At 37.2% G+C, this 141,573-nt stretch overlaps 5 protein-coding genes and 1 long non-coding RNA gene across 10 annotated transcripts; 2 read left to right on the top strand and 4 right to left on the bottom strand.

Annotated features, from left to right (window-relative positions):
• The first annotated feature begins 6,430 nt into the window (after positions 1-6,430).
• On the top strand, positions 6,431-22,429 carry LOC145787135 (mRNA-capping enzyme-like). Its single transcript, XM_082598861.1, has 15 exons — positions 6,431-6,642; positions 7,224-7,307; positions 13,648-13,710; positions 14,120-14,284; positions 15,641-15,798; positions 16,753-16,811; positions 17,153-17,268; positions 17,622-17,790; positions 18,249-18,389; positions 18,741-18,919; positions 19,590-19,659; positions 20,239-20,406; positions 20,645-20,768; positions 21,279-21,371; positions 21,730-22,429. The coding sequence occupies exons 1-15, from the start codon at positions 6,521-6,523 to the stop codon at positions 21,819-21,821; spliced, it is 1,803 nt and encodes a 600-aa protein (XP_082454987.1). The 5' UTR covers positions 6,431-6,520; the 3' UTR covers positions 21,822-22,429.
• A 25-nt stretch (positions 22,430-22,454) lies between these two features.
• On the bottom strand, positions 22,455-25,118 carry LOC145787134 (protein ecdysoneless homolog). Its single transcript, XM_082598860.1, has one exon. The coding sequence runs from the start codon at positions 25,050-25,052 to the stop codon at positions 23,148-23,150; it is 1,905 nt and encodes a 634-aa protein (XP_082454986.1). The 5' UTR covers positions 25,053-25,118; the 3' UTR covers positions 22,455-23,147.
• A 14,411-nt stretch (positions 25,119-39,529) lies between these two features.
• On the top strand, positions 39,530-46,799 carry LOC145787611 (epidermal retinol dehydrogenase 2-like). Its single transcript, XM_082599383.1, has 7 exons — positions 39,530-39,716; positions 40,453-40,631; positions 41,025-41,156; positions 42,678-42,790; positions 43,126-43,257; positions 45,265-45,381; positions 46,572-46,799. The coding sequence occupies exons 1-7, from the start codon at positions 39,566-39,568 to the stop codon at positions 46,663-46,665; spliced, it is 918 nt and encodes a 305-aa protein (XP_082455509.1). The 5' UTR covers positions 39,530-39,565; the 3' UTR covers positions 46,666-46,799.
• A 37,891-nt stretch (positions 46,800-84,690) lies between these two features.
• LOC145787571 (uncharacterized) lies at positions 84,691-87,760 on the bottom strand. Its single transcript, XM_082599338.1, has 3 exons — positions 85,131-87,760; positions 84,877-84,950; positions 84,691-84,776 (listed from the first exon to the last, which is right to left on the bottom strand). The coding sequence occupies exon 1, from the start codon at positions 87,737-87,739 to the stop codon at positions 85,838-85,840; it is 1,902 nt and encodes a 633-aa protein (XP_082455464.1). The 5' UTR covers positions 87,740-87,760; the 3' UTR covers positions 84,691-84,776; positions 84,877-84,950; positions 85,131-85,837.
• A 3,226-nt stretch (positions 87,761-90,986) lies between these two features.
• On the bottom strand, positions 90,987-92,039 carry LOC145787780 (uncharacterized). Of its 2 annotated transcripts, XR_014291441.1 has the most exons (3): positions 91,427-92,039; positions 91,173-91,246; positions 90,987-91,072 (listed from the first exon to the last, which is right to left on the bottom strand). It is a non-coding gene; the product is annotated as an uncharacterized LOC145787780 (long non-coding RNA). The 2 variants fall into 2 exon arrangements; XR_014291440.1 differs by having other exon boundaries at positions 90,987-91,246.
• Positions 92,040-93,693: 1,654 nt separating this feature from the next.
• On the bottom strand, positions 93,694-138,018 carry LOC145787988 (baculoviral IAP repeat-containing protein 2-like). Of its 4 annotated transcripts, XM_082599828.1 has the most exons (21): positions 137,949-138,018; positions 137,318-137,455; positions 134,828-135,077; positions 133,608-134,171; positions 133,116-133,249; positions 132,734-132,795; positions 131,252-131,541; positions 129,698-129,756; positions 128,077-128,158; positions 127,476-127,549; positions 127,323-127,405; positions 126,573-126,758; positions 126,077-126,191; positions 123,842-124,095; positions 123,220-123,391; positions 107,822-107,904; positions 107,481-107,611; positions 100,568-100,642; positions 97,059-98,751; positions 96,830-97,025; positions 93,694-96,740 (listed from the first exon to the last, which is right to left on the bottom strand). In XM_082599828.1, the coding sequence occupies exons 1-19, from the start codon at positions 138,003-138,005 to the stop codon at positions 98,558-98,560; spliced, it is 3,003 nt and encodes a 1,000-aa protein (XP_082455954.1). In that variant the 5' UTR covers positions 138,006-138,018; the 3' UTR covers positions 93,694-96,740; positions 96,830-97,025; positions 97,059-98,557. The 4 variants fall into 4 exon arrangements, with proteins under 4 accessions (XP_082455954.1, XP_082455953.1, XP_082455955.1 ...); XM_082599827.1 differs by having other exon boundaries at positions 93,694-97,025; XM_082599829.1 differs by lacking the exon at positions 100,568-100,642 and having other exon boundaries at positions 93,694-97,025.
• Between the last annotated feature and the right edge of the window lie 3,555 nt (positions 138,019-141,573).

The raw sequence follows: 141,573 nt of genomic DNA, 5'->3' as shown, positions 1-141,573 counted from the left end.
CTCAGCAATTCATTTTTTACAATAAAAATACCAAACCAACACAAATTAAAAGAGTATGTTTTGGTTTATTCATATGTTAACTTTCACATTTATATCTAATCCACAAAACGAGCAATCGTTGTTCAAACGTAACCGCTCGACGAAGCTTTTTACCAAAACAATGCAAACACAAAGCGATCAGTTTCGAGTGTTCATTACAAGCCGCCCACAGTTTGATGTGATCGGTGAATACTGCCTCCACCAAATATGCTGTAGCTTTCTCATTTCTGCTCGGATTTTAACAATTTTACTATCGTTGGATGGCATTATGCTTCATCTACCCGAATGGATTAATTGCCAATCTAAAGTAGGCACTATATTTATGTAGCGCTAACTTAAACTTTACTATTTTGTAACAATTCTCAGCAATTCAATTTTTACAATAAAAATACCAAACCAACACAAATTAAAAGAGTATGTCTTGTTTTATTACCCTAACAACTTTCACGTTTATATGTTATCTACAAAACGAGAAATCGTTCTTCAAACGTAACCGCTCGACGAAGCTTTTTTCCAATGCATTTTTCAAGGCAATTCGATCGTGGTTCAGTATAAGCCGCCCACAGTTTGCTGTGATCGATGAATACTGCCTCCACCAAATATGCTGTAGCTTTCTCATTTCTGCTCGGATTCAAACAATTTTACTATCGTTGGATGGCATTATGCTTCATCTACTCGAATGGATTAATTGCCAATCTAAAGTAGGCATTACATTTATGTAGCGCTAACTTAAACTTTACTATTTTGTACCAATTCTCAGCAATTCATTTATTACAATAAAAATACCAAACCAACACAAATTAAAAGAGTATGTCTTGGTTTATTCAAATGTTAACTTTCACATTTATATCTAATCCACAAAACGAGCAATCGTTGTTCAAACGTAACCGCTCGACGAAGCTTTTTACCAAAACAATGCAAACACAAAGCGATCAGTTTCGAGTGTTCATTACAAGCCGCCCACAGTTTGATGTGATCGGTGAATAGTGCCTCCACCAAATATGCTGGAGCTTTCTCATTTCTGCTCGGATTCTAACAATTTTCCTATTGTTGGATGGCATTATGCTTCATCTATAGTTAATTGGCAGTTAATTGGTTTAAATTTATTCTACTTGGGTTGAAATTAGACTTGTTTGAGCCTTTAAATAGGGGTGGGGTATATCAAAATGTCATATGATGCGTCAGAACGGGGGGAGGGGGTTAGCTGAAACTGTCAGATAAGGGGAGAGAGGGTCCAAAATCAAGAGCGAATCCGCAGAAGTAAGTTACTGTTCCGATCAATGAACCAACAAAAGATATGAAACACTTCAGAACATAAACAATAAGTTAGTCCTCCCGACCTCGAATACCTTTTGAACATTCTCTGCGATTCGCAATGACAATTTACAGTTTAATGCGATGGCTGTGCTTGGCAAATATATCAATGACTGCATCATGCTCGAGTACAATATCCTTATTTAAATACATCTGAGCTAGACCATCCAAACGTGGCTCGGTCATGGTCGTGCGGTAATAATTTTTCAGGTACTTTAGTGAACTGAAACATCGCTCATTGGAGGCAGTTGTAACTGGAAGCGCAGCAAAGATTCGAAGTAATAATTTATAGATAATCGGATAAGTGCCGAGTTGTTCAGCCGCTTGATACGCATCCACAAGAGTCGCAGGTCGTTTATCCACAGAAACTGCAAGCCAATTCGCTCTCCATCTTCGCAATTCAATAGTAGCTGCAAAGCAATTGCTTGGTTCAACATCCAGCATTCCATGGTAGAAGTCGAAAATCTCGTCGATCGTGCAGTCCTCATCTTCATGAATCAATGGAGGAAGAAATGTGCTGACTTTAAAAGCTGAGCAGTGCTCATTGAATCTATCGTGAATTTGTGCCATGCAATTGTCAAGAAAAGGAAGAAAAACTGTTGATACATTACATTGCAAAAAGTATACCCCACTCCCCGCGCTAGGATGAATCATCCAAGCAATTATTGCGCTACAACTTTTTTTTTTGCAAAATTTGTATTTTATTTTTTTACCTGATCATTAGGGGGAGGCCATCGCCCTTTATCCTCCCCCCTAAATACGCTACTGCCTTGGACAATGCACATGCAACCAATTGATTCGTGTAGATGCAGTATCGTGCTTTCCAACGTCAGTAAAATTGTCAAAAAAGCTTCATCGAGCGGCTACGTTTGAACAACGATTTCTCGTTTTGTGGATTAGATATAAATGTGAAAGTTAACATTTGAATAAAGCAAGAAATAGGCTACTCTTTTAATTTGTGTTGGTTTGGTATTTTTATTGTAAAAAATGAATTGCTGAGAATTGGTACAAAATAGTAAAGTTTAAGTTAGCGCTACATAAATATAGTGCCTACTTTAGATTGGCAATTAATCCATTCGAGTAGATGAAGCATAATGCCATCCAACGATAGTAAAATTGTTAGAATCCGAGCAGAAATGAGAAAGCTACAGCATATTTGGTGGAGGCAGTATTCATCGATCACATCAAACTGTGGGCGGCTTATACTGAACCACGATCGAATTGCCTTGAAAAATGCATTGGAAAAAAGCTTCGTCGAGCGGTTACGTTTGAAGAACGATTTCTCGTTTTGTAGATAACATATAAACGTGAAAGTTGTTAGGGTAATAAAGCAAGACATACTCTTTTAATTTGTGTTGGTTTGGTATTTTTATTGTAAAAATTGAATTGCTGAGAATTGGTACAAAATAGTAAAGTTTAAGTTAGCGCTACATCAATGTAATGCTTACTTTAGACTGGCAATTAATGCACTCGGGTAGATGAAGCATAATGCCATCCAACGATAGTAAAATTGTTAGAATCCGAGCAGAAATGAGAAAGCTACAGCATATTTGGTGGAGGCAGTATTCATCGATCACATCAAACTGTGGGCGGCTTATACTGAACCACGATCGAATTGCCTTGAAAAATGCATTGGAAAAAAGCTTCGTCGAGCGGTTACGTTTGAACAACGATTGCTCGTTTTGTAGATAACATATAAACGTGAAAGTTGTTAGGTTAATAAAACAAGACATACTCTTTTAATTTGTGTTGGTTTGGTATTTTTATTGTAAAAATTGAATTGCTGAGAACTGGTACAAAATAGTAAAGTTTAAGTTACCCGCTACATAAATATTATGCCTACTTTAGATTGGCAATTAATCCATTCGGGTAGATGAAGCATAATGCCATCCAACGATAGAAAAATTGTTAAAATCCGAGCAGAAATGAGAAAGCTACAGCATATTTGGTGGAGGCACTATTCACCGATCGCATCAAACTGTGGGCGGCTTGTATTGAACACTCGAAACTGATCGCTTTGTGTTTGCATTGTTTTGGTAAAAAGCTTCGTCGAGCGGTTACGTTTGAACAACGATTTCTCGTTTTTTAGATAACATATAAACGTGAAAGTTGTTAGGTGAATAAACCAAGACATACTGTTTTAATTTGTGTTAATTTGGTATTTTTATTGTAAAAATTGAATTGCTGAGAATTGTTACAAAATAGTAAAGTTTAAGTTAGCGCTACATAAATGTAATGCCTACTTTAGACTAACAATTAATCCATTCGGGTAGGTGAGGCATCATGCTTTCCAACGATAGGAATATTGTCAAAATCCGAGCAGAAATGAGAAAGCTACAGCATATTTGGTGGAGGCAGTATTGATCGATCACATGAAACTGTGGGCGGCTTATACTGAACCACGATCGAATCGCCTTGAAAAAAGCATTGGAAAAAAGCTTCGTCGAGCGGTTACGTTTGAACAACGATTGCTCGTTTTGTGGATTAGATATAAATGTGAAAGTTAACATATGAATAAATCAAGACATACTCTTTTAATTTGTGTTGGTTTGGTATTTTTATTGTAAAAATTGAATTGCTGAGAATTGTTACAAAATAGTAAAGTTTAAGTTAGCGCTACATAAATATAGTGCCTACTTTAGATTGGCAATTAATCCATTCGTGTAGATGAAGCATAATGCCATCCAACGATAGAAAAATTGTTAAAATCCGAGCAGAAATGAGAAAGTTACAGCATATTTGGTGGAGGCACTATTCACCGATCACGTCAAACTGTGGGCGGCTTGTAATGAACACTCGAAACTGATCGCTTTGTGTTTGCATTGTTTTGGTAAAAAGCTTCGTCGAGCGGTTACGTTTGAACAACGATTTCTCGTTTTTTAGATAACATATAAACGTGAAAGTTGTTAGGTGAATAAACCAAGACATCCGAGCAGAAATGAGAAAGCTACAGCATATTTGGTGGAGGCAGTATTCATCGATCACAGCAAACTGTGGGCTGCTTATACTGAACCACGATTGCTCGTTTTGTAGATAACATATAAACGTGAAAGTTGTTACGTTAATAAAGCAAGTATTTTTATTGTAAAAATTCAAATTGGTACAAAATAGTAACAGTTTAAGTTAGCGCTAGATCAATAATAATGCCTACAAATATTTAAAAATCAATAAGCTTTCCGCTTTTACTTCTATTCCGCGTTTTTGCACCCTTCCTACAAGTAGTTGCGTTTTTTTGCATGACGTCACAGATTTTTGTGACGTCACTAACCAAGGCGGCCGATCCTAAACCAGCACCAAAAGCTGTAGTTGTTAGGAAGGTTTGGGTATTGTCAGTTGATAGCTATGCCAGCCAGAAAATCAGTCGTTTTTTACATTCATAGTCTGCATAAAATAGAAAGACTAGAGTCCAGGGGTTTCCAAACTGGGGTACATTTCGAATTTTCAAGGGGTACATTAGGTTAAGTATAAGGATATTATTTCCATAACTTCTAATCTTTGCTAAAGATTGCGGAACCTGCTATTCATGCATTGTTGTTGTTTCCATCAACATGGTTGTGTGAGTCAACATTTTCAGTGCTGCTTGGAATCAAATCAAAAAACAGATCACAGCTCAAAACACCTGAACATGATCTTCGTTGTGCTGTTGCTAATGTTTCACCTCATATTAATGAGCTTGATGCTAAAAAGCAGGCTCATCCATCACAGTAGCTAGGATATATTATTTGTTTAATTGATTGATTGTAGTGTTTGTTTAACCTTGGATTACATTGTCATGAATAACTTTGTGTGCTTTGATTGGTACAAAATATCATGTATGCAGTCTTCTAATGCAGCTCTACTGTTAATTTGTTGCAATATCTAAACTTTCTAAAGCCAAAAATATGAGAAAATTTTGGGGATACACGAGCGAATCTATAAATTGACCAAAGGGTACCGATGAACAGAGGGTTTGGAAACCCCTGGACTAGACTGTAGCCTATTGGTGATTGTAAAAGGCTCCAATTGTGGCAGATAGAGCTTGTGCAGTTGGTAACTAGACTTTGACTTTGAGAAAGGCTTGTGCAATTGATAGCTATTGATTGAAGTTACGGTAATAATAATAATAATCATGCTTTTATTTGCGCCCATTGCGATAACATACAGTACACTGCGATCACAGATGCGATGCAACAGACGACAGGAAGCAGCGAAGTGACATATAGTCTTCGAGTCTGCTGCTCCCCTCATTTTAGCTTGACTTTAAGTGTCTTTCGCCGAGACACAGCCGCATGCTCTGAAGCGGTGTCGAACCCACGTCCTTTCGAATGTCTCACAGACGTTCTCACCACTCGGCTACGCAGCCGACAAGTGGGCTGTAGCGCATCCAGCATGGGGCTAAGGGGGTTCAACCCTCCTCCTCAAAAGAGCCGAGCCGCAGACGAGTGGTGAGAACGGCAAAGTAAACAGGAAGGCAAAGAAAAAAATTTTTGTGTTCACCTTCAAGCATGTTGTTGAACGGTGTGTCTTGTTAAGACACAGCCTCTTGTTTTTAAAGAATTGAACATACTGCTGTCATTACACAGCCAAAAGTGTTATTACTTGTTTCGTTACAGCTATGGTGTGTTATGAAATAATATTGGAGTTTGAACTTACTCATATTTTGAACTTGTATTGTATTGGATGTCATGTTCGGAAAGGGGATTTCTTGTCCAAGGTTTTCAAAGATATGCCTAGGCCGGTCCCACAAATTAATCATAAATACCCATAAGCATCGGAGCCGGAGCTATTTTTCAAACGACTGGCCCCAGCTCCACTTGAATTTCACGTAGAGCTCCAGCTTCGTTGAAAATGCACGACTCCGGGGCTTCAGCTCCAAAGCCCTGCATTTTTCTTGTATTTGGTATATGAGTTGTTTTTATTGGCCTTCATATAACTGAAAAAACCTAACTTATATTTGTCCACACTTTGCTGGGCCACTTTGTATAAACACTATTACAAATCTCAGTATATATAAATCTTTTAAAAATAGTAGTGCACCCTTAACTTATATTTTTGATTTCTTGTTATTCCTAAATTTTATGCTGTTTTATGTAGATTCAGGTGTATACATTATGGAGAGTAGGCTACACTTAGACATATTGTTCAAATCATTCATGTAGCTTAAAGAATATTTGCATGTTATAAAATCATGAGTGTCCCTCCAAGATGGTTGCATTGTCCCAGGAAAGGTGGTTTGGTTGCTGGAAAATTTCTTCCATTTAAAACACCTCTTGATGCAAGATATGATAAAGATGTCCCTGAGGAATGCAGGTATGACACAACTTAAGACTACTGCCGGCCTGCACAACATACAGCTCGTGAGCCACTTGCAATGGCAAAATCTTTTTCTGCAGTCGCTAAATTATTACAATATATTTTACAAAACTCTGTGATAACAATTTTTGGATTATTAGATTGCTTATAAATAAGTACGGAATAACTTTTGTAAATACAACGATGACACTTTGTGGTGTGCTCTTTCAACTGTTTTCTTTAGTATGATTGGACCATGTTTTTCTGTCCTTAGTTCAATTTATGGTAAAATAGTTGCTGAAATTTGCCATGGATATTCATTGTTTTTAGATGCATTTTTTAGTGCGACGTTTCTGGAATGTTATAATTAATTGCAGGACAAACTCAAGGGGCTGTTGAATTATTTAGAAATATTTTGTGTTAAGTGTTTTAAACAAGTATGCACACTGTAAGAGTGTAAGGTATGCTTAAATCCTGTCTTGATACATAAGTCTAATTTTTGTCTTCATTTTGTATTGATACATAAGTGTCCTACTGTCCTAGTCTACCGTACTTTGATTGTCACTTCAGTGGTTTTAAACATTTTCATTTGTTTGCAGATTTAACCCAGAAATGCTGTTTATGTATTTAAGAGGACTTAAAGTTGAAATGTCTGCTATTATTGACCTTACAAACACAAATAGGTATGGATTTTATCATCTAGTGTTTTAGTGTCACTGTCACAATTCTTTACGTTTTTATACTGGTGTCCACAAGACAAGAAAAGTGTTGTTTAATGTGACCCTGTGGTCCAAACTCTTCAAAACAACATTAGTCATCAATGCCAAAATAAAATCCATCTTTAAACTCTATGTTTATATGGCTAAAAACTACAAGAATGACAGTTGAATCAATGAAGTATAATTTGTTTTTAATGTTGATTGTTGATAGTATATATAATACTAGAGATGCAGCAAACCCAAAATTTTTATCCGCACACCGCACCGCAACTGACTCATCTATCCGCGCACCGCAATTTATCTGGAACTTTGACACTGCACCGCACCGCAAATTACAAAATTTTCAAAAAATATTTCAACGCGTTATTTTTTAGAAAGTCAATTGTAGCAAAAAGCACCCATGTCATATATCTAGTAACCTACCAGTACAGTTGTGCACTAATTGACGGGTGGCGACGATGTCGTCCCCTGCCGATGTCGTACCCCCGATGTCGTACCCTCAGTCCCTCATACATCGGGACGCGCAATAATTTACGCCGGCAAAAAAAAGCTTCAGATGCGGCGCGCTGTTGGATTTCAGCTCAAGCGTCAATGCCCATGTCGTCTCCAGTGAGTGATCATGAATCACGCTGCCGAACAGACTTCAAAATGCGGCGGGCTGTTGCATTTCAGCTCGAGCGTCAATGCTCACGGTATTCTTTCAGTTTGGTACAACTTGTGGGATTAGTTGATGAACAAACAATTTTTTTTTTTGTTCAGATGAACAAACAAATTATTTTAATTTCAAAAATAAAAATTAATTTCTAGGCTAATTTTTTTTCAAATGTCCGCTAGCCAGGATTAATTATTTTGTTGCTGACGAGTAAACAGTTTGTTTATTTATTATTATTTCTTTAAAATAACATAACCTACGGACACGGTAGCCCACTGCTACGAGTGGCGGATCTATGCAAAATGGCGCCCATGGCAAAGTTTAAATGTGCGCCCTTTTTAACAATTTAAGTTAAATATTGCATACAAGTCTTTTATGAACAAATCGTGAAGAAAATAAATCAATGTATTATTGCCGTTTTATAATGTTCAAAGGCAGTCACGAGAGATTGTTTCGTCATGCAAATTTTGTTCTCTCTGCAGAGCTAATCAATTTGATAGAATGCTGCGCTATTGCGCCTTTCCAAGTTATTTCTAACATAAAAACTAGCCAACGCGGCTTATTACTTTTTCATCTGACGCTGTGTGTGTATAGTCTACTGTAGCCTACTACCAAGTGAATTATTGGACAAAATCAATCGGACATAAGCTTATTGTCTGCTTGACGTTTCAGCTTCTGCTGCTTGCAAGTCTCGTCTCTTTCGCCCTTCAGCCCCACTTTCCTTTTTCTTTGTATTGGTTTGTTTTAGAGTCTAAAAGGGCAAGTAAAAGTTAAATTAAAAAAATCCTTGGTCGATAATTACAATATATAGCCTAGGCATACGCAAAATGTTTTCGTAGTTTTTTACGTAGGCCTAGCCAACTTAATTAAAAATTCATCTCAATAGAGCATTGTGTTGATGCAACCGGCGGTGACCAACCTGTAGATAGAGGTATTTTTGTCCGGCAGATTTTTTCAAAAACTAATATTAATTAATTTAATTTGTCGCTGACATTTGTTGGCATGTCGGCGGGTTTTGTAACCGTTGGGTTATAGCCTATGCTAACTAGAGATTGAAGAAACTGATAGCGAATCAATCCCAACATTGGTGTGTAGGCTACTAGCTACTAAGAATTGCGTTCATTTTATCCGTTTGACAACTTGAGGAAGTTAGGTAAAAGTACGGTACCGTATATTTATAAAGCACAGCTTGTGAAGTTGTCAATGAACCTCAAAACTTCAGACTGCTTAGTGCTAGGCAGTGCCAGCACAGCACGTAAAAGAAATCATACCTAGCATAATTCTTGGTCTCAAAATTTCACATAATGATGCTTATAGGCTCAATAATACTTCAATGCTAATTTCTTCCTAGAACAGACTGAGTGCTCTGGTCAGGACAAATTGAAGTCATACAACAGATGAGATTTATAAATTCTTATAAAAATGAATAAGTAAGTTCTGGAGCTACTTCTAAGCTTCAACTAATCGCTGCTTAGCGACTTTACTAAACTTCCAATTTTTAAATGGCAAAACCGTCATTTCCGTAGGGTGGCAAATGACTAGGTCGTCTCGTTGTCTCCCTGTCGGTATGGAAACTTGTGTAACTTTTGCATTGTGTATATTACTTGCATATTTCCAACATGTAGGCCTACTGTAGCCTACTATGTTCCTGTTACTGACAAATAAACCATTGATTGATTGATTCCAATTGTTGCTGACTGAACGTAAAGTGAGCCAGGAGAGGCACAATGTTGCTTTTTCAACGTCCATTGTTTGACAATGGCTACAGTAAAGAGTGACCTTTTTTGATGTTTGTTGGGCGCAAATTAGATTTTGAAGAAAGTATAACTCACAAATTTTATTTTTTACCAACCGATTTTTGCGCCCAAGGCTCGAGCCATGCCTGCCATACCCTAGGTAAGCTACACCACTGCAGTGCTACGGCCTCTAGGGGAACGAAGTCGTAAAAATGTGGCTTGTAATTCTGTTCACTTCCGTTTAATTGTGTGTCTGAAAATACGTTATCAATGGAAAATTACCATCACAGAAATGAAGAAGAGCAAATTCTAAAATTAGTTTGCAGTCATTATGTGTTTATATCTTGACCTAGCCTATAGCATAAATTTCAAGCTAATACCTGTCCGCTTACAACAGTTAGCTTTGTTTTCTAAGTAGGCTAGTCCTAGGCCTATGTTGACTTGCGAACAAGGCGGACTATATAGAAAGCAGTATAGACTATATAGAAAACAAATGCGAACCATCGATGCAGTGCAGTAACGTGGCACCTTTTTTTAACATTATTGTTAAGCAGAAGCGCTATGTTCTTTGCTTGGATTCGCTATCATGCAATAGGCCAAATGCAAAAAAGTAATGCTTTGAATAATAATCAAGACATAAAATAGCCCAGTCAAGCCTAACAGTAAGAATATAGCTAAAACAGATCGAAATCTATAGAAAATAATTTCAAAATTGCAACCTAGTTAAGCTTTTATTTAACAACGTTTCTACTTTCAACAACGCGTTATCATTTCTCACTATGCGGCCCGTGGAGTTTTTCTCAGACCCTAATGTGGCCCTTCATGTTTGCAGTCTTGGACCACCCTGGTTTACACAATTGTTTTTTTTAGTCACACGTTAACTGAGGTTTACTCTAGCCTAGCTTTTTCTGTTTTCATGGTTTTAGCTTTCAAAGTAGGCCTAGCAGTTCAGATTTTCAAAGTAGGTTACTTATTAAAAAGTAACAGTTGAGCACATCTCTAATCTACATTACCAGATAACGTAGGACCACACTTGTTGCATGTCATAGTTAATGTTTTTGCTAGCTGTTTCTGTGTTTTTTGTCGTAGCTTAGATATGTTTACTTTCGCCATTTATTGCGTTTATTTATTGTCCGCCTCGTTAGCTCAGTTATGCGCCGGCTCAAGATCACGCGGCGCAAGCTCGACGCTCGGGATGTACGCTTGAGCAACGCATTTCAAGACTGCTCTCCATTCAGCGGGCCCTAGTGAATGGAATAATTTCTCGGCAACAACACATCAACAATCGGAAAACTTCACTCTGCCAATCTCGGTGACCGGCCCTGCGTCAAGAGCCACTGCAAGTACGCGTAACTACGGTACCAGGAATAACCAATCAAGGCTTTGTCAGTCCGAGGATAAAGATTCAAAACCAACGAACCAATTTGCAGTGGGCTACGTTAGCGATGTGAAAATAAATGTTCATGAAAAGAAATTGAGTGTTGATTCAGTGGCGTAGCTTGGAAATGTGCCGCCCGGGGCGGATTCAGATTTTGCCACCCCTTCAAGAAAAAGTATGTGAAAATGAAATGCGTTTTTTTATCAGATTATAATCCAAATCAAAAATCGTAGTCTTAAAGTGCCACCCCCAGACGTGCCGCCCGGGGCGGTCTGTCCCCCCCCCTTAGCTACGCCACAGTGTTGATTGCAAGAACATGAAATCCATGTTTTTCGGACAAAAAAGCAATGCGAAGTTCATGAGGAATCAGAACAGGGCAAGAAAGATTTTTTTGTTTTCAATTCAGTTTTATTTTTCTTTGTATAAGTGATGATAAGTTGAACAATATTGTAACGAGTAAAACAGTAATGATAAATTTAACAATAGAGTACAGGAACAAAACCAACAAAAGAAAAAGGTAGCTAAAATTTCGTTTCGATTTGAATAAGTTCGTTTCGAAAAACCATAATTTTTACCTACATTTAAATGGACAAAAAAAGTTGAACATCTGGCAACAGGGACGACATCGACGTGGGACGACATCGGCAGGGGACGACATCGGGGGGACGACATGTCCAGGGGACGACATCGGTGGCATTCCTAATTGACTAGGCTAACCAGATCATATTTTCTTATCAGCAATGCATCTAAGTTCTAAGACATAATACAAACTAAGACAAATAGAATGTTCCTGGATCCAGTATCAGGACTTTTGAACACTTTTTGTAAGCAATAATGCAAATTTAATGTTAGTAGCTATATGAATACACACACATGAGTAAAACTTATAGCCTGAACTCACTGGGCTAACTGTTATAGTAACTAATGCGGTAGTTGCGCTACGGAATGGCCCGTTTCGGTGAGTCCGATCCCTTAACGGGGGATTTTTTCAATTTTTTTTTTAAAATTATCGGGTACCGTAGCCTAATTATCATTGACGTTTTAGGGTTAGGGGTTTGGAGTTAGGGTTAGGGGTTAGAGATTAGGAACTCACCGAATCAGACTCACCGAATCGGACTCACCGAATAGTAGCAGACCCGTTGCGCTAGGCCTATAGCCTGGTAACTGGGAGCTGAGCTTATCAGCTAGGCTATTAACCAAAAACATTCGTACAGCTTCCCTCACAAGACAGCCCCAAAAACCCTGTCAACTGCAAACCATTTGCAATTTGCATAGCCTTCCAGCTTAGGGTTTCCAAAGAAAAAAACACTGATTCGTGTTTCCAATTTAAATTTGAAGTTTCATAACTGATTTTTTTGAAAAGTTGAAAGTTTACATTTACGAAAGTTTAATTTCTTGAAAGTTTACGCGGCAAGCGGCGCGGCTTTGTCACTTCAACCTTCGGCGCGGCACGCGGCAAAAAAGTCAAAAGCGGCCGCGCACGCGGCGCGGCTTGCATCACTAGTATATGTATACATTGTACTAAATACTGCTGGTTTTGTAGCAATGGAACTAATATATGTGTACGGTATTTTAAATCTCATTATTTGAGCACATGTGTGTTCAAAATTGTGTAAAAGCCTTTAGGTGATCATATGGCTTCTTCAAGAAATGGGTTTAAGCAAACATGGCGGAAGTATCATGTGTGTTGTCCTTAAGAAAGAATGCAAATAGTTCCGTGAACATTTTTCTAGAGACTGGAAAAATTTGCTTAACAAAGCAGAGGTGGGAAGTAGCGCACTACTTTGTAGCACCGTTACATTTCTTTCAGTCGCACTCTTGCTACCCGCTAGGCTACTTTCCAGTATAAACTGAAAAAAATGACTCGTTTATGGGGATTTTTCATGGAAACAATGAGTGAAAATTGTGAGAAACATCAAGCTACGTTAATATCGACAAGAGTGAAAAGTGATCAACACTAGTCACAACTGCAAAGATGAATTTTTTGGTGTGTTAGTTCCATCGCATGAAACGTCGGTACTGAAAGAAAAGTCACTTGTGGAGACCTTCTTTTCAGACAGAAGCATGTCCTTGAGCTTTTCTAGTACCGATTTATAATATCTCTTTATTAAATATAATACATCCCCATTTCTTCCAGTGCTTTGGTGGAAAGATTTTTCTCCATTGGAATAGGCATGCTGAAGCCAAATCGGGCAAGACTCAGCGACTCGCATTTTGAAATAGCCTACTCTTGTTTTTGAAAGATGCATAACAATAAATGTCACCTAGAACGTTTTTTCTATATGTAACGACGTTGAAATGGCAGTGAAAACGAATATCATTCGTTTTCAAGGTCATTTTAATGTTGCAAAGCACTTCCTGTGTCAGTTTAAGTTAAGACAGAAGTAGCGGTAGCGTATGCTGCTTTAAAAGTAGCTGGTGCCCACCTCTGCTAACAACATATGTAATTATGTATATATATATGTTGTTCTTAAATCTTAACAATGGATTGTCATACCTTGTCTTCACCAATCTATGAATGCGTTTTAAACTATTTAGATTTTACAACAAAAATGAATTCACTGAAAATGGAATACTTCATCAGAAAATATCTTGTCGTGGGTAAGAATCAAAAGGTTAAACTTTCCATTTTGTTTTGATATAACCTGGCTTCTACACCATTGCCAACAATGCCAACACTAATGAGTAATGTTTTCATCCTACTTTCTTAATTTGTAAAGATATTTTCTCCAGCATGGACTTTTACCAAAGTCAGTGGAAGTTACATTTTAATAAATATATATGTTGAAAGAAACTAGTCTAAAGTACTGTGCACTTATAGTGTTCATATGAAAATTGAAAATACATTCATTTTTGTTCAGAAATATTTCGCATTTAATCCAGTTGCACTGTATAAAAACTTTGCAGGAGATTTTGAAATTGCAATCGCCTTGACTTGTAATAAATTTATTAAATGAATTTATTTGTCTCAGTTTTATTAAAATTTTAAATGTTTCATATGCATTCTCAGACACGGAGAGTGTCCTGATGAAAATTCCACTCGACTTTTCATTGACCTTTGTGACACTATTCTTCGTAAACATCCATTGGGTGTAGTTGGAATTCACTGCACACATGGCTACAATAGAACGGGCTTCCTGATCTCTGCTTATCTTGTTGAAAAGCTTGACTGGAGGTACAAAACTTTGATTCATATCTTTCTTGAAAGTGCCAGTAATGTTTCTCCAGCTTTTGTTCGAAATCAAATGTATTTGCGAAGAACTTGTGTGTGTAATTCATCAGTTTTTCTTTTAAGGGGACACCTCTAATGAAATCCCAATATTCGCTTATGGCTGAGAAGCTTGCCTCAGATAAGCTAACTATTGTGGGAACCCCCACATACCATATATTTCTGAAAAGGGCATGAAAAGACACATCTGAATATGCAAGTCTCATGAAATAAAAGTTTAATTTGATGCAATGAGCTTCCTTCAAACACAGACAATATTTCAATAATTATTTTTTGACATGCTAATAGAAAACACTGTTTCTCACTACCAGCACCATATAGCAACAAGAAATGTTATGAAATGCTAGATCTACCTTATATGCAAATACCTATGAGAGCTTTTTTCTCTAAAATGTCACTTTCCTAAAAAAAAACAAATTTTTTGAAAGTTACCTGTGTGCGAAAATATTTATACACATTTTTTTCAATAAAATGGTCAAGAAATAAAATTTTTAAAAAAGCTCTCATAGGTTGATGCAATACCATTGTACCAGCATGCATTCCAATTTTTAGCCAATTCGGACAAGAAATAAACAAATGAGTTTGTTTAAATAAACATATACTGCAAAAAAAATGTCATTTTGAGTAAAACTCGTTTAAAGTTATGGTTTGCAAATACAAAGCAAATCGTGCATTTTCAGCTAGGCTATTGTTACTGTCACTACTGGCTTTGAAATGCTAGGATACAGAAAATTTGTAACTGCTGAAGCATGACCAAAACAACAGCTACAAATACCACAAATATATAGAACCAGAAAGGGCTTTTCTGTTGCTACTATTAGTATATTTTCAGCATATCATATCATCGTTCTGGCATATTTTAGACTTTTGGGTCGCGTGGTAGCTCCACTAGTTCTAAAATTTAACAGGGAATGAATTGGAATTGTGGAGAAACTGCCATATATTCAGAATCCTGATGAAATTCTCTATCTTTTCAGTCCAAAATATAATTTTCTTCAAAAAATTTTTTTTTCATTAGAGGTTTCCCCTTAAGCTGTTATTTAATTTAATTTTTGGACTGAATGTTTTTAGCTTGGTGTTCAGTTCAGTTGTTTTTTTATTTCTGACCATCATATCAAAACAATACACATCAACATAGCAAAGGTCAAGAAAAAGGTAGAAGCGACAAAACGCGAACGTTAAAACGTGCTTGTGATCGAAGTAAGTTATTGAGTTGAAAAAAATTTGGCACGGCACGGTTCTCATTTAATTCCTCAGTGCAGTGTTAAAACTTTACATTGTAACGTTGTCGTTACCTTGCAGTGTAGAGGCAGCCCACGCAGCGTTTTCTCAAGCTCGCCCACCTGGGATTATTAAAGGTCATTACATTGAAGAGTTATTTGCTCGTTATGCGAACCGGGAAGATGCTCCCGCCCCTCCTCCATTGCCCATATGGCATACTGAATCAGACGACACAGTTGGTGAGCTTTTTGTTGTTTTTTCTTTTTTAATCGAATGAAACCAAACGAAGTACTATATTTTTGTTATAATAAGTCTATGCTTTGGGCTAACTCACCTTCATTTTAAGCTCCCTTTTTCACTGTCTAACAAAACGTTACTGTATTGCTTTGAAGTTCATATTTTCGGTTAGCAAGTAAGAGTGTTCTCACATGATTCTTCAACTAGAATCGTTGGTCTTTGCAATGCAAAGATTGCATGGCTTGGTGCAAGCAATTTTATTTGTAAGTCAGTAGTAGTACCGGTAGTACCAGAAAAGCTGAGGAAGTCAATACGAAACTACAGTAATATGTACTCTTAACCTGGAAGTAAATTTGCGTCACATTTAACGAACACCTAGTTCTCGAGCAAATACACAACGTGCAATCGTACAGTGAAAAGCCGCTTTGTTATCTTGAATATTAGTTGTATTATGTTACATTTGTCGTCTTTAGAAACGTTCTTTCACAATGTCGTAATCAAGCTATGAAGACAAAGGTTCAGATTTTTGTATGCTTAATATCGCACTACAACAAGATGCACAATGTCAAACAAAGTCTTGGTTTTGACATTTCAAACTTACGAACCAAACTCATATCGCTCAATGTCTTTACCGTCATGTCCTATTGTCCGATATGCAAACTCTTGTGTGGTGACTCATACGATTTGATAGCTTAAGCATACCACTTGTGATACGTTGAGCCATTTCCAACATTAGAAAGCAAATAAACAAAATCTAAAACGCTATGTTTATTGGGTAAACTGCTTATCATTTTATTTGAAATCAGTTTTGTCACTTCAATTTCCGGTATCGAAATATGATATTTGTGTAATGCTTGTGTCTGTGGTGTGAACCGTGTTGTTTGTTTTCTTGCTAACTATTGCGTTGCTCAGAATGTTCAATATTCATATTTCTCAACATGACGATCTTTGCACAGATGATGACGGCGAGGAAGTTAATGGAGGGAGAGAAGGCAGAAGAGAGTATGGTGCTAATGTAAGTATCTCCAGCCAAAACTAAAAAAAAAACTTGGTTTGGAATCTTAATTCTGGCAATTTTGCATTCTTGCACAGGCTTTTAATCACTGACATTAATAAAGTGAAGACATATCCTGTTTAATCTTCCATTGGGTTTCGCTGGATAGAGAAGAGCTGTCTTTAAAATGTTGAACAAGCATTGCTTTGTCTCGCCGTTTCTTTGTATGCAATGCAAAGCGCTTATTCAACTGTGCTATCGGGGCAAAAATGTAATTCAACAAAATAAATGTAATTAAACCAAATCGAATTTACAGTTTGATCTCATGTTCGGGCCGCCGAATAATTTATTTTTCCTTGCAGGTTAAAAGTAAAAACTTTATGGACGAAATCGAAATACCCGGTATTGAGCAAGTAGTCACGCAGCCAACTTTGGGTCAAGTTCAACAAATCGTGCAATCTATGTGTGGTTGGAAAAGGTACGTTAAAAGTCACACTTAATTTCGAACAACTACTGTATAAAGAAAAAGTTGAAAGATTGATAAAGCAGTTGCAGGCATTAGAACGTTTTACGCGTCAAATTGGCGTTATGATCTGAAACGACGTAGTAGGGTTGAAGTTTCACAAAATTGATGACGCAATCAATCATAGCATGGAGTCTTGTAATGTTACCACCGTGCTCGTTAAGACCAAGGGTTCAAATTCCGTTTGATGTCAGACTTTTTCCCTACTGGCGCAGCAAAAATATCATGTCGACACTTTGACTTTGCATCAGAAGGTAATTGTCAAAGTTTTGTTTCTCTTTTTCTTACGACAGCTATTTCTTTTCCAGAAAAGGATTCCCTGGAGCCCAGCCAGTGTCCATGGCTGTAAAAAATATGGATCTTTTGGTGCAGAAACCGTTTCTAGTCAGCTGGAAAGCCGACGGTGTTCGGTATTTGATGTTGCTCAAAGGAAAAGATCAAGTTTATATGTTGGACAGGGACAACACGGTGTTCAAGGTGAACTGAAATAAAATAAAATTTTAAGAAATACGACAGCTCTTGCGGCGCTGAAAGTCACAGAGACAATCAGTTGCAGCAACTTGCAGGTGCTACCACGCTTACAACTAACTGTCTTCCACACAGTTGAGCCAATTAAGCTCTGGTATCAATGGCTATTCTCTATGAGCTAGGAAGCAGAAGATCATTTAATATTTCCCCCAAGCAAAATATTTTCTTTGGAATAATTTTCAATTTTTATTCAGCCTGGTTATTCAGTTTTTAGAGTTCCCCAGTGAAACTTTGTTACGAAAATCCTTCTTCCCATGACACGTTATCTTATCAAAATCGTAAAATCACCATTTTGTTGTAGAGATCACTCTATTGTGTTGCACGTTTAAACCAATGGCGCGTGTTTGTTTCACTAACATCAAATCTACGTGGCTGTGTGACGTAATTCTAATTACGCATTTGTTCAGATTCCAAACTTAGACTTCCCACATCGAAAAGACCTTTCAAACCCACTGAGGGATACTTTGCTGGATGGAGAAATGATAGTTGATCTTGTCAATGGCCAAAAAGTCCCAAGGTTTCTTATATATGACATCATAAAATACGTGGTATGTTATTTGTTGATATGCTGCTTATTTTGAATCGAAATACGTTGTGAAAGAAGGTTTTATTTTTTAAAATGTTTGCTTTGGTGCACTCTTAGTATATGATGTTGGCTTTATGGAAATGCTTGAAATAGAAACACTTCAAACTTTTTTTTCAAAATTTCTTAGTCTTCGTATAAATAGTTTTGTTTCGAAACTGTTTTCGCAGAGGTAAATTCGATATTTCTCATGTAAAACACGTTTGTTAGCCCCCAAGTGATTTTTCCCATGATAAGTCCTGCAACCGCGACATAGTTTACATTAAACAGATGAAAAACTATGCAATTGTGGTTTATAACCTTTCGAAATTGACAGGGTCAACCGGTCGGTGAGTGCGATTTTCAACGGCGCTTACAATGCATCGACAAGGAAATCATCGGGCCACGTCACGAGAAAATGCGCAGAGGCATGATCGACAAGAGGAGGGAGCCGTTCAGTGTCCGGAAGAAAGAGTTCTGGGATGTTCTTCAATCACGCGAACTCTTGGACGGCAAGTAGGTACGGTTGTACTTCGGAGGGGTGAATTTGTTAAGACTCGCTAAGCGTCAACTTAGGGAACTGAGACATCAATTTTTTTTTTATCTCGCCTATGTTTTGTCTAATGGAAAGCAACATGGACTCAATACCGATTATTTTAAATCTCGTTCTGAATTTGATTTGAACATTTTGTTAAGTCGTTTATCAGAATAAATCTGTGTAAATCTTGCTGTGTTATTCAGCAAACCTTGGTTGGAGATGTCTCTGATGTTCTCTATAATAATAGAATGTAATAATAACACAGAATAATCTTGCAACATGAATGATGAAATAGCGCAATGATCTCGGATGCGAAGACATATTGTTCAGTATGTTTTCTGTTCTATAAAAAGAAATTACGTTGCTCGTCAGTCAATGAATTCAAAAATGATTAGAAACGAGGTTTAACAAACGCTCCGGTTTTGTGCTTGACACTGGTATCAGCTCAATGAAACTATTAGTTTTTTCACTTTTACTACCTGAAATTCGCATAATTTTTTTTGCAGTTCTGATTTCTTCTACAGCTTGTTTAGTGATTTGGTTTGATAAAGAATACATTACATATCTAAGTTTACTATAAAATGTTTATTCCGATCTGAAATCTAATAAAAACTTGGTATGAAACTAATTGGAAACAACGTCATTCAGATTCAGCAGTATGGTGTCCCATGAAGTTGATGGATTGATATTCCAACCTGCCTGTGCCCATCCTATCGATGTAAGTTAGCAGCCAGGATATTTGGCTATCCTGTTTTTTGTGAAAAATATAACTGTACAGGTTTGTGGTAGTGGATTATTGTAATGATGACCGTTGCATGTTCGCAGCGGAAAAACTTTACAAGCTTTAATGAATTTCTCTGCTGCATAGCTGAGGAATGGTTGTTACTCTTGCAATAGTTGCTAGTTGACTCAGGCCCGGATTTAGGGGGGGGAAGAGGGTGCAGGTGCCCCGGGCCCCCTACGTGGAAAAAATGTTATTTTGTGCTATTGTTTTCTTTCAGCCTTCGAAGTTTCTGCAAAATGCCGTGTAGTGCTGGATTAATGTTACTGTAGACGTAGAGGTGGATTTTCGCGCCGTAGGCGCGAAAAATTTTTTTGCAAGGGGGCCTCTCGATCTAAAAGTGCCCCGGGCACAATTCTAAATTCGGCCCTGATTTGACTGTGTTTTTGCTCTTCTAAAATTGGTGAAAACCAGTTCTTGTTTGCAATTTTTCGAAATATTGTTTCTCGCATCAAGATCATTCGCCATTCTACTGTTTGCCAAAAAGGTAAATTTGTTTCATTGTCTTCTTACCAGACTTATAAACCCGGTCGCAACGATGACATGTTAAAGTGGAAGCCCTCCACTCTCAATAGCGTTGATTTCAGACTAAACATACAAACACAACAAGGGGTGGGCATGGTTCCGAAGCTGCTGGGATTGCTCTTTGTTGGCCAGCTTGACAAACCGTTTGCTCAAATGAAAGTGAGTCGTGCATGTAAGGTATCTAATCAACAATATGAAGAGGTGTTTCGTTGTGCATTTGTTCATTTTTAGCAAACTCTTGTTCTTAGATTAAGTCCATTCGTTTGGGAGTGGAATAGTTTATCGCGACAAATTATTGTTTAGACTTATCGGTACCGTACTGACGAATGATTGGCCAATTCGAATAATTTGCTTTTTGGTTTGTGTTGTAATATTTTTTCTATTGCATTTTTGGAAGGTCACAAAAGAATTAAAGACTTACAATAACAAGATCATTGAATGCACGTTTTCGGATGGATCTTGGAAGTTCATGAGAGAAAGAACAGACAAAAGTTTTCCTAATGCCTATGCAACTGCTATGGGTAATTTTCTAGAAATTGATCATTTTGTCCATATACCAGGCATCGGTCTGATTGTTAACTTAATTTTAAAATTAAGTATTCTAAAAAAAGAATTTCCATTAGACACAGTAATCGGGGGTGGTTTGCATGTTAGTTTGATCAGACTGCGCTTACAGTTTAGCTTGTATTATGCATATTTTTAAGTCTAAAGTGTGCAGTCTTTTCAGCTTGTTAACATGGATTGCAAAGTGGGATTAAAATACCACATTTATAGAACGGGCTTCGAACATATCGATCGGTGCACAGAAAGAGAAAAGCGCAGAGGTTTTCACCAAGTGTCTAAGTAGTTCAGTTCCAGCATGCCGATCTGCGATAAAACCTCGATATGTCGTGGGGAGATTGATTGCGCTGTCAGTGAATTTAGCTTCTCTTGAGGCCAACCTAACTAATATGCTTGGTGCGTGAACTCAGCACAGATTCGTTTAAGTTTGTTCAAATTTTTAATTCTAACTGCTGTAATATATTTTATAGCGGTGTGTGAAAGTATACAACATCCTGTCACGAAAGAAATGCTGTTTGACCTCATAGAGAAGCGCAGCCATGCAGCCAAGATGAAACACCGAGGTATCAGTGTGTGAACACATGTTTCATGTGTTGCAGCATACTGTGCTGTAACACTGCTCTAGCCTATTGAGCGAAATTTAGACCATGATGCTAAAAAGAAACACTTTCTCGATTTGCCATTACGTAAGAACAATTGACTTACGAATGATACACAATGTAGATTAAACGTGATAATAACTACAGTAGGCTCATTTTTCCGCGTGTTTTAGAATGATCGCGTCGTCTGAGCAAAAGTTCTTTTATAAAGTTGTGGTTTTCATGGATAGTGATCATTAAAATATTCTATTGCGCACGAACGGTAGGAGTTGTGTAGAATTAGGTTGAAAGGGAAGTTTTAATTTGTCGTTACGTGTTACAGCTCACCAAGAACAAGCTGAAACTTCAAGAAAACGCAATAGAACGGGCGAGTTCGTGGCTCCAATAGGTGCACCCCCGAAGAAAGCATCATGACTATTGCTTAGAAACTTCTTGATGACGATTCAAGACAGCGAGCCACACCGTCATTGTAGACATCTGATGTTTTTATGTTTGATACTTTGTGGCCTGCAACCAACTACCAACTTTCGCGTTATATCGTTTCAGCATTACAATCTACCCAAGATTCACGACCTCAGTTGAGAATTTCTTGTGTAGAAAAGGAGATATCCAACTTTGGTTAAAGAATGCCTTTTACGATGAGTTTGTTTTTCACCGAGCGAAATATAATTGTTTTTATGGTTGTTGATCGCTTTACTTGTCTGACCATCATTAGCGTAACACCACCACTTGATATTGTTGCGCAGACTGGTCAACGTGCTCTCAGTGCACGACCCATTACATTACCTTCGCTTCAATTAAATTTCATAGTTTGCCAATGGATTATGTTCAAAATACGTACTTCACACATATCGTATATCACAATTCGCTTCATTTTGTCAACTCTTGTTATTATGGAAGGTATTTTAATGAACACACGGACACTGAACCTCAGACATTCACACAGAGATGACTTTGAGAATCCCTGATTAACAATTTTGTGCACGCTGAACGTGTAATGTCGCGACACCGTAATAAAAAACGTTTTCAAGTTTGAATGTTGTGGTGTAAAAATTTATGCGTAGAGCCGGCATAAATGCATACACTGGGAAAGCAAAGCAAGACGTATGCCCCGATGGTTAGCACGTGACTTCGTGAAAGAAGCTTTAAGAAGTAGCGACGCTGGTTCGACTTTCGCGGTGTGCGCTTGCACAACGCACGTTAAGGACTGCTCTCCATTCAGCGGCATCTAATGGATGGAATAATTCCTCGGCAACAATCGGAAACTTCACTTTGTCAATCTCGGTGACAGGGCCTGCGTCAGTGGTTCCAAGCTTCTACAAGTACCGTACATGCGAAACTGCCAGGATTAAGCTATCAAAAAACCTTCCCCAATGCGAGGATAAAGATTCAATCTATTTTCGTGTCTATGTTCGAACTAAACGCGACTGAGTTCTGGTTGTGCAACATACAGGTTACAGAGCTTTGAAATTCGAGCTTTCTTCAAATGGCACTTGACGAAATGCAAGTTTGCAACAACAACAAAAAACAGCAGTCTTTTATCAGTTAAAACATCGGCATTCCAATTAAGACATTTTTAACGAAGCAATAAAACGAAGGCCAATTGCACAAAATCAAATTTACAAAAGACAAAATGATGCATTTTCTTCGAAAGTTGTGAGTTCACTTCAGTGGTTGAGCTAAGTGCCGGAAGATAAAAAAAAAAACTTCCTCTGCGTGGCAGTAGACAAGTTTATCATTCTAGCTAGGTAAATTTGCACCAATGGTGTTTAAAATGTTAGTGATAGGTCCAGATGTAGCCCTTTCATCACGGGTGCCCTGGAGAAAATTTTCTAACAGATTTACATTGATATCAACAGGATTTTCCTTATCTTCAGGCAACGCTCCGATATCTTTAGTATTATAAACTTCATTTTCTTTCACAAAACTTTTACCAACAGCAGTACTGGAAAGTTCGAGATCCATTTGCTTCATATACTCTGTCATTTTCTCCATTTCAAAGTTAAGTTTTGTGCCTGATGTTTCCGAAGTCTCTTCATCGGATTCTTCACTTGATAGAAAATCACTTAAGTCATCATCAGATGGTTGAGAACTTGCAGGAAGTTTGCTGCCAGTTAAATTCAACATGGACTGAAGGCTTTCAAGAAATGTGTTTGTATCAAAGGATAAAGGTTCAATTCCATCGACTTCTATTCCACTGTAGTCTGAAATCTTATCAACAAACGTATTAACCTTAGAAACGGTTTCATCAAGTTGTTCATTTTTATTTTCACCTTGTTTACTTTCTTCACTGCTTGTTTGCTTTGAGTGCAGTGATGAGAAGCCATCAGATATAGTTTTTGCTATCGCATCTACATCATTTTCATCTAAAGTCAACCATTTGTCACAACTTTCACTCGGGAGATTATTTGGAGCAGCAATTGCCAGTGTACGCAATTCAGGCAGACTCTGTTGATTTTTCCATGTGAGCAAAAGTTTTAACATTTTATGAGAAGCAGTAAAGTTTGTGTCTTTGTTTTGTTCTGAAGTCTCCAAATAATATAGTTTTGCTTGGTTCATCAGTTCATGGTAGAGTTTAGAACCTTCTATCTCGCCTCGAAAATAACCTGTCTCGGCCAAGGCCAACACAAAAATTTGAAATTCATCTTTGTTAAAATTTGTTTTATGTTCATCACACTTATCAAGCGAAGGAAAATTTTTCTGAGCATTGGCACAGATGATTTCACAACCATGTGCAATTTTCATTCCAAGATCAACTCCCTTTTCTTCAAACGGCCTCATTTTCTTGTCTATTTGATAACCGCTTCGTTTATCAGGAATAAAGTGTTGCTGAACTAATTGAGCATAGTGCTGTCTTGCCATTGGTATGTTTGTCCATACTCTGTCTCCGGGAAGCATGTGAACAAATTGTCTGCATGAACGAAGGTCTATTGGATCTCTGAGATAAAATGCATTGACACACTGAGAAATAAAACTAGGGTATTGATCCAACAAATGTACCAAGTTTCTGGGAATGAACACGTTTGCAAAATGGTTACAACTTAAAGCTTTTTCTGGGAACCCATCAATTCGTTTTCGTATGCATGCTGATATCTGAGAATTTGACTGTGTATATTGTGGGTAGCGAGCAATGATGTTTAAAGCTCTTTGAAGGGTTACCTTTCCCACAGGAGAATAAACCACATGGGCAGGTGTAGACGGCGTTGTCAAAATGTGCACACTCCCTTGACTAATAAAAACACGATTTTCACTGGTATCTGGAGTAAGCCATTTCGGAAGAAACTGGGCAGCTTCAATAAGAAGAAATTCTCCATCACTGTCTGCTACACTTGCAATGAGTTCAGGATAAACGCTTGTGATCTTTTGTATTAAATAAACAATAAACCATTCATCATCCAATGAATCACCATATTTGGTTGAGCCAAAAAGGCACATTAGTTCCTCATTCTTGCGTAGCTGCAAATTAAACGATTGGTTTTGCCATATGTAACCACAGGTTTCATGAAGTACTAACGCAAGACATTTGTCTAAATAGTTCTTCAGCTTTCTTTTCAGCAGATCCAATTCACAGGCTGTGTTGTTGAGATACAATGAATAATGAACGACATCATCAGGCAGTCGTTTCTTGAATAATTCAGTCATCATGAGAATTTTGAAAGTGTTACATACATGATTAAAACACAATCAAGTCCATTTTTTTATTCCAAATATCACCTGAATTAAAAAATAATCAAACACTGTGGATAAGACAATTTTGGTAAAGAGGTTACTTTCTTCAGCCACAGACATATACAACCAAGCAACCACACGGCATTTAACATAATGGATTAAAATTGAACATAAACTATAAACTACTGCCGTTTCATTTTGCATTTCGTTTTTCAATTCAGTGTTTAGATCAGTCATTCATTTTCATTGTAGATATGATAAGCAGTTATTTTTTGTTACTTGATAAGGGCTAACGTGTGTATGGCCGAAAACGTTTGTAGCTTATAGTTTATGTTCAATTTTAATCCATTATGTTAAATGCCGTGTGGTTGCTTGGTTGTATATGTCTGTGACTGTGGATAAGGTTTCTTACCACATACAATTACAGAATACTATACAGATAACCAAATAATTGCGTAGTGAATTTGTTAAGCTTCTTTATGCTATTAACAGGTATATGAATTTGACCAAACCAGCAATTTACCAACCCCGAGATGTGTATCGAGCATGGGAAATTCCGCATTATTTCTTCTTCAATTGCAAATGATTCCGGTTTGGGATTTATGAATTTAATCAAAAAAACAGAAAATATTAATTTATGATTTCACTAGATATCATTTATGACTTACCAAAGACCCAATGCCAATTACATTTATATCAGTGGATTAAAAAATGCATAGTTCAGTACTTCTTAAACTATGAAATATGACCCTATGTTCCAACAATCAAGTTTATTTCGGCACAACCCAACATTCATTTCAACACACAAATAGCAGAAAATATAACATATGTATGTATGAATAACATATGCAGAAAATGTTACTTTTATTCATATGTAAGCTATGGAGGCACCAAAAACCATGGAGGCACTGAAAAAAAACAGCATGCGGTTATCTAAGTCAAGGTGCCCCACTGCCCTCACGACACGTTGGGTTGCAAAATATAATCTTAAGGTTACAAAACAAATTAAAAGCAAATTGGCTTATCAGTACATCGAAAAATAAAAGCTTTTGCAACCTTCACAACAAAATAGAGTAGGCCTATAGTGAAATTATTTCTGCTACAATTTGTGGATATCTCTATGGCATACGGTAGGCCTCCTGTCAGTTGTTTGCTAAGAACATCTGTCTGAGATAGGCCTATCAAACAGTAATAATCACCCAGTCACAACCATTTATGCATTGTTATGTTTTAATTTTACAAACTGACTGATATAGGTCTTGTTGCATGCATTCTGTTCTCAGCGTAGTTACTGAAAGAACCTGGGCTAACAGGTAAATCAATCAAGTTTATTTCGGCATAGGACCGCAAAACAAAAAAGGTTGAAACCCCAACAGTAAATTACACTAAATCAAGTTCTAGCATTATTTCAAGAATTATCTGTTTCGCTATTAAGAATTTCTAAACGATTACAATCATCTTATTTCACCCAATAGTCGTTAATGGTCTTGTGCAATCACCAATTTTTAGAGACTGTTGGTGATGAAATAAACCTGCACTGAATCAGGGTTGCCAGATACTCAAGCTATAGTAAGGCCAAATCCATTATAAAATAAGGCCAAAAAAAGGCCAAATTTTTTATTTACTTCTAAGGCTAAATAAACGCTAACTACTTAATTGAAATAATTTTTTGAAAATGTCATTTTACAATCAAATATGACAGATAATAATTTAGCACTGTCAGAGCATAATGACCGGTTCGTTTGCATAATTTGATTAATAAAAAATTACTGTAGTACCAGATGAACTAGAAACCATTATTACTTCAATTCATGAACAGTGCTATTCGGAACATCTAGCTAAACAATAAGCATGAATTTGTCTTATTGGGTATATATGTACCAGGGATGTCTACAACTACAGGATTGGAAACTATTTTCAGTGCTATACATGACTACAGAAGAATTATTAAAATAAAACACTGTTTGTATCAACTAAAGAATGTATAAAATTCACTTTCGCAATAACAATATAAAATATAGCCTTCACTCACATCAAAACTTATTTGATGTATAGAAGTTTAAAACCACGAATCTAAAAAATCAAAAATAAACGAATGCAAAGATTCCCTGTCGTTCTGTAGCATTTTGCGTATTGCAAACCGGATCAGAAGTAAACGTGGAGTGTTGAACAATCAGTGAAATGTGTTGTCGTAGGCTTTTATAATAAACTTATTCACAGACCAACCTAGTACGAAATCAATACGTTTAAGATGTCATAAGAACTAAAACTAATACTCGGTTTTGAAATTATTTAGCAGCAAACAAAATACGACAAGATTGCACAAATGAAATGCAAACACATCACATTAACAAACAAGGCAAGTGTATACTTTACGGTTTACGACAGGTGCAACTTAATAGAACCACCCTGTCCACCGCTAACACATTCTCTACTCTCTATCTATGTCTCTACTCAGTACTCTCTAATTAAAATTAAAACGAATATAGGTCAGGCTCCAAGTGATGATAAGTGATACTTTTATATTCAGGGGCGGCTCGCTAGTGTGTGCTGCGGTGCTGCAGCACTCCCATAAAAGTTTTCACAAAAAGTTTCTCAAATATCTTAGCGTTTTTTCTGCCCAAAATGTATTTTTTGTTCTCTGTTCACAGAATTGCTGACTGTTATAAGTGTAAATTATATTTGGAAACTCTGCGTGCTAGGAAATATGTGCTGTTTTGAAACAGCACACCAGCATAACGTCGTAGAGGCATCGACTGTGACGTCGTAGAGCCGCCTGTTTTCTTGAATTGCCTGTACAAGCGAATTGCAAAGCGGTGTGCTGTCTTCGGAACAGCACACTGGCAGAACGAGAAAAAAGGAAAAAAGGCACAGAGTGAAAAGTCGATCCACTTTGTCTGGCTTCGTGGTGACGTCAAAAGTGGTTTACAACGCAATAGGCAATAGTGACACCAGTTTGAATCCACCTGGAGGGGGGTCTCCTTCAGAAAATTACATTTGATTTGGTGCATTCTGAGCATATTTTAGCTCTAAATTGTGATAAATGTTTAATGTAAAACTTGGCTTATAAGCTTTGCAAATGTGTAATATTTTGAATGGGACAAAGTGGTTTACAACGCAATAGGCAATAGTGACACCAGTTTGAATCCACCTTCACGTTGTGAAATTTTAGGATAGGTCTACTTTTTCCCATCCTTAGCAAAAACTGCTTAAATTTAATATGTCATGCAACAAGCAACGTATCTACATCCAAAATGTAAAGTGACATAGGCCACGGGAGAATTTTTTGTCGAGTAGGTAATGAAAATAAACAAGCGTTTTCTCTTTTAATCATTAAGAACGTGATATTCACATATGTTTGTTGATCGTCCCATTCAAAATATTACACATTTGCAAAGCTTATAAGCCAAGTTTTACATTAAACATTTATCACAATTTAGAGCTAAAATATGCTCAGAATGCACCAAATCAAATGTAATTTTCTGAAGGAGACCCCCCTCCCCCCACTGTTGTATTCGCCTTCGCGGCCACAGCACCCCCATTTCTAGGACTCACCAGCCGCCACTGTTTATATTACAATTGAAATTAAATTTCCTTAAAATAATACTTTCTAAACCGGTCAAAACTTGCAGCCATAAAAAGGGCCAAATAAGGCCAGATTTTCTGGCCTTATTTGCATCAATTTTTTTAGGCCAACTGCAATTTAAAAAGGCAGTTTTCTGGAATTTGGCCTAAAAAAAGCCATCTGGCAACTCTGCACTGAATTACTGAACGATCTGCAAAAATTCCGTCTTCAGTGTTGCCAGATCTTTTAATTTTTTGTCCTTTTTCATTTTTTTAAATTTATTTGAAGAGGTAACCTACTAAATCAAACCAGAACTCTCTTAAAGAAAGAAACTCTTAGAAACTCTTCCAAAGAAACTTAAAGAAACTTAAAGAAACTCTCCCATAGCACATGACTAGGGAACTGTGTTCCGAAAGCTTGCGCAACTTACTATTGCCACAGCAAACTTGCAGCATCAGGCTAAGACAGATCGTTTAAATCTACCTTGTGAAGTCTCTTTAAAGAACATCACCAAGCAACAAACAAGTTTTTTGGCCATATCCTGAAAAAGGAAAAGTTAGAACACACTGCTTTTTGTGGAAAGACCAAAAGAGAACGAGCACGTGGAAAACAGCATTTCACTATTTTAAATAACCTCAAAGATCATCTTCATGTTACAACTTCAATACAACCGACAAGAATAAACACTTCTACTTTTTGGTGAAGTTTTATACCAGAACATGGAAAACAATTTAGATACACTATTTCGAAAAAAGATTGCGAATAAAAAATTTAGTCATCATTTTGTATTGGGTAAACATTAGTAGGCCTATATGATTATCGAGAGGGACAAGAATGGGCAACTTTGAATCGCTTCCGTACCACTGTTGGTCGGTTCAAACACAACATGTTTTCCCGGGGTTTATGTGACTCACCAACCTGTGTTTGTGGCGAACCTCAAACAACACGTCATAAATCACTGATTTGAAGACATTGCTCTGGTTGCAGCAATTGGGAGGTGTTGCCTGAATTGCTACTTCATAAGTAGGAAGAATCAATCAATCAATCAAGTTTATTTTCGGCATAGCTCCACATTCATTTTCAAGTACACATCAGGAGATATAACAAATAGCTTTTTTTATATGGAAACTACACCATGGAGGCACCGAAAAAACCACGCGGTTATCTAAGTCAAGGTGCCCCCACATGGGATGTTTTACTGGATACAATATATAATTGGATTAATAGTACAGAAAAAACAAACAAACACAAAGAAAAACAACAACAACACCAAAAAAGGAAAAAAAAAGTTATCAACAACAGTAGCCTAAAGCAACAATATAATCACAAAATGACACTTAAATGGGTCAGTAACTAGTAGCTTAGGACAGTTTATCAAGTCAAGTCAAGTCAATTTATTTTGTTTTAACAGCGCCATATATTAACATATAATCAGAGTAAAATGTAATTGTCAAAACAATGCATTGTACAACTGTTGGTTAGATTATGGCGCAATCAGGATGGTAGCGAAAGACCATAAGCAGTCATCTAGTCAGCCACCACCCCATCACAGTAAATCTAACTACACATTCATACACATTAGTGTGCAGAGGCAGGCACACTACTTCATTGAATAAAAAGGGTTCGCCACTGAGATTGAAAAACAACTACTGTTGGTTTGAATCTGCATTCTCAGACTGAGTAAGCCTGAAGGATGAAGATTCAAACCAACGACCAAGAATTGACCAACCATCAATAATTAGTGATTGTGTGCTATAATAGGCTACAGCACTTGCGAAAGTTTTCCTGAAATAACGAGGAAAAACGTGGATACCACCACCGAATTGTAACAATTTTTATGTGAAGCATACAAAAACAGGGCAATTTGATAATAATAACTGTAGAGAACAAATATTAATAAGTACGATATGATGATATAGGCCTACTGTAAAGGCCTAAGTTATCCTTTGTATTGAGCACTTAAGGTACGCATGTATATTCATGTAACAGTTGGTTTTTGAGATTTTTTTTAAAGCAAATTTTTTAAATCAATTTTTTTAAATCAATTCCAACAATGTAAATAATGCCAAAAATCAGCTTTAGTAATTTAAAATGAGTTGTTTTTATACTCCTTTTTGAAAGAAGAAAACGACAACATTGTGATTTGCTTTGGGATATTATTCCACAAGGTTGCTCCAGCATATTTAATGCATTTTTTCCCAGAATTGGAATTTATTTGCTGAATATATAAGTTATAGAAGATTTAACCAAGTCAAAAAAGAAGCTTAAGCTCTAAGCTATTGGGAAAAAAGAGTGTGGTTTACGAAAATGAGAGACTAACATTTTTATTAAAAGAAGAATAAGAAGCAATGAAAAAACCTACACTACATTTCCTTCCAGTTTATACTTTTCTTTTTTCTTTGTTAAATCTGTGGTCATGTTCTAACGTTTACTTTTGTACTGAGCGTAGTCGGCCTTTTTTAAACAACTTTTACTGCGGACTCTCCAAAATCTCTTTGAATCCACAGCCCTGGTCACAAAAGTTTCTCGAAAGTGATCTCGAAAGTTTCCATTACCTACCAGTGTGATTTTTACATTTCTGAACTGCTGTAAGGAAATCCGCACAAATGAAAGCACTGTAGGTCCTAGGTCCTCACTATCAGGGTCGGTTTTCTCTACGCCCAACTTCGTCATTCTTGGTTGGTTAGTTTTGAATCTTTATTCTCGGACTGACAAAGCCTTGATTAGTTATTCCTGGTAGTTTCGCATACTTTTATTTAGAGGCTCTTGACGCAGGGCCGGTTACCGAGATTGGCAGAGTGAAGTTTCCGATTTGTTGAAGTGTTGTCTGGGAATTATTCCATTCATTAGGTGCCGCTGAATGGAGAGCAATCCTGAAATGTGTTGCTCAGGCGCACACGCCGAGAGTCGAACCAGCACCGCGTGATCTTGAGCCGGTCGCGTAACCACTGAGCTAACGGGCTTCTTGCGTTTGAGGCCGCTGCAGACCACGTTGCTACATCCAGTGTCCAGGCGCAGTACCCAATGGATTATGTGTTCATCGAGCGTTGTGAGGTTCACATATTTGTCCTGGGTTCGATATACAGAACAATGGTAGATAATGCGTGTGCAGTCTGAGAATCTGAGCAGTGACGTGCGGTGAGGTTCCTAGAGTGTGAGGCACTAATTTTTTCAAGTCACTTTTATAATAAAATTTTTTAGCAACAAAAACGGTATCATACTGATCAAAAAAATTAGCAGCATGCTTTCACATTTATTAAAAATAAAATCCATGCGCCTATCCTTTTGGACTAAAAAATCTGTGACTTTGTTGTATAGACCCTTCTTTAGTCCAAACATTACCACTAGATATTGAAAACAAGAGACAGGGAAAGCAGAAAAGGCGATTTTTAAAGCATAGCCACACAGCCACTTCTTTTTTGAGTACCGTACCAATGTCTTTGAAAGTTGCGAGTTATTTTTTTTTGTTCAGTCGTCTGATGCAAACCTTATAAATTTGGAACAGGTCTTCCTTTATTTATGACTTTAACTTTGGATTGAAAGTTTAGTTTTTAAAAATCTTTCAGATTTGATACTAAATCTTCGTCCATTTTAGTTAAATTTTATAAGAAACTATCCTTCACACTGCAAGAAGTCACATACACGTACTATGCGGGCATTCCAGCTTGACGAAAAAGGTTTCATAGCTGTGACGTCACATTTGAGGCATGCCTCAAATCCTAGCTAAATCGTTCATGATGATTTCTGGGCGACTTTGCGAAAGAAAAAAAGGCACGCAAAATGCAGTGAATGGAAGTTTTCTGATCTGAAGTGAGGCACAGCTTGGCGCTGCCTCTCCTCGCGTATTTCAACGATTTTGACCACGTGAACGCTCGATATGAATATCGCCACAGAAACAGAAAAAATTAAAGCATAATTTGGGTGTAGAAACGTAAAATTTGGGGGAAAGGGGGCACGATTACAGCAATTCACACAAATTAAAGCACCTAAAAACGTGCAGTATTTACTACTTTTTAACAAATAATATTTATTCTGTGATAACCATTTCTTTGATATAACTTTTGCTTTGCCAGATATTGGCAGGTGAGGCACTGCCTCACCTGCTTCCCCTGACTGCACGTCCCTGAATTTAAGCCACATGCACAAGATGGTGAGTCGGCGAGACCCCATTGCATTGGCTCATTATAACATATTGCTGTTGAAACGGCTCACCCCAGTTCGCAGGCTATTGAGCTGCACTGCCCGTCACTCGTCTTCAGCATAAAGGCCCGATTTACCAGAATTTTTACGAGAAATCGCACTACTTTTTTGTCTGGGATCATGCGGAGGAGCTTTAGGGTTAGCCCTTGGTGCCACACAGTGTCATAGACAGCAGTGAGGTCTTCCAAGATTACTCCTGCTTTGTTGCCTTTCTCGAAACTTTTCTCAACATCCTCGGTTTGCTTGATGAGTCGTACAGCGTCCGTGCCTAAATTCAGCTTGTTCTTTTGGTAGCTGAGGATCAACAACTGGCTCGAGTCTAGTTAGCAGGAGCCGTTCCAGGATCTTATATGGGACGCAGAGTAGTGATATTGGGCGATAGCATCTGGAGGGTCGGGCAAGCAGAATAGAAGCTTTTCAATCATGCCAGGCATTTGGGGCCACAACCTCGTCATTACAATTTTTGTTCCCGACAAGATCTTCAATTTGTTTTCAAACGGTGGTGGTAGTCTACATGCTTTAGAGATGAACATGGACTTGGATTTGGATTAAATTTTGCCGGATCTGACGGCAGCGACAGAATTTGGATCGAATTTAGATTTAAGCAATTTTAACAACCAGATTTGGATTTGGACATCTGCTAATGTGGATAGGCAATTACTTTAATTTAACTCAACATTGTCAAACGTTTCGTAAATGTAAAATTGATGGAACCATCTGAATGTTTTTTATTCCTTCTTTGCATTTTCGACTTTTGGCGACGTAAAAATATTTTGTGTTGTTGCTAGTCTCAATACATGTTTTGATTGTTATCTGGCCATGCATGCTATGTGCTAAAAATAAACTAAATTGCATGAAAGGTGACACTTTTAAAATAAGATCAGCTTACAGAATCAGGCTCTCGTAAAGTATGAGATAAAGCGCTATGTAAGAATGGGTCTACTCTGTTTCTGTATATTTACGACCGGGATTTACGAACTCAAAAGAAACGCTTGAAAACCAGAAAGAGAAAATTTATTGGTCTATCAAATGCGAGCCTACGAAGAATGGAACACAAATACAAAATTAGCGATAGAAACGACCAGCAGCATCGAACAATCACTCGCTGGCAGCTTGTCACCAGGTTTCCGTCATAGTAGCGTCAGCGTCAGAAATTTTAACTGTTTACGTCAAAGCTGACTCATTAGACGGGATCAGTGTTGTACGCGTCAATGAAATAAATTGACGGCGTCAGCGTCAGCGCAAATTGTCTAAAAAGTTCACGGCGTAAAGTACCGCGTAAGCTCTTAAAGAAATTGACAGCGTCAGCGTCAGCGCTAATTTCTAGCGCCATTTTAGCCAGGGTCTCACAAAACGGAAGTATTTCAACCAAGTTTAGGCTAACAATAGCTATAAATAAAGAGCAGGTATTATGTTTTGAGACTGTATTGTAAGTAGCTGCTTAGCCTATTAGTTATTTCCTTGTAGAAACACAAGCATTTTAAAATGTTTGTCTGACAATTTGCTGCGTTTGGGACGCATAATGTCCTTTCCAAGTGAAAACATGCGTTCCACAGCAGCGCTGGATGGTATTGGTGTGTTGTATTTCAAAAACAAGTCTTGGAAATGTTTACTCGGACAGGTATCACTGTTATAAGCGTGCTGTGATGGTTTAGCATATACAAATCTTTTAGCGAGGTCCACTGCACCAACATCGCTCTTTTCAGGGGCATAGAGCTCTTGAAATAAAGTATCTTCAACCACCGCGATGATATTCATTGATTTTTCGCTTTCTTTCTCTGATCTCTCGTTCTCGATACTGCTCACGATATGAGTGATCACCATTTGACGAACTTCTTCCACTTGTATTCCAGGTAGTCATTATAACCAACGCGAAAACCGGTAATTCGGATGAGTCGCGCTGGCCAGAATACATTGTGAAACTCTTATTGTGAAACGAGATTTTCCATGAAAACAAAAAATGACGCATAGCGCGTGACGCTTAAAATCGGCAAAATAATAATTGACGGCGCGCTATCACTTCCGTCAACTAAAAAATAAACTGACGGCGCTAGCCTCAGCGTCAACAAAAACTTGACGCCGTCAAATGACGCCGTCAATTTGACGGCGTCATCGTACAACACTAGACGGGATGATTATACAATACAATTTAAATGCAATATAACGAATATTTTAAAGATAAGAATACAATTTGGAACAACGCACAAGAACAAAATCACATTTTATTTTATGATTTATTTTATAAGAATCTAGTAGCCTAAGGTATTTTTATAAAATAGTAGGCTAAGGCCTATATAGCATTGGGAGAGAAGCAGGGCCGGATTTAGACCATGAGAGGCCCTAGGCTATTCCATTTGTGAGACCCCTCCCTATTTTTGAGCTCAGAATTTTTCTCTAAACAACATCACATGTCATTGCTTAATGTCAAAAATATAACTGCATTAACCTCTTCGTTCTTTTCATTTTCCACATTCATGGGTGTAAATTTTTAATTAAAAAGTAAAAATGTGGTTAAGGCAGTTTTGCTTTTAATTTTAATTTTTTTGATCAAACCACCGTTACAATAATTGTAAAGTTTATTTACGAGGACATAAGAAATAGTTACAGCCATCAAATAGAGTAAGACTAGGCTACCAATTTTTTTTCTAGCTTTTGTCAAAGCAAAATCATGCAAAAGTTCACCAAAATTTATCTGTTTAAGTTTGTCACTCTCAATGCACAGAATGCTCAGTGCGGACAACCTTTCTTGGTACATTGTCGATCTCAGTCTATTTTTGATGTTTTTGAGCCTTGAGAAAGATCTCTCTCCTGAGCAGTTAGTGACCATTAAGCTTAGAAACAGTCTTAATATTGATTCCACATTAGGAAAGGTAGTGTTAATTTTTTCCTTGCACATAATTTCATAAAGGTCTCCATGAGACAAGGAAATAGATTGCTCTTCTGTGCCGGCAAGCCCTTAGTTTTGCGTTTGTCTCACGTACAAATGAAAATGTAGAAGTTTACCAGTAAGTTTCTGGTCAACATCTTCCGGATACGCTTCCTTTAAAAGTTCTACGCCTCGTACAATTTACAATTTCTTAGTGACAGCTCTGTAGTTAGCCTAATATTCGGCAAGGTTGCTTTTCTTGCAGATTTTCTAATTTTGCATAGAAAGTCTGTCAAACCAGTTGTGTATAAAATTTTCTACTCTGAAAAGCTTGATATTTTTAATTATACTTTAGGTAAGGTTTAAACTTGACAAGTTTTAAAAAAAATTACAAACTTCAAAACCGAATTTCGAGGCCCCTGGACGTTGAGGCCCTAGGCTTCAGCCTGCCTAGCCTATTGGTAAATCCGGCCCTGGAGAGAAGTAATTTTACAATATCATAAACAGATGACTGGCAGTAGGCTAACCTAATAGAAATGAATAGCATTATTCAAATGTATTGTATTTGTTTTGAATAATGCCATTCATGAATTTCAATCCCATTCGGCTAAGTTACTGTCAGTCATCTGTTTATGGTACTTTTATAAAGGCTTTTAAACAAACAAAGTTCTTGCTTCAGATAGTTTCTTCTATTTCACTCAATAATTTAGTTTCTCGATTAAGCCAATTGATTATGTGTCACTGATTTATTTTTTTGATGTAGGCCTAGTTATTTAGGCCATTGGCTACGCTTGTCACTTACAGAATACAGCACTACAGCAGGCTTAATTTTTTTTTGTGAAACGTAGGAACACCTGTACCTTTTTTAATTCAAACAATAGATAAGCTTTTGACCCATTTGGTATTATGCATTATACTGTATGATATTATGCAGTGACGTTCGGTGGCTTAAACCATTGGGAAAGCAACTTGGAAATATGTTGCAGCAAGGTAGTAGGCACGAGGGGCGTAACCGTCGGGCGAAGCCCGAAGGCGTGTTGCCGAAGGCAACACTTCCAGCGGGGGGTCTGGGGGGCCTCCCCCAGAAAATTTTGAAAAACACTTCCAATTTGGTGCGCTCTGAGAGCATTTCCAAAACAAAATCTTCGGACTTTCCCAGCCCGAGGATAAAGATTCAATCAATCAATCAAACTGGGACTAGTCTAGAATGTTGGCTGCTTTTTTAGACTGAGCACAAAAACTTATTGTCAATGTCATCTGTAAGCATTTACAACATGCATTGGACTGGTGCACTAGTAAAGAGCAAATAATTAGCCTATAAATTAAGCTAGTCCATTCTTGAAGAACACAAGTATGTTTGCTCTGAACTTGTGATGTCAGTCTATTGACCCAAAGAATTTAAAAAACACTTGTGCTGTTTCAGTACTGGTTGGTTAATGTACCCTTTGGAATTGCATGTCTTATTGTAGAATCTATGTTTTTTTTGGTAAGAGAACCAGCTTTATTTTCAGCGTACTCAGTAGCCTATAGTTACAAGCCCGAAAATCACTCATGCGTAGAGGCTGTATTCCTTTCGCCTGAAACCAAAAACAGCCGCTATGAGATACGCATTGACGTCACTGGGAAAGCAAGTTTAACCATAACACCAGATAACACATCTGATTGGCTAAGCAGCTGGTGTCGTTTTGCAAAACGATTGAGGATTGGATAAAACGAAGGCGTTTTTCAATGTAAGGTAAGCACTTTTGAAAGTTGATTTCCCTGGAGCTTCAGTGATGGTTTCTGACAAAAGCGTTTGCGTTAATTGGCATTTATAGGCAGGAAATGCGGTTTGGTGAGGACTTAGATACTCACAAGAGTTACGAGTAATTCTAGTCACGAACACAGTAATTTTCAAGTTAAAATAGACTTGATAAAAATAATAAGAAGTTAAACCTAGAATTCAGTCATTATATTTTGCATAGTTTTCGCTCAGGTAAGCACTGCTTTCCTTGCTTTCCCTCACCGATCGTCACTGATATTATGCAATATCTGATATTCAGCAAGTATCGTATTGTGCGATAGTCGATTTGTACAGTAAATTCATCAGTCGATCTGACGTCACGTGTTTCTAAACACGCTTGGCAGACTTTAAATTGTGTTTGCGGTTAAACCGCTACACCGGTATCGGCTTTCTCGATGTTTGACGCTTTCCGAGTTTTAAGCGTACGGTATAACAAAGCTTTCAAATGAAGTTGCTATGCCTGAGCGCTTTGACTGTGGTTAAAGAAGAAAGATATTGCAGAATAATTGCAGTAGCCTAATGCGGCGCTCAACACTTTGTATGGTAAAGATTGTTAATGAATAACTTAATTCCTAGAGTTATTTACTTTTGATATTTGTTACGTTTACATGAATTCTTTTCAAGGAGTAGGCCTAGGTTTAGTATTCACACAGACTAGACACTAAGCCTGGCTCCCTTCAAAGTGTTGCATTGCTTCCGCATTAAAACGCGCGTAGGCTAGGCAAGCAGTTACCAAGGGTTGATTATTGAATTTTGTAGCTACGATCTGGAAAACAGCTTGAAAATGCTCGGATGTATGCTAATTGCCAGGCTATAGGAAGTTTATTTCAGGCTACATTTAGAAAAAAACGAGTTTCAGCTTACATGAGCGTAGCCAGAATCGCTAATTGGCGAGGTGCACAAAATAGGCTACTTTCCCAGTAAAAGCGGAATCGTGGCGTAGGCTAACAGGGATTAAAATTTTTTAGTTACGTAGCCTGCTACGAAACTAATCCAAGCAAACTGTCTGCTTGAAGCGGTTGACTGTCTGATTTATCAATTAACATAAGATGCCTTGTTACCCACGCAGCAACAGTTTACCAGCTTCGTTTTTGGTCATGTGTAAAAATAAAGCTGGTGAACTGTCGTTGCGTGAGTAACAGGGCATCTTTTCATCGAATAAAATCCGACAAAATTCTAAAAGTAGAGGAAGGCAGGTATTCAAGACGATCCATTCTAAAAATGAAGGGAACTTTATGTCTCTTGCAATATCGCATCTATGCCGGAAATGAAGGTTTGAAAACGAGTTTGCGCGAATGAACAAGAATGGCTTTTGAAGTTGTTTTTTCAAAGTATTTGCGCATTGCTAACACCAACACCCATTGGTGCACTTTGTTCTTTAGACTTGAGCACCATTTGCACGTGATCGATGCATGCTTGACTTTGTACAAACATGGTCTCAACGTGATTTTACCTAGTAAACTGATTTTACCCTGAATAGCCTACCTAATAAACTAATCCAACAAGGTTTTACTTCATCTTAATCGAAAAAAAATATTGGTCTTACTGTAGCCAAGAATTAGTCTATTATATGCCTATATTGATTTTCCTACAACTCGTGTTTTAATGTACTTAATACAAGTTTTACTTAGGTAGACTACTGCCTCATTGACGTATTGCGCAGAATGACAGTGCATAACTTCAGACGAAATAACGTACAGAATAAATTTTTTAAATCGATTTAAGCTACAGCAATGCGGGTGAACGCACGAAACAAATAACTGAAAACATATTTGAAATAGTGAACAAAAGATGCAGCAATGGTTGCTTTTTAAAATACTTGATTTAATTTCAAAACAATAACTCGTAGGCTATGTTCAATATTTCGGCTTTGCTCGTTTATCGAATGAACGTTACAACTATTTGCAAAGAAGTTAGTGCACTTTAATACAAATAGGCTACTTGACCATTTGAAACGGAAATATTCAATTTCTACTTCCCTGAAAAGAGTTTCGAAGGCTGTTCTTTTTCTCTTACAAACTATATTCCGTTTCAGGCTCTGTAATCAAAAATTATTTCCTTTTATATCTATCATTATGAGTTTTAAAGCAATTGTAGATCTTATTGTTGCTTTCTTATTAGTGCATTATTATATATTAGAGGCAATTTTTCGTTTCTTCATTCCACCGTCACGTAAAGATGTGAAAGGAGAGATTGTTCTTGTTTCTGGAGCTGGAAATGGAATCGGTGAGCAAACATTTCTGAAACGCACGCTGGGGTGTTACAAATTTTGTTCTATTTTGACATTGCATCCATATAAATCTAGGTTACTGCATGTAAAAGCACTCATTGTCAGATATTAACTGATAAAAAGAAAATACAACCACGTTTTGTTGTAAAGTAGCTGAAAAACGCCAGGCCTAAGCAATGGCGGACCTGGAAATTGTATAGCACTAAGATTTAAACGAAGAAAAGGTTCCCAAAAAAAGGACAATGCAAAACTTGAGATACCAAGAAGCAAATAGTTTGATAGAGGGCCTGAAGAACATGCTCGGAAGAACAGTTGACAAAATTATTTTTTAGTCCCTTTTTACGTAGTTTGCGGCTCTATAACGTTTTTGCCTAAGACGTATAATTTATAGTGCCCTCCCTGGGTATGCTACTGGTCACAATCTATTTTCTAACCAGTCACTTATCGGCGGCGGGCGATCAACTGCTTGTTTACACGCATCCCCACGTGCACCACAGTTTGGTAGCACTGGCATAGGTTGCGGAGGTCAAATGAGATAATAATCATCATAATGTTTTTTTATTTTCCGCTAGCAAAGCAAAAACAATATCACTTGCCATAACATATAGCAGGGATGTGGAACAAGGTAGAAGCGACCAACATTATTATCATGCATTAGGCTACATTGTGACAATCAAACAAAAGTGAAGGATATTCCCATTTGCAAGCGTTATTGTGGTAAGATTTGTTTAGGTCAGAGAATGAGCATTGAATTTGCCAAGCTTGGCTGTGTCGTGGTTGGATGGGATATATCGGAATCTGGTTTGGAAGACACAAGGCAACAATTGGCTGAGATTGGATTAGCTTCTCAATGGCATTCGTTTGTATGCGATTTAAGTGACAAACATCAAATCTACGATACTGCCAGTAAGGTAATTTTATATAAACTACGCCTGACCTCGGTTGACAATATGTAAGTCAATATGCCGTATGCTTTGGAGTATTGTTGAGTTTTTGCAGTATTTCTACATTACTGTATGTAACAGTTTTTCTCCAACTAGCTTTGGTTTACCACGTTACCACTTGATTAATCTTAAAATTTGGTAGGATGAATACACAATAAAAGGTCTTGAAAGTAATATACCATTTTCTGTATGTGGAATAGGATGAAAGACGTAAAGAAAATTTTTACTCTGAATCGATTTAAATCTGTTAGAAGCTCTTCGTGTGGTATTTATTGACTGAGGCAAGGTTTTTTTTCATCTCGTTTTTCTTCAGTAAAAATCTTCATTTAAATAATCAGATCATAACCTTTTGCAATCAAGGTGAAGTCAGAAATTGGCAACATAAATATTCTTATCAACAACGCCGGCATTGTGACAGGGAAAAAAATGTTGGAATGTCGCGATGATATGATGGTGAAGACAATGGAAATTAACACAATGGCTCATTTTTGGGTAATTAACAACTTAAGATGGAGTGCAGGAAAAGATTGTAATTTAAAGCTTCTGACTGTCACAAACACTTTGTCTAGATCAGGCGACATGCTATATTTTGTGTCTTAAATGTACAAGTTAATGTATGTTGTTGAATAATTGTGTAACTTTTACTTGTTACTATTGCCGATTATTATTATTGTTCTAAAGTAACTTTTTGGCCCAAGCATTGCGTAACCTCTGTTCAGGGATATCTATAACTACGGGATTGGAAACTCTGTGGAACTGAAAACCATTTTATACACCAGTAGGGTCATTTTTCTTTGTGCGCTGCTGTGATAAACAATCACATAAACTGACCTCAAAGGGTAGCAAGTAATAGGCTAAACGAACAACCAAAAGTGTAATCATCAATTTACCTGTAAATTGTACTTAAGGTCTATGCCTGCCTGGTTTGTTTATTTGTTTGTATTCCATTAGTGCAGATATGTTGTATTTTGTTTGCTGCTTAAAAAATTTCCAGAATGACTATTGGTTTTAGTTCTGATGACATCGTAAACGGATTGGTTTCGTTTTATTTGTTTGTATTCCATTAGTGCAGTTATGTTGTATTTTGTTTGCTGCTTAAAAAATTTCCAGAATGACTATTGGTTTTAGTTCTGATGAAATCGTAAACGGATTGGTTTCGTACTGGATCGATCAGTGAACAAGTTGATGATACAACAGCATATTTTACTAATTTCTAAACACTCCTCATTCACTTCTGACCCGATTTGCAGTACGCACAATGCTAAAGAACAACAGTAGGCTGTTTCTGGACTGGTTGCATTGATTCATTTTTTGGATTCATCGTTTTTTTCTAGCAGCGTAAATGTACTTTTATACAGCAATTAAGTTTCATGTGAGTGTACAATTTGTATTATTATTGCTAAATCTAACTTTGTATATCTTTTAGTCGGTATTTTATTTTGTTAATCGCTCTGTAGTCGTAGTAATGTGATGACCCTACTGATGTATAGCACTGGATAGAGCTTCCAATCCCGTAGTTATAGATATCCCTGCCTCTGTTGCTAAACTCGCATCTGGAGAGTTTTACATTCTTGTATTTCTAGAAACTTTATTAAGCTGAACGAAAGTTCTTACAATTTATGCGTGAAACATGTAAGATAAAAGATGTAGGCTAATAGTTTGTAGGATACAGGTATAGCCTAGGCCACTAGCGCCTTTTAGAATTTGTTGTGCGACCCCGTAAAGGGTAGCTACTGCTAGTTTTCGAAGCCCTGCTGTAAGTAATTGTTTCGTATTTGCTTAGTAGGCTCCAATGCAACAGGCGTCAATTAAACTGTTTATTGCTTTTTTTTATGTCCAAATTTCAACAACAAATTACTTTTACCTTATTAATCTTGTAAAAATTTTACCACTGTAGCTTGATATTATTATTATTTGTTGTTGTGTGTAAAAATGTAGATTTTCTAAGCCTTCATTTCACATTAATGAATAAACACAAAGGCATTGGGCTACTTTCTTGTAAATCTTTTTCAGACAATCAAAGCATTTTTACCAAAAATGATGGAACAAAATCATGGACATATCGTCACGATCGCTAGTGGTGCAGGAATGTTTGGCCTACCTGGACAAGTTGACTACGCTGCGAGGTAAACTTAACCTTCAAAACAGCACACATCAAAAGAATGCTTAGTACTAGCCTACTAGGCTATATGTACACATTTGAGATAGAGAAGGAATTCTAGGTATTCCAAACCAATTTCATGTAAGCGACACAAAATTTACTCCTTTAAAGGCAGCTTAAATTTTTTTTAGCTACTAAAGTAAATTCGAATCGAAACCATGAAGACGAAATTGTGTTTGAAATAAGATGACGGGGAATACGATTAGCTTAAAAGAAGTTCTGTTTTATCTCACTGGAACAAAATTAGATGGAAACTTTTTTGAGGACAACATATTAATTTTAAATATTTTTTGTTTCAAGCAAATTTGGTGCAGTCGGCTTAACGGAGGCTCTGGCGATGGAACTAACAGGCCAAGGTCTGACGGGAGTGAAAACAACTTTAGTTTGTCCGTATTATATAAATACTGGAATGTTCGAAGGAGTATCAACGCCGTAAGTATAAACTTAGTTGTTATAATGGTAACTAAATTTTCTTGACTAAGTCCTCAACCATGACCACGACTGACCGAAATAACATTGAAGTCCAAGGCCTACTATTAATACCCAGCAAACAATCCAAGTTTGGACCAGGTTACACAGCTGTTCTGATCTCTAACGGCTTACTTAGTTTTTTTTTGTTAGGCCTAGGCCTACTATTAAATAGGCTGCAGTACGAACAAATCTTGGTTCTTGCTCAACAAGGAAATTTTACCTCAAATGTTGAAGAAAATTCTTGACGATACTCAGTTTATCTCATAAAACAGAGTGATGCGATAAGTTTTTTTTGTTAATTCCTTGTTGAAAAGCAACAACAAGCGACTTCTTGACCAGCCAATGAACTTCTGCACTTAGGCTACCGTATACTTATATTCACCTAAATAACTATGGATGTAGTTGAAATGCTTGGAAGTCACATGGAAAACAAATCGGAAACAAATCCGAACAAATTAAAGGCATACTAAATGAATTTTCAAGCGGGAATTAAGCATTAAAATGCGTAAACTGAACATTCAAGAATACATTTAAAAAAAAATTATAAAAAAAAAATATTTTCAATGGCGCTGGCAAGCAGGGCTTTGGAGCAGGCATAAATGTTAAGTTGCTCCAGCTCCGGCTCCGCAGCTATCTTTTATCATAAATTAGCTCCAGCTTCTGAGCTTATTGGTACCACTGCTCCGGCTCCGGCTCCAGGCTCCAAAAAGTGCTTTCATTAAAATAATGACATATCAATTTAATTTCTAAAACTTGAAATTGCCTGCAGTCAACTGTTGCTAAAAATGGCACAACTTTATGAAATTTAAGGTATTTTCATCAAAATGTCATGCAAAACTACGTTTCAAAACATATTCGTTAATTCGACCTCTGATTACGCAAATAATTTCTTAATTTTGGGAAGGGTTGCTGTTAAATTATGTGAATTCAGCCAATAGTAGTAGCATCTTATGAAATACATCGGAGCCGGAGCTATTTTTCAAACAACTGGCTCCAGCTCCTGCTCCAGCTCCACTTGAATTTCACGAAGAGCTCCGGGGCTCCGGCTCCAAAACCCTGCTGGCAAGGTCCAAAGTTCAATGTTTCATTTATTTTTATTTTTTTCAAAATGACCAAAAAGTGGAAACGCTGCTCAAGAATACGTCACTATCGACAGCAATAGCAAAAGCCACGTTACCACATCTGATGTTTTAACATCAGATCTGATGTTTTGCTGTTAAAATTTGATGTTTTCCTTCATAGGTACATAGCCTACAGTTAAATCGCCCGCAGTAACAACTACTGCTCAATCAGCTGATTGCTAGTCTATAGTGACGTAGACTGTACAGTCGCACGCTTCGCTGCTTACGCCCATTCCCATTTTGAAAGCTCTGACAAAAGCACGCGCGGAACGCTGATCAGACCGTAATGGGGCAAAATTTTATTGAAAATCGTTTTATGGTAGCATGTTAAACACAAAGAACGTGTACAATCGCCAAGTCAGGTTTTTTCTTTAGTAGGCTATCTCTTTAAGACAGTGCACATCACGTCAGATTCACAGTTAAGTTTGTTTCGAGCTTGCATTTATTTCTGTTCACAACTTGTACAATACTAGCACACTAGTAGTGCAACGGCCTACTACATTTGCGCCTCCCTTGGAGAATCTTCACGTACCCTAAACGGGGCGCCTCCAATTTAAAAATCACTCGTTTAGATAGAGCACTCCATGTTTCTCCGTGTATGCGTTTGTTTCCAACTGTCATTTATTACAACATTTTTTCTGACACAATGTGACACGCATCAGTACCATTTCCTAAAGGCATACGTATATAAAATGTGACTCTCTGCTAAAATGAAACGCACAGTCAACAAATGAAATAGCCTAACGACTGTCCTAGTGACATCATAAGTGTTCGAGTGGTCAATGCTTAACATCTTTAAAATGAATAAGAAAACCTACAGTTATGAGCGATGTCAATTATTTTACAGCTACATTAAGATAATAGAGGCCAAGGATGCCGTGGATCAAATTGTTGATGCTGTTCTTCGAAACAAGATTCTTCTCATGATGCCTAGAATTACGTATATCCTCTATGCATTTAAAGGGTAAGTGGTATTAGTGCTTCCTCTGATGTCTGTTTGTTACCGTAAGAAGCTAACCCTTTATCAAGCATTATTTAATGAGCAATAGGCTACTGTTAGGCTAAATGCGGTGAGTTAAAACAACTTCGGTATAGAAAAGTGAAACCTTCACAATTCGTATTGCGTTTGAATAACAACCTATTAGATGATACCAAAGAATAGTTTAAGTAACTTCATCAAAGTCAGATGAGAATGTCCAAGTCCTCTAACACGCAATACAGCGTATTTTAGGTGTTCCACGATTGGTTTGCTCCAGATTTGCAAAAGACTCGGCGTGTGTCTCGGTGGATCATATTTGCTCTGAATCTTCTTACGCTCACTTGTTTTAAGGCAAAGTGAAGTGAAACGCCTCCTGTGTCAGTGGTATATCGGAAGACGACGAACAAAGTTCAATGGACGTTGAAAGTTGAACAAACTTGATAAGATTAGACCGCTAGGCTTTGGCAGAAACAGTCTCCGCGACGCCGCGGGTTCAATGATTAACTTTCGCAATACACAGACAGGATTTTACGCAGAAAAACCTTGGTTGGAATGTGACTCAAGACAATGATAATCTGAAAAGTGTTTTCATCAGTGTCCAAGCCATTGATCGGTTCACCTGCTGGACAGGACTAGTTCAAGATAATTGAAATCAGCATTGCAGGGTCCATTTTTACCTTTACTAAAAATAGAGGGAGAACTCCAATGTAGCAACCTGGTCAAGGCAATACCCTTGCTAGAAATTCAACTGTGTAGACGTTGAGTTGATATGACGAAGACTGATTTTCTGGCTGGGACAAGGACATATAGGCTACAGTATAGTAGGCCTATATGTAGGCATTCCCTGCACCCCTAGCTCCTACGCCTATGTTTAAGGATACCGGTAGGCCTACTTGCTGCGAATCTAATTAAATTTGTTCCATTGAAAATAACAAAAATTAATGTATTTTTTGAGTAAATTTCGGGCCTCCCAATTTGCGGGCCCTGTGAGATCGCACGGTTCGCACACTCCAAAGACCGGCACTGCTTTGAGTTATTGCTCGCAATAAACGTAGCGCAAGATAAGTCCATGCTTTCATCGCTACGTCACTGACTCAAAGCACTGTCATGTAAATTGTGTTACGTCAGCCAAATGTAACTTTTATGTCATTCAATATAATGTAAACTTTGTTTAGGTTGTTACCTGCAAAAGCAGCTTACGTGGCAGGAAAAACTTTGGGAATACTTGACAGTATGGATACATTTGTTGGAAGAAATAAACGTAAATAGTGCTTCAAAAAGAGAAAAGTTTTCACATGAATTTAAGCACCCGGCAATAATAATTTTATTTAATTCGAAATCTCAGTTTTTCTAATCCAAAAATGTATTTTGCATGCCAATACAAAAAAGTGTTCAATATGGAGGCTTCGTTTGTGATGAGACTTTGAGCTTGTTTGTAAATAGCAGCGTTAACCCAGCAAAAACTACTTTTGAACATTTTTTCATGTGTTGTCCGAAACGTCAAAATGTTTTGAAATTTTCGCTTTGTTGAAATCAGAGCAAGTTAAGTGCCCGTTTCGGACCCTCAAACCTTTTTAAAACACTGCTTAGTGCTTGTGTAGAGGCTTAGAACCACTAACGCTGGGCAGGTTACTGAGACCTTAATTGTGGTCAGTAAACGTCTACTGCTAAATTTTTCACAAAGTAATTTCTTTCAAATAATTGGCAGAAATAAAACTTAAATACAGTAGCCTACTTTCCAAGCTGAGTACAGTGGTTTGAAAAATATCGTTGAGCTTGCAGGCATCTTACAACAGGCTACTCAATGTCGGTACAACGGAAATGAAAAGACGCGTCTTCGTAACAATTACAGTACAGTACACTATCTAGCCTACTCAAATTATTCAAGCCTGGCAAATATGCTACATAGCCTAAGACTTTGGCAGCGGACACTCGAAATTTGATATCAAGTTACAGGCTATGCTATGCAAAAAATTGGATCACAACCTATTCGAATAACATGTCAAAATTGTCATATCACCATGTAACAAAATTTCGCAAAAGTTTTAGTTGCAGAAAAGTTTTTATGTATTGTGTTCTGTTACTTCAAACTAATCACCAAAATAGAAAAAAATATCTGAAGTGTCCTTACTTTTGATAAAATGTCACTTTTTCTGATTGTTAGTTTTACTCAGATTTTCTGTATTAATCAGCATAGTTTTCTATTAAACGTGTAAGCATGCAAACACAAAAAATATTTTGCAAATATAAGCCATATATGCATCATGCAAAGATGAAAACACTTCAAAAATCTTTAAAAATGATCACATTTGTGTGACTTGTGTCTAAAAACTGAGAAATCTTCTCGTATTACGGACCATACGTGCCCCCCTCCTTCATGTTGCAAATCCACAGTCCTTGATATTTTCTTTCCATAGCCTATCAGATGAAACCTTTCACCATGTTTTCCGCTTCCACCAATCACCCATACAAGGATCAAAACAATCAAGATGGGAGTGCAGGAAATGCATTTTTATGGACAAGAAACACACCATTTTTCATATTCTTTCATCACATAGTTTCCAAAAGTTGATAACACTGGTCAACAGCCAATTTGCTTCTGAAACGAATTGGGTCAATCTTGGCTAATTTGGGGTCTCTGATCACGAATATCAACTTGAAATTTGTTGATTAGCTCTAGTTTTTGAGATATGGCACCGTGCCAAAACGTGCTTTATTCTTGCTGACGCGGAAAACAGTGTGACTTTTTCTGTTGTAGCTTGCATCAGTCAGATGAAGTTATGCATTTAATATATTTGTTGGAAGCAGGGCCCAGAAGAGGGGGGACAACCGGTGCATTGCACCGGGGCCCGGTGAGTTTAAGGGGGCCCGACAAAATGTCTAAATTCACGCGATAAAAAGATTAATTTCAACGATTTTGCATAAAATAATGTTTTTATATTAGTTCCGTATGTCGAATGGGGCCCCCTTATGGGTAGCCTAGGCTATGCCCTTTTTTAAAATTACAGAATATTCAATTTTTTGAGTTTAGGGAGGCCCGACAAAATGTTTAAATTTGCGTGCTCAGGTCGATTTTGCATAAAATATTGTTTTTTATATGAATATTAGTTTTGTATTTTGAATGGGCCCCCTCATGGGTATGCTCTTTTTTAGAACAACAATATTTTCACTTTTTGCGTTCAGGGGGCAAACAAAATGTTTAAATTTGTGTGTTAGGTCAATTTTGCATAAAATTTTTTTAATATTTTGAAGTTGGTATTTCTTATATGAAGTTGGTATTTCGGTGCTCTTCCACAAGACGCCTTGTTGGTCAACCGGACAAAATGATGACGTCATAGCACATCACACACATTGGAATGGACTATTATGAAGGAGGAAGTGCGGGGTGGAAAACCAATAAAGGAAATTGTCTCCCATTTATTCATTTCTTGCTCAATTTCAACAAATTTGTTATGGTTAAAAAGCACAAGCATAGATCTAACCAACTAAATTAATACCAAGTCCCAAAATACTACTAGCTTTATCTGGTGGCCACCTAAATTTGACCAAATTCAAACCATTATCAAAAGTTTATTTGCAATGATAAAAACATTAAACGACAACCAATTAAAAGAACATGTTACTGTTTATTGAAGGGCTAACTTTCATTTTTATATCTTATTCAATATGCGCGCAATCGTTGTTCGAAGACAGCCCCCCAACGAAGCTTTTGCCCAATGCATTTCAATGGCGAATCGATCGTCTTCCAGTTCACGCCCTGCGTGATCACGATAATTAATCGTCTCCCATATATTCATTTCTTGCTCAATTTCAACAAATTTGCTATCGTTGAAAAGCACAAGCATAGATCTAACCAACTAAGTTAATACCAAGTCCGAGAATACTACTAGCTCTATCTGGTGGCCACCTAAACTTGACCAAATTCAAACCATTATCAAAAGTTTATTTGCAATGATAAAAACATTAAACGACAGCCAATTAAAAAAACATGTTACTGTTTATTGAAGGGCTAACTTTCAGTTTTATACCTTATTTAATATATGAGCAATCGTTGTTCGAAGACAGCCCCCCAACGAAGCATTTGCCCAATACATTTCAATGGCGAATCGATCGTCTTCCAGTTCACGCCCTGCATGTTCACGATAATTATTTGTCTCCCATTTATTCATTTCTTGCTCAATTTCAACAAATTTGCTATCGTTGAAAAGCACAAGCATAGATCTAACCAATTAAGTTAATACCAAGTCCCAAAATACTACTAGCTCTATCTGGTGGCCACCTAAACTTGACCAAATTCAAACCATTATCAAAAGTTTATTTGCAATGATAAAAACATTAAACGACAACCAATTAAAAGAACATGTTACTGTTTATTGAAGGGCTAACTTTCATTTTTATATCTTATGCAATATGCGCGCAAGCGTTGTTCGAAGACAGCCCCCCAACGAAACTTTTGCCCAATGCATTTCAATGGCGAATCGATCGTCTTCCAGTTCACGCCCTGCATGTTTACGGTAATTATTTGTCTTCCATTTATTCATTTCTTGCTCAATTTCAACAGATTTGCTATCGTTGAAAAGCACAAGCATAGATCTAACCAACTAAATAAATACCAAGTCCCAAAATACTATTAGCTCTATCTGGTGGCCACCTAAACTTGACCAAATTCAAACCATTATCAAAAGTTTATTTGCAATGATAAAAACATTAAACGACAACCAATTAAAAGAACATGTTACTGTTTATTGAAGGGCTAACTTTCATTTTTATATCTTATTCAATATGCGCGCAAGCGTTGTTCGAAGACAGCCCCCCAACGAAGCTTTTGCCCAATGCATTTCAATGGCGAATCGATCGTCTTCCAGTTCACGCCCTTTGTGATCACGATAATTAATTGTCTCCCATTTATTCATTTCTTGCTCAATTTCAACAAATTTGCTATCGTTCAAAAGCACAAGCATAGATCTAACCAACTAAGTTAATACCAAGTCCCAAAATACTACTAGCTCCATCTGGTGGCCACCTAAACTTGACCAAATTTAAACCATTATCAAAAGTTGATTTGCAATGATAAAAACATTAAACGACAACCAATTAAAAGAACATGTTACTGTTTATTGAAGGGCTAACTTTCATTTTTATATCTTATTCAATATGCGCGCAAGCGTTGTTCGAAGACAGCCCCCCAACGAAACTTTTGCCCAATGCATTTCAATGGCGAATCGATCGTCTTCAAGTTCACGCCCTGTGTGATCACGATAATTAATTGTCTCCCATTTATTCATTTTATGCTCAATTTCAACAAATTTGCTATCGTTGAAAAGCACAAGCATAGGTCTAACCAACTAAGTTAATACCAAGTCCCAAAATACTACTAGCTCCATCTGGTGGCCACCTAAACTTGACCAAATTCAAACCATTATCAAAAGTTTGTTTGCAATGATAAAAACATTGAACGACAACCAATTAAAAGAACATGCTACTGTTTATTGAAGGGCTAACTTTCAGTTTTATACCTTATTGATTATGTGAGCAATCGTTGTTCGAAGACAGCCCCCCAACGAAGCTTTTGCCCAATGCATTTCAATGGCGAATCGATCGTCTTCCAGTTCACGCCCTGCATGTTTACGATAATTATTTCTTCATTTTATTTATTTATTCATTTCTTGCTCAATTTCAACATATTTGCTATCGCTGAAAAGCACAAGCATAGATCTAACAAACTAAGTTAATACCAGGTCCCAACATACTATTAGCTCCATCTGGTGGCCACCTAAACTTGACCAAATTCAAACCATTATCAAAAGTTTGTTTGCAATGATAAAAACATTGAACGACAACCAATGAAAAGAACATGTTACTGTTTATTGAAGGGCCAACTTTCAGTTTTATACCTTATTTAATATATGAGCAATCGTTGTTCGAAGACAGCCCCCCAACGAAGCTTTTGCCCAACGCATTTCAATGGCGAATCGATCGTCTTCCAGTTCACGCCCTGCTAGTTTACGATAATTATTTGTCTCCCATTTATTCATTTCTTGCTCAATTTCAACAGATTTGCTATCGTGGAAAAGCATAAGCATAGATCTAACCAACTAAATTAATACCAAGTCCCAAAATACTACTAACTCCATCTGGTGGCCACCTAAACTTGACCAAATTCAAACCATTATCAAAAGTTGATTTGCAATGATAAAAACATTAAACGACAACCAATTAAAAGAACATGTTACTGTTTATTGAAGGGCTAACTTTCATTTTTATATCTTATGCAATATGCGCGCAAGCGTTGTTCGAAGACAGCCCCCCAACGAAACTTTTGCCCAATGCATTTCAAAGGCGAATCGATCGTCTTCCAGTTCACGCCCTGCATGTTTACGGTAATTATTTGTCTTCCATTTATTCATTTCTTGCTCAATTTCAACAGATTTGCTATCGTTGAAAAGCACAAGCATAGATCTAACCAACTAAATAAATACCAAGTCCCAAAATACTATTAGCTCTATCTGGTGGCCACCTAAACTTGACCAAATTCAAACCATTATCAAAAGTTTATTTGCAATGATAAAAACATTAAACGACAACCAATTAAAAGAACATGTTACTGTTTATTGAAGGGCTAACTTTCAGTTTTATACCTTATTGATTATGTGAGCAATCGTTGTTCGAAGACAGCCCCCCAACGAAGCTTTTGCCCAATGCATTTCAATGGCGAATCGATCTTCTTCCAGTTCACGCCCTGCATGTTCACGATAATTATTTGTCTCCCATTTATTCATTTTATGCTCAATTTCAACAGATTTGCTATCGCTAAATAGCACAAGCATAGATCTAACCAACTAAGTTAATACCAAGTCCCAGAATACTACTAGCTCTATCTAGTGGCCACCTAAACTTGACCAAATGCAAACCATCACCAAAACTTCATTTTAAACGATAAACAATCTAAATCAAATTCAATTGAAAGAACATGTTACTGTTTATTGAAGGGCTAATTTTCATTTTTATACCTTATTTAATATACGAACAATCGTTGTTAGAAGACAGCCTCCCAACGAAGCTTTTGCACAATGCATTTCAATGACGAATCGATCGTCTTTCTGGATTCACATTGCGTGATCGCGATGATTAATTGTCTCCCATTTATACTGAAAAAATGCTAAAGTCATAAAAAGGATTAGGATCAGGCACACAAATAGCCTAATTGGTGGTGTAATGGCTTGTCTGAATCAAGTAATGTAACAAACACTGATTAATAGGAAAGCGATGTGTGCTCTAGAGCGGTGTAGAACTTTGATCCTTTGGGAGGTCGTGGAAGAATTCTTGTCACTCGGCCCTCAGTCGACATCAACTGGAAAAGCTCGGTTGAGGAAGCAAGTGATGTCAGCTCCAAATGCAGGAGCCAGAAAATTGTTCCTACTTGGATGGAGAAACCTCTGCAAATAATAAAAAACAACAACAACCAGCGAGACAGTGGGTGCGGAATCTGCGGATACTTATGTTTTGTTCAATGCTTAGCCAAGAAATTTTTTCACAACACATAGGCTAAGCCTAATAAACCTAGGCTTAAATATGGATCAAAGGTAAGTAACGAAACCGTAATGAAATGACTTAGGCTTGCATTCTCGTGTTCTTTTATTACCACACGAAGTCATTTTCCCAAAGGCATCCGTGTGTGTAAACAAAATGATTCATAGGTCCAAACCTTAAACGTTGACACACAAAAATCATGTTACAAACATAAGTTAAAAAAATTATTTTGTTTCATCTGACATTGCACTTTTGTTGGCCTAGTTTGTTTGTTATAGAATAAATATCACAAAGTATGTGGGCAGCAACTCTTTTTTATCATTAGGTAGCCCTGAAAAGGGCTGTTTTTTTGGCAAATGGACGATGTGGCGGCTACAGTAAGGGGTAGGACTCCCTTATGGCGCGGAGAACTTCAGGAAAATGTCGTCCTCGTGGAAACTGATGTCGCCACATAAATTCATCAAGATACCCAGGTATCGTGTGCCTTGTGGTGCCACCTATTCTTTTAAATTTCCGTTTACAATTCAGCCACAGGTTTTCAATGTGGTTCGTATGAACCCCTGTGGCCGAAACATAATGATGGTGATGGTTGACCGTGTGGTGGCGATATCCAAGATCTAAAAAAATACAAAAGCAACTTTAAATAAATTTCAGCGTAAAATGCTTGCTGCAACGGTTTCCAAATAGAAATAACAAAAACATGTTAAATTGCCTAATTTATTTTTAATGGATGCATAATTCTTTTGACATGAACCATCGTGCTTTTTGAAAAGGAGCTGTGCAGTTAAGTGGCAAGGTCAGTTGATTGTTTTTTCTGCTCCCAAAGCAACTTCAAATAGTTAACTGTTGTTAACAGTTTCTACACTATGAATAAGTTGTATCAAGTGGGACCTGGCATGACAGTTTAAGCCATATGGTTGGGTCTGATTCTATCACAACAGAAAAGTACACATTGTACTGTGATATGTCTTCAGACAAGCTAAACACAAACTAGTGGTTGAATGACCAATGGGACTGTGCAAGCAATCTCTTTTGGGACATATTCCTACGTTCTTTTAAGGCTGAAAGGATTTTTTTTCACTTAAAAAGTATTTTTCACTAGGGATGTAGATAAGAGCTACTGCTTTATTTTGTACAATCTTGAAAAGCCTTATTACACTACACTTTGCTATAGATCATGGCAAAAGTATATACCTTTTTAGATTTCAATTCATTGAACCTTTAAAGTGTCTTATTTTATCATGTCTGAAAAGAAAAGCGGGTCTATTTATTGATGAAAACCAAGAAAACAAGTTCTGCTTCTTTTTCTCTTGAGTCTCTTTCATTCCATCATACCCTTGACAATAAATTGATGTATCTAGCAAAGTGTCCCCTGGGACATAGCCCCTTGTCCCATTGATCATGTATGTAAGCAACCTATGGGACAGTTGTGTGACACTTTTTAATGATGAAAAAAAAAATAAAGAATATTAGCCTACAGTCATCACTGTTTTGATTTCATGTTATGAAACAATGACTAAACTTTGCAATAAAATTGCTTTAGTTTATGATTTGCTTTAAAATAACGTTTTATTAGAAATAATGTCATATTCGTCCCATAGGTGCCACATCTCCCTTACACATTTTTACTTTCAGTACACCTAGTCTACACAAATGTTTAATCTACATGCATTTTATGTACTTCATCCAATCCATTTAATGTTTAACATAATCTACGTTAAGTGTTTACATGTTAGTGTATGTTATTTTAAAATAGAACTACAAGAAACACTCACTAGACAAGTTAGAGTATGCACCCCATTCATCGGAATGAATCTCTGTTCCTGGTGCGATGTGGCGTATAATTTCTGCCTCCAGTGTAGCCCTGTCCGGCCGCGGTACCTATCATTACGATGAAGCATTCTCTAATAGCACAATTTTACTAGGGATATCTACAGGCATTGAGAAGCAAAAGAACGTGCCCGAAGGAGGGTGGGTTAAATAAAAGTGTTGACAAATATTCCTTCAAATCCCAAGCCCAAGTGATATTGCTCACCTGCTCGAACGTAGTTGACTAGGCGTAGGCCTAGTTGTAGTGCGTAAACATGCACATAATATATAACTTACTTTGTTGTGGTGTCAATCCCGCCGAAGATCCACTGCTGTGGCACTGGGCGCCCTTGTGAATTTCCTCGTTTTCGTCTGGCCACCAAGGACTCATCGATAGCGACGATGTGGCCAGGTCCACCGATTTGATGCTGATTCCTCAACAAATCCTCCGAACAGATCTGTACGTTATCAACAAATGGCGAATATTCGTGTTCATCAATAGTGATGGTGAGGCCTGAAGCCACATAGTATGCTTTTCGTACAAGCACGAATATTTGTTGTTCCAAAACCGTTTGTGTTTGAATATTTTGCTTGGAGACCCAGGGCCTATGAGAGAGGGGTACTGAGGGTACGGCGTACCCTTGAGGGCCCAGGCCTGTGATTGTTGGGAGGCCCGAAATTGTGATTTTATACTTTACGCGAAAAAATGATGGTTAAAACCACCCTAAACGACTAAATTCAAGCATAAAAGTTGTTATTCTTTGGTCCTGGGGGGCCCGTAATGTAGCAAAAGGGCGCGGAAAAGTAAATGAGTGCATTGCGCGCAAATTAGGGGCCCAATGTGGTGATTACTTTACGTGCAAAATGTTCCGGTTTAAAGCACCCGAAATTAAATCGTAAAAGTTGGTTTTTCTCCTGTTCGGGGGGGGGGGGGGGGGGGAGGACATAGGGAAGCAAAAACAGGGTTGAGAAAAACCCGGGCTTTTGCCCGGGCAAATTTCGTCCAGCTGGCAAGCATTAAGCAAAACAGTTAAATATGCGACCAACTTTTAAGCAACAATTTTAAGAATGACGAGAATAGCTTGCAATATTTCAAACGCACGTAGGCAGCCACTGTGACGCAATAATCCATAAGCAATGATAAGCCATTCAAGCACCTGTTCAAGTTTGGCTTACACCTGCTCAAGTTTGGCTTACACCTGTTCTCGTAATTAAAGATTTAACGATGATGTAATGTTATGCTGCAGTTGCAATGTTTATGTTTTACAGGTCTTGCAAACGATTGTGCAGTCTGCTCATTTTTTAGAAATATTCCATTACGTAATACGCTAAGATTCAGTAGACCTGAATGGTTTTACATGACGTTTGATTTGGTGAACAATTGTCTGGAACAACCGTATGAAACAATCTCACAAGCACCAGGACCATCGTCATTGAGTGTTAAGAACTTACAACCTTGTTCAGTTAGCATTTCATGCAGGGTATCTGTCGAGGACATAAGCCCACTTCCAAAACAAGTTACGAAAGGAAGAAAACGTAGAAAAACTACAAAGGCTACTGTGCTGACAGGTATGCCACACAAACATAAAATGAAGTTTACAGAAAAAGCTGAGCCAGCAAAACAAGTGAGAAAAGGCTTTAACCTTTAAGTCTTCAAAAAAGAGAGTTACCGTATTCCAAGCAATGCTGCTTCTGCATGCACTTGTCTTGTGTGTGACGAGTCCACTGATGAGGATTGGATTCAGTGTTGTCAGTGCAAGAAATTGGCCCATGAAAGTTGTGCTGATATATAAAATGCTCATTTTTACTATTGTGACAACTGTGCCAACGATCAATGATATGAAACTTGTTTGAGATGACTATCATGAATGTTTCAGACTATTTTTTATTTATTGAGTGTTTGTGTTCTATTTCATGCCTTTGAAGTTTGACTTTCTTGATATATTTACTTTCACATGACAACGGTCCATATTACACTATGGTGGTCCATATTATGAAACAAGGTAGTCTATTTTAGAAACTGGGTTGATAATATGGACTCCTATAAAAAAAAAAAAATGTAGTTTTCTTTGTTTGTGTTATGTTTTTTTGATTGGAATTGTTTTTGCAAAGCAATTAGCCTGTAACTAATCAAATAAAGTTAGTTGCACCCCAATGTTGTGGATCTTTTTAAAAATATTAAGATTTTTCATTAGGTGGTCCAAATTATAGTACTTCCCCTACTAATGTAAAAAAATAGGGGCCCCCAAAGCTAGGTTTTCCAAAAAAAATTTCAAACTTTTTAGAGTGTGAAAATTTTACTGAAAATACTCCATGGCAGAAACCGGTGAGAATAAGATATTAGAAAAGAGGGATTCAGTATAAAATGTAATGCGACTCGCAACATTGGCATTTGAATCAGCAGCTTGCAATAGCACGCAAGTCTTAGCCAGTGATGAGTTACCGCGGTATCATGTGCTTTACAACAGCAATGTACAAAGTAACTATATTTTTCCTTTCATTTTTCATGACCCAATTTCCTTCATTAAGACATTGCAAATGCAAACTTACCTACCGCACTTGCTAAGTGTAGTAGGCTACTTTTGTTTACGCACATATTACGTTTGTTTGCGCACTGTCAATATGCGACTCAAACGATACACTAAATCAAATTACAAGTACAAACATGCGTTCAATGCAAAGTAAGGATGGTCTAGGGCGTTTAAATATTTACACCGGCCAGATGTGATGCTTAATCATTTACACGGTTTTTATTTTTGTTACAAATGGATATCAATGTATTACAGAAATGAAATTCAAGCAAAGTTCACTATGCGATGTTTGCATGATCTCTAAAAATAGCAGTCAGCACATTGTTGTTTTAATAAACCTTGCTAGTAAGCAAAAGTAGCCATCTCTTGTATAGGTTTTGATCTTCCTTTGGACGACGAACCGTTTTGGAATATTTTAGCGCAGCCGTGTAAAAGCGAAGAGTGGCCACCTTAACAACAGGAAGACAGACTTATTTTCTCTGAAAAGTCACAGTTGCACAGCATGGACGCTGTGTCCGGTTTTTCATCCGAGTCGGACACTATTGCAGAAGACAATGACTTATTTCCTTTAGAAGTTGATTCTTTGTTGGATTATAGGCTTACTGTGGAAGAGCAGCCAGCATTGACGGCTGACTCAATCGAACTAATAATCGACCCTCTCCCTCCAGTGTTTACATACTGACATACCTCAATCTTCTGCAAACGTAAGCAATGCTGTTTTCTCTCCTTGGTCTTCCTCTGAAAAGAATCACGTCACACAAGTAGGCTACCGAACTTACCCTTTAAAGACATCAGCTTGAATATTGACTCCAAAGATGAGTTAGAAATTTCAGACGATGATTGTGAAGACAATGAACTGGACCATAGTTTGAAAAGTGGACAAATTTCCAATGGAAGAGTAAGCGATTCTGAAATTGCTTTCACAGATTAGTTAAAAGAAGCGTAAATCGCGTAAACTTTGCGCGATTTACGATTTGCAAAATTTATTGGTGTCTTTCTGTGTGTCTAAAACAAGTCCTGGAGGGTGTTAATAGCCAGATGTCTTGGAAAACAATATAAATTTATACAGATTATATTATATTTTCAACAAAGGGTTCAACTTCGGAATCCAAACTTTGAAAATTTGGGGAGGGCCATGGCCCCGTTCGCCCCCCCCCCCCTGGCTACACCTATGTTTGAAAGTAGGCTAATTTTCTCGTTCTGTTGGGAGGTGGTCAATGTTGATAAAATCTGCAGCATCTTCTGTTAGGCTACGTTTACATGAGGTTTCATTGCGCCCGAAATGAAAGATTTCCATTTCGGTTCGTTTGGGGGACGCGTAATCTGTTTACACGCGGCGACCGAAATGAGATTCATGGCTGTCTGGACATCGGTAGTTTTGACAGAAATGAAACCGATGTCAAGTTGTTGCGGCTATGTAAACACGCCGCAATGAAATCCTAGCAATGAGATTAGCCCTAGTAGTTTGATTATAGTCAGTCAGGGACGTGCAGTCAGGTGAGGCAGTGCCTCACCTGCCAACATCTGGCAAACCAAAAGTTATATCAAAGAAATGGTTATCACAGAATAAATATTATTTGTTAAAAAGTAGTAAATATTGCACGTTTTTAGGTGGTTTAATTTGTGTGAATTGCTGTAGTCGTGCCCCCCTTCCCGCAAATTTTACGTTTCTACACCCAAACTGCGCTTTAATTTTTTCTGTTTCTGTGGCGATATTCATATCGAGCATTCACGTGATCAAAATCGTTGAAATACGCGAGGAGAGGCAACGCCAAGCTGTGCCTCACTTCAGATCAGAAAACTTCTATACACTGCATTATGCGTGCCTTTTTCTTTCGCAAAGTCGCCCAGAAATCATCAAAAACGATTTAGCTACGATTTGAGGCACGCCTCAAATGTGACGTCACAGCTATGAAACCTTTTTCGTCAAGCTGGAATGCCCGCGTAGTAGGCTACATGTGTGTGACTTCTTGCAGTGTAAAGCAGTAAAGGATAGTTTCATACAAAATTTAACTAAACTTCCAATCTAAAGTTGAAGTCATAAATAAAGGAAACAGATGTTTTTGTCCAAAAGGATAGGCGCATGGATTTTATTTTTAAATAAATGTGAAATTATGCTGCTAATTATTATTTTTTTTTGATTAGTATGATATCGTTTTTGCTGTTGTCAAAGAAAAATTATTGTAAACGTGACTTGAAAAAATTAGTGCCTCACCATCTAGGAACCTCACCACACGTCACTGTAGTCAGTTAACTAGTAGGCTACTGGTAGCCTACTGTATTTGTAGTGTAGCACGTAAAAAGAACTTGAACATAACATAAATAAAATAGTTTTGTTTTTGAAGTCATAATAATAGATTTTTCCACTGGTCCAGACTGTGCTTTAGCGAGTAATTAGCAATTATGAACCAGCCATCTGCAATCCTCCCAATTTCTGAAAGATATGTTGCAAAGTCAGGGTGCAAAGTGTATTAGGAAAGGAGAACTTGAGCATTACATCAGTGCAATAGCTTTATATTTGTGTAGTCATGATGATTTACATTTTCAACTGGGACTAGTCTAGAATGTTAGCTGTTTTTTAGACTGAGCACAATGACTAATTGTCAATGCCATCTGTAGCCTAATCATTTGAGACATGCATTGGACTCAGGGTTGTCAGATTGGAATAATTGATTCCAGATCTGGAATCAAAACGAACTGTCTAGTAGAGAAAAAAATGTCTGGAATCTGGAATAATTTTTAGAAGCAATTTGGGAATGTTTAGACAAGTCTAGATTGTTTCGGTAATTGTCTTTTTTTCATTGCATTTAGTAGCTGCAACGCGTGCGCGTAACTTTCAGTCCTAGTTCCGTCTCTTTCTTTGAAACTTTGTTGCTGAATTGCACGCTCTCTGGCGCGAAAGCCTGTCTGTGAGAAGTGTGACGCAACCTAATTAGCTGACAGGACTTTTCGCACACTTAACACTGGGTTATATTTCCATGTATGCTAAGTTTACTTTTAATCTGTTATGTTTTTAGGTTGTTACAGAATACAGTACCGTAGTTATTGTTAAGTACCGGTACGGTATTTATTGATTTTCATATTTTGTTGCATCGAAGAAGTTAGATAAGAAGTTCAAAAATCCAAGCGTATGTGAAGTTTATTGTAGGAAGAATATGGCTCTACGCAGTGGCGTATCCTGGTGGGTTGAGCAAGGGATTGAAGGGAAGCAATAAAACTCATGGGGGGTAAGAACATTTCGAAGACACGCGTATTCTAGGGGGTCCGAGAGCATGCCCCCTGGAAAATTTTTGCAAAATTACACTTAAATAATAGATTATAGTGCTTTCTGGAAACACTTTTAGGGTAGGCTAATATTTGTATGTACGGTATGATATTTTTTAGCAGATGCACAGCGATTAACTTATTAAAGGTAGCTCTTACACAAACAGGCAAAAACTGGGCAAGGCTTCTCAGCAGGAGGCAACCCTACGTACATTTTTCAAGAATTCTAATGATATAAAGAAAAAAAAACAGTTGCTCTTTCACTTGCTGTGTTCATTTGTTAGCATACATCGTTTACACTGCCAACCACTTAACAAACTTTTTCAACAAGCACGCAGGCACAGATATAAAATTGGGGTGAACAAAGGCTACAAAACTTGATAAAAAATGTGCTGGCATCATCTTATCGTAGGGATATTTTCATTTCAACATGAAGATTCTCACCACTACTTATTGTAAGTTATATCATATTTGCAACATTCACTGCGTATTTAATGGTATTTTGTTTTAGATTTAAAATGAAATGTCTAGAATAAATTTAGAATAATTTAGAATCAAACTGACATGCAATCTGGAAGGGAAGGCTACAACTAGTCTGACTGTCTGACAACCCTGATTGGACTGGTTCACTAGTAAAGAGCAAATAATTAAGTTAGTCAATAAATTATGCTAGTCCATTCTTGAAGAACACAAGTAAATTGGCTTTGAACTTGTGATGTCAGTCTATTGACCCAAAAGAATTTTGAAAATACTTGTGCTATTTCAGTAGCCTACTGGTTACTATAAAGCGGTGGGATGGCGCAGCGGATAAGGCACTCGCTTTCCAATCATGCAATCCTGGTTCGACTCCCGGCTTAAGCTGGTTGTTGAAAATCACCGCTCACCTCTACCCAGGGTGTAATAAATTGGGTGGGCGTAGTTGCTGAAGTAAAGGCGGCCGAGAGAAAGGAACTGGCCACCCTACTCTCGTTAGTGCCGAAGGCTTAGTATAATGAGAACCTTATCTTCTCATCCCCCGATGCTTGGATCAAGTATGGGACTCACCTTTACCTTTTTTTTACATGTATACTTATAAACTTTGAATAGACAAAAATACTGTTTAATCTTGAGTCTAGGTCAATTTCCACTGGCAACAAGTGCCTTCCTTTAAACTAACCAGTGCCTAATATTCCTGGCAGAAAAGTTACCAATTGACCAGCCTTTCAAGAACCTATGTTTTGGTCTTCTGTTGAAGAAGCCAAAATTCAATTCCTTAGTAATTTGAAAACTTACATCATCTTTTAACTGCTTGTTGGCTTAGTCATTCTACCAGTGCCTTTCTGCATGCTTTCTTCTTATATGGCTCAACTTGTGCACTAGGTGCACTAGTAAAGAGCAAATAATTAAGTTAGTCAATAAATTATGCTTTGGGTGCCATTTGCTGGTTACTGTACCCTTTGGAATTGCATGTTTTATTGTAGAATTTATGTTTTTTTGGTAGAAAACTACAGTACCGTATTACCAGAGATACAATTTCAAGAGATTAACTTTCAATTAAATACCATCATTTGTGTGTGCAGTTAATTAATTTATCATGCAACACACTACACCAGAGAGAAATGAAGGTATACAATAGGTTAGTGGGTGTTGTTGGCCTGTAGGCTATGTATATTTTTTCGACTTACAGTAGCCTATACTCAGTAATCTAGTAACAGGCGCGAAAATCATTCATGCGTAGAGACAGAATTCCTTTTGCCAGATGATTTGTCACCTCATTTCAGCTGTCGCAACGAGATTCCATGTGAACAAAAAGTTTTTTACGCCGCTTTGAGATTTCATTTCGGTCATTTTCATTTCGCCTCTCGTGTAGGCTAAACGTAGTCTTGTTCAACACTGTCTTCTTCAAGCATAGTAGGCTAACATATTGTTTACTGTGCCGTAGTTCAATCAGTCTTTAGAAATTGGATCTTAAGTAAACTCTATACAAAGACCTTTCAGTGCCGGTCTTTAGGGTGTGCAAACCGTGCGATCGCACAGGGCCCGCAAATTAGGGGCCAGGGGCGCCGGAACGATTTTTGACTGGGGGGACAAGATTACGAAAAAGGGGCACTTTTGTTTACTAAAAGGCCTTTTTTTTCAAGTTTTAAGATAAAATATAGCGATAATGATAATCCGGTATACAAAGAAGGGCACTATGCTATGTTATAATGATGTAACCTACTGTCAAGCCTTCAAGCAGCCTGCTTGTATGAACCGCCGGTGCTACCTCCTCAATCGGCCAAGTTTGGCCGCCGGTCTCTTCTAGCCAATTATTTAATTTCGCAATAGAATGATCGTGGATTCACTGTCGAAAATATGTAGTATCAATGAGTGACGCAAAATTAGGTCAGCGCGTCATAATCGCCACTGTTGCATTGTGCGGGAATATTTGTTATTGATGGAATATATCCCTCTGCGATCACCAGCGCTGTAAGTCTTGTTTGTAATTCCCAACGTTTATTTCAACAAAGTGTTAATCCGAAGTGCTAATTTACATCGGCTGGCAATATTGTCGTTTTTATATCGATTCGATGTTGTCGGGCATTGAACCGTTGTTAAAAAGGAGAACTAAGTTAGTTGACATCAATGGGGAAAACATTTTTTGATCATATTTTGCAAAAACTATGCTTCTTTTAGTAACTTAATGTACATCATTGAAATAGCTAAAACCTCAATTGCTAAGGAAACAGGGATCAGATGTCAGTAGATGTAACAGAAAAAATATTTCGCACTTGCTAGTGCGTCGTCAGTTCTGATAAAGGGCAGTTAAAGCCTACAAGTAATGTTTTAATCATTGAAATACTTATTTTATTACCTTGCCATCATCGTCAACACAGTCATGTCGAACGTTGTTTTTCGTTGCTAAAAAGAATTCTAGGGGAGTGACGAACTTCTATAAAATCAGCCACATTGGAGACACTCGTGCGAGTGTTGTTTGAATAGTACTGGATTACAATCCCGATAAAGCAGTTATTGCGTGGTGCAACGATTCTATTGTAGGACGTCGCCCAGGCCCAGACTTCAACAAAGCTAAGTGATTATTTTAGCATTGTTGCAAGTTTAATTATATTTACTTGTGCTATCGTTATTTTTATTTTGGCCTCCAAGCACGCAGATTTGGCCGCCGAGAAGGAGCTCCCGGTAGGCCACGATGGCTGCCGAAAAAAAACGAGTTTTAAGGCCTGTATTGTGTTGCAAAATTTTGTGCCGTAAATATTATTTTGAGGCAAAAATGAAAGATTATAATTAGGCTAAAAGCGAATAGCAGAAATTGTTATATTGCAAAATGTGCAGCAGCTTCCATGACTTTAAAAGGGCACCATTGCCCCCCCTGCCCCTCCATCTGCAGAAAATTTGAGGGCAGGGGGGGCATTCGCCCCCCCTGCCCCCCCGCTTCCGGCGCCCTTGTTAGGGGACCCGCAATTTACTCAGAAAATGCAGTAATTTTTGTCATTTCCAATGGAAAAATTCAACAAAAGAATTAGCAACAAGAAAACATAGAGACACAACCTATTTCGTACCCTGAACATTTTGTACCCTGAAAAGATCGAGAGAAAAAAACAACAGAGCCGAAGTCGCTGATCGGAGTTGCCGCAAACAATTCAAAATTTCTCTCGATCTTTTCAAGGGACAAAATAGGTTGAAATTCGATTTTGTTGACAGCGGACAGCACCATTTTACAGTAATATTCATACCCAAATTTTTGTTGAACATGCTCTCAGAATGCCCCAAATTCAAAGTAATTGTTCAAAATTTTCTGGTGGAGGTCCCCCAGACCCCCCGCCGCTGGGTGGCGTCTTTGGCGAACACACCATCAGGCAACGCCCGTCGACCGTCAAACCACCCCCTCCCCTTTCAAAATACCTAGCTACGCTATTGAATTGGATCATTGTCATTGAGGCCCGCAAAGCATATTCCACACAGGGCCCGAAATACCCCAAGACCGGCACTGGACCTTTAAACAATGGCCTCAAAGGCTTTCTACACAAATGAAAGAAAGTTGATTTGCATTGAAGTTAGTGAAATGCTCTCCGAACCTAAACTGTTGTTATTTTCAAACAGCAAGAAGCTACCTCAAGCAAACCAAAGAGCAGCCGATATTGTATCTTGTTATTTTTCATGCTTTGGAGCATCCTGAACATTACTTTGATACGATCAAATGGGTTGATAGAACACGAGGAATATTTGAGGTAGGCTAAAAATGTTTTGAAAAAACTATGCATGCTGTTTTCGTTCTCGGTATATTCAACTTAAAGTATTGAACGTTTGCAGCAAGTTCTTGCCCTTCAAATTAAATGCATTTTTGTACAAAACCGCACAGATGAACGACATTTGTGACTTATTAGCACACAGTCCCAACTTATCCACAAAACAACTGCGGCAGGCCAGCAGGCCTTCCGTTTCATGTTTGTAAAAATTGCCTATGTTTTGCGTAGTCGAACAGCAGCTCAATTTTAAAATTGCAAACCTTAGGTTGTTGATTTACGATTAGTGACATTACATTCTTGTCTTGTCCAATTTTTGTGCCATAGTGTAAATCGTTTCAGAAGACTTACCAGCACGCAGCTTCATGGCCTGTAGCCATTTTCTTTCTCAAGGCTGCTTTAACTGTAGCTAGCCTCTATCTGCCTGTACGGCAGTAAAAGTTAAGCGTAAAATGGTTTTTCCATCGTCCAAACCAAATCTGCAGTCTTTCATTTATTGAAGTCAAAAACATTTGACAAGGCAATTTCATATTTTTGTGTTAAAGCACTTTAAATATTTTATATTTATAAAAACACTACGGATATCTGATGTAATAGAAAACAACAGCTAATTGTCATACAATTATTGCTAGGCATACGAAGCCGAGCAACGTTATCAAGTTTAACTTATTAAAAATTATTATATTTACAAAAAACACAAAACTACGTAACAATTAAATACCGAACGTTTTCGACATCACACGATGTCCTCTTCAGGAATAACATATATACAATTTTTACTACATCTGAATAAAATAGAATGGTTATTATAACTATAAACAGGAAAAAACAAAAACTGCAGAGTACTCCTGACTAGCTCAAACTCAACGATATGGCTCTGCGAGAATCAAAGGCAACTGCATCAAAAGGTGTTGAACAGATCACATGATGTGGTAGAAAGGCAAGGTGCAAAAAAACTAATTTTAAAATACAGAGAGCAAGAAAGATGAGCCGCAAGCATACAATTGTTTGTTCAAAGGTGGATTGTTAGGTTTTATGGACAAGGCTTCTAAGATTTTAGTTTGATACTCAGACAACTAATCAGAGGCAGGTCTAAGTATCAAACTAAAATCTGAGAAGCCTTGTACATAAAACCTAACAATCCACCTTTGAACAGACAATTGTATGCTTGCGGCTCATCTTTCTTGCTCTCTGTATTTTAAAATTAGTTTTTTCGCACCTTGCCTTTCTACCACATCATGTGATCTGTTCAACACCTTTTGATGCAGTTACCTTTGATTCTCGCAGAGCCATATCGTTGAGTTTGAGCTAGTCAGAAGTACTCTGCAGTTTTTGTTTTTTCCTGTTTATAGTTATAATAACCATTGTATTTTATTCAGATGTAGTAAAAATTGTATATATGTTATTCCTAAAGAGGACATCGTGTGATGTCGAAAACGTTCGATATTTAATTGTTGCGTAGTTTTGTGTTTTTTGTAAATATAATAATCTTTAATATGTTAAACTTGATAACGTTGCTCGGCTTCGTATGCCTATGGTTCAACAAAACAAACTCTCTACCGAAGCTGTATAATTATTGCTAGCTTAAAGAAATAATAAAAAAACACATTAATCGTCTTAATTTATCAGTATCCGTTTCTGTCATCTCAAAATAATTTTTTTCTATAGTTTGCACAGAAAATGCATTATTGCTTGTATGTATGGTATAAAAATAATTTATTCCAAATTTGCAACTTTGCAAAGACAAGCGTTTGACTGGACAATTTTTTTGATCGATTTTTGGGGAGGAGGGCTGCAAAACTATGAAAAGAACAGTACCAATCAGGTGAATGGTGTAGTTACTGAAGAATTGCTAGTTTACTTGATGTAATTTTCTGTTTAATGCTGGTTGATATTTTGATGCAGAATCAGCTATTTTTTAATCAAGTTAATCTCGTTCGAATGTGAAACATAACCTCTTTTTATTTAAAAATCACTCAGATGAATATTATATTTGAATATCTCAGACCTGGGTTTAGTTAAAGTCTAATTAAAAAATTACACAAATTTTTTAAGTATTTTCAAATATTTGTCCTCTTGTAAGTGCAAATTTGCCAATTCATGACAATGTCACAGCGTAACGTTTATAAATTTATTGAGTTTTAAATTAAACTTCATAAACTTGGTTTGTAAGTTTGCGACATGGCCGACGCTTTTCATCCTCTGTGAGGTGGACCAACAAAAATTATCACTTTTCAATACTGTACATCATTAGCATTAGTTGTATGATCATTATTATGATCAAGCCTATAAGCTGTGATCATCAAAGCCCAAATACTGCTCATAACCACGATGAACAAGTTCAGTTTCTGGGGTCGATGTACAAGCCCTGGACAAGTGAAAAGGTGCATGGAGTAACACTCTCTTGTTTATTTGTCCACTTTTTGATTAATTATACTGGTCTACAAAAAAAGAATTTTTTTTTTGCTCCATGAACTTTGAAGACTGATTTAGAGTAATTTTGGGGTGCTGAATCCGAATCTGACCTCAGATTTATCCTATCACGTCAGGTTTGTGAAATATGATAACAACAAATTGCTACTTTCGTCTAAAGTGGAAGATTTGGCGTTGCGTTTACCACCAACATATGCAGTGCTGTAACGAAAGGTTAGTGTTAGACAGGCCAAAACAGCCTAAATATGGTTACTGAACAAGCATTGCCATAGGCTTGCTTAAATCTTTGTGGTTTCATGCAAAAAATTGACGGGGGGAGGGGGTCAGTTACACTTATAGCCTCCCTTTTAGCTTGTTATTACTGCCTTGTTAATAATGTTGCTTAGAAAACAAATTGGTATCAAAATTATAATTGGTAGGTGTATTTCAGCTACTTATGCACCACATGGCCTGGATTTCTGGATCTTGCACAATGTGTATGTGCAATAAACGCAACGTCAAAGCTTCCACTTTTGACAAAAGTAACAATATGCTGTTATCATATCTCACAAACCTGACGTGATAGCATAAATCTGAGGTCATATTCGGATTCAGCACCCCAAAATTACTCTAAATCAGTTTTCAAAGTTCACAGAGCAAAAATCGTGTAGACCAGTGTTATAGCTGAATTAAAAATAAAAAAACTCGATACTTTCAACTTTTGTTCTGCTGATTGACATTCTTGTGGCATGTTCCAGCACCAGTTTTAAGGGAGTTAAGAAACACAAAACGATGAACCGTTTTGCAATACAAAAGGGTAACATGACCTTGCAAGATAGACAGCAACTGTGACTTTTTTTTTAAAAATATAACTAATTACTTGTACGGTACTGAAATTGTGTTTTGAAACAGCCTATGTCTTTGAACAGTTGTATTTTCTTGAACAGCCAATATGTGCAATTGAAACATTTACCTCTCCCCTGACAGTTGTTTTTACTCCATAAATTTCTATTATAGCTACGTCCCTGCAGTACTTTACAACTTTTGTAGTCAAGAAGGACCTCTTTAAATAGATATCCATCTTGCAAACTCCTAAAATTCCAAAAGAAAACTTGTCTGAATTTGTCAAAATTAATCTAAAATATAAGAATTGTTGTGCTTTTTCCTATGATGAACACACTCCCGGGCCACCTTAAAGATTTTCGTGAACACTTGACAGGTCGATGAATCCCCAAATCAAGAACTACTAAAGTGAGCCATGGTTGTATAAATCTTACTGATTTTTGATGTTTTTATGTATGTAAAACTTAAAATAATTTTAGTCAAATCAGAAATTCAAAATGGTAAATACATTAATATAAACCCAAATATTCCTAATGCTGTTATGGTATCTTCATAGAGATTATATTGTACATGCGAAGTGTGTATTTTCTTGACTTTTTAAAAATATGAAAATTATTTCTTGTATTAATTTTTGATTGAATTTATTTTAAACGTCCCAGAGCCACATTATGCTTTAAAAAGATTGCCAGTTGACAATTTCTAAGCTGTGCATTTAGTTTAAGCGGTTTATCTAGTTTATACCACATCATAATTCATACCACCTGTAGCGCACCCAGCATGGGGCTAAGGGAGCTCAAGCCCCCCCCAAACCCGCCACTAATATAAAGTTTTTGTATGCTCCTCATGTATACATTTTGCTTACAGGTTAGTTATGAATAAGACACAACAATACAGCAGGGCTGAGCATTACAACAATATATTTTGCATATTTAACTGACAAATATTTTTAACAGTTGAACGTTTTCGGTTTAACTTAAGACCTCATCAGGAATCTGAAAATATTTATAAAAATGCAGTAAATTTCGACTTCTTGAAGCTAAAATTACATTAGGAAAAGGCAACTACATAAATAACTACGACAAAAATTTGCTCCACAGGGAAGGTGATACATCAAGTAAATGTTGAAGAGAATGGTCTCGCCTCCAGCAAATGATTGTTTGTTTTTAACATAGTGCTTCGTAAATTTTGGTGTCAAATTGGGATTTGTCTTTGCGTAAAATTTTAAATGAGTCGACAGAGGATTTTCGATCAGAGCAAAAAGAACACTCCATGATATGGTTTTTAATGGCACTTTTCTTTAACTCCCTAAAGTTCGGTTGCTCCTGTACTCTCGTGGTCAAATGTCTCGGACATACATACCGATGTACCGTACGTCAATGCCAAATCACGCGGACATGTAAAACTGTATACGACGTTTGAGCAGAGAGACGAAGGCGTCTGGGGCTTTAGTTGAAAATACGAACCAAATTTGAATGTTTTGTAAGTAGAAAAAACGTTCACATCAAATATAGCCTACTGTTTACAAAATTAGTGTTTTGTTTCAAACTGTTTTCGTGCTAGTTGTTGTTTTCGCACTTATTTGTGTTGGCAAACGGAAAGCTAATTCTATTTTGTCATACGTGACGAAAACGTCGAGATCTATAGAAGATTGCAAGAGTGGACGTAGGGATGAAGAAGCTGATGCTGCTAGTAGCATGGGGTTCACTAGGCCAACTTCTAATCTCATTGAGAGAACGAATCCTGATGTATCGGCAACCGGTGGGTTGTGGGCTGTGAGCAGTGGCGTAGCCAAGGGGGTGTTGGGGGTTTCAACACCACCCACCCTCCCTTTGGCACGCGTGTTAGGTCACGATATTGAGAATGATGCTTTCAACTTTTTTATCTATTGAAAACAAAGTTTGCCTAATTTTAAGCGAAACTGCATTAAAAAAGCGAGTTTTGCCAATACCAAACATTCACATATCTCAGCCAGGAATTAGCAACAAGAAAACATAGAGACTTAGCTTTATTTCGGAGAAATGCCGAAGAAAACAGGATCTTATCCTTTTGCTATGCCACCTGACAGCACCATTTTACAGGAATATTCATACTCACATTTTTGTTGAAAAGGTCTCGGAATGCACCAAATTTAAAGTAATTTTTCAAAATTTTCTGCGGGAGGCTTTCCAGGCCTTCCGCCGCTGGGTGTCGTCTTTGGAAAATACGCCGTTGAGCTTTGCCCGCCGGCCGTCAAAACCTCCCCTTTCAAAACTCCTGGCTACGCCACTACCTGTGAGTGCCTTTAAATATTAATTAAAGGGATGGGTATTGGCCTATTGTCTCTGTCACTATTGTTGCAAATCACTCGGCCGACATTTCTGAATTAGCCCCCCCCAAACTTTTTTTCTGGGTACGCTACTGCATACCACATTGTAAGCAAGTAAGAATGCTTTGCGGAAATGGTGTAGTGTTTCCGGAACATAGCAAATGACTAAAAGTGGAAATTGAATAGCACTTAAAATAGCCTGTTTTAACAAGAAGCTGCTAAGAATCAGTAAAAAAACTATCAGTAAAATTAATAAGGAACTTAAAACACTTCTTTCAAACATGAACATGCACTAACAGTGGACTTATTTCTGTGAGCTTGCTAGTCAAAACATAACACTTTGTTATTCAAACAGTGCTAGTAAATTGAACATAGCCTAAGAGAATTCTCTTGGGTTAGAATAACAATATATCTAGCATTTAGTGTGATTTTGGTCATTTGAAATGGTTGAATTTTCAACAAGTCTTTTTATAAGAGACAGGGCATGCTATGGTATAAAATAAAAGATGCACTGAAAGATTTCACACACAGACAAGGAGGCAGCTTCCATGGCCTACATCTTTCACCATTACTCTTTGTAACGTTGGTTGTACGTTAGCCTACATTGAATTCCAAAAGTTTAACATAAATTACCATCTTTAGATTTTCGAAATTGGTTCAATATCATATAATGCGTTCTGTTGTTATTTAATGAACAAGATTATTAGCTGAACTTGTATTTCAGCATTAGCTTTAAACGTTACAATATTTTCCAATTTCTTGTGGAGGCTATTTTGAAATTTACTGAAGTATGGAAGGTGAAGTCTATGGCATGTGGAAGATTCTACCTGATGGAATGAAGGTTAAAAAACTTTTTCAAATATCAAACAGGAATGCTATTTTGAACTGATGGTAACTCAAACTTGTCTGTTCAAAAGTATCCCAAACTATGCAGTACCAACATACTATAATAAATTACCAATTTTAACCAATTTGTAATCAAGTTATTTTGCAAATGAAAGAAAAGGTTTGTGAGAACTAAAAGTACGCATAGACGACATGTTACAACGTTTTAATGGCATTGCATTACATGTTTAACGATGTTTCATAAATTTTTGGCTGTATTCAGTTGCTACATTTTCAAATAAACTCTTTTCTAAGTTTTAAACACTAAAATATTTGGTCCTCCTCCAACAATTGTTTTTGCTCCCTTAAAATTTCCTTTCCAACTACGTCACTGGCTAAATTTTTGTTTAGATTAGGGGTTTTCTACCTTTTTTGCACCGCGCCCCTCAGAGTAGGCTAATCAGCGTAGCCTTGCGACCCCCATAAAAGTATTCAAGAAAAGCATATTTAATGCAAAATTTAATCAAATTTGATTGATGCCGACAGCCAGTTATGTCTTGCTTCTCTGTTCTAATGCACACTTTTGGAACCAAAAGCGTTTTTTCGTGATGTTATTTCGGCTTTTATTACATTTCCCCGGATTATTATCTCCATTTCCTCCTCAAGCTTTAACCTGTTAAGTGCGTATAACGACAATTGTCGTCCGAGACAGTCGCTCTTGCTGTGCGTAAGACGACAATTGTCGTTTTCGTGATCGCAGCTATTCATGGCACTTTTAATTTCGCTTTCCTCTATTCGCTTTGTCTGGAAGGCGCAATTATGACGTGTGAAGAAACATAGATGCATTGTTTACACTACAATAACGATTGCAGCCTGACGGAAATCGTTAATCCCTAAATCATTCTATTACAATATTAGGTAGCTTTTGCACTCACCTACAATCTAACCACAATTGCAAGAATAAAAAGATTTCATCCTAAATGTTTTTTCTTCTGAAATAGCTTCCTTCCGGTGTATAAAATTCGAACCACATCATGCGCGTTCAATCAGTGTGAAGTCATTTTCATGTAATGTTGCTAGCAGTTTCAGAAATATTTTGTTGTGTTCGAAAACATATTTTGTAACATATAGTCAACAAAACAATACGGTTTTGTGTTGCTGCTAATGTTAGAACAAGCGTCAGAAAATGATACAGTTTGAATATTTCCAAACTAAACTTACGTGTACTTTGTTTAGTGTCCTATAAATGCTTAGAAATTATTCTGTTCTGTAAACTGATGTATTTTTTTTCTTCATAATGAACAACTAGTTGAATAATTTCACAATATGAAAGGTATAATCACTTGAGAGTAATGCGATTACACCAGAAAGCAATAGTCCAGGCGGAGACTTCTCCGCAATAGTCGATGAAAAAGTAAAGCAATAGACACAAAAGGAAATTGAACAAAAGCGTATTGTGCTGCGTCATGGGGATTCCCCAATATCCTAGCAAGTAATAATGCGACGAAAAATACTGCGAGTGATCAAATTAAATACGCACAGTAAGGAGAGTTTTGAAAAATTAATTACGCACTTAACGGGTTAAATTATAGGAGAAAAATTTATAAACTTTAGCTATATTTTAGCATTATCATTAGTTGAATTTATTGTAATCTTTGATGAATTTACTGAAATCAGTTTCAGTGAGATGGCTTGTCTTGCATCTTTCAAAAAGCTTGTCAATTTGTGGAACAATTACTGAACAAACTTTTGAACAAAATTACCTACACACTAAAATTTTCCAATGCCATTGGAAACAATGCTGATAAATCCATATTTGACATAGGATTCTAAATAACTCTGCTATTTTGCCATAGCGTGATTACTGGTTGACGTTAGTCTACACAAAGTGACGCATCAAGAACTAAGTAAAAAATATTGAATGGTTTTGTATTGTTAAAGCCTTTGCAACGTCTGAAAGAACAATAAAGTCACCCCAGGTCGGCGAATGGTCGATGGCGAAAAAACACAATTTTTAATCTTTTCTGGCAAAAAGAGTTGATGACGGTTATAGGCAAATTGTTCGTAAGCAATTGTTCGTAAAGCAATTGTTCGTAAGCAATTGTTCGTAAAACAATTGTTCGTAAACTGTTTTTCGTAAAATGAAATCCGTAAAACCATTCTTTGTAAAGCATTTCTTCGTATACATCAAATTTTAACTGCATACACGAAGAAATGCTTTAGGAAGAATTGTTTTACGAAGAATTAATTTACGAACAATTGTTTTACGAACAATTGCTTACGAACAATTGCTTACGAACAATTGCTTTACGAACAATTGCTTACGAACAATTTGTCGGACACCGTTGATGACGATACACTGGACTTTCAGACAGAGTCTTGCGACTCCCAGGTTGAAAACTACTGGTTTATAGGTAGTATAAGTCCTGGGTGCTTAAATGTAGCCTATACTAACACCATTGCTTTGATGAGTTGAATACAAATTGTTTCATCTAACTTTGGTTTTGTTTGAACGGGCAAGCTTCAGGCTGACACAACTTTAAAATAGCACTTTTGCTGCAAACTTCTGAAAAGACCTGGTAAAACTTTAAGTTTAATGTGCACCCTTTTCTAGGCGGAAAGTTAGAAATTACCATACTTCTAATACTCCCTACTTCAATTCCATAGCACGCTATTAAATAAGAGGTCATTATCGTAACACGTAAATCACCACTATAAATTTTATCAATGAATAAACATTTCATACCTTGCCATTTAGCTAATAAATTATTTTAGTAGATAAAAAGCTAAGTTGAACTTAAAGTGACCTATTTTGCGAGAATTATATACACCTAACTCTGTCTAAGTCTATCATATGCACACTACACTGTACAGAGCAGTAGCCCTGCCAGGGGGTCCAGAGGGGTCTTTTAGATCCGAGCCCGGGATAATTTTAGGGGCCTCTAACCTTTCCAATGGCCCGAAAGCTTGAAGAGACCATGTCGTATTATTTGAATGCGGTGCTTTTCCATAGAGGTGTGTTGATTTGGGGCCCAAGGGCCCTATTGGTACCGGGCCTAAGTTATCCTTTCAACGATCCTGGTACAGAGTGCCAGTTACCGGGAGAAATCGCATTTATTTTTGCATTGATTTTATAAGGACTTCTTTCCAAATAACAATGGATAAGCATAGCTTGGTGTGAGTCTGAGTATTTTATATTTATTGCTTTTTCACCCTCGCAGTTTTGTCAGGTTTATTACAATTGTGTGGTTTCGCCCACTAAGCAGGTGAGGCAACACTTCCTCAATACCATTCGCAAGCATTTTAAAGTCAGTTCCTTGTGTAGCTTACTGTACGAAAGTAAATACTTTCACATTTAGTTAGAGATTTCAGCTATCGTCTCCACATGCATGGTGCAGGCCCGGATTTATGGGGGGCAGAGGGTACAGGTGCCCCGGGCCCCCCGACTTTTGAAGGGGCCCCCCTGCGTGGAAAAAATGTGATTTTTATGTTATTATTGTTTTTTTCTTTCAGCCTTTAAAGTTTCTACAAAATGCTTTGCAGTGCAGTGCTGGATTAATGCTACTGTAAACGTAGAGGTGGTTTTTCGCGCCGCGGACGCGAAAATTTTTTTGCGCGGGGGCCCCCCATCAGCTAAATCCGGCCCTGGCATGGTGTCTTGTGTAAATCGTGGCGATAAACTGTGGCACGATACAAGACAGCTGAAAATACATTTTGTCTCTAAACCAACTAAATCTTTTATTAAATTTTTTATCTTTTATTCTTTTATTAATCTGGTGAACAGCCTCATTAAATCTTTTATATTTGTGCAAATACAAAATTTAAGACTGTATACATAAAATGTTTAAAAGGTCATTTTAACGAACTGACCAACTTTTATCGTTTTAAATGCAAACAGGAGATTAATTATTGTTCAGTCGTTTAGTCCACGCTTTAAAATTCGGTTTCTCTAATAAACAGTAGACGGCTTGGTCTTGGTTAAACATTATCCAGAAGTGGCTTATTCGGAGCAGTGGAAATACCCAGCGACCTCAAAAGAGAGATGAATTTGAGGGTTGTTCAAGTACAAATTACGTCATCTATCATATATGTGATAATAGTGTTGAAAACAAACCACACACCTATCGCTTTTTACCCAATCATGAACCTTTTTAGCGGCATAAGCGCACAGACATATGCAATATGCATTCTCATGAATATTCTGTACTTCTCTTTACAGGTATATATTTTTTGAGCTACGACAGTTCTTCAGCAGAAATCAACTTTCAATGAGTGGAAAAAAGGCTTTTCATAACAATAGACAGTTCAGAAAAGCCAACGACTTAATGAATGACAAAAATACTAACTGAATATGGCACCTGACAGCAAAATCCGCTCTCAGAGAACGTCTGCAAACGTTAAATCAATGTAAAAATGACAGATTTTGCTATCTGAGCTAGTTTAATTTCCACTTGTCTTCATACAACGCTATTGTCATACCGCGTACACCACCAACAGCATCCTATCCTGAGGCTACGATTGATATACCGATTGATATACAATTGCAGTAAGCCCAATGTTTAGAAGGAGTTTTGACCGGCTTACGCACCGGGACTGCCTGAAACAAGGTCTGTTGCAGCGTATTTTTTTGTTTTGTTTCAAAATTCAAGCAATTTCGAGCAAAATGTGTATTCCTCGCAACGCAATAAGTTCCGACAAGTGGTTTTGAGCAACGCTCTTCAAAGGTTTGCTGATTTCTTGGGCTGCTGGGTGTTTAAAACAGAAATACTCGGAAAAAACTTTATTTATGACGAGAAATGTTTTGTTTTTGTTTCAAATAAAATTTCCAAAAATTCTGCCCCTAAAATAAAATCTTTTTAAAATTGCTGCTTTAAATTGCTTACATTTTTGACAATTTTTGCAAAAATAAATATATTTACGTCTAGGCAAAAATAACTTTTCATGTACCGGTAAGCAAAATATTTTACCGGAGGCATGCCGTTCTGTTGTTTACAAAACAATCAGTTTATCACACGCAATTAAGTTGACTGGCTGATTGCTAATTTCACAAATCGTTTTTTAATGCGTTTGGATGCAACCCACTTGACTAGCAAAAGGCTACAAAATACCTTTGTCTCGATGTTAAAGGCCTACTAAATGAAAATTTCAAACGGGACTTAAGCATTAAAATGCGTAAACTGAACATTCAAAAATACATTTCAAGAAAAATTACCAAAAAAAAAATGTTTTCAATGGTGCTGGCAAGGCCCAAAGTCCAATGTTTTATTTATTTTCATTTTTTTTTCAAAATAACCAAAAGTGTAAACACTGCTCGAGAATACGTCACAAAAGACAGCAATAACAAAAGCCACGTTACCACATCTGATGTTTTGAGCAAACTGTGTAATGTTTTGATGTTGAAATCTGATGTTTTGATGTACATACATACATAGCCTACAGGCAAATCGCCCGCAGTAACAATTATTGCGAGATCAGCTGATTGCTAGTTTCTAGTGACGCAGACTGTACAGTCGCACGCTTCGCTGCTCAAGCCCAATCTAGTTTTGAAAGCTCTGACAAAAGCACGCGCGCAATGGTGGTCAGACCGCAATGGGGCAAAATTTTATTGAAAATCGTTTTATGGTAGCATGTTAAACAGAAAAAACGTGGAAAATCGCCAAGTCAGGTTTTTCCTTTAGTATCCCTTTAAGGCTTTTGACATTTGAAAACTAACAAACATTTTTGTGTTGGCAGCACAGTTTAGCTCGACTTTTGTGCGACATTGCATGACATTCTTTTATTGAAAACAAGTTTAAAAAATATTTTTTATTGAAATTCTGTTGACTCGAGAGAATGTGTGTTGCCATCACCATCACGTCATGTCTCTCACATTGTCGCCTGCCGCTCTTTCTCTTTTTTATCTTGAGAAGCTGGCGCAATAAGAGCGTCAGTCCGATAGCTTGTAGAGAAAATGAAGCAAAGGAATTTGTGTGGAGTTTCGATTCGGAAACGAGCTAGTTTTCGTGGCTCAATTTGTCACAAGCTTACCCACTGGACGGCCTTCGTGCAATTATTGCAACAAACTCAGAACTCATTATAAAGAAGGGTAAATTTTAAGAACAACAATTTTATAAAATTGTTATTCAATTCATTAATTCGATATTTCATAAACCAATGACCAAAGGGTTGAAATTTCTTTACAGCGATTTATAGATGCTTGTAGACAAAAAATGATGGAATCGAAAGTAAAACATGTTTTGCATGATTTTATTGAAATGTTTGGAAAACTTGAAAATAAATGTCAAAATATATAAATATTTTAAATAAATTAAAACAAAACTGTGAAGGAAATTTCGATAAACCTATAGTAAGTTTTAACTTGAAAAAGCTTTTCGAACTTTGAGCGCATATGGGCTACACTGTAGCGCACCCAGCATGGGGCTAAGGGGGCTCAAGCCCCCCCAAACTCACCACCAAAAATGAATTTTTTGTATTCCCCCTTTTATAACTTGTGCTTATAGGTTAGATATGAATAAGACACAATACAACAGGGATGAGCATTATAACAATATATTTTACATATTTACAAATAGTTTTAATAGTCAAACGTTGTCGGTTTAACTTAAGCCCTCATCAGAAATCTGAAAATATTTATAAAAGTGCAATAATTTTCAACTTCTTGAAGGTAAAATTACATTAGGAAAAGGCAACTACATAAATAACTACAAAAGAATTTGCACCACAGGGAACGTGATACATCAAGTAAATGTTGAAGAGAATGGACGTTCCTCCAGCAAATAATTGTTTGTTTAACTTTGGGTTGTAGCGTTTGATTAACAATGCTTCCTATCATAACAGAGAATTTTGGTGTCAAATTGGGATTCGCTTTTGCGTAAAATTGTAAATGAGCCAGCAGAGAATTTTCGACGAAGGTGCAAAAAGAACACTCCATGATATGGTTTTCGATGGCACTTTTCTTTAACTCAATAAAGTTCAGATGCTCCCGTACTTTCGTGGTCAAATGTATGGTAAACATACCGATGTACCGTACGTCAATGCCGAATCACACGGGCCTGTAAAACTGCATACGACATTTGAGCAGAGAGACGAAAGCGTCTGGGACTTAAGTTGAAAAAACGAACTAAATTGGAATGTTTTGTAAGTAAGAAAAACGTCTACATCAAATCTACTGTTTACAAAATTAGTGTTTTGTTTCAAACTGTTTTCGTGCTAGTTGTTGTTTTCACACTTATTTGTGTTGGCAAACGGAAAGCTAATTCTATTTTGTCATATGACAAAAAAAGTCGAGATCTATAGAAGATTGCGAGAGTGGACCTAGGGATGAGGATGCTGATGGTGCTAGTAGTATGGGCAGGCGCGGATTTATGGGGGGGCAAAGGGCCCCCCGAAATTTTGTGAGGAATTGTTGAAGTTGTATGTTTCTTCATCAAATGGGTTAATATGCTTCTAAACAGCTGATCTTAGTCCCACGGCGGACTTAACTTATCCCGGGGAGGGGGTGGGAATAATTTTTTGTTATTATTATGGTTGAAATTATCCATCGATCAGACTCCATTATTTTCTTTCATACAACTTCAAATACATTTTAAAAGCAACATTTGTTGGAGCTAACTCAGCTGACTGAGCTACCAACGCTGAACAAAATGACATCAGTTGAAACAATCTGAAACCTTGAATGGCTGTTTTATAGTTTTTAGTCTTCATTATAATTTCAATCAATTTCCATATAAGCCTGCAAACATACAAATATCCAATTGGTCATGGACACTGTATACAGGGTTTTAAACCAGATTTCAAATTTACCTTGCATGCTTAGCAATTTTTATTCAAGCAAAATTTATTTTTTAAACATTCACAATTGATGAAAATAGCTGTTTTAATGTCGGTTTTATAGCATATCGTATATGTCGTAGTATCATTGTTCATATCCGGTTTTATCTTTTTCTTTCTTTTTAATTGATTTTTAAATTTTCTGCCCTGCCACCCCCCCTGAAAAAAACTCGTAGATCCGCGCCTGAGCATGGGGTTCACTAGGCCAACTTTTAGTCTGATTGAAAGAACGAATCCTGATGTATCGGCAACCGGTGGATTGTAAGTGCTTTTAAATACCGTATTAATCAAAGGGATGGGCATTGGCCTATTGTCACTGTTACTATTGTCGCAAATCACTCGGCCTGCATTTCTGAATTAGCCCCCCCTTAAAGTTTTTCTGGGTGCGCTACAAACTTTGATAAACCAGCCAACGCTTTCTTGTTAGCCCATCGAAGTTGTTTATCAGCTAAAACCACAGTGGAACACATCACAGAATTGAAAACCGTCTCAAATCTGTTCGTCATATTTTTTTCATTGTGTAATTATTGTGCGTCACCTGGCGGATGCTATCTACTAACAGAGTTGTTGTTCTGTGCAAAGCTGCACTTCACATAGCTGAGTCTGAGCTTGTTTTTACTTTGTGTACAGCTGTTAATAAAAATTGTTAAAACGGAAGCCAAGCTTCGTTGTGAAGTCTCCACAAATATCTGTTGAAAATTTCATAAATTGCAACTGACATAGCCTGCAAGCTTGTAACCTACCTAAACATTCTTGATGGTTATCACCAGAGCTGTGGAGTTGGAAGGATTTTAGTGTGTCCGGAGTAGGAGTTGTTAACAATAGGCGGACTCCTACTCCAGCTTGATACAAAACAATAAGCAAAATTTTGCAATATTTTTTTTAAATCTTGTTGCTTGCTGTCCTTATTGAACTCTACAACTTCACCAAAAAATAAACGTGTTTGTTCTTGTTATTTTTTATGAAAGCGCCGTTTCAATAGTGATCACAACTTAAAGTAAAAATAACTTTTAATAAAATGAAAAAGGACAATTTTTTTTTAAATGTGGCAACCCTCCGATATCTGGCAACACTGCAGCCGGGGTCGGAGTCGGCCAATTATAAACCGAGGAGTCTGAGTCGTACATTTTTCACCCGACTTCACAGACCTTGTTATCATACTGATTGCCGTGGTACAAAAATGTCTGTGATAAGTTGTGAGTAAAATTATTTTGAGAATGAAATTAAAAAAGAAACTATTTGCAACACCTGATCGTTATTTTTTATACTGTACCGTGTGTTTGCTATATTGAATGTGCCATAGTGTGCAGTTTCAAATCTAAAACGTGTAGCAACGAAATATCAATTTATAAACATTTTAGCTTTCAGCAGAAAAGAACACAAACTAGTTTTACTAATAACCTGGCAAAGATGCAGAAATCAACATTTAAGAGCTGAAACAAAACATTGATATGACCAGGCCAGGGTTTAGGAGGGGGGCAGAGGGGGCAGTTGCCCCGGGCCCCTGACTTTTGAAGGGCCCCTCTATGTGGAAAAAATGTGATTTTTTTCCTTTTGGCCTTTAAAGTTTAAGTTTCTGCAAAATGCTGTGCAGTACTGGACTGATGCTACTGTAGACGTAGAGATGGCTTTTCGCGCCGTAGGCGCGAAAAATTTTTTTGCACGGGGGCCCCCCGATGTAAAAGTGCTCCGGGCCCCCATCAGCTAAATCCGGCCCTGGATATGACCATTAAAGAATAAAAAACAGATTTTATCTTAGATTCGGAGAACCTGAAACAGAAACACTTCAACACATAGTGCTGTTTCGAATAGCAACGAAATTGTGAACCGGACTGAAAGAATCCAAACGCTCATCTTGGCTTGATCAAACCGAGTGCACAATTGCACATCTTCTCTTCCTAGAAGCTATGTTTTCTGAAACAACTGCTGCAGTTTGGCTGAGATCTATTTTGATAAAAAAAAGAGACATGTATTGGCTGAAATTTCGCATTTGGCAATTTTAATAAAAATAAAAAATAAATTAAGCCTATTATCTGATTGCTGCAAACGTTTTAATTAATATAAAATGTAATATACTGTATTGTTTAGAGTTTTAGATTATCTCTTTATTTTTAACAATAGTAACCCTTAAACATTGCAGTCCAACGAAACGCATTTGAAATGTTTTTTGTACTCTATTCGTAAAAAAATATTTTTGTCTCCTGCATAATTATGTATCGTAATTTTTATTGGCATTTGTGTATTTTTTTCAGTTTTCTTCTGAAAATAAGGACAATTTTGCCCGAGCTTGGGGCAAAGTTAAGAGCAGACGATGCCTGATGACTTACCAAAAGATGTCCCGAACCTTAAGAATCTACATGAAGAAGAAAATTGTTTTGAAAAAGATAAAAAAGAAGCTTCAATACATTTTTCTTCCAGAGACAATGGAAGAACTTTTAAAGAAATCCACAGGAAGTATAGTATCTTCAAAAATTGCGGATATCATGTATAAAGAATCGAGAATAGCAGAATAAAACCACCAAACATCTTTGCATGATTTTGTCTCTCAGGAATTTTTCATTTTGCGTTAACTGATGTGATTTTTATTTTTGCCAACAAAATAATTGCACAGTTCAGAAATGTTTTTGTTTATAAAAAAATATTTCTTTTGACAAATATGGAACAATGGGGCATTATGCATTTACAGCATACCATACAAAGGTAGAAATTTTCCTTTATCTAATTGTGATCCAACAACTTTGCTTATGTCACACAAAAACAAAGGTTGTTGAAGTTATCTGTTTTCTTTTAAACCGTTTATTATATGCTACTGTATGTTTATGTCGCAATTATTGGTTGAAGCAGAGACAGAGAGAAGTAGACAGAATGGACATGTGCTATTTTTGTTCAATGATCCGTTACATCATGAAATGTATCGTTGCTTCGTTAACAGCAGATACATGAAAAAAGGAAAGTGGTTGTGAAATGCTTCTATGAGTAGATACGTAGTACATACTAGTGATGCAAGCCGCGCCGCGCCGCGCCGCGTACGCGGCCGCTTTTGACTTTTTCGCCGCGTGCCGCGCCGCGCCGCGTGGAAGGTTGAAATGACAAAGCCGCGCCGCGCCGCTTGCCGCGTAAACTTTCAAGAAATTAATTTTTCGTAAACGTAAACTTTCAAGAAATTAAACTTTCGTAAACGTAAACTTTCAACTTTTCAAGAATCAGCTATGAAACTTCAAATTTAAATTGGAAACACGGATCAGTTATTTTTCCCTTCGGAAACCCTAAGATGGAAAGCTATGCAAATGCAAATTGCAAATGGCTTGCAGTTGACAGGGTTTTAGGGCTTGCTTGTCAGGGAAGTTGTACGAATGTTTTTGGTTAGTAGCCTAGCTGATAAGCTCAGTTACCAGGCTATAGGCCTAGCGCAACTACCGCATTATTTACTATATCAGTTAGCCCAGTGAGTTCAGGCTATAAGTTTTACTCTTGTGTGTGTAGTTCATATAGCCACTGGCATTATAATTGCATTATTGCTTACAAAAAGTGTTCAAAAGTCCTGATACTGGATCCAGGAACATTCTATTTGTCTTAGTTTGTATTATGTCTTAGAACTTAGATGCATTGCTGATAAGAGAATATGATCTGGTTAGCCTGGCCAATTAGTGCACAACTGTATTGGTACTAGGTTACCAGTTATATGCCATGGATGCTTTTTCCTACAATTGACTTTCTAAACAATAACTCGTTAAAATATTTTTTTTTAATTTTGTAATTTGCGGTGTGCGGTGCGGTGCAGTGTCAAAGTTCCAGATAAATTGCGGTGTGCGGTGCGGTGCGCGGATAGATGAGTCAGTTGCGGTGCGGTGTGCGGATAAAAATTTTGGGTTCGCTGCATCTCTAGTACATACACTAAAGTATGAAGTACCTTGTCTGCGAGAATAAATACCCTGCCACATGTCGGTCGTCGTTTTTTGTGTAAACTGTCACATGTATATTTACTGTATTTTAGCATCACTATTCGTTGCACATGCGTTGAAAACGGATAAAAATACACGTTCAAACCTGAGCTAAATTTTAGTTTGCAAAAATCGTCAGCCTTCTTTCAGGAATATCAACAATGCCACATTTTAGTGCTATTTCAGTATTACATAGCACACTGCACTGCAAATTGCAATGAAAGGTTATTCTGAATTTCTAATCTAAACTGCTCTTTCATTCACTACTAACTACCAATAGGATTTAGAAAACTAACATGAAATTCAGTCGAACGACTTTTTTCTGGCTATTGATAAATGTGTTATTTTTTTTAGACAGAGAAGCCCCACTTTTCTTATTTGTTATTTTATTTTATTTATTTCATTTTTAGGAAAAGTGGGGCCCTCTGTCTGCGGGGCCCCTGTTCTTTAGCACAATGGTTAATCCAGGCCTGATGGTTGCTGATATACAGTAGTTATAGATAGACCACAGACGGTTATGCGTCTATTCAAAGCCGATAATTCAAAGTGGTAAATTCAAAGCCGATAATTCAAAGTGGTAAATTCAAAGCCGATAATTCAAAGATAACAATTCAAAGCGGTCGATTGAAAGCCGATAATTCAAAGACGACAATTCCAAGCGGTCAATTGAAAGCCGACAATTGAAAGCCGGCAGTTCAAAGTTGACGATAATTAATCCGCTTGCTTGGAAAAGTCAATAATTGAAATTAATTAATCTTGTTGTGATGTGATAAGAGTGCGAGCTCGTACTGTACTCAAAAGTCCATCGTTTTGCAATGCTGAAGTTAGTCAGAAGTCGAACAAGGAGTAGTATGGATGTTTCTTTCACGAAAATGGAAAGAGGAAGGAATAAAGCATGCCATAGCGGCGACTGCTATAATTACGACAGGGATAGTAAGCTTGGTGAGGGGTTAAGCTTCTGGTTGTGTGAAGAGTATTGGAAGGAAAATAAGTGCAAAGCAAGAATGCATGTCTGCAATAAAAAGGCAGTGAAATTTGTTGGAGAACATAACCACGCTCCAAATGGTCAGCGTAAGCAGGTTTTGGACGTTTGTGCCCAGGTTAAGTTGCAAGCAGCAACGTCTTACGCTACAACTCAGCAAATCATTACGGCTGCAACAGCAGATTTGCATCCAAATGCAGCACCTCAAATTCCTGTGGAACGTGTTTTGAAACGCAGCATTCAGCGAGCCAGAAGGCAAGTACGAAATATTCCTGTGGAGCCGTCAAATGCTGAAGAACTGGTAATTACATTAGAATTCAAGAAATTGAATGATGGTACTGTGTTTCTGCTTTATGATTCTGGGCCTGGAAATGATCGCATATGCATCTTCAGTACCCAGCGTAACCTTGAACTTCTCTCTCAGAGTCAAAGCTATTTCTCTGATGGAACGTTTAGCACAGCTCCAAGCCATCTCTTTCAACAGCTATATACCATCCATGCTATTGAATTAGGCACAATTGTACCTCTTGTCTATGCTCTTCTTCCGAACAAAGCTGCTCAAACCTATTGTCGACTTTTGCAGGCTATAAAAAACCTTCGACCTCAAATAAATCCAATGTCCTGGATGACAGACTTTGAGAAGGCTGCAATCAATGCCATTCAAGACAATTTTCCCGCAACTTCACTGACGGGCTGCTTTTTCCATTTACAGCAATGTGTTTGGCGTAAAATGCAGCAATTTGGATTGGTAGCAGCTTATAAAGAAGATAATGGAAAGTGTAACGTACGAACACGCACACAGAGTGACGGTAATGTATTCAACTGTCGACGACAACGACAGCGACGACAACGAACAAGCAGAAGGTCAAACGAAGAAGAAGGTTTCTGTGACAACACAGCAAAACAACGATTAGCAAACAAAACTTACGAATTAGGCCTAATGCGGAATTACAGATGACGAATTATAGGCCTAATGACTTCTTACCGACTATTTTGTGGCGCACGGAACAGCACAGGGAGAAACCCAACAATTGAAAATTCTACCGTTGTAGATCGAAACTGAACATATAAACGGTAAACAGTAAAATATTATGCTATAAATTTCACATCATAGGTGAGTCCCGTACTTGATTTAAACATCGGGAAATGAGACGAGGTACTTATTACACTTAACCATTGACACTAAAATTCACATTGGCCTAGCCTATCACAAAGGTTGCAGTAGGATGTTAAGCTTACCGTGAACTGTGATAATCACTGATTTGGCCACATAGGCCAACGGCAACGACAGATGAAATTGCTGCACAGAGTTCAACTATGCTTCAACCACACAGTACATTAACGCAGTAGGCTAACTCTTATTCAACTAAAAAACAGCAGCACCGTTAAATAGCTAGAATTAACTACCAGTCGCTAACTATAGTTGCTGTAAACGTTAAGCTGATCTTTACATGTAGCCTACTGCCACTTAACAAAACTCAAAGCACAAAGAAACGTAGTAACGAACGCAAAGGCGCAAATGTAATTATGACGTAACGATCACACCTCGAGGTGAGACAGCAGGGGTTGCCAGGTGCTACTTAGGGAATCCGAATTTAGTTTTTAAACATAGAAAAGGAGGCGGACAAATACGACGTAACACCCCCACACAAAAATAGGAACTGAGTGAACATTTTTTACGATCAAACTAAGTCGTGTTTGGAACGATATGTTTCACAATCCAATCAGCCTTCAAGAGGACCCTCATGAACAAAGGGTTGCAAAATGCAGTCACTTATCACAATTAAAGGCAAATTTCGAAGCAGGTAGTGTGTTTTTCACTATTCTCAACAAGAAATGTTTGTTTTTGGCTTTATTAGCCAACAGAAATTCGTTCAATAGTTCATAATACACATTGATCAATGCCTTTAACCCGGCGACAGGTAAACAGTCCATTTTGTTCTGCATTAAGCAGTTTCCAAAATCAAGCACAGTTTCGAAATTGGTCTCTTGACCACATTGTATCGAGTTTTCACCGAAACTGTGCGTACAGTCCCTTTATTGTCTGGGTATGTGTCAACCACTCGCCCCAACAGCCACTTCGAACGAGGTTGGGAATCGTCGACGAGGAGGACAACATCATCTTTTTCAAAGTTCTTCTCTCTTTGAAACCACTTCTGTCTCTGAATGATGAATGGGAGGAACTCACGGGTCCAGCGCAACCAAAATTGATTGGCTAGGTATTGCACCTGGGCCCAGCGGCGTCGAACATAACAGTCTTTTCTATCAAACAGTCCAGGGGGCAGGTTTGGTGCTTCTCTCAACAGCAATAGGTGATTGGGAGACAACGGCACATCATCTTGTGGGTCAAAGGTGATAGGAACGATGGGTCGCGAATTTATGATTGACTCCACTTCGACCATCAAAGTAACGAGAGCTTCATCTGAAACGGTTTGCTCCTTCATCAGAGCAGTTAGGATCCTTCGAATGGAACGGATCATGCGCTCCCATGCTCCACCGAAGTGAGAGCCGGTTGGCGGATTCCAATGCCAGGTCACATTTTGTTGGCACAGATACTCATTAATCTTCTGTTGGTTCCACAGTTGTAAGGACTCACGCAATATTCTTTCAGCACCGACAAAATTCGATCCGTTGTCGCTATAAATGTCGGTTGGGAGACCTCGACGACCGATGAATCGTCGAAGGGCATCAATAAACGAGTCGGTAGACATGGTGTGGGTAATTTCAATGTGGATAGCTCTTATTGACATGCACGTGAATACGCAGCCATAACGTTTGAGTGAACTGCGGCCTTGCTTCACCATAAAGGGTCCAAAATAGTCGACACCGACATGAGAAAACGGAGGCTTATCGGGTTGGAGTCTTCCAGATGGCAAATCAGCCATAAATTGTTTGCCAACTTGTGCATTCCTTTTTTTACAGAGCAAGCACTTCCCGAGGACACGTCTAACGGCGACGCCTCCCTTCAGAATCCAGTATGTTTGTCGAAGAGATGCCCATGTATGGGTCATGCCAGAATGGCCCACTTGAGCATGGTGACTTGTAATCACAAGATCTGTAAGGTGAGAGTCAAAAGGTAACACGATCGGGTGCTTGGCGTCTTCTTCGATTGGTGCTCGCTCCAAACGGCCGCCAACCCGAATGACCCCATCAACCAATATAGGGTTCAATTTAACCATGGATCGTGAGAATGTCCTTTTAGTTAGCATGGCACCTCCAGATAATACGTTTAGCACCTGTCCAAAGCGACTTCTTTGCACATATTTAATCAGTTCCACTTCAGCAAGCTTCAATTCGCGGACTGTGATGGGAGATCGATTAAGTGGAGCTTGGCAAACCGAGGGTCGAGTCTTCATCATGAGGAACTCTTTGTAGCGCATCAACCACGCTGTTGCTTTCTTCAAGCGTATCAGCTTGGAATATCGATGAATCAATCGGTCAGTAGAACAAGAAGCTTCTGAAGCGGCACTCACGTAAACTTGTTGTTTCTTGACGGGCGCAAACTCTGCTGGAAGATCAGGTAGTTTTATTGGAGACTCTGGCCATCTTTCTTCGGCTTCCCACAAAAACGTTGGGCCAGACAACCAGAAACTGGAGCTAATCAGCGTACTCGCATTCATCCCACGGGACGCACAATCGGCAGGGTTTAACTTTGAAGGCACATGTCTCCATTTCGAAAGGTCTGTATTTTGTTCAATCGTGGACAATCGATTGGCAACAAATGTAGGGAATCTTTTCCTTGCATTACAAATACCTTGTAAGACAGCGCTCGAGTCTGTCCAAAATCTTGATGTGCAATTGGGTAGGTTCAATTCCTTTCTCACTATTTTATCTAACCTCACGGCCATAACAGCAGCAGTGAGTTCCAGCCTCGGAATGGAAACTGTTTTAAGTGGGGATAAACGGGACTTTCCCATCAGAAATGCACAGTGAATCCTTCCTTCATCATCAACAAGACGGAGGTAGGACACAGCTCCATATGCCACAGACGAAGCGTCGGCAAAATAGTGAAGTTCATGTTCCGTTACCACGCCAAAGTGGGGAGGTTTGAAACAGCGAGGCAAACGTACATCGTGAAGCTGGTGTAGCTGATTTATCCATTCATTCCAAGTGTCCACTTCAGATGCCGAAATTGGGTCATCCCAACCGAGACCATGCTTGCACAAATCTTGCAACAACAACTTTGGTTTCAAGGTTACTGGAGCAACAAACCCCAGGGGGTCATATAGCGAGCTCGTCGCAGACAAAATACCTCTGCGGGTCAGGGGTCTCTCAGGTAATGGGAGTTGATACTTTCCATCAATCTGCCTGACTGATTTTGTCATCATGTCATATGCCATTCTATCTTCACGTGAGTTGGGCATGTCAAGTACTGATTTTTCATCGCCAAAATCCGTTTTCCATAAACACTCGATTTGTTGCTCGATGGCAATGTCTCTTGATTGAGCAAAGTTAACTTGATAAGAAGAAGAGGAAGTTGGTGACAGAGATGGGCCCAACAAGGACCAACCCAACGGGGTTTTTATAGCGATCGGCTGATCACGTGATCCCTTCCGTGAACGTTGAATGCAAAACACTTCTGGGTTGTCGACACCGATCAACAGTGTCACACTTCCACCCTTCACACAGGGAAATTCCAGATCATCTAGGTGGGGTAGTCCAGACAGTTCCTCTTGACTCGGAATGGCATTTGGAGTAGTCGGAATTTCATCAATTGACAGGACTCCAGACAGCTCAAACTTTCGTCTGTCATCTAGGGAGGACACAGACAAGCTTACAGATATTCCATCATATATTTTAGACGTGTTAGAAAGAGTCTGTAGTGAGATCTCTCTTTTATCCCCAGTGATATTCAAAACGTCTATCAATCTGTTAGCGCAAAAGGTTGCTGTAGAACCTTGATCGAGGAAAGCGTAAGTCAAAACTTCATTTCCATTGTATCTAACCTTTACTGGCACAATGCACAGGTAGGCCTTGCAGACACTCGCGTCTTTATCTGGCGGCCGCGGTTCCGTCACTGAACAAGAAAGAACTCCCCTTTGTTCTTCATCACTGCGTGGCTGAGATGAATTAGGCGGATTAGGGTTGTGGAGCAAGGTATGATGGAAACGTCCCTTGCACCCTTCAATGGTACATGTGCTGTCAACTTTACAGTCGCGAGTTTGATGCTTTGTGCTAATCAGGCACTTATAACATAAGTGTGCATCGTAAACCAGTTGTCTACGCTGTTTGTACATCATGTTTTTAAACTCGTCACAATCAACAAGCTTGTGCGACTTGCGTTTACAACATAGACAAGCATTACTGAAAGATGGTTTTGATACACCCTTGAGCGGAGGAACGTCCGTGTTAAATGCTGAGACTCGATCCTTCCGACTGGGTTTCTTTGCCAGGGTCTGGTGAGTTTCCTTCGCCTTATGAATCCTACTTCCGTAGAGGGAGTTCTGGATCTCTGCTCGCATGCCAACAAATTCTGCAAGATCTCTGAATCCTGCTTCACGGCTTGTGTTGTGCAGAACCATAACCGATCTCTCTGCCCATGCCTCTTGCATACGGAATGGCAACTTCTCAATCATTACCATCATTGTGTCCAGAGAATTCAGTCCAGCAAACTCATTAATGTCATCCAGGGTTGAGAGACACACATCCATGGCATTGGCTAGATCCTTTAAGCCTTGAGGATCGTTATGCCCAACCTTTGGCATCCTCTTCAGTTTTTGCTCTGCTGCATTTGCGATGATATGGGGCTGGCCATACTCCAGGTACAACTTCTTCCTTGCCAGCTCATAGCCATCGGGTTTCTTCACAAGATGTTCTATTGAACGCTTTACGTCACTATGACAATGTTGTAACAAATAGACCAACTTCCTTTGATCGTTATGTACCAGCGGGACGATCTGTGCGTCAAACGTACGCACAAAATTTTGGTAAGTTAAGGGGTCACCCTTAAATGAAAGTATTTCTGGTCGTGGTAAGAAACGTTCGTCACTATAAGAGAAATGTCTACTTGGTTGTTGGGGCTGCTGATAGGAGCACCCTGGTTGTTCACCGACATGGGACATAGGTTGGTAATCTGGTCCATACGAGTCACGTTTAATTGTTTTCGGTTGCCAAGCCAAACTTGGCGAACTAATATTTACTTGAGGAGTCGAGCGTGCTGCAGGGAACGTAGAATTAGGCGTGTTAGCTTTAGTATCATGAGTAGCATAAGGAGATGAAAGGACAGGAGAAGATGTTTCTTGAAATTGCACAGAGGGTCTCTTTGTCAAACGGGAGGAAACATTCTCCTTGCTGTTTGGCAGACCAGGTGACGTGAATCCAGTTTCATCGACAGTAACGTAAGGTGAATCAGCGTCACTCATCGCCTCTGCCCGAGATTGCAATTCCAATTGTAACATTTCAATTTTGTGTTCAGCTTGCCTGCTCTTCCTCTCAGCTTCTTCTTTCTTCCTCTCTGCTTCTATCCGAGCTTCTTCTTTCTTCCTCTCAGCTTCTTCTTTCTTCCTCTCTGCTTCTATCCGAGCTTCTTCTTGAATATGAAGCTTTTCTCGCTGAGCCAGTTTCAGTTGGATCAGTACTTCACGTTGCTTTGAGCTTGCTCGCGAGCTGGTGCTTCCAGAGCGTAGGCTCACGGAACGATGTGAGGAACTAGGCTTCTTGTAAGACGTAGATGGCACAGGCAAGTTGGCTGTTCTTTCCAGCCACTCCTTGCAACGAGTGTCAAACTCGACCTTATTTTCTTTTATTAGGGAGCGTTCGGTTTCCCTATCATCTCCAATCATATTAACAACTTCCTGATATTTTCGGTCCACTTCGGAGGAGTAGGAACGGAATGCCTCCAACTTAGTACTAGGATGAAGCATTAGCCGCTCTCCATGCAGATAGGACTGCTGCAAATTTTTTGCGGCCCCATCGAACTCAGCTTGCTTGGCTGCAGAAGCATCCTCGAGTGGACTACTGCCTTGGACGCTCATCATAAATAAACAAATGTAGAAACAATTAAGCCTACGGCAAACCTTCGGGACTTGAGTGCTGCAACTCCGAGGACTGTCCACAATAGTCGAAACGCTTCTATGTAACGTACGAACACGCACACAGAGTGACGGTAATGTATTCAACTGTCGACGACAACGACAGCGACGACAACGAACAAGCAGAAGGTCAAACGAAGAAGAAGGTTTCTGTGACAACACAGCAAAACAACGATTAGCAAACAAAACTTACGAATTAGGCCTAATGCGGAATTACAGATGACGAATTATAGGCCTAATGAATTCTTACCGACTATTTTGTGGCGCACGGAACAGCACAGGGAGAAACCCAACAATTGAAAATTCTACCGTTGTAGATCGAAACTGAACATATAAACGGTAAACAGTAAAATATTATGCTATAAATTTCACATCATAGGTGAGTCCCGTACTTGATTTAAACATCGGGAAATGAGACGAGGTACTTATTACACTTAACCATTGACACTAAAATTCACATTGGCCTAGCCTATCACAAAGGTTGCAGTAGGATGTTAAGCTTACCGTGAACTGTGATAATCACTGATTTGGCCACATAGGCCAACGGCAACGACAGATGAAATTGCTGCACAGAGTTCAACTATGCTTCAACCACACAGTACATTAACGCAGTAGGCTAACTCTTATTCAACTAAAAAACAGCAGCACCGTTAAATAGCTAGAATTAACTACCAGTCGCTAACTATAGTTGCTGTAAACGTTAAGCTGATCTTTACATGTAGCCTACTGCCACTTAACAAAACTCAAAGCACAAAGAAACGTAGTAACGAACGCAAAGGCGCAAATGTAATTATGACGTAACGATCACACCTCGAGGTGAGACAGCAGGGGTTGCCAGGTGCTACTTAGGGAATCCGAATTTAGTTTTTAAACATAGAAAAGGAGGCGGACAAATACGACGTAACAGAAAGTTTGCAATGAGTGCGCGGAGCCTGGCAGCACTAGCTTTTGTACCAGAACAAGACGTTGAGAACGCATTACAAGCCCTAGTGATAGATGAAGAATTTGATCACCGAATTCAACCTGTAGCTGATTACTTTGAGGACACTTGGATTGGTCGACCAACTCGCCACGGGCATCGAAGACCTGCTGTGTTCCCAAATGAACTTTGGAATGTTTATCAGCGCACTTTGCGTGGAGAGCATCGTACCAACAATAGCATTGAAGGGTGGCATAGACGTTTTCAATCAACTGTCGGTTGCTTTCGTCCGTCCATCTTTCGCTGCACCAACGCTCTTAAGAAAGAGCAAAAACATAACGAAATCCTAATGGAACGTCTTGTGGCAGGCCACAATCCTCCATCTCGAAAAAGGAAATATGAACTACTAAATGAACGGATCCTTCGCATTGTGCAACAGTATGATGCTCGAACAACGGCTCAGTATCTGCGTGGAATTGCTCACAACTTTGGCATGTAGTTTTCTTGCGAACTATTTTCTGTTAGAATTGTCGGCTTTTGGTATGTAATTAAATTGAAACTGTTTTCTTATGAACTATTTTAGGTTTGAATAGTCGGCTTTTCTCTGTTTTGTTTTTTGACATTAATCTCAGCTTTGAATTATCGGCTTTTAATTGACGGCTTTGAATTTTCGTCTTTGAATCAACCGCTTTGAATTTTCGTCTTTGAATCATCAGCTTTGAATAAACGGCTTTGAATTTTCGGCTTTGAATTGTCTGCTTTAAATTGTCGTGCTACCACCACAGACATAGTAAAAAGTTTCAAAAACAATCAGTAGTAGAAAGTTTGCGTTCACGTGATGATCCAATTCCCAACTTATCTGCAATTTAGGCTAGAGCTTTTTACAGAACACAGTAAGAAAGAATGCATGATTGAAACATTTTAAGTTCTATATTTTCTGATTACATTGATAGTAAATGAAAACAATTTGAAATTTCTGTACTTGCTCTATTCCACGACTATGACAAAACATCATTGTTATGATACAAGCTACATTATGAAGCTAAAATGATAGCCACTATGACGTCACGCTTTATCGACCTTATAAGGAATTAGGAGTAAGAGCTTGAGAAACAGGGTACTAAAAGTTCAAAACCCTTAAATAAATATTGTTTAAACACTTGTGGAAAAAAATTGCTAAAAGCATGTTTTAATCAGCAACATCTTTCAAAAAATACTAAAAACTTGACACAACTAATTTTTTGTTACATGGTGATTGGCATCCTACATCACGTTTGACGTCGTATGGGGATGAGGAAATTGACATGTGTTTTTAAATAGCCCTAAACTGATTGAATATCGGACCAGTACCTTGAAGAAAAGTAGAAAGTTTTTGAAAAAAGCTTGACGACTCACATCAACAATGAACGAATATTTGAGTAGGACAAGAGTCTTTTGCAGTAGGAATGTGCATTCGTTGTGAGCATGGGTAAACCAACAGTATTTCTATGTTTTGCAAAACTATTTAGTCTATTGTTAATAGGGTATGGCGTTGATAATATGATAAAATCATAATCATGCTCATCCTCTTATTAGGTTTGTAATCAGCATTCAAACATTATCTGTGCTCATAACAACAAGATATGGTTAACATAGTAAATTACATTACTGGCTTGTAATTACTATATTCGTGAAAGTTTTTAAAGCTAGAGTTATCGATCCCTTAATGGTAACAACCTTACATCCTTTTCTAAAACTTAAAATTAATATTCATTATGAAATCTTTCTAATTTTCATAAAACCAAGACAATGACTAGGCCTATTTCTTTCAAATTACTAAACTTGTTTGTGTTGGGTAGGCCTAGTAGGCTACAGGTACCTTTAGGTTAATATTCCTCCGAGACAGTCATTTGTATGCAAGCGTTGTTTCTCCAGTTGAATATGAACAAACAAAACGCCGTTACTACTCAAAACCCTCCCTCTAAAAGCGAATGACTGGAAAGGTGTCCTACTGCTAACTTCAACAAATCCAATTGAAAATTTAACACATTATAGCATAGGTTTATATGCAGTCACGACTGTGACAATTACAAAATAGCAAAAAGCACAAAGTGTCTCGTCAACTATAGCATAGTTAGTAGGCTAACAATGATATAGTAGTCTAGACCAGTGGTTCTCAACCTTTTTGTCTTGGTGGACCCCTTTTGGTGCCTTCGAAGCAGTCGCGTACCCCTAAGACAACGCACTTGACGACTGATGAGATTGACGAAGTTATGTTATGAGCTATATAAATAAAGTGACTTGTGTTCTTCTGGTGACTATAGACTACTAGGTTACCTTCAGATGTTAAGGATGATACCTAGCTTTTATTAACGACGTTTCGTCAGTCAGCACGACTGACTTTGTCAAGTGGGCTGAAACAGGTAAACATAACCTGTTCAGTAACAAATGGCACAACACAAACACATACTAACGAAATGAATAATGTAGCAAGAATCAGAGTAAAAAAAACGCAACAGGTTACCGCTCAATTTTATTGATAACGCAGTGATGCCTAAAAACAATAGGCCACTATACGGCAGCGTAAATTTATCTATTCAACGTCAAGAAACGTTGAAATAGTATGAGACAGGACAGAAATAGAATTAGCAATTACAACGATTGTGAAAAAGCTCTGAGCAAAGGAAAAAGTGAACACAAAGTCAAAGTAATTGAAACGTCGAAAAATTGATTAAAACGTCGGTAATAAAAGCTAGGTCTCATCCTTAACATCTGGATTATTCTGGAGGTAACCTAGTAGCCTATAGTCACCAGAAGAACGCAAGTCACTTTATTTATCAAATGCCTGCTGGTGAACAGTTTCACTCTGTCTTGATGAGCTATATGTTGGCACACAGGATCAAACATCAGTAACCTATTTGCTCATTTGATGTTTTTCCATAAATTTTATCAAAAGTAAATTCGGTAGAAATTTTGCGATCGTTACAAAGAACTTCTCCCTTTTTTCATTCCTAATCAATATTAATTCGTTATAACCACAGTCATTGCAAAACTGTGAGTGGTAATAGACTGCTGACTAACGTTTGCATTTCCAAGTAAATCATTGATCAACAATCTGCTGTCTCAAAAGAATTAAGCTGATCATAGCCAACATAGCCTTATTAAAAGGTTAAGTTAAGGAACCAAACCTTTGTGCAATGTCCTTTGCAATTTGAAACGACGCACCAGTGCGTTGCGACTTACAGTTCGAGAATCACTGTAGGCTAATACATAAAAAAAAGCACAAACAATTTTAAATTTCGCAATTTATCAATCATATTGAAAACTCGGAAACTTTCACGGACCCCCTAAAATCGCTTCACGAACCCCCTGGGGTCCGCGGACCCCCGGTTGAGAACCACTGGTATAGACTCTAGATGAAACATGTAGTCAGATAAAACATTTCAGGGAGCGAAGATGTTTTTCTATTTCAGCATTGCTCCAGCCGCGAGATTGTCACTGCTAATAATAAAGAAATTCAGACTGAATTTTTTACACCTAGCCTACAATCACCGCAATTACATTGACAATCACAGCAATTAACAGTTTCAAGCAAATATTATCTACAAGTAATTTGTGTTTATACAGTAGCCTATTATTAAAATCAGTTAATCTATGACGATCAACAAGTAGATAGTCAACTAAAAAGATGGGAAACATCGGCTACAAGTCAAAGATACAGGTGAAAGTAATAATCAAACATATACAATTTGTAATGGCTAAGTTAAAATATGATGTTGTTTTCTTTTCAAACAATATTTTTGTAAAACAGGACAAAATATAGTAGGCTACTGATACAGTGTTATGTATGAAGGAAATCAAAACAAATCCTCAAAAAGTGCTAAGCTCTACCAAGCAAACACCTTTCTGTAACTTTTGATTTAAACAATTTAAACAGTATTTCTTAACGTTGCCAAGTAAAACATCCTGAAAGAATATTTACAAACTAAGTGCATTCACAATCACTATTCATTATGTTGTTTGAACAAAAATGGATTGTTGATTGTTTGTTTATGATAAACGTCATGTTTTTTGGACAACTACAGTGCGATAAAACAACTACAAGATAAAAATCAAAAAGCACATACCAATAATCCGATGGAAAAGAAACAGCGTTTGAAAGAAACTTCATTCAAGTTGTGAAGTAAGCAGAAGTTATATCGTAACATCCAATCAAAAGATGATACAAGTTGAAATGAAAAACAAATAACTTGACCCCAACACCACCATATATCCGAATGCATATCAACAGACTCGGTATAACGTATGAACATAAACACATGGTCAAGGGAGCATAAGAAAAACTGGTTGCAAGAAACCATTCTTTGGCGTGACAAGAATGATAAGTTGGAAAGAAAACGAAGCGAAAGTGCAACTACGTTTGCATGAAACTTGAAACAAGATAAACTTCCGACTGGCCTCAACATGGCCCGCATACACTTTATACAGTAGGCTACATAAGTTACGTGTTTCATCAAATAGAAGCGATTTTAAAACCTAGAATAAGCGCACACATTACGATATACACACAGTAAAACTTAATCATAATAATTTGTAGACTAAATATATGATAGATAATTATAGTGTGAACTAACTGATCTCTCTTATTATTTGCAAAAAAGTGTAGCCTACATATTCAACTAAATAAGGGTTGAAGCTTAAAGACACATATCAATAAAATACACCATTTCAAACAAGAACTCAATTGAAATGAGAAAGAACTTTCTCGAAAATTCCCTTTACGTGTTGACAGTTATGGAAACAAAACAAACAAAAAATAAAACACTCTGACACCTATATAGTAGCCTATATATACACAAGATAAACACTTTATAACTTGATAAAAAAGTTAATTCTTTTCAATCCAATTAACATTAACTTCTGCAAAAATAAACAAGCAATACTTCTTTTCCAAGTTGAAATTAAAATTGTTTAACCTCATATCGGAGCAGAAAATGTCTCTTACCTACACCAACAACTTTCCAAAGTACAACCAAACATTTGAACAAAGAGTTGATTCATCATACTCAATACGTAAAAGAACCACAACACCTAAATTGGAGTTAACTAACTAAAGTGCAGCTGGGTTGCAAAATATACCAAACCCAATAATTCAAAATATTTAACGAAAAATTTTAACACAAATGTTGCTTGGCGTAAAATCACCTTAGTTTTTTTTTTTTTTTTTAAAAAAAACACCTTAGTGTCAAAATCAAAGTGCTATAGATAGCGAACTCCAGGTACAGATATAACTACTAACTGTAAGTTTTTCGCAAGCAAAACGGTCTATTAACAATCAAATTAATCCTATCGGAAGTACGGTACTATCTTTTTCGTTCCGGAAACGTTCATGACAAAAAATAAAATGATATGATTCAAATAAAAACAAAGTGTAGCCTACGTCACCGCAAAGTTTGTTACATCCGATGCAATTATATAACATTCAAAAAACACAAGGTACTAAAATTAAAATATAAAAGGGGTTAAAGGTATAATTAAAAATGCTGGAAAACATATTTAAAAATAAAACAAAAATCACAATATGCACTATAATTATTAAAGTAACAGCAGTCGCAAAAATAAGTCAACTGAACCAAAAAAGACAATGTGTCAGCCAATCAAAGATACTCAAAAACGTAGGGTCCTGTACGATACAAACCTAAAACCGATCAAACAAGGAGACACAAATCAAAAGGTTTCATAACATTCTCATCAGAGCCAACCTTGTACTGTAAGCTAATTATAAGAAAAACTACGACATAACATTTTTTAAGTGTATGCTACTATAGCTTACATATGCAAAGTATGCAACTATACAACATAGGCCTACATACTGTGCCACAATATATTTCTATGTATTTTTAGCACTTACGAGCATTCTGGACACTTATATAGTTTCAGCAAACAAAATTAATTATCAAATTAAACACACCCAGCTTAATAGGTTACATTAGGTTACTTTAACTTAAACCTTTTTTTCTTTGTAATAAATTACAAAAGCAATGGTAGTACTATACAGTAGGTACTGAACTTAATAAATCAAACAAATGTTATGTCAGTAATGCAAAACTGATCGAAAAAACTACGTACAGTCTTTTATCCAAAACTGAGCTGAGTGAATGAATAAAATAACTTAATCACGTGATGATAACTTATTCGAAAAAATCCAGCAGAAAAGTTTGCTGCTAGGCTAGTGTTCTGTCAGCAGCCTCTAAGCCTAAACCCTACATCTTTCTAAGTTTAGGAAAGTTCTGGCAAATTTCCACAGACGATAAAGCTAAATTTATATGCAGCGAGACAACGTTGTCGTTCAAGACCTTGACAAGTTAGAAAGATACATTAAGATTCTGAGCTGGCTGCGATCCAATCGTTTATGATCCGGTGTTGGATTATGTCGTTGAAATGGTGGATGACACCTTTCACGATTTGTGTCATGCAGAAACAAACCGCAGATCACACAAGCATCAGCCCCACAATTTATTGCGTCCTAAATGGGGCTCATGGTCTGCGTGAATTTGAAGACGATAACGCAATATCGTGGTTGCCCAATGCCTGCCTTGGCAATCGAGTCCAAGTCATATCGATATCATAGCAAAAATCCTCTCAGTTCTTGGATTTGGTGGCAAAACAGGTTTATATTTATAGAGGATAAAACTACAATTTTTAACAATTCGTCTCGAGCATATTGTTGGCTATTCTTAGCGTAAGAGAACAACTTTGTTTATCTTTCTTTGACAGATGGGGCAATTCTTCACAACTTGGGCACAATTAGCGCAGCTGCAACAATGACCACATGGCAAAAACATAACTTTTACAATATTGGCAAAACATATCTTGCAGTTTTGTTCTTCATGTAGTTCTTGAACACGCAATATCATTGATGGAGACATACCTGCATATGAAATACATTTAGCCTACAATCAATAAATTTTTTTTGTACTTAAGATGATCAGTTCTGATTAAAGGGGAGTGTCGATCGAATTTCTTCAAAACCAATGAAGGCCTACGCTACCATCAAGCCGATGGAAACAATTGTTAACTTTTCATGTTACTAATAGTACTGGGTTTGTAAAGGCCATTACAATTTGAGGTAAAGGCGATGCCATTAAAAATGACGTCACCGCCGATAGATCGTTAAGCTTTGTTGGATGATGAATGGTGGAGATATTTCAATCGCTTTTGTTACACTCGTTCGTTAAGCAGTTACAACTGCTACTACGCTCATACGACGACGATGACGACTGCTATTATTATGTGCAAATACAACACAACTAAAGTGATTTCTGGTAAAACTTATGTTAGCTTCGTTGAGTTAATCAGCGTACAGGAAGTAACAACTATATCCAATAAATAGTTCCATAGCAGCCATGATAATTCATACACGATCATTAGAATATTTTTTTTAAATCAGTTTTGAGTTGCGCAATAAAGTTTGTAGTTTTGTTTGAAAAGGACTACGAATTTAAATAAGCGTTGTATTGTGAGTGAATGCATTCGAGTGACTTTGTCCCAATTTGTTGAAACAGTACACAGTATGCAGAACAGTTGCCAAAAGAAATAGACATTTGTTGAACCTTTTTTGAAACAATGAGTATGAGTTGAACCATAGGCATGAAGCCGAGCAACGTTATCAAGTTTAACATATTCAAGTTTATTACATTTACAGAAACACAAAACTACGTAACAAATTAAATATCGAACGTTTTCGACATCATAAGATGTCCTCTTCTGGAATAACTTTCTACCACATCATGTGATCTGTTCAACACCTTTTGATGCAGTTACCTTTGATTCTCGTAGAGTCTATATCGTTGAGTTTGAGCTAGTCAGAAGTACTGCGCAGTTTTTGTTTTTTCCTGTTTACAGTGTTAATAAACCATTGTACTTCATTCAGATGTAGTTAAATTGTATATATGTTAAATCTTCAAATTATTCATACATTTTTTATAATGTGTAACAATAAGAGTTCTTTAAATCTTAATATCATAGCGACTTTTAATTGAACACATTCATTATATTTCAATGATCACAAATTGCATTCAGTTTTTGTTTTGAAACACAATAGTTTAATATCAGTAACCTTTTTCCGTTGTCTTTATTGAATATTAGTTTTGCATGTATGGGTAACCTAACTATTAATATGACTAAAGTTTTAAAATGATAATTAGTTTTAGCTAATATATATTTCACAATTGTTTTTATATTAATTTATTCTGGCAAGAGCATATCTTGATATAAGCAGAAGAGTTTTTTTTTTATCATAAATGAGGTCTTTGGTGATGCGTCCCAAGTATTTGTATTGGCTTCAGATTGTTACCATCCATACTCGGACAACTACTTTATCTGGTACGTAAGGTATCTTCATCAGATCGTGCACGGATTTGACCAGATCTGGTAAAGATATGGACCAGATAAGGTGGTTGTCTGGATAACCATATTCTTTCTAATTTTTTCTTATTATTATCACTTTACTGTTTTCAGTAAATATTTTCATTCTATGTTTTGTTAACTGTGTTTCCTTTGCCAAATCAGAATTTAAAACTGGAGATGATGTGTGCAAAAACCGAGTCATTTATGTAAAATCTTTGTTTAGATTATTGAAAACTCTGTATGACAAACAAAAATTGAAACAACATTACATCCAGTTTCAACCATTGTAAAAAAGACAATAGTGTAACACAGCCAAAATAAAATGTTGTGATTGTCACCTTCGGGAAGAGATGTGTCTCTTTCCATATGTGGATTGTTCGAGCTTGATGATGCCGCTTCAGGTTGTTTAGGAACTATTTTAAGAATATAATAAACGCGTAACATGTATCATGAAACATGTATGAGCTCAGTAACATGTATGAGCTCAGTATTTTTTATTATTAAAAATGAAAGGAGTATCAGCAGAGCCCTATTTATGGCATTTGCATTTCGCTCTACTACTGTAGAGCATCATTAGTGTCTTATTCATCGTCTTGAACTGGATATCAAGAAACTATATAAGATAAATTATTGTAAAATAAGTCTAAAACTATTTATTAAATTTTAAAACAAATACTTAATCAGCAAAAGATTGGCTGCTACTTGCAGAATTGATCACAGCACACTAATCTCATAAACCAATTGACTGTATTTGACAGAAATTGAAGCAATTCATTTAAAGTGCTGTGAAATTGTGGAATTAAATAACATACCCTATTCTGACACTGATGTCAAGCCTATCAGAACCTATTTCTGAGCTGAATTTAATGAAACTCTATCAGCTATGAACCTCAGTAGACCTACAATCATCAATCAATTAATCAATCAGCGGATGATTTATTTGCCAGAAACAGGAACAGTACATGTTTGAAATACGAAAGTCATATTATTACTGCAGAAGTTGCGCAATGTTTTCATACTTGCAGGGAGACAACAGTTCAGTTCAGTTTGTTTTTATTTCTGACCATCACAACAACAACAAAAATATATGACAAACATAGCAGAAGTCTAGAAAAAGGTAGAAGGGACAAGACGCGGACGTTATAGCGTGCATGTTATCGAAGCAGGACAATCAGTTTAAAATATGGCACGGTCGCAACACCTTAACTACAACGAGACAACAATATTTTGGTATACTCGTCAATTGCTACCCTACAGTCATGATAATTTGGTCATATAAATTACAAACAAAATATCACAGAAAAATACGCACTAAAAATAAAACCTCCACACAGTAGCTGAGATAACATAAACACAGAATAACATAAAATGAACAGGCATTAGGCTTACTCAAATCGCTGACAAAACGTTTATGACTGTATGTTAGGGTGCATCTTCTCCCCCTTATTTTTTAAATCAAAGTTGTGCCATTGATAAATGGTGTCCATTTTAGGTCAGATTCAGCCAAAAAAATTATGGGGGTTGTGGGACCCCCCCTACCACCACCTCCGCAACCCCCCAAATCCGCTTCACTAAAATTGCAATAACTCAAAAACCAAACAAGATAGACAAATGGTGTTTGGTAACATCATCGCAACTACTTGATTTAATTCAAATCTGCCAAAAAATTTGCAATTTTATGTGAATTTTAATTTTCGATTTTGTGACAGGGTTTGTATGATCATGTGTAATACGAAAAATATGAAAATCAATCTTCATGTTGACTTTTCCAGTCGCTTGTAGATATCTGGCTGGTTAAATTTAAGACTGCTCAAAAGTATTCCAGTCATTCTCAATAAATTTCGAGTTTGAAATGGTCCCATCAGAGAATATTCCATGCTCATCATCATCAACTGATGGTGCAAGCTCTGAGGACGATGTTCCCAGCTGTAGCACAGCACCAGAGGTTCACAGGAGAAAGTTAAAAACTGGTGCACTGCTTGAGGTGCCTTATGATATCCTGTCAAGAAATTCAGTTGTTGAAACTAGTCTATGACAAGGTGCGGTATTTCTCCAGCATCTGCTTCAGCTTTTCTACAGAGCATCATAATGGAATCAACATACACAGGGAAAGAATTGACTGGCACACAGTTACTATCAAAATTTACACTGTCATATGCTTCTTGTGATCGATACAAACGAAAAACAAATGTTAACATAGTGGAAACCATCAAGGAAAATTGTACACCACCCTTGTTGTATAACATACATTGGGATTCTAAACTCATTCCAGAATTTAACAACAAATACAAAAAGGTTGAAGTTATGCCTATTTTAGTATCAGAAGGTCATCAAACAAAACTTCTTGGTGTGCCATCCGTCAGCCCCAAAGTTGGGCAGTACGCTGGTAGCATTATCAGTGACTTCGCTTGTGACTTGTTACGTGAATGGAAGTGCTCTATGGATGGGACCATAAGTATGGTGTTTGACACTACATCTACAAACACTGGTCTGTGGTCAGGAGGTTGTGTGGAACTGCAAGACCGGTTAAGCAAACCACTCTTATGGTGTGCCTGCAGAAAGCACATTGGCTGGCAGTGTTTTTGATGCACTGCAAATTGAAACATCCAAGTCTCCAGAGATCACCATATTTAAAAACTTTCAAAGTTTCTTTAGCCATGTTTCTCAAGATAATTTATCTTTTCCTCCTTATTTCAGTGAAGCCGAGTACATTTCAACCAGTGGAATGGATTTCCTAAATAAACAAAGAAAAGATGCTACAAACCTTGCTACTCAACTGCTGACAAAAAATGATAGCAGTGATATCCCTAGGGCGGACTATGAAGAGCTTTTACAACTACTTCTTTTTAGTTTTCAAGCACCCCTCCCACACAAGCCATTCAATTTAAAAAAAACAGGTGCAATTCATAAAGCTCGATGGATGGCTAAAGTGATTTATGCAATAAAGCTTTCATTGCTATCTATGGAGGCGGAAAAAGTGATGGATCCAAATAATGCCAGAAAATGCTTGATTTTACAACCCAAGGACACTAAAAAGGTGAAAAGATATGCAATGTATCTTTTGTATGTGTACATTCCTTGGTGGTTTCGTTGTGGTTCTGCAATATCTGCTCCAAAGGCTGACCTAGCAATGATAAAAACATTGCATCAATACAAACAGACTGATGCAATAGCAGCGTCAAGTGCATTAAAAAAGCTCCATTTACATTTGTGGTACTTGACTGAAGAGATGGTCCCACTTTCCCTGTTTGATGACCACGTTAAGGATGAAGAGAAATGGGAAATTGCTCAAGCTCTGTTAAAAGTTAAGGAATCAGCTCCATCAGTCCCTCAAAAGAGACAAGGTAATGGAAAGCCAACATTTCCAATGCTGGTTGATGAAAAATCTTCCCTGGCAGACTTGATAGGAGAAGATTCATGGTACTTTTTAAACTGTTAAAGTTGGAAACAGATTTTTTTAAAAGAGATGTTAAAGAGTGGCCAAAAGATAAACAGTATTTAACTGGAAGAAAAAAATCAGCATTAATTACTGTTGTTAATGACTGCTCAGAGAGAGGAGTTAAGTTGGCCACAGACTTCCAACCATCAGCTAAAATACCAAAACGCTTTGAGAATACACTTCAAGTGGTGGAGAAAAGCAGATCCAATAGGCCAAACTTAAGGAAAAAGCCGCTCACATAAGATATGGTAGATTTATCAATTGTCTTACCAAGTGAGCAATACATCATTATTCATTACATTATATGGTTTCTACCATTCATTTTTGTACACTTTTTTTATTCCAAGAGAATCTCCTGATAAGCAAGCATGCACATGTATTCCTCACATTGTACTAAGACAGAAACGTGTTTTTGATGTGTTGATATATTTCACTCTATCAGTGTGTGTTGTGTATGTGTATCTGTTCAATTGGAAACTGGGTATGGCAGCAAATAACAGCAGGCTTGCTTTACACCAAGATAGAAATAATGCAAAAACTTGTGTAACAACATTAAAATAATACAAATTGGCTATGAACTAACTTTATTAGGCCAGTTATCACAAAATCAGATATTTTATAGCAAATGATATTTCAAAAATTGATTGATTTTCAAATCTTTTTGTATTATGCATGAACATACAAACCCTGTCACAAAATCGAAAATTAAAATTCACATCAAACTGCAAATTTTTTGGCAGATTTGAATTAAATCAAGTAGTTGCGATGATGTTGATACCAAACACCATTTGTCTATCTTGTTTGGTTTTTGAGTTATTGCGATTTTAGTGAAGCGGATTTGGGGGGTTGCGGAGGTGGTGGTAGGGGAGGTCCCACAACCCCCATAATTTTTTTGGCTGAATCTGACCTAAAATGGACACCATTTATCAATGGCACAACTTTGATTTAAAAAATAAGGGGGAGATGATGCACCCTACTGTATGTGACACCGACAAATAAATTTCCATAACATATCAGTTACAATCCACTGTAACTTTGTAATATTAACATTTTGATCTCTTAAAAATAATGATCCTAATTATTAAATTTTCAAATAATAATGTTATAGTTTGTTCAAGTTGCTTAGTACCTCTGATCAGACCATTGATCACAGTACCTGCATGATTTTTGTTGTTGTCAAATTCTATGTTTGGTCTGTTTATAAAATAGTCGCTGCTTGTCTGATGGGCTTCTTTTGTTATGCTGATGAATGCATGAACTGTTTGTAACGAAAGCTCACGTAGCAGGATACTGATTCGTATATATTTTACACATACTTTTTGTTTCAATGTTGCATAAGACCAATAATAATGAATATAATAATGAATAAGACCTTCTGATGATCCGTTAGGTGAAACAATTTGTAAAGGCTTCAGATAGTAATAACTATATTTGATTTAATTTGCTCTGCTTTGCTTTTTTGCTTAGCATTGAGCACTTTTTTGTAGTATTGATAGTTTTCATTGTTTTTTACTTTTTGTTTCAATGTTGCATATGTATTTTACAGGTATTTTAGTATTAAGATGTTTATTTTGAAAAATAAACAATTAATAATTTCTCTTTGTAAATTAGTAATTTCTCAATGTTTTGTTTACAGCCGGTTTGTTTTGACCAGTAACTTTGACAAAGTACGATATTGTTACCTCATAAGACCTCATCGTTCTGGTCAAGTTTTTTAGTGTATTTAATATATATGAATGTTCATTTACATCAGATATAGTCATTACTTTCTAAAACCTCTACAGCTTGTTTCAACCTAAAAGGGAGATCATCACAAAGTAATTATTCAAATAGAATCTATTTGAATAAGGACCTTCTAGTAAGGTTTTAGAAAGTAATTAATAACCGTATGACATGTGATGCAATTTGCTCTGCTTGGCGTTTTTGCTTGGCATTGAGCATTTTTTGTGAGACATTTTGTTTGATCTTTTTATTTCATGTGGGTGATACCAGTGTTAATGTTTAATTTTTGTCTGTTTTTGTTTGTAATTAGAGCATGTAGTCAATTTTTTTTAAATGTTATAACCTATTAAACTTCATCCAGTTGTAAACTTTCTGCAGTTCAGTGTTTGCATTGTGTTACAAATTAATTTCACATTTGTCACTAATCGTAATGTGAGTGTCATGTGTAAAAAGCTTAGTTAAATTTAGTAATAAAGGAGAGGTCCTAGTGTTGATCCTTGTGATAGACTAACCTGCCTTGAGTACGAAAAGTTTTATTAACGACCGTGTTGCCGATTACGGATATAGCTTTTTAACAACTGCAATAAAAAGACTCGAAAATTACATACTTGCGGTTTCTATAGTGCAATCGACTGTGTCGAAAGCTTGAAATATTAAAAACCTTTGGTAAGATGAACAACACAGCGACGCTTCAGAAGATGAATTTTATTATTGTTGGTATATTCCAAACACATTACGACAAAGTGTACATGACTGAAGTGTAAAGCTGCAAAGTGTACAACTACACGATTTAAAACAGATGTAAAAGATATCAAAATCCTTAGGTGTCACAGAATATAACACAAGATGACAGTAGCTACACAAATACTGGCAACTATTACATGCAAAGACTAACAGGCTACGAGTACAAAGTTTTGTAGTCGTAATATTCATAAGGCAGAAGCATTACAGATAGTATGCACTGAATATGTGGAAACAAACAACGTAACCGGCAATAATTAAATGTAAGCAAATGTAGTTTGCGCTGAATCAACAGTGTTTCGAAATTAAAGAAATCTCATACAAGCATTTACAAAAAATTATGCAATATTTTTACATATACTTATCTAGATTCAAGAGGTTGAAACAAAGTAAACTTAGCCTACCTAACTACGACTTACCTTTTACCAAATCAAAACTGGTACAATTAGTTAAAAACACACAAAGAATTGAACTTTGCTCTGCCTTTTTTGCTTATTAGTAGCCTGCTTTCCTTGCTTGCAAGTAAGCAGTTACAAAAAAATCAACTCCAGGTGTTCTTGTTGTTACTGCCAGTTATTGAGTTGCAAGTGCGTAAGGCCGCTGCACAAACTTCCTGTGATTCATTTTAGCGCTGAAGTAACACTAACTGTGCGAATAGCACAATGCGGTGGCGTACAAATTATTAAAAACCACAACGTGCATGCATATTATTGTTACATTTGTAATTACCATTTTGGATTGGGAGAGGAGTAATTTTATTGTACCATAAATAAATTTTCAACCAAAATTACTTGAGTTGAATAGCACTATTCAAGCAAAAACCAAAAAATAATTCAAAATATTCCAGCTTTTTTTGCGGATTTATTCGTAATTCTGCAGACCTAGAACAATGTGATTCAACTCAATTACTATTGTCGATTATCGGTTTGTCAAGAATAGGGTAATTTAGTCATTGTACAGTTCAGTAGATAGACCTTCCAGTCAGTAAACATTATGTAAATCATGGTAATGTTAACACGATTTTCTGGTTTTTCTTTTTGGATTATTCAAGAATTGAATGAAACCTTTGCATCGCCCTTAAGAGAAAAATCCATTCAAACCATAACAAACCAAAAATAGCGCTAATGCAGTATGTCACAAAGCACAACTTCTTTGATCACTTAAAAAACTGGTAATGCGGTTTTGTAAGACTCCATGGATCAATTATTTCTTTATTTGTTTTGTAATCAAAAGTTTGAGTAACAAACCTCCTTTTCGTTTAGAAACAAATACTGATTGAATATTTTTTGTATCTACTAATACTAATACTGATACTAAATACTGATACTATCTTTTTGTATCTACGGTACCTGGAACTTTAACATTAGTTGCTTGAAGTGAAGAAGCTCCACTTATGTCACCTTCATGGTTCACAGCGTGAAGCGAAGAAATGCTTCGGCCTTCGTTGGTGAGTATGCTGCTGTCACCAATCTCTAGTGATCTGATAAAGTACACTTTTCAGATAAATAAAAAAAAAACTTACATTTAGTGAACCTAGCAGTTAAAATATTAAATAATTTAAAAGCAGCTAAGTTCAGATATTGCTTCAAAACTATTTTTTAATTTTTGCATACAAATCAAACCATATTCGCATAAGCAGCACGTTGGCTTAAAATTGGCTATTTATAGCTAACGTTAGTATTAAACGTACCTTTCAAAAATGTTTTCAATTGGAATTTCATCAATTCCTGTTTGTTCTGTTGACATGACATTTAAAGCATGTAGTGTGTTCACCTGTTACAGAATCAAACACAACAAAATTATAAGGCAAAGCTTAATTATCGTGAACAAGAAAACTTTATTGTGATGACTAAGACATATACGTATATAACCATAACGACCAAGTAGTGAGTTTTCTCTACTAATGGAGAAACCGCTCTGCAGAGAGTAGAATACAACAGTGTGAAATGAACCCAACAAACATGCAGTTCAACCTTTAAAAAGCTGGTGAACGTAAATGTGATTTGTATGAATAAGACCTATAGACCTGCCTAAATACCTACTGGAGTTTACATAAATACCGTACCATTAAAAAAATTTATGTGTTTTTCAATTCTGATAATTCTGAACATTCATATATTGACTCTTCTAAAAAGAAATTAAGATCTTAAATAACACAAAACAAATTATCTCAAAAAAACCTACTGCAAATAACTACTCAGTTATATACTTTCCCATAATCCAGCATCCTTTATCTGTCTGTACAATATCTGTTAGGAGAAGGTGCTGGTCTGTATTGGAGCGTCTGAGAATAGCTCTTGGTTAGTAGCTCTTGGTTGGGCTGCAAAGAAACTCTGAGGAAAACCGAAAATGCCTTAACAGTTTGAGTTGGGATGGCAGTCATGACAGGCCATCTTGTAAAATACATGTTTCCTAACCAAATAAGATTCAGGAAATTTTCTTGCGCTGTTTGTTGCACGTATGTATAGGCAAAGACAGTATGTGCTGCAACGATTGCCGGCACCGGGTAGGCTACAAAAGAAATGCAGTCAATTAGATTACTTGTCGGAAGACCTTGACTTTAGATGCTGTTGATATTTAGTAACAGCCCGCCTGATCAATGGAAGAAGGCAAACAAATGCTCATTGAGACGTTGAGAGGTAGGCTCCTTTCTGCAGCTGCATAATGCGATGACACAACCGGCTTGGAATGCCTTTAAAGAACTGCGTTGCCGAATCGAAGATCACACCACCTGTCTTGCAAGAGGCTTGGGATAGTGTATGACACTTTGTGTGCAGAGTATCATGCTCTACGCCACTGAGGTCCGGCTTCGAATAATCCCAAATTACAGGTATACATTGTTCATAACGCAATGATAGCAATGATTATACCAATATGCGATGTCAGGCCCAAAAACCTAAACATGTGTTGCTGGATCGATTGAGTCTTGCTGACATAGATCTTATTTTTGGGAAAAAAACTCCGCTGGTATGAACGTGTGGAAAGATCCAGCAGTGACGTTGGCATACAATCTACAAAGTCCAGGAAAACGTGGAGGTGGTTGGTCAAAGTGGACTTGGACAGAGAATTTTTTTGTTGTGCGTGAGCCTCTGGGGCCGAGGGTCGATCCTTTTACTATCCTAGATTCACGATGTTTGCGGACTAGACTACACTGGAAGGTTGCTAGAGTCTAGAGTAGCCAGTCTCTGGTTTCATCATCAAAGACTCGCAAACTTTCCACTTCATTGGGTGACTTAAAAATGGTACAATCGTTGATGATGTGGTATGCGGTCTGTTTCTCACCATAACATTTACAAAAACAAGAAGAGGCCATTTTCCATCGGTAAATGGTTGGTAGTAGAAAAGTAGGAATTCCAGCGCATTTTAAAATTATGACTTAAAATGTTGTGAAAAGCCTATAATTTCAGGAATGACTTAAAATGTTGTGAGAAATAATTTAGAAGTCACATGACCCAGATACACAAAACAGGAAATACTTTGGGTAACGCCATGGTGCTTCCCCAGACAGTTTTGGAAAAAATCCTCGTGTTGATAAGAAATGTGTAACACGTCGATTGGTTTACATACCTTCAGAGCGTTATGTAATTCGATCTCATTAGCGCTCGCTGATTTGTTTCTCATTATGTTTTTTCGAAGCTAGATGTTGAGATTTGCTTCCAACGCTGTAAGTTCTATCACACATTTCACAAGGAAAATCTTTTCCTTCCATGTATGTCCGTATTGCAGCATTGTATCGTTCACGTTTTGTATCATACATTGACAATTGTATATTTGATTGGTCGACCTCTAGTCATTTTGTTTTATTTATACGTTTGACTTTCTTTAAAAACCTATGTTCATAAAACGATCCATGAATTGGTTTGCCACTCAAGTCTTCAATCTTAAACGTAACTGGGCTTGTCTTCAACAATTTAAAAAACTTCTTCGGTCCAATTAGGTGTATAGCCTTTGTCGAAAACCTTCCTTTTGTATTTGCTTATTCTAACAAAGTCAACTACGTTAAATTTTGGTTTTCCGAGTGGTAATCGGTCCTCATATAAATTGTAAGCAACATCACCAGAGTTCTTTTTTAAACTTGCTTCAGCCGGTGTCATTTTCATGGAAGAATGCTTTTTGTTGTACTTTTCTAACAAATCAGGAAGCCATTCAACAAACCGTGATGATCTTGTTTCCATGTTTTGCTTCCACATTTTTTCCTTTATCGTTCGATTCCATCTTTCAACCACAGATGATTTCTCTTCGTTTTCTGTTATGTACATTTTTATTTCAGCTTTCTTCACATGTTGATTGAAAAATTCTTTCCTTTTATCAACCCATACCATTTTGGTCTTCTCCCAGATTGTTTAAAAATACTCTGAAAAGCTTTTGCGACTGTTTCACCCTTTTTGTCTTTTAGCGTTTCAATAAAACCAAATTTAGAAAACACATCAATTACCATCAACACGTACGGTACCACACACCATTGCCCCACTTGGAAAATTTTTGTATTTCAATTAAATCTGCAGCTCAAATTTCATCAACTTCTTTTGAAAAAATACCTGTCGTCAATTAAATTTTCGTCTTATTGGTTTATGCAACTCTTCAGCTAGTAGACCCTCCTTTTTTACCCCCAAACCTAATTTGTATTTTGTTCCAATTGCTCCTTGAACCAGATTATTATCGAATGACTCCCTGATTCCTTTTGTTTTTGTCTTGGACAAGCTGTTCGGCATGGATTTGCCACATTTCAACTTTCTAGCTTTGTTGTTATTATCCCGATAGCATATGTCATGTTTCAAAGCGATTGCATCAACTTGATTAAACGGTTCTTGACCAGAGAGTGTTAATCTAAAGCAGGGGTGGGGAACCTTTTTAGTATTGCGGGCCACATAAAATGAGAAATAACACAGGCGGGCCACTAAAAATTTCGGAATTTTATTTACAGATAAAAAATGCAGCGAAGTAGACAATGATTTATTTCACTTTCACAGCTAGTGGGATGGCTGAAAGTTTTTATATTTGGTGAGTTGTTTGATGTCTGCTGACGCGGAAGATGTTGCAACTCTTAACTGCATCTCCACGCTTTTGTTTTTGACCAATCTTTCTGGAACATTCTGCCTTTGATCACCAATCTTTCTTTTCTTTCCAGAAGCTATTATACAACGTAAAATTTTGCTAATTTGAGAAGTAGGCTACTCAAAACACTTTTCACGAATGGCATAACTGACCGATTAACAATCACTGGTCACATTGTGACGTACACATTGTTGTTACAAATGGCCTTCTATGATGGATTAATTAGTCATAGGAGGCCATTCGCAATATACCGAGAATGCAGAGCCTACTCTTTTTTGAGCTGTTGTTTCAATATATTTTGGGTAAAGAAATTTTGACGCGGGCCACATGGAACAGTCACGCGGGCCGCATTCGGCCCGCGGGCCGCAGGTTCCCCACCCCTGATCTAAAGGATTGAAAGGGCCTGTGTATTTGTGACTTGGTAAGGTGAAGCCTCCTTTTAGTCTTGGTAGTTTTCCGATCAGTGAGTGAATATCAAGTAATCCACCTCTTTTGTTATTGGAAACAAAACTTGTTTTCGTTGTTCCACAGTTAGCACAAACACTTTTTAACATCAGTCGACACCCTTTTGTTTTTTCAATATGCTCACTTCCTGTAACGCATTTAGTCTTCTTTCTTACTTTGACGCAATAGGTTTCTATATCAGTTTGTTTAATATGGAAAAAAACATTTCTTTTCTCATCACATCAGCTCCTCTTTAAAATATTGAATAAACATTTCATTGAATTCACTCGGGTTGTCATGAAAATCTTTTAAATTTCATCAAGAAGTCTTCCTTTATTCCGTTATGATATATGATAGATACAATAATACACACACGCAATAATTGAACTCATGTTCTGAATTTGTGAGTCATTGAAAATCGGAATTTTTCTTCTGGAAGTTTTCATATAATCAACAATTTCAATCGAGGGAACAAGTCCAAATGAATCAAAATATTCAACACAACCTGAAATTGGTTCGTTCAATACAGAAACCCAATGGTTTTCCGGTCCTGCAAAGTAATCTTGCAAATTAATTATCATCGATTCGTCATTTTTAATTCTTTCTGGAAGCATGTCTTTAAAAAACACACCTCTAAAATTTAGTTGTTTTTTCATCAATCTTCTAGAGCACTGAAAATCCCATCTGCGTGTTTTTGCATCAGAGTTTTCGAAATATGCAAGTCCACACCTCGGTTTTGTTGTTTTGCTTTCTCAATTTTGTTGATCTGTCTCTTTGTTAGCAAAAGTGCTGCATTTGTTGGACCACGTAGACTTGCAGAAGACAATCGCATGGAGACCTCTGATTTCTTTTTCCCAGCAGAGACAATTTTTCTTTTCTGATTTTCTGACAAATTCAAATCAAATTTTAAACAGCACATCTTGACCTTTAATACATACACGAGAAAATTATTACTCATAAAATCAAACCAAGAATTGGTATGTTCTTGAACGGAGAGTTTTTCCCCAAGATAAGACCAGATCCATGAATTAGTTTTGGAAAGTAATATGCAGTCCCAGACCCGGTTCCTGGTTATCTTAATTCTTTCTCGTGAAGACTAGGTATAATTGTTCCGTCTAAGGTAGCGAGTAGAGTTTCAAGAAATCTACCTTGCTTTTGAGCTTAAACCTGTGATTTGGTTAATTTAATTGTTACTCCGGTTCTTCTTGTTTTCGCGGTGTTTATCTGTTTTACTTGTGTTTTCGTCAAGCCCAAGTTTTCTCTGGCTCCGGTGAGTTGCATGTAAGTCAACTTCAAGTCCACACCTGTTTTCTCTTGATAAGCGTTCTTAACCTTTTGATTATGATTTTCTGTCAAATTCACAGCATGTGATTCGTACATGTCCATTATTTTACACAATTAATTTTTTTTTAACAATTATATTCATTCTCCCAGAGAACCCTGAAAGCACTAATTGTCGATCGGATAAAATGACAGCGTGGACGTTGAAAGAACAATCAGCGTCGTTTGGTAGGTTTCGAAAGTTTCCTCCAAGAGTGAATTTTAACTCAATGTCTGCAGGTGAATTCTTTAAATGGTCCTTGTGTTTGGAGACGTCAAAATGATCAATTGGATACAAATCTGCCCAGTCTTCCGCACTTAGTTGTGATCCAGTATCCGTGTCTTGGTATTTACTGTATTTACAGCATCCATGAAACTTATGTTATGTACGATCTTGTGTAGATTCTGTTCCCTTGATTAAAGTTGCATTCAAATTCACGTTTGGGGTATTGTGGAGAGTTAATTCGACAACTGATTCTTCTCACGTCTGTATTGTCAAAGACCATATTGTTCATGTTTTAGTTTTCATCTCGTTCTGATGATTGAAATGCAACAAAAATGTGTCGAGGTAGTTCAGACCCTGACTGAGTTGTAATTCTCCACATTGGGTTAGTTTGGGTTGCTTGAAATTGCTTTTGATAAAACCTGATTTGTTCGAAATGTAGATTCTTAAGATGACCTTGGAGTAGATGTTTGTCGAGTTCAGTTTGCAATTGGATAATTCGGAACCACTTTTGGCATCCAAAGACTCATGTGACTGATGTTGAACTTTCCATCTGCGACCCCCAATGCTTTAACGATTGCATTGGAGGCCAGGCTTCTTCTTAAATTTAATGTGTGTTTGACCCCTCGAAAAACTTTGTCAATATCTCTACAAAATCCGAAAATCTGTGAAAGTGGGAGGAGCAGTTGGGCTTGCTTGTCACCTGTCGTAATCTTTTGTCTTGCAGTGAAACCTCGGTTTGCAATTGCATTCTGGTTGATTTTTTCAATTATCGCTCTAACACCATCTCTTACAGCAGCTGGGTTTGCATCGTCTGAGACGCCACCTAAGTTTTGAATGAGACTTGAAGCAGCGTTCCCAGTGTCTCGATACCAAAGCATATTTGAGGCAGTTGATCTACTGTAATCGTCTGAAAACATAACAATTGTACTAGCCTGTGGGAGATTGTTATTAACGTCTTCAATGATTTGATTGTTGACTAAATATTGAGCAGACTGAAACAGAGACCACCCGTTATTGACCAACGACACCGCATCGTTTTCAACGTAATCAGCACCAGCATTAGTTTAGAGTTTTCAATGGATTTTTAACACAGCTTTGTGAGGCAACAAAAAAACATCATCATCTTTAGTTCCAAATGTTTGGTTATATTTATTCACGTCAACATCCCTCGGAAGATACTCGATGTATTCATATTCTTGGATTGAGTCATCTTCCGGGTTTTCTTCTGAAATTTTAAGTACGTCGTTTACTATTTTCAATGTCTTTTATATTAAACTTTTTTTGTCTCTCAAAGTCTCCTGAAAACTGATCGAGAAATAAGGTTTGAAATAATCGCTCTTGATCTGTCGTTGAGTATTTGATGCGTTGTAGTTGACCCCCGGCAATTGCTAGAGAAACGACAAGTTTTTTCTTCATCAAATAAGATGAATTTCTGTTGATTATTGTATTTCCAAAACAGAGGACATTCTTGACCTTATCATAAACATTTTAAAGCAAATTTCCACTAATGATTTTTCTTTTTTTGAATCTTCTGTTTCTTTGACTAATCATTTATTATCCGAATGGTTTTTTTCAGGTTGTCAATCGATATAAAGTGTAACCCGTTCACCGTTTAAATCAATTTTTTTTCCATCTTGGTCCTGAACCTGAATCTAGAAGACACCTTGAGCCAGGACATGCAAACCATCTCAGCTTATCTCCAGAACTGGCGACTGAAACTCAACGAAACCAAAACTGTGGCGGCAGCTTTCCACCTACACAATCGGGAAGCTGATCGTGAGCTACATGTCCACAACAACGGAAAACCTCTGTCCTTCTGCCCCGAGCCAAGGTACCTTGGGGTGACACTAGACAGATCGCTCACATACCGCCACCATTTGGTGTCACTGCGCAAGAAACTGACATCCTGCGCTGCATTACTGAAGCGCCTGGCAGGCTCTAGCTGGGGGGCGAGGGCTGACACTTTGCGAATAGCAGCCTTAGCCCTTGTCTACTCTTCAGCAGAGTACTGTGCACCTGTCTGGTGCCGCAGTGCTCACTGCCACAACATCGACACTGCCATAAACAGCGCCCTGCGCACAGTGACCGGATGCCTGCGTCCCACACCATTGGACAATCTCCCCATTCTCGCTGGCATCCAACCTGCTGAGCTTCGTCGCGAAGAAGCCACTCTGTCCCTCGGTCGACGGGCACTGGGGCCTAATCATCTTCTCCACCACAAGATCTCTGCCTTCCCAAACGGGCACCCCCGCCGACTGAAATCAAGACACCCATTCGTGCCAGCCGCTCGGCTTCTGATCAACGAAGCTGATGAACAAGACATCTCTGCGGCTACTTGGGCGGACCATAAATGGAATTCTGAATGGAGGTCAAGCACCACCAGACTCCATTCATTCATCCCCGACGTCGACACACGCCCAATCGGCCTGACACTACAGAGACAGGCGTGGGTGCGCCTCAACCGTCTCCGTACGGGCGTCGGCCTTTTCCGCTCAACCATGCACCAATGGGGAATGGCTTCTTCCTCCTCCTGTGAATGTGGTGCCGAGGAACAGACCGCAGACCACATCATCAATGACTGTACCATCTTCAAGCCACCTAACGGAGTGGAAGGTCTGCGCGTCATGGATGATGAAACTAAAGACTGGCTGCTCTCTAGCAGCCTTCCAGTGTAGTCCGGGAACATCGTGAATCTGGGGTGGTAAAAGGATAGACCCTCGGCCCCAGAAGCTCAGACGACGACGAACTGAGAATTGAATCGAATCAACTAGGCCTACATAGTTTTTCATAACTGGAACATATGTTCTTCCCGGGTGGACACTGATCAAATATCCTGGAGCGACATTTGGGGAAATACTAAACACCAATGAATTAGACCAGGGGTTCTTAACCGGGGGTACATTTACCCCCTGGGGGTAAATTTCACCTACCAAGGGGGTAAATTTACTGAATCATAAATTAAAACAAACTTCATTTTTTCAGTTAATAAAAAACTAGTAGTGTTGCACTTGATTCAAATTGTTCTCCTTTATCACACTGAAGTTCGTTGGCTCTCTGAGGGTCTTGCGTTGTCTCGAGTTTTCGAACTACATGGTGAAATCGAAATTTTATCTTAGAAAACGCAAATCCCCGTTGAGTAAGCATTTTGGCAACAACAAATTTATTGGTGCATTGGCTTACTTGACAGACATTTTTTCAAGTTTGAATCAGCTCAATCTGCAAATGCAAGTAACAATTGTTACCATCCTATATGTAGCCTACATGATAAAATTCAGGGCTTTCAGACAAAATTAGATCTGTGGAGTAGAGAAGAGTTCAAAAAGGAATTTACGCAAATTTTCCAACATTTGATGATTGGAAAGTCAATAGAAGTCGCAACGAGATTTCTGACCTTGAAGTCGAAATATGCCAGCACCTTGCCGCCTTAAAAAACAACTTTTGCGGTTACTTCGAAGGTGAAAGTTTTCTTTGGATAACTACTCTCTTCGAAGCCAAGTTAGAAAGTATTGCTGACGATGATATTTGCAAAGATGAATTGATTGATCTTCAATGTTCAACAACGCTTTGTTCCAAATTCTTATCGTGGGATGGTGACTTTTTCAAGTTTTGGTGTGGATTAGTCAAAGAGTTTCTTTCGCTGACTAAGCGTGCATTTGAAGTTACATTGACTATTAAGACATTACATCGGTCTCGCTTAGTTTTCAAAGACGACATGCGAGGAGCTCTTTCAACGATTGTTCCAAGAATCTTCAAAATTGTTCGTGGAAAGCAAGCACAAAAGTCCTACTGATTGACTGTTGAAATTAGGTGTCAGTTATTGATAAAAGAAAAACACTTACATTCTTGTGTGCTTTTATCATGGTTATTTAGGACATTTGAGTAGACATTATTTTCACAGGACCCCGTCAAGAACAATCGTGTCTTCGGCAAATAAACAGCTTGTTTTTGATATTTGCCAAGATAAATCCAGACAAAAAGGATGTTTTGCATTTCTTTGCATGGTTGACTGGACACGATGACATCACAAGGGGCCACCAAAACGGTGGGGGTAAATTTTACTTTTTTCATTCGGAAAGGGGTAAACGAGACAAAAAAGGTTAAGAACCCCTGAATTAGACGATCCGCATAAGATTCTGAAATTAAGTCACAATGAAGCTGAAGTGTATTGATTTCAGTGATGTTCACAATATTCTCGCTGTCATGCACTCCATTACCTTCAACAATTCTTGCTTCAAATCTTGATGGAATTATTATCTTTAAAGTTTGCGCTGTATCCATTTTTCAACTCTAATCGTGTTCTCAATGTGTTGTAATTAGACTTCAGGGTTATGTTTTTTGGGGAATCACCTTTCAGTTTCATTTGATGTTTAATCTCTTTGTTGATGTCTTCGATGTTGTAAGCCCCTGGTGGAATGACGACAAATTTAGACAGACCGATAGAAGGCAGTAGATAAGTAAACACATTATTTTCTCTTGTGATGTTATGCCAAAAGTACCAAATCTGTGCACTGATCAAAGCAATTTCATACTGTTGATTAATGTTCAACTCCAAAGGTAGGCTAAATTTGGGTGTAAAATTGTGTGGAGGACCAATACCTTTCTTTGAATCGAAAGACAAGGTTGTCATTTATTATTACTTGGTATAATTTATTCATACTCAGTTTGTGTAAGACATCCTGTTTCCCTAAGCTTATCGAGAATTTGTATAATTTCATTGGTTATTCTTCTGTTGTTGTTCCCTGATTCTCTAGAAGACATTAAAAGGTGTAATCGATCACATAATCATTAAGTTCCAGAGGTTTCAGTGACCCCCCAGAAACAAGTCTTAAATTTTTTGCCATGTAGCTTACTTTCAATACATCATTATATTTTTTTTTACTTTGATTTTCTTGTTTAATTCAGACCTTTCTTCATTAGATATTCCTTGACTTCGTGTCCTCCCACCGTTTGACTTGTTCAATTGAGTTGCGAGCGCTCTTTTGGTTTCAATCGTTTCCGGGTTGATTAATTGTTAATATTTGGATCTAATCCCTGTATTTCTAACAAATTCTTTTCTTCAGGGGTAAAATTATTTTCAAAATCAACCTCAATAATAGGTCTCAGACGTCTCCGGGATCTCAGACATTCTTGTTCTTCTTCTTCAATTGCGAGCAAAGCAGTGGTAATTGCTGGAGGCCGTGGAAGCTATGAAAGATCATCAAGCTTTTTAAGTATCGGTTTAAACTGTTTCTCAGCATCATGGAAAAATTTTCTTCGTTGAGTTTTTGAGCTAAAATTTTTTCTTTTAATCTTCTACGTTGTTATACTGAGCAAGTACTTTATCACGGTTGTTCAATTGTTTTTCATTTACAAAAGGCATCTCTTCGAACTAATCATAAAAAAAATATGCTAAGCTAAGCATAATAAAAATTATCAAATCTTTTCCTATACATCAAAAGCTTATGCTTGGTTGTTTTGTCCAAGACCATAAAACTAAAAGGTTCCTCAGTTGCTTCATGATAAATCGTTTTAAATTCATTGGAGGTAATACCTTTTGCGTGATTGTCTGCAATGTGTCTGATGTCTTTATTATCAAAATTACCGAAAAAGAGAAAGCATCCAGTATTTCTTTGAATGTATTTTGGTACGTCGTAATATAATTGTATTTAATAAACACAATTGCAATTCTTGTTCCGAGACAGCGAAAAATATTCTTTAATGTTGTTCATGTTCTTTGAATTAATTTTTATGTCATCAAAAACCACCTTTTGAGTTCTATTGTCAAGCTGTTCTACTGGAATCACGACCTTGGGGTTTAATATTTCCGCAAAATCAACAAGACTGTACTTTGGTAGTTCAGGGTTAATTATATACACACAACATTCATCACATTCATCATAATTCATCCAATTTTTTAGCATAGTCAAAAGAAGATTTTTATTCATCAATTTGAAGAAGTTTTTCTCAAAGTCGTCAAATTCGTCAAAGTCGCCAAAGTCTTTTCTCAAATTCGGTAGTGATTTTTCGACTTTGTTTATTTCAATTCTCTCGGGGGCAAGTGGATATTCGTTGTGAAAGTCATGAAGTTCAACCGGGTATTCCAACTCAACCTCGAGGTTACAGGGGGTGTTCTTTCAGTTGTCTGTAGAGTCTATCCATTTAAAATCAAAATCCGGAGGAGGTTTGCGCATCGCCCAACCACACAGATTGTTTGCGTCAAGGTACATCAGATATTTGGTTGGAAGTGACTTGTCAAAATCTTTCATAATGATAAGGGTTGTTCGCTTTTCCGTGTCGGTTAATTATTGTTAAAATCCCACCACGAATTTCAGACTCAACCATGAATATCATATCAGGGTCGGTTAATAATTCAAGATTAACGTTGGTTTTCTTCCGTGCCGCTTCCCACTCTAATCTGGGAGCTGTATACAGTGTATAGTACCACGTGGGATCGAGTTGATAATAGTTTAAACAGGTTTCCCCAAAATTTTCAAAGACGTCGGCAAGAAGGAATACATCAGTTCGAAGGTAAAGGTTGAGATAACCTCTGAGTGTTTTCAATCCGAATTCTTTCCAAACTTTCTGTGCATGTAGATAGTCCTGCACAAAGATGTGTTCATCCTTCAATTTTGAATAAAACGCTTTAGGAGGTAGAGATGTTTCATTATTTTCTGAGGAATCAACGTAGTCATATGCGCAGCAAACACCTTTTCTTAACACAAAATCAAATTTCTTTTCATCAGGGAAATATTTTTTCAAGATCTAGAATTTTTCAGTGTCAAGGTTTGAAGAAAGTTTTGCTAGCGTGGTAGACATAAATTTGAAACTGTCAATAAATCTCAGATCAAGTTTTACATCTATGGTTGACCTTCTTTGTTTACGAATTGGTCGATGACTACTGTTTTTGTAAAGGAGATGAATTTTTCTTCGTTGTTTGGAATACAATTAATATTTCTTCTGAAGTTTTTGATGAATAGATGAGAGTAGTATCCAAACAGGTTGTGAAATAAAACAGGTATGAATTTAGGGACTTTGAACTTAATTAAGATTACATTCGTTGTGAGCAGCTCCTGGAAACTTTCCTGAAATGTGACAATGATCTCTGATATTTTGTCGCTGTTGGAATTGAAAGGGCTTCCGCATATATGACACTCTTTAGCTTTTTTAAACTGTTCTTTGTTTTTTGTTTTTAAAATCATCTTTTTTGGGAATTTAAACTCTTGGAATATATTTGTGACGTCTTTTTTTAGTTGATCAACAATTATTTGGGCTACATTCTGGTCTTCTGACTTTTTTGTGAAATTGGCTAACTTTGGTTTAAAAAATGAGTTGTCAAAGCATTAGATGAGATATGAAAAGCCAGATGATGTGTGTTTTTGGAATTGATTTGAGTAACTTTGGGTTGGGTTTGTTTGTTTTGTTTGTTTATCTTTATCCTGCATTGCGAGAAAGCGGACTTGAGCGCTATGCATCGGTGTACGGCTTCCGACGTACACCTGACCCACGCTGCAGCCGACGGCAATGTCTGTTTCCGGTTGTCTACTCTATTTATGACTTAAATTTGGTACTACCCATTACTCGAAATCGATCACTGGGTAGAGGCAATTATCGTAAAGTTTCTTGCCCAGAGAAGCAACAGCAAGTGCGGGTGGCTGGAGTCGAACATGCAGGCTCTCGACTGCGAGCCCAACGCGCTAACCACTCGGCCATTGCTGCCGACGTGGTTGACAAGTATCAACTTTTTCAGCAAATGATTCAAAATTAGCATATAAAACACATGGAACTTTCATGCAGTGATTAACATTTTTGAATTTGAGAATATTATTACCTATTTCCGGGAGCACAATTTTAACTGGATTTTTAGTGTTACATAGTTCTTTATGTTTTTCAAGTGACCAGAATGGAAAAAGTTGAGACATCTCAGACAGAAATGTTTTTGACACTTATGTTTAGAGCTTACTGTTGACAACAATCTACTAAGGTTTTTAATCAAACAATAATGATGAGTTCCACTTTCATTGGTGAATAAGAACAAATTAATTTTATGTTTTCGTTCAGGACCTCTGTAAATTTGTAAAGGGTAAAAAACACCCTCAAATCCGAGAACGTTGACTGAAATGTCAAGGTTGTTAGATTCAAAGTTGGAGATGTCTTTCAAAGAAACCGGGAAAGAAATTCCAGAGAAATCGAGTTGTTCAGACTGTTTTCGAAGATCTTTGGAGATTCGTTTTCTATCTCCTTGTACTGGATTCAACCCTTGAGTGACAGACCATTGAAAACATTGTTTGTCTTCATTTTTAATGTTGATGATAACGTTTTTCTTGTAAATAAAACTTGGAAGAGGTATGTATGAAGAACCACTTAATGGATTGAATTCAACGGAATGAATTTTGAGATGAATAATAGAATCAAGTCTCCTTCCACTTCCTTCTTGTAAAGATTTCCCAAAATTTTCAAATCTTTTTGTTTTCATTCTTTCGAAGAGTTCAGGAGTAGCCTATTTGTTCCTGGTAGATTATTTTTAGTATTTGAAGAAAATGGAAATTCTTGTTCAATATCGTTCCGTTTCAGAAGACATCGTAGAACCATCCGGATTTTTGTTCCAGAGTTGTTTTCTACAGTAAAATTTTGATTGCTTCATTTTTTAAATCTGATAGAAACGACTTTTCGTCATATCCTTTCCGGTTTGGAACAATTTTGAATTGCTGTGCGAATTGTTTCAACGACGATTGACCTTCAATGAATTTAAGAGGTTTAATTGTTAAATAAAGAGATTGGATTTTGTTATGAAAAGACGTTAACCACTGTGGTTTTTCGGGAACTGGAGAAATGAAATTCATTGTCCAATCTACGATCTCATTTATTTTTGGTTTAGCCTTCGAAGTGGTAGTAGCGGGGGCTTCATATGAAGTTGGTTTTAAAACAGGAGTTAAAATCTCTGGGACTGGTTCATTTAAGATATTCGATGGCACCGGGACTGTTTCTAGCAAAGCTACTAATTCTTGTTTTCGTAACTTGGAATGTATTTTGAGACCTCGCTCTTTGGCAAGTTTCTTAAGTTGAGTAGCAATAGAGGAGTTCACTTTATTGTACATGAGATTGTCCTTTAAAGGGGTGTTGTTTTTACGTTGAGTATTAGTGGACGATTTCATTTTATTATACATGAGATTTTCTTTTAAAGGGTTGTCGTTTTTGATTTTAGTAACAGGACCAAGTTTAAGAGGGTTTGGAATAAGATTGTCTAAAATAGGGAAAAGTAAATAAATCAGCTCTGCTTTTCGAAGTCTAGAGTAACGTTTTAGACCTCCCTCTTTTGCAAGTTTCTTAAGTTGGAGTATAGTATTCATATTCATATATTTTTCAGACAATTTTTTTTCATTTTTCAATTTCATTAAAGAGGTAAAAATCACGCTCAAATCAACGCTCTGAAGGTATGTAAACCAATTGATGTGTTACACATTTCCTGTCAACACAGGGATTTTTCCAAAACTGTCTGGGGAAGCACCATCGCGTCACACAAAGTATTTCCTGTTTTGTGTATCTGGGTCATGTGATTACTAGATTATTTGTCACAACATTTTAAGTTATTCCTAAAGTTATAGGCTTTTCACAACATTTTAAGTCATACTTTTAAAATGCGCTGGAATCCCTAATTTCCTACTACTATGGTTGAGCGGAAAAACCCGACGCTAGTACGAAGACGGATAAGGCGTACCTACGCCTGTCTCTGAAGTGTTAGGCAGATGGGATGAGTGTCGGCGCTGGGGATGAACGAAGGCCATAGTGTAGTGGAGGAAAGAGATAATACTGAAAGACCAACGAGAACGGAATTTTTTGGAATCCGACCATTGTGACCGTGATAAGTGGAGATCCCGTAAGAAACCTGCCATGCGTGGAGATAGCTAGTCAGTCATCTGGATTGGGCCTACAAACATAGAAATGCCTCTAAACCCGGCACGTTGAAAAAGAAAGATGGTGAAAGATGATGTTGATACTGCGTAGAGTACCAAGGTCGTGTTATGATAAATTACAAAAAAATTACGGCGTTTCCAAATAAGTCTTACACTCTGATCCAAAGTAGAGACTGGTAGTGAAATGTTGTGTTGCTGATTATCACTGTGTCTGACTGATGAAGCATCAGCTGGTCCACGAATTGTAGGACGTGGTAAGTTGGGAAATGATGCCACAATGTGGTGGACAAAACCTGGCCCTTTCTTCTGGAGAACGAATTCGCACCTAAAGAATCAATTCGACAGATTAACGTCATTTTAAAAAAGAATAGCTAAGCAATTATTTTCTGACATAGACCGATTTAAAAGAAACTCAAATCGCGATAGTATAAACTTGTCGTATCCAGGCGTATGCCAGGTGGTTAAAGATTTAGATTAAGTCAACGAGAAGGCAAAAAAGCCAATCTTCGTGTCCACCTTCAGGCAAGCCTCCAAGTGCCCTATCAAAGACACAGCCGCATGCTCTTGGGCGATGTCGAACCAGCGCCCCTTCGAGTGCCGTCCCAGGGCTCTCACCACTCGGTTACGCAGCCGACTACGAAAAGTGTAAAGTAGCAGAATTTTTCCACAAATTAATCTTTACAATCTTGATTTAACTCTTGATTTAAAGATATGGTATGAAATGCACAAACACCAAAGCAAAAAAAAAAACATTAATTTATAAAATGATATTTACATTGGAAACCATTTTGCGTGCTCTGTCCATGGCTCATCGTCACGACTCCAGTTTTGTAGGCCACCGTTACAATACCAACATTTCACTCTATCTCTTTCACCAAGAAAAAAGAATCCAGCCTTTGCTATTTGCCGCGGGGTGGCAAAAACTCGACTTTTATCCCAATGAGAATCAAAAGTTTTGAATCGCTCTTCCTCGCTACTCATATGAAGGCTTACTGGGTCAGAACATGGAAATATTTCCAAAAGACCTCTCTGCAATATCAACAAGAACATGTTTAAATGGATCGAACGAGTGATTTTTATTATTATTTTAGATTAACATCAGTGTAGCTGGGCGACAGATGTTGTGTATTGTGGGCACAAACTGCATGACCAAGCAATACAATAGATTCTCGACATCTGGCTTAATATGCTTATTTATCTCGAATCCACAAGTTTCATTCATAATACTTGTTGAACCAGCTGTATTTCTTGGTTTAGTATGCTTTTTTAGAATTTCTACCTCCACATTTTCATTGGTCATTTAACTTTGCCAGTATGCGCACCCATCACTCCTCTTTTAACATGTTCTTTACCAGTTCGGCTTGATGACAACTTTGCGAGTTTAATTCTTTAGTTTTTCATGATTAGAACGTAGTGCTCCTTGTACACCGCTTCACGATTTTGAAAATAATACTTTGTGTCTTTTTGTGTTTACATTTTTTACTTTAAATACTTGAAATCGTATACTATTGATTGTCAAAGCAATTTAGGCCTACACTTGAATGCATTTCAGAAACACTTAATACTTCCACTTGGGATAATTTGCACTCTATTGACTCATTTCAATTTACCGAAAAAGATAGTTAATCTTCTCTATTCAGGTGGCTTTCACTGCTTCATCTAATGTTTTCTTAAGTCTTCTCTTCTTGCATTGACTACATTTTAAAACTTTTTTTATACACATTCCCTATTCATTCGTTTATGATGTTCCAAGCTATGTCAAGCGATGCCTTCGAATATGTTTATCAGTATTCTCAACGCCAGTCCACGTCTTTGACATATTTTATAGTATTTTTGTCATAAAAAGTTTTGCCACACTCTATCGCTGTCGTCTACATTTGCCTGATATCTTCCCTTTTCATTGCTCAGCATTCAGCCTCTTACACCTCTCATACAATCCTTAAGCTGTATAGGCCTAATCTTATTTTTAAACTGCAAGATAGCACTCCAACACAATGTGCATTTTTAAGTTTTTCAAACTTTTCCATCCAGCATGTATTCTTGCTGTCAACATCCTTTTAATGCAATCACAAACACCCAAATAACGAAACACTTTACCAATTTCGATTTCAACGCATTTTATTGTTTCATAGCCTACTTCTCATTCTCTCCATCAATTATATCACTTGTACATCTGTCAGACTCATAACTCCTTTCATTTTCTGTTCTCCAATTATATAAAAACAATCTCTTATGAACCCAATAGTCTACATGCACTTTGTACATTGAATGAATTTTTTGATCACTCTCTTTCGACATGCTGCTTATGACTTATGAGTCCATAATATCCTATATTGCATATGCATATAGGTCAATGTCAGTGAGCACTTTGGAAAGCTTTGTATCAGTCTTCATTGCTTTAGTTTTATTAGTTTCACTTTCAATTCTCTTATTAAGAATGCATTCTCCCATTTTGCCATATCTATTTCCACCTCTTTTCAGCTATCCCAAAATGAATAAATCATCAGCATTAACAACTCAGTATTTTTCACAGCTTCTGCCCAAGCATCTATAATGATCGCAAGAAGAAGAAGGCTTCACACTCAACCTCGAAGCCCAACAAATGACGGCACTTTAATGTATTTAATAAAATCTACAAATACGAATAGTTTTATGCGGCACACAGAAAATAACTTTAATTTGATTTGCGTAAAGTGATGCAGGACTTGATTTTTGTCGTCTACGTCAAACAAGTTTTGAAAACAAATACCAAATGAGACAAGAACTCTATGCTTTGAAATATAGTTAGATAGTAAATTATTATAAAATGTATAGTAGGCTATCAAAATCCTTAGTTTGAGCCCAAATGTTCAACATTGTAAAAGCTTTACTCAATGCATCTCTGCTGAAATCATAATTTCAAATAAAACAACAACGGTTAACTGAGACAGCGTTGAACATTACCATTCAGGCGTGAGCATAGGCTACAACACATCATGTAACAGTTCACAGCAAGTGAAAGCTGTAATACCTGTTCTTCTGCACTAGGATCTGGGGGTTCTAACACAGCAGCCGATCTTGTTGCAGGTGCTGTGACTGCATTTGATGCAAGAGTAACATTTCGGTTTTCGATTCCTCGAACCATTCTGAAACAAGAAGCACATATCAACTATAACACTGATACTAAAACAAACATGTGGTATAAGCTATTTTTTTTTGGTCCTAACTAGGGACAGTAGATACCGGGACGCGCAACTCCGTTGTTCCGCCAACATTAGAAGGGTAAATTGCCAATTTGACATTTTTTTCACGCTTTGCTGCTGGCTTGCTTTCAACTAAATAGTTTAAATTACTTCAAAACCAACTTCACTCTTTTTATATAACCCATAAAAAATACATTATTTTGTAAATAAAAAAAAAAATTACCCTTCTAATGTTGCGGATGAACGAAAAAGCGGATGTAGTTACGCATCCCGGTATCTACTGTCCCTAGGTCCTAACGCTAAACATTGTGATTAAACTTCTACCTGCAATCCGGAAAATGAGATCTGTGTGCGTTGTCGACACTATCTCCACTGCTCCAATTTCTCAACACACCTTGGCACGAAAAGCACTGCACGCGATCTAAATTTCCAAGATAAAAAAACCCTGAACGTGCCAGGTCGCGTGGATGCACAACTTGATTCTCTCCAGGCCATGTTTCAAATGACAGTCTTTACAACATAAAATATTCTGTTGTTGATTTAGTGTAGAAACTAGTTAGCTACAATTATCGCCTTCACCAGCCCAAGACAAAAACAGACAACAAAGATTGCCAACGTGTAACGCTATGTCCCACAAAATTAAACCAATGCTTTCTTTTGACAATTAGGCCTACCATGCTCGACGAGGATAAAAATCCTCGTTTGACATCGCTTGCATCACATTCAAAGACGTTCTGCAGCTATTTTTGCCCTGTTAAAATGTGAAATGGATGAGAAAGTCACAAATGCGTGCCAGTGGTGATTAAAGTCAGGTTTAAATGGCGAGAACAACATCCAGTTCGATTTTGAGTTACAGAGTCTTGGCAAAGCTTTGTAGAGCAAACTTCCTTATCAAGTCAAAATATAAAATTAATTTGACAAAGGACAATTTTTTTTAGTGTAGCGAATCTGTTAAAAAAAACTAGTAGCTTATGAGCAACATGGTTATAGTTTTGATTAAGTTCCTTTGAAATCCAACTGGAAATTTAGTATAATCTAGAAAAGTGTCATCTGGTAATGCCAACTTCAACTCACAATCTTTCCGCTTCTTTCCACAAATCGAGACCGCAAACTAGCTGTTGATGAGTTGGAGACAAAATTGTTGCAATTTCCAATGCCTGCAAAAATTGACAATTAAATATCAATGAAAATTGAACATTGTCGTTTTATTACAAATGCAGTACATACCGAATTGCATTGGTTTGGCTGACGTGGAGTACCAGCAGCTCTTGCAGTTTGCTGAAGAGCATAGCTTTCGCTTTCTGAAACAAAAAAACCATAACCATATTCGAGCGATGTTTTTCGGTACACCACTTTTTTATGAAAGTAACTTTATTAAATGAAGATGGTAACCTATCTCATCATTATTTAAACTCCAAAAGAGGACGGCCCAGCTTCAATTATATAAGAATTGAAGAAGATTCCAAACAATTACAAATTCAAAACGTTTATTGCATCGTATACAGTGGGTAAAAGCATTGTTGGTCAAATGTAATAAAATTGCAAAAATGAATGTTTTTGCGAAATTACAGTAGCCTACCAAGAATCATTTGTGGATTCAAAAATGTAGAAAACGTTAGGCCATGTAGTAGCTTATTACATACCATATAAATATTTTTAATTTGATCCGCAAACATTGAGCATTAGAAGACTAATTTGTAGCAAGGTTGCCTAATGCTAAGACCTAGGTTAGGCGTATTGTAAGCTATGTTTTCCAGTTGCTAGTTTATAGAAATGTATTTTACTCCTACCAGTAGATATGCAATCAAATTAGAATTAAATGACGTACGGGAAGAGTGAAATTGTGACAACGCAGAAGTGCAGAGTTGTCCGGTTGAATAACCAGGAGAGTGACTTGGGGAAGTCGTCATCTGATAAAAATAAAATAAGCAAACCAACATCAACACCGTTGAGATTGTAACCCAAATCTCCTTCAGTAAGGAAGAGTGCAAAGTAGTAACTCGCTGTGGGCAATAGTGGAAACGTTAAAGCACCAAGCCAGGAAATCATGAATTTTTTACATTGCTACAATTTTATTGCAGACAAAACTTTGTCCATAGTAACCACACAAAAACGACAAAGCAAGCAAACCATAGTATGATCAATTAATCATCAAAATAAAGAGCCTGCTGACAACGTTTGAAGCAGTTTGATCTGCAAAAACAGTCAGAATTTATCAAAGACATTATCAGATTATTGCCGGAGGCAGGCGCGGATCTATGGGGGGGGAGCCCAAGGGGTCCCGGCCACCCGAAATTTTGTGAGATCGTTGAATGGTTTGATATGCTTCTAAACAGCTGATATTAGTCCCACAGCGTACTTAACTTATCCCGGGGGGGGGGGGAGGGAATTATTTTTTGTTATTATTAAGGTTGAAATTATCCATCGATTACAGTATACATTTTAGTAACAACATTTGCTGGAGCTGGCTCAGCTAAAACCAACGCTGAGCCAAATGACGTCAGTTGAAACAATCTGAAACCTGAATTGTTTTATAATTTTTAGTCTTCATCATAATTTCAATCAATTACCGTAGGCTATATGTCTGCAAACATACAAATATCCAATTGGTCATGGACACTGCATACAGGGTTTTAAGCCAGATTTCAAGTTTACTTTGCATGCTTAGCAATTTTTATTCCGGCAAAATTTATTGATGAACATGGCTGTTTTAATATCTATTTTATAGCATATCGTATATGTCGTAGTATCATTGTTCACAATGGCGTAGCCAAGGGGGGGGGGGGTTGGGGGTTACAACCCCTCTTTGGCACGTGTGTGACGTCACGATATTGAGAATGATGCTTTCAGTCTCTCTGTCTCTAAAACAAAGTTTGCCTAATTCTAAGCGAAACTGCATTAAAAGAACGAGTTTTGCCAATACCAAACATTCAAACATCTCAGCCAGGAATTAGCAACAAGAAAACATAGAGACTTAGCTTTATTACCGAAAAAATGCCCAAGAAAACATGATCTTATCCTTTTGCTATGCCACCGGACAACACTATTTTACAGGAATATTTATACCCATATTTTTGTTGAAAATGCTCTCAGAATGCACCAAATTCAAAGTAATTTTTCAAAATTTTCTGGTGGAGGCCCCTCAGACCTCCCCGCCGCTGGGTGTCGTCTTTGGCGAACACATCGTCGGGCTTCGCCCGCGGGCCGTCAAAACACTCAAAAATCCTGGCTACGCCACTGATTGTTCATATCTGTTTTACCTTTTTCTTACTTTTTAATTTATTTTTAAATTTTCTGGCCCCCCCAAAAAAAAACTCCTAGATCCGCGCCTGGCCGGAGGTAATACAGCGCTGAATAAAGATTGATTCAAAGTCTGGTATATTAAATTTTGTTGGTGTATTCTAGTTGGTATACTCAAACCGCATGTCAAAAAAATATTTGCTACTTACTGTTGTTCTTGAAGTATTTCCACCAGATTGATTCCTCATACGAGTGAACTGACGAAAACCTGAGTATTATGTGATTCAAATATTTTAAAGCAAATTTTGAATTCATTTAATTTTTGCTTACTTTATAGAAATGGACAAACACGGTTTCATAGAACACGGCGAAATATGTTGCTATCAGGAAAACTTTCTAAGAGTCTTAGTTGTTACAATCGCAGTAATAACAAACCTATCATTTTCCCATTTCCAAAAGTATATAAAATAAGCAATATTTGCACCTGGACGTAGGCTATTTTTGGCATATTTAGCCGGAGATTAGGTTTGTAGGTTGAGCACAATTCAAGTAATGAAAATATAAAATATATAAGACTTTCCAAAAACGAAAAACGAACTAAAATCTAAATTTGCAAATCAGATGAACAACTTATAACGTAGAATCCAAAAAAAATTATGATATTTTAAATTAAACAATGAATATGCAATTGCACCAATAGTGATATACCAAATGATGAGATTACTTCCAGGGTACAATTCGAAAGTCTTATATTTTACATGATTACGTAAATTTTGCATAACGAACATATTTAATCTCCCGTTAAACAAAAGTATGTCCAGATGCAAATACAATTTTTTTTAAATACTTCTAGAAACGGGAAAATGACAAGTTTGTCATGGCAAAGATTGCAACAATTAAGTCTAAAAAACTCAAATAGCAACATATTCGGCCGTGTTCTAGTAGGCCGTGGGACAAGCAATTTTTCAAAATTTTCAAGATGAAAAAGAATAACACACTTGTATCATTGACAAAGTTTTCCATACTCAAATTAGTAAGCCTAATAGGCTTACAAATTTGTTACGGCACCAGTGTATCTAAGCATTTACTTGAATTAGTAAGAATCAAATCGAGATTGTTCTGAATGAGGGTCATGTCATTAATTTTGAGATATTGCGAAAAGTTACATCAAAATTAAACTTTTTTTGAATCAAAATCAATATAATGCAGCATAGGCTACCTAGTTTGAAATATTAACATTAAACGTAGATTTATGACAATTTTTCCAATACAACACAATAAATCTTCATCAGCAGCATGTGAATACACAATAACTGAAAAACTGCAAGTCAGTGGTTAATGAGCGGCGTAAAATTCCATGTCGCTTTAAGATTACATAGAGTAGTTTGATGCAATAGCAAAACAACACCGGTCCAAAAATAGAACCCTGAGGAACTCCTAAAAAAATAATTAAGCAAAAGAAATTGAGCGCTCAGTTGCTACAGACTGAGCTCAGTCTTGACAAAAGGAAGAAAGCCAATAAAATGCTGTTCTTTCGATGCATGTATTTTCTCCAAATGATTGTTCTACAATCGTTTGTTATATCTTTGCATGTCATACAAAACTTTAAAAAACGAAATAAGATATAGCGTAAAAAGTAAAAAGCTAGACACCCACACCATGTAGTTTTATACTTTTGTTCGGTAATTTAGTAAGCAAGCTGCCTTGATTATGGTAAGAAGCCGAAACAACATTGCTGTCTGCTATTGCACTGAACAACTTACTAATAGAAATGTTTCCAGACTCTTGGCCTAACATCATTTTACAATCCTCGCTATGCCAACGGGCATCGCCAACATCATCTCCGCTCATCCATTGTTCAACGCAGCAAGCACAACAGAAACATTTAACACGGTCTTTATAGCCTGTGTAGAAAAACCCAGCTGCTGCAAGGTTTCTTGGGTTTACGGGTGAGCTTTGCGGAAATTTAATGTATGTACTCAGTCTGTAAGCTTCTTTGGTTGGGTTACCAGGAGGTATGTACACGCTCCTTTGTCCAGGAGGGTCTTTAACCCTAAAAGCAATTTGCAAATTAATATTTTGTGTTAGGCTATACACTCAATGAAAAACGATGGTTCGTCCTAAAAATATCTACTATAGGCAGGGTTGGAAGTAACGACTATATAGTTGTCACTATTCGATAGCGTTATTCGTCGCTTTCTGAATATCGAATGCTTATACCCATTCCTTTTAAAAATAAATATCGAATGCGCGGTATTCACTACTTCTTCATGCAAGCAACTAAATCATTATTCGTTTTTCACAAATCGATATTTCGGAGAACTGCTGAATCATTTTTTGTTGTTCACTTACTTCGTCGTCAAAACAAATTCACGAGATTTAGTTTTCGGATTACTATCCGACCTAGTCCCTTTCCGGTTTTCGAACTGTAAAGAATTAAGGAAAATTTTGCGGCAACACAGTTCAAAAAAAACCGTGCCAGTGGGTAGGCACTTTTACATCACCCACTCGTCGAAGAGTGCCTGCTTTTCAATGTGAAATTGCTTTGTGTTTTAGTCACAATTTTCCTTATAAACTCCATTGATTGCAGTCATTAAGATCCTTCTTGCACTCAGTTCAGTTGCAGAAGAAAAAATAGTATTAGCAGAGGGTGGGAATCGAACCCACGAAATTGAAATTACTACTCCTCTGCCCTAACCATTAGGCAACGGTGGTTGTGGCGAATCATTCAGTTAAATTTCTTTCTATCAAAATTTTTCGATCAGAATATCACGTGTCGAGTCACATGACTGAAATCAGCTGAATCGCGAGTAGGCCTACGCTTTTTCGACGAGTGGGTGAAGTTAAAGTGCCTACCGTGCCAGTGAGAGTCGTTAACAGTGTTGCCAACCTTGCGGTTTTCCCGCAAGTTTGGGCTTGTTTTTTTTGAGTTTGCTGGTTGCTTGTTATTTAAAAAAATTATTTTTACTAATTGATATTCATTGCCTTTTTAAGTATCGATAGCGGAAAGTCATTGCTTTTTTTGATTTTTTGGGCACTATCGAATAGTGAAATAGTCATTGCTTTTTGACCAAGGACTTCCAACAGTGCTACTAGAAAATACAAAAAGGCGGTTTCTGCTGTTTAATTTGCTTGCCTCATCAACGTCGTGCATGGTTTTCCAATGCTTTCTAATTCTAAAGTGTGTTAAACACAAAATAGACACCCAAATTTAAGAAGTGTGCAATGCTATGTAAGCTACTTACCGAGAGTATATTCTTCCGTCGGTTGTAATGTCGTTTTTTGTTTCTATATCGGTTGTTTGGCTCTACAAGTGTAAAACACGCCATAAAATATCAATCGATAAACCTGACATTCTGTAGCTAATAACTATAAAGTCTAACTAGCCATTTCTTTAACATTGCTCAATTATTAAGAAATAATATTACAATGGCTTTGAAAACATGTTATTAAAATTAAAATACTCAAAGTCAAAAGTCTAATGCATTCCTTATTTGAATATCAAACCGTGAAAAGCTCAGATGAATATTAGATTATTCACCATATTATCGCTTTTGAATGAACAACAACACACAGAAATCAAACAGTAGGTGGGCCCATCTGTCCTTTCAAAAACATATCACTTACTGTAGCAGAAAAAGAAGACAATCCTGACAAATTTTCAATGCTTCTGCACAGTTCGAACCAACCCAATCCATCAGCACAAGCGTACCAAAAATAAGTCCATCTTTGATCACGATCATGTGCTGCAGTGAGAGATTCTAAGCATACAGAAAATACACTTCACAAATTGTACTGTAGCATATTTGAAATTTTGGTGTGTAAAACCATCCATCCTATTGCTGAAACGCTGTAATATAGCCTACTTTTCTATGTTATTATAGAACTATAGGCTAAGGTTCGTTGACATGACAAATGACTTCCTACTCTCATTAGTGCCGAAAGCTTAGTGTGATGAGAACCCTATTGTCTCATTCACTAAGCTCAGTAACGGAGTATGGGACTTTTACCTTTACAGGAGGCCTACACCATAGAAATAAGTTTTGCTTGTAATGTTTTTACTCTAGGCCTATGATACGCTTTGGTGAATAAACAATAACTTTGCTATCAACAACGTACCTTCGAATGATTCTTTTATAAACTGTTTCATAATTTTCAGTTTTGCTTCCAAGAAAACGTCACTTATTTCGCAAAAAGACTTGATAAAGGAATTTTCGGGATTCAATAAACGAGAAGATATATAAATAACTTCTCTTCCTATACTTTTAATACATTTGGACCATTTTTGAAGTGATGCTGTAAATTGAGCTAGACTGAAGAAAGTGACGATGCTAAAAGCTTCAAAAGCATTTCTTTCGATTGTCTGAAGCATGCTTTCTTCTTTATTATTATACGAACTTTCAATGCAAACTTGTTTAATCAGTCTGAAAAAATTTTGTTGAAGAACCTCAAACGGTATTGTGGTTTCCTCAAACAAAGGAAAAGCAACAGTCTGCAACACATTCACTAAGCGTCCCATTTGTACACTGAACATCGATTTCAAACAAACAACACTGGAGTGACGTGGTGAATCAATTGAAAGCTGCCATACTTTCTCCAATATGCTTGAAAAGCAGTTCGTCAATGTTGACCCGAGAATCTGCTCACGAATATTTTCATCTTTCCTAAAGTCATCGCGCGGTTCTGTAAAACACTTAAAAGTTTAGAGTTAGGTTTATGCGTTTGTCTTGTTGCCTTTTGGTACACTGTACTTTTGAAAAGGACATGGATGTTGTCACAGGCTTGAAGTAAAATCAATAAATAAAATACACCGTTGCCTAATCGTGTAAAATAAAGCGAAATAGCGCAATGCAGCTTAGGTTACTTGAAATTTAATATCAAGCGACACAAAAAACGGGTTTTTCGTAAATGGACACGTAGATTTTTATTTTAATAAAAAAAGGATATTGACAATAACTGATTTTATTAGATAGGTTGTGAGTCTACATATAACAGCTTGTTGCTACAATATTGTAGACCATTTTTTGTGTTTAGGTGAAAATTATTGCAACATAAAAATCCTAATACAGTAATTTGCCAAGAAAACAAAAGCTGTAACCTACGATGACGAACAAGTTCAGATTGAGAAGAGTCGTTTCATTCTTTAATTAAGATCACACCGAAAAGTCAGTGTATAGGCCTACAAGTAGCATTTTATTTTAGAAAATGACTATCTAACTTCGTAGTAGGCTACTACGTGATCTTATTTTCTCTATACACTAATAGCTGTCACTTTTTCAATGTGCCGATAAAACGATAAAAATATTACTTAAAAGAACGATATAACAATTATATCTCACGGTTGCCTGATGATCCTGGCAAATCCAAAGTCCCCAGCAGATCTGAAAGTTGTTTTTCAGTTTTTCCATGTGAATCACAAATCGATTTCTTTATCTTTAGAAACAATTCGATTTCTTTTATCTTTTCTTTATCTTTAGAAAAAAGCTTTTGCTTTGCCTGGTTTTTATCTTCATAATTGTTTTCTTTTTTCGAAGTAGCCTTTTTGAAAAACCGTTGTTTCTGTTGTGGAAATTCTTTCCAACACTTTTTCTGTTGTTTAAATGCATGAAATTTATCATCGTTCCATCGATCAAGAAGACGAAACATAGACGGCTAAACAACATCTTTTTTACTGTCACATAATGTAAACAAACAGACACGTTTCAGACAATTACGTTGTTTCTCAATTATCTCATGGAAGCAAATACTGCACACGAGAGAGTAGGCTACGATCAGTGGCGTACGCAGGGGGGGCCATTGGGCCATGCCTCCCCCCCCCCCTTTAAAAATGTTTTAGTAGTTAACGACGTAGATTAAGGCATTTAATTTGTTTTGCATTGCTCTGTCAAAGCAATTACTGTAACAATGTTGTTTTATAGACTAAGCCAATACGAAATGCATGGCCCACTCCACCTACCCCACCCCAGGTATGCCAATGTAGCATAGTGTTCTGTAAGAATTGAGAATGATGCTTTCAGTCTCTTTATGCTTGGGAATGATGCTTTCAGTCTAAAAAAACTAGCCTAATTTTAAACAAAACTGCATTAAAAGAGCGAGTTTTGCCAATACCAAACATTCAAACATCTCAGCCAGGAATTAACAACAAGAAAACATACAGACTTAGCTTTATTTCCGAAAAATGCCGAAGAAAACATGATCTTATCCTTTTGCTATGCCACCTGACAGCACTATTTTACAGGAATATTCATACCCACATTTTTGTTGAAAATGCTCTCAGAATGCACCAAATTCAAAGTAATTTTTCAAAATTTTCTGGGGGAGGCCCCCCAGACCTCCCGCCGCTGGGTGTCGTCTTAAGCGAAAACGCCGTCGGGCTTCGCCCGCCGGTCGTCAATCCCCCCCCCCCCTTTCAAAATTCCTGGCTACGCTACTCTCAATGCCCCCCCCCCCCCCTTGAGAAAATCCTGCGTACGCCACTGGCTACGATATATAATGAGTTTGCACAGTTTTTCTTTAACAAAGAACTTATCTGTGGCGGAAATACAAACAAAAAGATTTAGCTGCTGGTAAAAAGCCACGAAAGAAAGATGCTGCTGTTGACGACGCAGAGAAGGTCAATTAACTGCAGGTGAGCTGAAGCTTCATCAGGATTATCATCATCAAACAGAAAGGAAAAGGAAATAGCAATAAATTCTTTTCAATTGCGGCAAAATTCCGAAAGCGGTCATTGAATTCACTAGGAAAGAATATTAGCGCTGGTGCATACATTTTGTTTCAACACATTTGCAGTGACATTCAACAAGTATGTGTTGTGCAAGGCTCCGTTTGTGATAAATTTTTCTTTTGTTGTCATTTGTTTTAAAAGCAATTGAATTGATAGGATTTTTGTATGTCTGCGGGCTAAAAATACAACATTGTGCAAAAACAAGCTCTGGCCAAACAAAAACGTATCGCAGTCGCCGCAAACGTTCGACATCCCTGACATGCACTTGGACAGCGTCCATTAATGGTTTAAAAAAAGCTTTGATAGCATTTGCAACAAAAAGTTACTCTTGGCAGAACCGATAGAAAGACAGAACAACCACTGGGAAGTGGTGAGTCTCACACAACACAAAAAAAAATGTTGCAATGATACGTGAAGTGATCAAAGTGGTTTGATTTAAATTCTCTTTGCCACCTGACCAAATTACAAGGACAAATAAAATCAAAAACTTAATCAGTGAGCATAACGTTTCAACACTTTCTCACGTTACCAAATTCTGAGACTACTCTAACACGTGTGTCAACGTAGCCTACACGTAGGTATGAAGACGAAATGCACTGCAAAGCGATTTCTGCATGTTTAAGAAACAAAGCATGGTACGTACAAAATGACATGAATAAAATGTAAGATAAGAGTAGACACCTGTAGATGGCTGTCAGTTTTAAACATTTTTAATTGCACTAGCTATAAAAGTGACTTTTTTTACAAATGCCCAACAATTATCACACTAGTTTTAGTCTATTTTAAAAAGATTCCTGAATATGCACTGCATGTACTTAAAAAAATTTCACTATAAACAATCAGTGTGAGTTTCTGTCTACAAGTTGTCCCCATATTCTCCTAGCATCAATGGAAACTGACAGAAGCAAAGTAAGCCATCAATATTTCATAACAACAATTTCCTCTCCCCCCAAAAAAAACATTCATTCCTTTCAAGCTACACCTACCTAAAGCAAAGTGAAATGAACAAAAAAAAATCAGATTCAGGAGAATATAGATAAGTTTAAAACAAAGATAACTTATAGCCTAATCTACTTCTACAAATTATTCAACGTAATACCCGTACATTTGGAGAAAGTTTATTTGAATCGTCCAAAAACGCTTTGCACGGAGAAATCATAATTCGCGCCATAAAACTTCCTTCTGAATCCAATGTCTTCAATATCTTTTCTAAGAAAATTTGTTCAAACAGATGAGAGATTTTCTGTTGGAAATAAACACTTTTCAAAAACGTTTTTGAATAGTGAGCAGTATTTCTCAAAACAATCTGCATTGCTCAGATACAAAATGTACCGTAGCAAAATTTTTTTCATTCTTAAGAGTGATTTTTTTCATTTTAAGATTGAGTGATCGATCCGTTTTGCTGCATAATGATCTATTTTTTAAATTTTGTATTTGAGCAATGTAGTCTAAACCAAATATCTCAGATGTTTTATTTGATTTTTTAATGTAATACTCTATAGCCTATTTCATATTGAGGCTTGACAAGGGCTAGATATATAGCCGAAAATGTTCTCCATTTTTATTTTTATAACATATCATGCTAAATGCCGTGTTGTTGGATGGATTCCGTTTGCTTATGGTTTAAAATAGTGAAAGCAAAACTAAAAATCTCAAATGATTTGAGCGTCAAAAACTGATTATAAATTCTTTTTTTTTTGCGTTGCCAACTATTCAAATATTTAGTTTATGTTTACTTGTGCATGAACGCTGTCATCAAAATGAGCAGGACATTGTGCAACAAATGCTATCATTATGTCAGATTTATTTTTTTTGTTCCACAGATTGTGCATCCGTATTCTATCAAAACTGTTCCAATGATCTTTAGAAACCTAAAAAGGGCAAATGTTATCAATCAACCATGACGCATTTTGATGTTATATCTTGCACTGCACAACAATGTTAGCAATGTGATGAATGTCAAGACCGTTGCATAAAAAATACGCCAGATGAAAATGTAGCCTACGATGTCAAGAGTTGAGGTCAGGGTAAAGTGGAAAGTAATTGAAAGGGAATGTGTTAAAAGTAATATGTAATAGTTGGATGTCAGTGATAATTGAAAGAATTCAAATTAGAAAGTGAAGATTTACATAATACTGGATGCCAGAGAGTGAAATGTTCTATCCGGAAACGAACAAAACAATGTTCTGTATGAGAAGATCTTAAAGTAATAAAACAATAGCCTACCCATCTTAAAATTTTGCACAAAGAAATAAATAAATTCACATTAGCGCATATTTTCACCTCCGTTTATTTAGATAACAGACAAAAATGTGTGACGATCCCTCAGTCAAATACTTGTTGAACTTCGATCCTCACGTTAGGCGAATGAACAACTCAACAAAAATATGAAAAAATTATGCCGGCGTTCCAACCTTACTCTTCTGACATGAATCAGAAGATATTCAAATGTATTTTTATTACTTGCCGAAAATCTCAAAATCTATTCAAAAACGAGTCTCCTACAAGTCAGCAGACGTGAACTGAGCAAATGACAGTTGAGCAGGTGACAACTGAGTTAGCAACATTTTAGCAAGTTATTAAACATTTCGGCATGTCACAAGTCAGCAAATTCAGTTAAGCAAACAATAACCAAGCAAGTCCGATGCTAGGTGAAAATTTCATTTGTTGACTTGGACAGTAGCTGAAATGTGCTTGCTGAGTTATTGCACGCCGAGTGGTATGAAATCCTTCAAAAACATTGATAACTAATGAGTTAAAATATTTCCTTTAGGTCAATTCCTCCATTGGCGTAAATTTTACTTTGATGCTTTTATAGTGCATTTGATTTTTCTTCGACTACAGTAAGAATTGGCAGCGGTGCCAAGATACTGAACTGCGATGTTTGTCTGTCCTGCTATAGCCAATTTTTAGGACGCTAGGTATAGGCTATAGCCTAGTCAAGGTCGGTAGGATTCCTTTTCTTGCATTTGAATATTGCAATTGCCAGTGTGTTAAATATTCAAATATTTTGATGTTGACTGATATAAAAAACCTTTTGATCTCTCACTGCAATTCTTGTTATGCAAACTTACTTTTTTGGCATTTACAATGTTGGTATGTTGCTAATAAAAACACATTAACTAAACTTATCAAACTGACATTTGAAAATTGAGGTAACTCATGATGATGCCATCTGATGCTTCAACACCCAAGAAAATGTGCAATTTTTAATTTTTCACTTTCGCATCCAAAAAGCTAATCGATCGTATGACTATGGGCAGTCCGGGCTATGAAACTGGAAACTCTGCTACGGATCTGCGTGTGTTAGCCTACTGTGTATTCTGATACAACGCACTTGTTTCACAATGTTACAGCAATTTAAATAAAGTGATTGTGTTGTCTGTACTCCAGTATATTTAAAAGATATAAACCGAATCATACTTTCCACGTTGGATGGATTAGAATAGTTTTGAATATTATCATCAATCAATTAGGTATTTTGTATTTTCATACCTGCTTACATAAATTTGCACAAACATGTCAACTACACATATCTATCATTAACAACAAAAAAAATTAAAATCACCATGTAGCCACAAAATATTTGAAATAAAACCCTTTACCTCAAGATCCATGAGTTGCTTCAACAGACGCATTAAACGTTCAAATCTTCTGAGAGTTATCTTTATTTCATTTGTAGCAACCAGATGAAAAGATTCTGAAGCAACAGCAAGAACAGAAATCGGTTCATGATCTTGCATCTCTTTTTTTTCCAACATGACAAAAAGTAGACCACCATCATCTAATATACGAATGATACGTTCTTCAAATTGTTGTAATAAACCTTTAAATAAAACTTAGAAGCGTTGCCTAATATCTTTCAGAAAGCATCCACATTTTGGGGATATCACTCTGTACTTTGCCAAATCAGCAGGCTATTCTTATGGATCCTTTTTACGTTGGATTATTTCTAGTTTATTTCACTTTGTTGTATGACTACTTTGGTGTTAGGGCGTAATAATTTTGAATTAAATGAATGAAATGGATGGTTGAATGCTGCAGCATAGCTTTCTTTATCAATCGACATGTAATGACCTCACATAACAAGTAAGTTCAATTTTATGGAAACAACATGAAATGTATCTTCAGCAGGTAAATCGTTTTAACAATTAAGATGAAGATTGGTACGCAGAATTTTTTATTGTCCAGGTTGGTAAGCCACTGTTTGCTTTTCACATAGCAAGAACATATGTGTAGATGGGTTGACTTACTCAAACAAATCAAAAAATCCACATAGAAAAATTTGTTTTCTTCAAACGCAAATATCAAGACTGGAAATGTTTATTAATTAAGCAATGGATAATACACAGAAAGTTTAAGCTCGCTTCATATAGTTGCGCTGGTATCAGACTTAGTTATGTGTCATGGTTACGTATCAAATGATAAAGAACATCCGGCTGTTGCAATCCACCATCAACAAAGTATTGTTTGTTTGGAATAGTTGTGGTGTGATACCAACATGGTGATATGACAAAGTAAATCAGTGATAGAATATTCTTTGAGCTCTCAATCCGGACAGTTTCGCATAGGCCTACTTGTAGAGGCTTTGTACTTCTGACCCAGACCCGGTCACCGAGTTTGACAGAGTGAAGTTTCCCCTTGTAAAAGTGTTGTTGTTTGTGAGTTATTCCATCCACTAGATGCCGTTGCATGGAGAGCTGTCCTTACAATTAATTACTGAAGTGCACAATCCGAGAGTCAAACCAGCGTTGTATGATTTTGTGGTTTTCTTGTAGGCTACACAACGCTGAGCGCTTAAAACAACTGAGCTATCGGAGCGGAATGGATTAATCACTTGTTACTTCATCATGCTGATTTCAAAACGTCATAAACTTTATGATTCAAAACGGTACAAATTACAAGTTGATTTAACTTTTTGCAATGTCAGCAAGTAAACTGTATTAATGATTTCACTTCCCGAAAAACTTACATTAGTACCGGCCTACTTTCGACATGCACTTTTCTGTAATTTAAAAGGATTAGAAAATCAAATGTCTAAACTGAAGTCTAAACGTACAAAAATATTCAATGAATTATAACAAAACCATAATAGCAAAAAATAAAAACATCGCTAGAGTTAAATCTATTTAATTGCATAGAAAAAAGTAATGGGCCTATGTTGTGCCAATGAATTGGAAATCGCAATTAAAAATGCAATAAAACGGATTATTGAGTACCCCATTAACTGCATTTCATTATATCACGTAATTCTTTAGAATCCAGCTCTCAATGACAAGTAAACAACTATAACCTCTAAACACATAGGCCTAAAATGTACATACCAGAAATACGTTTTCGTTGGTCTATGGATCTTTCTTC

This window comes from Aplidium turbinatum, chromosome 18 (assembly GCF_918807975.1).
Source record: "Aplidium turbinatum chromosome 18, kaAplTurb1.1, whole genome shotgun sequence".
NCBI lineage: Eukaryota > Metazoa > Chordata > Ascidiacea > Aplousobranchia > Polyclinidae > Aplidium > Aplidium turbinatum.
The sequence above is the reverse complement of the archived record's forward strand: the minus strand, read 5'-3'. Positions and strand labels throughout refer to the sequence as shown.

Coding starts and splice junctions, on each gene's coding strand:
- LOC145787135 (XM_082598861.1), top strand. CDS start 6,521: ATGAGTGTCCCTCCAAGATGGTTGCATTGTCCCAGGAAAGGTGGTTTG. Junction 15,799..16,752: donor TGAATCAGACGACACAGTTG/GTGAGCTTTTTG, acceptor ATCTTTGCACAG/ATGATGACGGCGAGGAAGTT. Junction 20,769..21,278: donor TGCCTATGCAACTGCTATGG/GTAATTTTCTAG, acceptor TATATTTTATAG/CGGTGTGTGAAAGTATACAA.
- LOC145787611 (XM_082599383.1), top strand. CDS start 39,566: ATGAGTTTTAAAGCAATTGTAGATCTTATTGTTGCTTTCTTATTAGTG. Junction 39,717..40,452: donor TGGAGCTGGAAATGGAATCG/GTGAGCAAACAT, acceptor AGATTTGTTTAG/GTCAGAGAATGAGCATTGAA. Junction 40,632..41,024: donor TCTACGATACTGCCAGTAAG/GTAATTTTATAT, acceptor TTTGCAATCAAG/GTGAAGTCAGAAATTGGCAA.
- LOC145787571 (XM_082599338.1), bottom strand. CDS start 87,739: ATGGCCGTGAGGTTAGATAAAATAGTGAGAAAGGAATTGAACCTACCC.
- LOC145787988 (XM_082599827.1), bottom strand. CDS start 138,005: ATGATAGCATTTGTTGCACAATGTCCTGCTCATTTTGATGACAGCGTT. Junction 131,542..132,733: donor GACGGAAGAATATACTCTCG/GTAAGTAGCTTA, acceptor AATTGCTTTTAG/GGTTAAAGACCCTCCTGGAC. Junction 98,752..100,567: donor AGACACATCTCTTCCCGAAG/GTGACAATCACA, acceptor TTTCATATGCAG/GTATGTCTCCATCAATGATA.
- LOC145787134 (XM_082598860.1), bottom strand. CDS start 25,052: ATGATGACTGAATTATTCAAGAAACGACTGCCTGATGATGTCGTTCAT.